The 143,623-nt window shown below is 45.4% G+C and overlaps 2 protein-coding genes across 3 annotated transcripts; both read left to right on the forward strand.

Moving 5' to 3' along the window:
* Positions 1 to 706: 706 nt before the first annotated feature.
* On the forward strand, positions 707 to 106,111 carry DMRT1 (doublesex and mab-3 related transcription factor 1). Of its 2 annotated transcripts, none has more exons than XM_060153455.1 (5): positions 707 to 1,054; positions 4,748 to 4,937; positions 44,634 to 44,923; positions 63,683 to 63,827; positions 105,149 to 106,111. In XM_060153455.1, exons 1-5 carry the CDS (start codon positions 707 to 709, stop codon positions 105,301 to 105,303), a joined length of 1,128 nt encoding a protein of 375 aa, XP_060009438.1. In that variant the 3' UTR covers positions 105,304 to 106,111. The 2 variants fall into 2 exon arrangements, with proteins under 2 accessions (XP_060009438.1, XP_060009439.1); XM_060153456.1 differs by having other exon boundaries at positions 44,637 to 44,923.
* A 7,669-nt stretch (positions 106,112 to 113,780) lies between these two features.
* Positions 113,781 to 128,176, forward strand: DMRT3 (doublesex and mab-3 related transcription factor 3). Its single transcript, XM_060153457.1, has 2 exons — positions 113,781 to 114,225; positions 126,389 to 128,176. Exons 1-2 carry the CDS (start codon positions 113,781 to 113,783, stop codon positions 127,351 to 127,353), a joined length of 1,410 nt encoding a protein of 469 aa, XP_060009440.1. The 3' UTR covers positions 127,354 to 128,176.
* The last annotated feature ends 15,447 nt before the right edge of the window (positions 128,177 to 143,623 follow it).

Genomic DNA, 143,623 nt, shown 5'->3' on the forward strand with positions numbered 1-143,623 from the left:
TTTGCTGTTATAAGCGCAGAGACTCTTCTCAGGCCTTCCACCTCATACTTAATTCTCTTAAATGAGAAAGAAACCACTTTCTGGCTGGCTTCTTTCAAAGTCTGCCCTATCGAGCTTGGAAAATGGCGTCACTGGGGGGAAGGGAGCTGGAGGATCCCACAGGGTGGTCTGCCCCTCCTCCAAGCAGCCTTCACGACTAAGATGCACAGCAACCTTCTTGAGCTGGGAAGCCCAGCTTCCTCCGTGCAGCGTGCTAGGGCAGCCCGGCCTGGGCACGCTGAGCGTACAGGGATCACACAATCCCCGAGCACCTCTGCTCCGGGTGTGCGTTTGCAGTGGCTCTGCAGCAATGCCCTCGGTGTTTGCAGCCTGTGCAAGCTTGCACGCAGCGGGAGCTCGGTGCCTAGAATTGGGGGGCGGTGGGCGTGGCCGCGCTTCCTCGCGCCTTCTCCCGCGCAGGCAATCCCGGGAACGTTCTGAAAAGTATCCAAAAGTTCTGCGCCGCGCGCGCGCAAAAAGGAAAAAAAAACCAAACGGGCACAACCCCCCACCACTCTGGGCGTTGCGAGTCCCGACCTCGCCATTCCAGCTGCACCTCCGGCTGCAGCGCGTACGCCTCCTGCGCCTCCTTCTCGGGAGCCTTGCCGTCGGCTGGGTGCTCCCCTTGCAGCCACCGGAGAGTCCCTGCGCATCTCCTTGGGGCACCATGCCCAACGACGACGCATACAGCAAGGCTTCGCCACCGTCGGAGGCCCCGCACGCCCCTGGGTCACCACCGCAGGGCAAGGCCGGGGGCTTCGGCAAAGCGGCCGGAGCGCTGCTCGGGACCACGGGCGGCGCGGGCGCCGGGGGCAGCGGCGGCTCAGGCTCGGGGGCGTCGGGCATGGACGCCGCCGCGAGCAAGAAGTCCCCGCGGCTGCCCAAGTGCGCGCGGTGCAGGAACCACGGCTACGCGTCGGCGCTCAAGGGCCACAAACGCTTCTGCATGTGGCGGGAATGCCAGTGCAAGAAATGCAACCTGATCGCAGAGAGACAGCGCGTGATGGCCGCGCAGGTGAGTGCGGGCGCCCCGGAAACGGGGTTCAGCCCTTAACTTTTTGGGTAAAGCCCCTCGGACCAGGCGGGCGCCACGGGGGGCGCGGGTTCGGGAAGAAGGCGGCGGTGCTTCCCGACAGCCGCGGCGCGCTCGGGGCCCGGGCTCCCAGCCACGCGCCGACGCCGCTCTCAGAGGGCCTGGACTCTCCGATGGAGCAGGGAGGTGCGGGGTTTACTCTGCTCCGGCGGCTCCAGATCCTTGACCCCTCCCTCCAATAGGAGTTGTGGGGTTCGCCCCCTCGTGGGTCTCGGCGGTCCCGGGGGTCCCGAGGATCCCCAGGATGTCTGATTTCCCTTTCAGAGCTGAGAGTTGCGGGGTTCGCACTGCTGGGGAAGGCTCCCCGGGATCTTCGACCCCGCTTCTGGCAGAGAGTTTCGCGGTTTGCGCCTTCGGGGCCCCCCGGGATCTCTGACCTCGCTCTCTGAGCAGAGTTGGGGGGTTTGCCCCCTCGTGGTTCAGTGGGATCCCTGACTCCGCCTCGAGCAGAGAGGTGCGCTTATATTAAGGAGGGTGCCCGCTCTGGCTACTGGTTAGGGCGAAGCGGAGACCCGGCTGGCTGCTGCTTATCCGCAAAACGCGTCGAGAGGCTTTGTTTTTCTGGAAAAGGCGCTGTAACGGACGCCAGGGTGGCGTGGTCCTCGTTGTGCTCTTGGCGCATTTTTCGTATTCGCCCGGGTGGATCCAGGTTGAGTGTCTAAGCCATTTTGAGCACTACGGAAATTTCATTAGCCTTTTAAAATTTGCTGTCTCCACCGAAGTTATTAAAGTACAAATTACTTTGAGTGTGTTTTAAAACACACCTAAGAATTTTTTAAAATCTACACAGAGGAGTAGATGCAAGAGTTTGAGGTTTTGTCTACCGTTCATGGAGTGTGTTAGTTTTTTTAAAGCATCCTAAACTGGGCAGTAATTTAGCACCTTCACGGAAATGGTTAACGTCGTTGGTATCCTAAAATGATTTTTATAAGAGAATAATATACATTCTTTCCCGCTAAAAGCTGTTTCATCCTTTTAAAACAGGTTATTTAAAATGAAAAGATACCAAAGAAATGCTTACTATGTGCTACTTTCGGTTAGGAATGGGTAAATAGCCCCCATTGAAAATGATTTAGGATCCTTGAGCAGGAGTGCACAAATGCTTAGAGATTATACTTTTTATGTACATCCAATTTTGAAATGTTTTAAACTAGATATATTTTGGCTTCACAGATTGCGAGTGCACTCATGGAAATATAGGTTGTTTTACTGAGTTTCTTTATAGACTTTTATCTTAATCTGTAATGGATGAAAAGAATACACTGAGTGTAGCATTAAAATGCATCATAATGAGTTTACTGAAAAAAAAACCCTATGAACATTTAAATTGTATTTGTAGGTAGAAAAGTTTTCTGAACATTTACCTGTTGGCTTTAATATTTAATATGGAGAGTATGCTTGGGAGAGGAATTGTCCTCAAAATAATAAAAATATATATCCAAGTAGGGCCATTAATTTTGAATAAGCTGTATTAATAGGCGTAGTAACTTGGAAGGAGGATGTTTGCTTTGTTAAAAACAAAAGCAACTCAAGATTACTTTTTTTTTTTTTTTTGGTGGTATGCGGGCCTCTCACTGCTGTGGCCTCTCCCGTTGCGGAGCACAGGCTCAGCGGCCATGGCTCACGGACCCAGCCGCTCCGCGGCATGTGGGATCTTCCCGGACCAGGGCACGAACCCGCGTCCCCTGCGTCAGCAGGCGGATTCTCAACCACTGCGCCACCAGGGAAGCCCCAAGATTACTTTTATAGTATGAAACTTCACTATTTTCCACACCAGAAGGCTTGTGCTGTGCTGAATGAAATCCTTTAACATTCATGTAACAGGCATTTTTAGTCATTCTAAAATAGTTTGAAATTGATCTTAGATCTGACTCTAAAACAATTGCATTTTAAATCAATTGCCCCACCTTCCCCATTTGAATAACATTTCCTAAGAACGCTTGAGAGGTCTTTGTAAAAGTGTTTTAAGTTTATGGACTATGTAATACCCTGTATGTTTTGTGCATGCATGGGATCCGTGTAAACCAGGGTCTAAGTTTGCATTGACATACTTCACAAGTTCATGGGTATTCTTTTAAAAAATTTGTGGTCAAATCTTTAATGTTCTGTTCCTAAACTTCTTGGTTAATAAGAGAAAATTCAAGAATTAAGCTTAATTATTTAATCTTAATGGATTATTCAAGGATATTTTTAAAGTTGAAGACTCCTCTTGTTATGAGTAAAATTACTTACAAATTAATCATTTTTCTAAATTTGGACTACGGTATTCCTAAGACAATGTGTACATTGTAGTTGTGTTTCTGGTTTACCGTTTTGATTTCAACTTTCGGGCCTCTGAGGTACAGGTGCTTCCCTTTCTCATTTCATTATTACCAATGGTCAGTTTCAACAGAAAGTCTCCATTTTTGTTATTTGTAGTAAGCCACAATACAATTTATTTTCTTGACACCTCTTTTTTCAACCTTAATGTTATTTAAAAGAAGAGGGACGATGAGGAGTGTCTTAGGTACGCTGCGTCCTTTCCAGCCCCCACTTGAATCTCCTTCCCTCCTGCCTGGAATACGGCACGTGTCCTCTCCCTTTCTCTCCACCTCTAGCCTCTCTCTCCTGAGACTTCAGTGCTGTATTCCAGCCCCCTTTTCCCCATTACTTCTGTATGTGCTCCCTCCGCCACAGAGAACAGGGCTCTGCAAGGTTTCCTGAGCAGCCCCTGCCTTCCCTGCCTACCCTGCTCCCTTATTCCGGGTCGTTCTGCCCCTTCATCCTTGCCCGTCAAGCCCCACTCATCCTATTCTTCAAGGCCCAGTTCCAGTACCACCTGCAGCTTATACTTACACTTAAAGCCGTTTTTGCCCCGGTTTCTTCGGCAGGATCTGTGTATGCCTGTCCTGTGGTGTTTACCACGTTTTGTCTTGAGTTGCAGTTGCATGTTTGCCTGTTTCCTGCTTCTCCTTTTAAACAGTGAGTACCTTGGGAACTAATCTAACCTTGCTGTATCTTGCTGGTCACTGTTCCCGGTACAGCAGCCTTTGACACACCTGTGGAAGGAAAGAGTGAGTGACCCCATTCTCCTTCCTTCCTAGTCTCTCCGTGCTGGCTTCTCCTCACGCTGAATGCCTCTGCTGACTCCGCAGCTTCTCATCCAGCCTTTCCCGCTGCTCTACATACTCACTTGTTTAAGGGACATTTTAGGAGTGCTTTTACTGTGGGCCAGGGACTCTGGCTGGAAACCATTTCTCAGCTTTGGCTGCATCTCAGAGTTACCTGGGTAGCTTTAAAAAGCAAGGAGGGGGCTTCCCTGGTGGCGCAGTGGTTGAGAGTCCGCCTGCCGATGCAGGGGACACGGGTTCGAGCCCCGGTCCAGGAAGATCCCACATGCCGCGGAGCAGCTAGGCCCGTGAGCCATGGCCGCTGAGTCTGCGCATCCGGAGCCTGTGCTCCGCAACGGGAGAGGCCACAACAGTGAGAGGCCCACGTACCGCAAAAAAAAAAAAAAAAAAGCAAGGAGGGATTCTCAGGCCTCATCCTGGGGTGGGGGGGCTTCCATGGCTTTGGCAAAGCGGTACTGAGTGACTCTGGGGTGCTGGAGGGTGACCCACTGCCCTGTGCTTCCAGGTGGCCCTGAGACGGCAGCAGGCCCAGGAGGAGGAATTGGGCATCAGCCACCCCATCCCGCTGCCCAGCGCGGCCGAGCTGCTCGTCAAGAGGGAGAACGACAGCAGCACCCCATGCCTGATGACTGAGGGCAGCAGCCCCTCGCAAACCCCGCCGGCCAGCACCCCGACCCCGCCCGCGGCAGCGGCAGGTAAGCCTGTGGCTGGGATGGAGGGATGAAAGGCGTGGCCACAGAAACAGAGTCTCGGGAAGGTCCTGAGCCCCAGAGCACATTCAGAGCTTAGAGGGTTCTTAAAAGATCCTCCCTTCTGAAGGTCTGTTTTTGACGGCCTCACAAAGGAGGTGGGCCTAAATAAAAAACCAGAAGTTTGACGGCTTCACTTTTCTGTTGGTTATTTGTCAAGGCTGAATCTGGGCAGGGTCAGCATCACAGAATCCCAGAGAAGTGAGAGTCCAGATTTCATCTCAGTCAGCCCCTTCCATTTGTGGGTCCTCTTGGCGGGAGCTAAAGATCCTTGTTTCCTAGAATGAAAGTCCATTTCTCTGGAAAGGACTGAAGTCCATCTGGGGAGACTGTCTAAAAAAGCCAAATCCTACGTGTCAGCTATCAGTGGATACTGAAGTTGAGGCAAGGCGTGTCCATTGGCTTCAGTTCTCTCCCAGGTACTAAGATTATACCAGTGGCTGCATGTATGCCGATTCATTTCATTTCATTCTTAGAAGAAGGAAGTATTAATCCTGTTTTATACCGTGGGAAAATTTAGGTATAAAAATTTTAAGTGACTGGCTACATCTGAAGAACTAGAAAGTATCTGAATTGGTCCATCTGTCTTCAAAGCTCACTATGCTTACTGCACTGGGTCTCCAAATTACCTCAAGAATTATGGTGTTCTAGAGCTGCACTGTCCAGTATGGAAACCCTTAGCCACATTTTGCTATTTAAGTTGATTACAGTGAAATAAAATTAAAATATTCATCGAAGGAAGATATGCAAGTGGTCAAAAGCCCAAGGAAAGATGCTTGATATCATTAGTCATTAGAGAAGTGCAAATCAAAACTATAATGAGATATTACCTCACACCCATGAGGATGACTACTATCAAAAAAACAGAAAATAACAAGATTGGTGGGGATGTAGAGAAATTGGAACTTTTGTGCACAGTTGGTAGGAATGTAAAATGGTGCAGCTGCTGTGGAAAACAGTATGGTGGTTTCTCAAAAATTGAAAATAGAATTATCACGTGATCCAGCCATTCCACTTCTGAGTACATACCCAAAAGAATTGCAAACAGTGTCTTAAAGAGATATTTGTATATCCATGTTCATAGCAGCATTATTCACAATAGCTAAAATGTGGAGGCAACTCAAGTGTCCACTGACAGATGAATGGTAAGCAAAATGTGGTAAAAAAATTACTTAGCCTTGAAAAGGACGGAAATTTTGACACATGCTACAATGTGGATGAACCTTGAGGACATTATGCTAAGTGAAACAAGTCAGTCCCAGAAACACAAATACTGTATGATTCCACTCATACTTAGAGTAGTCAGAATCAGAGAGACAGAAGGTAGAATGGTGGTTGTCAGGGGCTGGGGGCAGCGGGGAATAGAGAGTTATTGTTTAATGAGTATAGGGTTTCAGTTTTCCAAGAGGGAAAGAGCTATGGAGATGGATGGTGGTGGTGGTTGCACAGCATCATGAATGTAGTTAATGCCACTGAGCTGTGCACTTAAAGATGGTTAAGATGGTAAATTTCATGTTGCGTGTAGTTTAACCACAATAAAACATAAAATTAAAAAAATTAAACATTTAATTCCTCAGTTGCACTAACCATATTTCAGATGCTCAACAGGCACATATATAGCGGAGGCCTGCCATGCTGGCAAGTGTGCATTTCCCTTTCTCACAAAGCTCTATTTAATGGCACTGGTCTAGAACACAGGGGCTCTAAGAAATCCACCAGACAAAGATCTGTGACATCCTGTTGGCAAATGCAGGCATATATTTCATATTAAACACATGTGCCGAGGTTCACAGAATCTTTTGAGCCTTCTAAGCCTCCATGAAATGGAGTCTTGCAGTGCGGTTCCTCTTAAGTAAGCTTTTCATGAGTTACTCAGTTTGCTGCGCTTAACCACCAGGGTAAAGTTGTCAGCTGCCTAGCTGTCATTTAACTAGCTGTGCAACTTTAGACAAGTCGCTTTAGCTCTCTGGTCCTATTGTTTCCTCTTCTCAAAAATGAGGGATGAGGTCTTTGAGGCTTTTGCAGATTCTAGGAGCCTTGACCATTAGAAAGAAGAAGGTTAGCGGGCACCAAAGAAGGCAGGTGAGAGATAGACTTGTAATCTCTGCTGCGGGTCGTTGTGTCTGTGTATCTGTCCCTGTGTGTGTGACTGGGGCTACAGATTCTGTAGCTAACAAAGGGAATGGTATTATTTTCTTTTTTTTTTTTAGCTCAGTTGCTCATAATATATATTTACAGCAGTTTCTAAACTTTCCTTTTCTTAAGAAGGAAGGAGTATATCTGTCAGAAATATGATTCCTGCACTTTGGGATTTTAAGCTGTGTGTAAGGTTAATTACCAAATACTACCAGGTCAGGGCAGACCTGGTGGATTCAGCTGGAGGGACTGATAGGGGACGTTCCAGAGGAGTAAAGAGGGGAGTAACTCATTTGATGTTCACACACATCTTATAAAGTAGGAATTATTATTCCTATTTACAGATAAGGAAGCCAGTGGTAAGGAAACTGCCCCAGAATAAAGCTGAATCAAGCTGGGATTCAGCCTAGGTCTGTCTGGTCCCAAAGCCCATGAATTTCTTCACCTGCCTGTGAAGTGAGGCTGTGGGAATAGTTGCCGTGTTTCCTTGGAAAATGGACAGTTACAATTAGAGGTTATGGTTTAATCCTCAGAAGGGATTTAGGGCTGATGGGTAAATAGGAACACTGTTAGGGGCAGCGCCATTCTTGGCTGGCATGGAAGGTTGCAGCCACTAGTCTTCACGGGGAGAAATACAGGGACAGGCCCGTGATGGATAAATGTCAATGCTGGGCATTTGGTAGGGAACCACAGGTGAACTTGGTGTAGCCTGCTGTCCTGCATTGCACCTCAGTGGAAGGGGTGTCAGAATTGGATAGCATACCCCAAGATAGCGAAGCCTTAGAGAAGGATTTCAGGCTAGATGAAGTTCAGAATGACAAAGAAGTTCTCGCAGGGCATTTCAGAGTGGTGATAGGGAAAGTTACAAATAGAAGCAGCAGGGAAGCATGATAGAAAGTTCAGGGTCAAGGAGGATGTGACCAGATTCCCTTCTTTGCTTCTGGAGCTGATAGACCTTGGAGTCCTTTTGGAGTCTTGAACCAACACTCCAAGGGAGCGGAGTGTGGAAGCCAGCAGTATGTGTCGCTCCTGTGCTCACGTATGGGCGGGGAGGCTATGCCTGCCCAAGAAAGATGGGCCAGCTCATCTTGGTGGGGCAGGAGCCCCATCCATCATCATTACTCAGGACTTCCACCAAAGCTCTTGAGTTGGGATCATTAACTTCCGGACTGGGCTGGGACTTGAACACGAGAAAAACAGAAATGCCAGTAGAATTAAACTGTGTAATGTAAAGAGGGAGAAAGACAGAAAGGGCAGTGAAGGGGAGGGAGGGAGGGGGGAAGAGAGGGGGAGAGAAAGAGAAGCAGTGACAAGACAGATGGACTAAAGAGTGTTCCTCATGTTTTATGCAGCACAGTGGGCCCAACTTCCTGCGTAGTGTGCTGCTAACAAATATGTAGCTTGTATTAAATTTCCAGAGATAAGGATTCCTTTAAAATAACATTTACCTTTATGCAGGTAAACGGTAAACATTTATAGAGTACAAAACATATTCAACGAATATATTCCAATCCCAACCTGTAGGGTCTTCTTTTTGTTATCCCAGGATTGATTACAAGCTGCATGTGCAAGCTTGCGTGTCTGTTTATCGTTTTCATACGTGTGTATGTGTATATATAATTTATATATTTAACATAATGGGAGTGTATTGTTCCCACCCATGTGTAGTTTTTATTTTTTTCATTTAAAACTGGAATTTTTTAACGGCCTAGTATTCCATTATATTGACGTGGAAGGCTTGGATTTGCAGTTACCTCGTGAGAGGTGAAAGTTGTAGCAGTTGTCATGGGATAGAGCAGCCCACCAACCTGGCTTCCACGGGGGCGGGTTGCTCACCTTCTCTTTCACATACCTGATGTTGAGCGTCTGCAAGGGCAGTGGTTTAGTGAAATCCAGCAGATGTTTATGTCCTTGAGGCTTCTTCGTTATCTCCTTTTGGCTCCTGAAAGTGCCAAAAGTGAGAGTGAGAAATGCCCGAGAATTATTGCTGAGATTACTGGCTGAGTTCTAAGGCCTCTGTGAAGGAAATTGGGTTCACCAAGCTGTTGTTTGATCTCTTGGAGAGCTGATCCCTCTGAGTAGGATAACACCTTAGAAGAAAGTCTCTACGATCCTTAGCCAAAGATTGGCCAAGATGGATCAAAACACTGCCTGACGATTCCTCCCACCGTGGGTATAACATATTTTTGTTGTTATTTTCATCTATGATCGCGGGTGTTACTGTGAAGGAACAACCTTTTGAAGAAATGCCCTATTCATTGCTGTCTCTTACACTGGCAGGATCAGATATGCTAACAGGTGCTCTATCGATTACCAAATGGTTTCTTCCCAGCCATTTTGGGTCACCTCGAAAAAAGGGTGAGCACTTCCGGTTATAAATGACGGTGAATTAATAGCAACTTCAGCATTATTTCCGTGGTTTTACTTTTTAAATTTTAGCTTCCTAGATTTTTTATTTTGAAAGTTATCAACTGACTTAAATCTCGTGGGCATTCCTCGTCTTTGAAATGTGGGCTCCTCGTTTTATTTTATATTCTGCTCTTCCTCCAGCCTCCTATGCAGCAAGTAGAATGCCATTTTATCCAGAGCGCACGCCGACGTCCGCATAGTTCTCTGCCTCTCCTTTTCTGTGCAGGGCTGTCAGATGAAGGGCTGCATTGTAGAGAATTCGGTTCTGCATACGTGTCCTTTGTAAGTAAGGACCTGAATGTTATCTCCTGGGGCCTCCCTTCTGGAGCACCCTGGGCTTCCACACACACGCACGTTCGCACTCCTCCACATCAAGCCGCTTCCTGCCATCTCAGGCCTCCCCCCCAGCGCCCACGGCCTGCTTTCACTCACCTTTCCCCCGTTGGAAGGGTCAGCCAGGTCTGCATCTGATAATGGCGGGACCCCCTCCTTCACTTCTCTTCTTTAGCAGTAATTCCACTTCAGCACAGAGAGAGAGCTCATGCCGGTAGGGCACGCACGCCGTCCTGGTTATGTGCCTTCGAAGGGCTTAAGTGCTTTACAAACATGCAGTGTGGTAATTTGAAAATGGAATAATGTCCCCATGCAGTTTTTACCAGTAAGAAATGTGACTGAGGAGCTAACAATTGAAGATGTTGACTTAAGTTTCTTAAAAATAAACTTTAGGGCTTCCCTGGTGGCACAGTGGTTGAGAGTCTGCCTGCCGATGCAGGGGACATGGGTTCATGCCCCGGTCTGGGAGGATCCCACATGCCGTGGAGCGGCTGGGCCCGTGAGCCATGGCCGCTGAGCCTGCGCGTCCGGAGCCTGTGCTCCTCAACGGCAGAGGCCACAACAGTGAGAGGCCTGCATACCACATAATAAATAAATAAATAAGTAAATAAATAAACTTTATTCATTGGAGAAGTTACAGATTTACAGCAAAATTGAGAGGAAGGTACGGAGATTTCCCATACACCCCTGCCCGTACACATGCACACCTCCCCCATTATCAGCATCCCCCCCCAGAGGTACATTTGTTACAATTGATGACCCACATGGACACAGCGTAATCACCCAGGGTCCATAGTTTACATTAGGGTTCACTGTTGGCGTTGTACATTCTGTGAGTTTAGAGAAATTAATGATGACGTGTGTCCATCATTATAGTAGCATACAGAGTAGTTTTGCTGCCCTAGAATCTTCTGTGGAGTTATTTAAATTTGAAATATTTCAATTTTTATCTTTGCAGTTTTCCATGTTATACAGAAAGAAGCATTTCAAATGAAACACCAAAACATTTTATCCAGGTTAGTTTGAGATGAGCTCCATTTGATTTTAGACAGAGCTCTCAATTTCAAGTAGAATAGAGGATGTGGAGATTAGGTTTAAAAAGGCCTTCAGGTAAAAGCATTCCCCAATTTTACATTCAAAGTCAAAGAAATTTCCAGGATGTTTAACAAAACAAATCTCCTTAAACTGAAGCAAGAGTTGGAGGCTTAAATGAAAGGAAACACTTAAGATGAATAGTACTGACCATTTTGATAGCCTAGTGTTTTAAATAGCATCTCAGTCAATTTTATTTATTCCAAGGGAAGTCTCTGCTTATGTGTCAAATATAGCAGTTAACCGACCTGATAGAAATTCTCTGTAGACAGTATTTCTGCAAAGAAGTTAAAATGACAAAGTACATAGGAAGTAGCCTACTGGTCTACTTTGGCTAGAAAGGAAATTTGGAAAACATCTAGACCCACCGAAAAAGGTAAATACAGGATTTAAAGTCACAAATTAGTTTTTTTTTAATTGAAGTGTAGTTGACTTACAATATATGTATGTGTGTATGTATGTATGTATTTATTTATTTATTTTTGGCTGCTTTGGGTCTTCGTTGCTGTGCGTGGGCTTTCTCTAGTTGCGGCGAGTGGGGGCTACTCTTCGTTTCAGTGCACGGGCTTTTCATTGCAGTGGCTTCTCTTGTTGCGGAGCACGGGCTCTAGGTGCACGGGCTTCAGTAGTTGCAGCACGCGGGCTCAGTAGTTGTGGCTCGCAGGCTCCAGAGCGCAGGCTCAGTAGTTGTGGCGCACGGGCCCAGTTGCTCCGCGGCATGTGGGATCTTCCCGGACCAGGGCTTGAACCTGTGTCCCCTGCATTGGCAGGCGGTTTCCTAACCACTGCACCATCAGGGAAGCCCTTGACTTATAATATTATTAATTTCAGGTGTACAACATATTTTTATAGATTATACTCCATTTAAAGTCATTACAAAATAATGGCTATATTTTCCTGTGCTGTACAATAACAAGTTAGTTTTATAACAGCATATGTAAAAGACAAAGAAACATTTGATTGGTTTACACCGCTGTCTGCTTTGTGAACGTGTCATCTTAAGGGCAGGGATTGCATTTTTTATTCATCATGTACTCATGTGCGTAGTACAGTACCTGGCTTTGTAGCATGTGGTCAGTAAACCTTTGCTGAATAAATGAATAGTGATGGTTAAATTTGAAGTTGTGTTTTAAAACACTCTGTTAGTGATCATGAACCCACTTGCAGATATCAGAGTGAAATCATTGATGTTCAATCTGCATTTTTTGTGATATTTTTTAAATGTATCTGAATTTTTTAAATGACTAAAATTTCAAATGTAGTTTAACAGCCTAAGGTGAAATTCACATGCTATACACTTCATCTACTTAAAGTGTACAATTCAGTGTTTTCTGGTAAGTTCACAGAGCTGCGCCACCGTCCCTGGAATCTAGTTGTGGAGCATTTTTATCTCCTCCTAAAAGGAACTCTGTACCATTAGTAGTCACTCTCCATCTGCTCCCACACTGGGGTCATAGGCCACCTCTTTAACTTAGCCTCAGGTTTGCAAGGTGTACCCCCGTTGTAGTATGTATTTATTAGTCCTTTTTAAAAACTAAATAATATTCCACTATACGGATAAATCGTATTTTGGTTTTTTTCAGATGATGGAGTTTGGGGTTGCTTATGCTTTTTGGCTATTATGAGTAATGCTTCCATCACATTTTTATACCAGTTTTTATATGGATATATGTTTTATTCTCTTGGGTATATATTAAAGAGTGGAATTGCTGAGTCATACAGTAACACTATGTTTAGCCTTTTGAGGAACTGTCACAGTATTTTCCAAAGAGGCTGCACTATTTTACTACATTCCCACCAGCAGTGTGTGAGGGCTCCAGAAGATTCGTACTGAAATTTTTAGAATTAAAAGGTAAGATGCGGGCTTCCCTGGTGGCGCAGTGGTTCAGAGTCTGCCTGCCAGTGCAAGGGACATGGGTTCGAGCCCTGGTCTGGGAAGATCCCACATGCCGCGGAGCAACTGGGCCCGTGAGCCACAATTACTGAGCCTGCGCGTCTGAAGCCTGTGCTCCACAACAACAGAGGCCGCGATAGTGAGACGCCCACGCACAGAGATGAAGAGTGGCCCCCGCTTGCCACAACTAGAGAAAGCCCATGCACAGAAACGAAGACCCAACACAGCCATAAATAAATAAATACATTAAAAAAAAAAAGGTAAGATGCCTTCATCCTGTGAAGTTTTTTAAAATTGAACAATAAGATGCCTTCATGCTGGCAAACACTAAAGATATAAAACCCAGTCAGTGTCTCTTTGATGATCAGAAGTTTAGATCATGGAGGGTTTTCTAGGTTTGAATTTTATTATCACTAGAAATATGTTAATATTCAGTCTTTTAAAAATTTTCTCTTTTCCCTCATTATCACATACACTTTGTAATGAAAGGAATAGTGTTTGAGGAATTAAACCATAGAGGGAACCGGTGACAGATTTTCTTTGTTGTGTTTTTGGCCCGTAGAAACGTTGGTTTGTTTCTCAAGGGCTTAAGCAACTTTTTAGACCTTGGGTGACAAGCATTTCCTCAGAACAAGGGAGAAGGAATTCTCTTGCCCTAGAAACTTGGCAAGAATAGTTTTTATCTTTGGATTTCTGAAAATGGAAAACCGCCGTCACTCCTGTGGAAAGTAGAAGAGAACACCCGCGAGCTGATGAGAATAGACAGCTGTTGTTCACGTTGCCAGTTGGAAGAGGGTAGTTCATAGACGGTCTCAGAATTTACTGCCATAGTTATTCATAGCGTTGGAAAACTTTTATAGGTGGTGGGTGACACTAGGTATCATTGTAGTGCTGTACGGCCTTGTTTGCTGCCGTAGGAGACTTTTGGAATGTCAGAAGGCTCATCTGTGTCACCAGTTTCTTCTGCCTGCTGCACTGGGTCCCCCTGGAGTCCTTGACCCTTGGGTTCCTGGTTATCTGCTGGTTCAGGGATCCTGTCCATTGACGACCCCCTCAGCCACCCAACCCACTACTCTTTGGATCTCGTGGATGCCCTTCTGTCCTATCTGTTGTTTTATTAGCTATCTTATTTTTAAAAGATTTTATTGTGGTAAAATATGCCTAACATCACATGGACCATTGTAACCGTTTTTAAGTGTACAGCTCAGTGGCATTAAGTACCTTCACAGTGTTGTGCGGCCGTCACCACCTTCCATCTCTGGGACTTGTTTCATCTTCCCAAACTGAACCACTAAACCCACTGAGTGATAACTCCCCATTCTCTCCCTCTCATTAACTTTTGGCTAAGGACAGCCTCTTCTGCTAACCCGCCCTTCTTGGCCTCTGGAATCACCTGTAGACTCACATGAGATGATTCCTTTTATCTCGTCAACGTCTTGTTTTTTTCCTCTTACTTCTTCCCCCAGGCCCACAATTTTTGCTTCATTGCTGACTTCTCTCTTTGTTCTATAGGCTGGTCTAGTTTGTGCCTCTGAGGACTCTGAAGTTGCTTAAAGGGCTGAGGTTAGTAGGGAAGGGGGCCCAGGGTAAGGCCAGCTGCCACCTGATGTGGGATGCTGTGAATTCTGTACCTCTGCCAGGTGATCTGGACTCTGGGCCTAGGAGTGCTCTGTGTTGTGCCATGAAGCCAAGGGAGTGGAGTGAGGGTACCTCTGGGCCCCCTGGGGCTCTGACTGCTGTCTCACTGGTTCTTGACTTGTCAGGGTTCCTTTCGCCTTGGTCACAAGCAACTCAGTAAGTGCAGGTCTGAATTTCTGTTTCAGCCTCAAGGTGTCTTACTTTTCAACTGATAAAAAAATTCCCCTAAGAAAAGTCACATAAATATTGCTCCCTGTTGCTGAACCAGATTACATTGCAAACCCAGTTTCCTCTAGTCTCTTACGTCTGTGAGTAGACTTCACAATCACTAACCCAGTCTTAGTGTACGGTACCACTGAGCATGCATTTCAGAAAAAATGCACAGGAAACTCTTAACGTAGACTATAAACAGCTGGTTTGTAGTCAGAAGAAGATACTGATTCAGTGTTCTAGTAATAGCACATTTTCTGATGTTTATTGGCAGTGAGAGTTCTCGGGTATTGCTTCAGCCACCCAATGTCAGCTCAGTCCAGTGTATACTAACAGCTGACTCTTCAGTATTGATCTCAGCACTTATAAAACGACTCCCTGTTTTTACATCACCCTTTAACTCTGATCCTGAGGTTGGAGAGTTTATCTGAAATACAGGATATACATTAATTCAGGGAAGCAGATTGGATTCATCAAACACTAATAACTGTTTGCTGAACTGAGTTGAATTCATCTTTGCTGGTGAGTCTGCTGTCTGGGCCAGAGTCGCTTCCTCCCTTTTTCCCTTTCTTCCATCTGTGTTTCTATTTTATTTTTTGTTTATTCAACAAATATTCGTTGTGTGACTGCATTGGGTCAGACCCTTTTCCAGGCATGAGGTATACAGCAGTGCCTAAAACGTCTGTCTCGTGGGTCTTACATGTCCAACAAGGGAGACAGTGGATAATCAGGTCCACCAGTGAGTAAGATGCTTTCGGAAAGTGATGAGCACTGTGGAGACAGAGTGATAAGATCCATGTTCTGGAGGGGTCGCGGCTGTTGACATGGAGGTTAGGGAAAGAGGGCCTCTCTAAGGAGATTAAATCCCAAGGGACAGTGAGCCACTGCAGTCAAGGTCTGGGGGAAGAGCCTTCCAGGCAGGAGGCGCCCCAAGGTGAGACAGTGCTTAGAGCAGGAAGCAGACCAGTGTGATCGGTGCTGTGAGCAAGGGTGACATCACAGGGGGCTGCGACTTGCTGCCTTGCAGGCCAGGGAAGGAGTTGGAGTTTTATGGTGAGTGCGACGGGAAGTCATTGGAGTGTTGAAGCAGTGAATGCCGTGATCTGATTTACTCTCTTCAGATGTCTCTGCTGCTGTGTGGAGTGTAGTTTCAAGGGGGAGCAAAGCAAAGCCCATGCAGTTGCCCAGGCAGAGGGGTGCTGCTTGCACTGGGGTGGTGACAGTAGAGATGGAAAGAACTGGTAGGACAGGAGGTCTATCTTAAGGTAATTTGGGCGGATGGTGTCCACGGCACTTCCTCCAGAGAGCTGCTGCCACGGCATTGCCAGTGCTATGGGGGTTGCCATGGGGGCTTTACCAGTCTGAAAGGTAAAGCGCTGTACGTGGGTGCGGTCAGCAGAACAATGGCCCCCAGAGAGGGCTACACCCTGGCTCCTGGGGCCTGTGAAGGTGTTACCTTCGTGGCAAAAGGGACTTTGCAGATGTGGTGAAGTCAGGGATCTGGAGGTGGGGAGGTGATCCTGGATTCCACGTGGGCCCATTCTAATGGCCTGAATCCTTGGACGTGGAGAGCCTTTCCCAGCTGCCCCAGAGATGTCACAACAGAAGATGCTGGGAAGTTTCAAAGCTGGAAAGACCTGACCACTGTTGCTGGCTTCGAGGATGGAGGAAGGGGGCGCTGAGGCAAAGACTTCAGGAGTTCTCTAGAAGCTTGGAACAGCCCTCTGCCCAGTTAAGCACCTTGATTTTAGCCTGGAGAGACCTGGGTCAGACGATGGGCCAACGAAACTGTAAGATAATAAATTTGCATACAGCAATAGAAAACAAATATGGTTGATATAGTTTATAATCCCCTTTTCCTTTGTTAGTGAGACTGAAATCTTTTCATACGTTAAAGGACCATTTATGTTTTTTCTGTGAGCCTTCTGTGTATGTCCTTTGCTCATTTTTTTTATTGAATCCCCTCCCCCTATCTTGAAATTCCTTATTTACTGTGGAGATTGGCCCTTGGTGATATGAGCTGCAGTTCCCCCCACCACCACTATTTGGTATTTCAAGCCAGGAGACTAGCTGAGACTAGCTGGGGACAGGCTGTAGAGGCCAGGAGCCCGAGGACTGGCCCTGGTCACTGTCCTCTGTGGACAGGCGGAGGAGCCTGTGGCTTGTCTGGTCCCCCATCAGCAGACCAGAGCCAAGTGGACCTGATGTGTTCTTCACACTCTTCCAACCTCTGTCCTCATTCCAGTATAACCGTGGGCAGAGCTCAGGTTAAGCTAATGGCCTCAATGATTGAACCATTTCACACTCATGTCTGGTGCTGTGATCTAGAGGTTCCAGTATTACTGTTGGGTATATGATAAGCCAGGTGAGGAATGGGATACACTCTCCATTCAGATATTCTGGTTACTAGAGACTAATCTTATTCTTACCAGTGTTACATGAAATTATCGATAGAATGCACGTTACCCATCAACTCTTTCAAAATGTGTAGGACTTTATTTATTGCAAGAGCTAGCGGTACTGCAATCATTACCTCCTCTGAAAACACAATGCCAAGGAATGATTTTACTGCTTCTTTGGTTGATGTTGAACACGTTCAGGGTTGTGCTTCCGCCAGGGTGAGGGTTAGTTGTTAGTACCGATTTCCAGATTGGGGCCAGATTAGTTAACAGATCAACCAGTCTTATTAGTGCCAAATTTCGCCCTGGGAGAATGCTGTGTGATAGTAGAAGCTTGATCAAAGGTCTTGAAGATCGAAGACACCTGGAAACAGTTTTGCTTTGATCTGGTTAACTTTATGCCTGGGGAGGAAGCTCCATGTCACTGAAAGAACCTAAGGTCTAGAGTCCAAATACCTGCGTGTTACTCATCACCTCTCCGATTTTGAGCAGTTCACTTAATTTCTGTGAGTGTCTGTTTCCTCATTTGTGAAATGGATAAAATAATATTGCCTGCTCAGTTCATCTTGCAGAATCAGTGTGGTGCTCAACTAAGATTTTTTTTTTTTTTTTTTTTTTTGGTACGCGGACCTCTCACTGTTGTGGCCTCTCCCATTGCGGAGCATAGGCTCCGGACGCGCAGGCTCAGCGGCCATGGCTCACGGGCCCAGCCGCTCCGCGGCATGTGGGATCCTTCCAGACCGGGGCACGAACCCGTGTCCCCTGCATCGGCAGGCAGACTCTCAGTCACTGCGCCAACAGGGAAGCCCTCAACTAAGATTTTAATGCGAAAATTCTTTGTAAACCATGACGAAGGACAGAAACATGCCATCAAACTCAAGTTTCAGATACTAAAATGAGGAACAGAGGAATGAGTCTGGATATGATCTACCCTACAGCCATAAACTAGGGGGTTTTTTTTGTTTCTTTCCTTTTTTTTTTTTCACCTCAAAAATCAAGCTACCTGACGTAAGAATTGTGTCTCCGGGTAAGGAGTACATAACCCATCACAGTTGCCCTACCCCAGGCCACGCTCCAGCAGCCAGGAATCTCCAAGACACATCTTAACACTCACACATCAGAGTGTGAGTAAGCTTTCCCCTTCTTTTCTCGGCCTTGCTTTTCTTTTTGTTTTATTAATTGTACTGACATGTGTCTTTGGTGTTAGCCATCTCTTATCCTTTCTCAAGGGAGTAGGGAGTGTTGGATAACCACACAGATACCCAGGACTGCGAGATGAGGAAGTTACCTTCAGCAAAACAGGTAACACACTGTCTGTATCTTGTTGCCCCTCACAGTTTGGACAGAAGGCACACGATTTAGAGACCTTGGGCCCTGCGTGTCGGATGAAGAAGCAGGTGCGTCAGCCCAGACCTGGTGGGGGAGGGGAGGGGAGTCCCAAGGACACGGTTCTAATACCTTCATATCGAATGCAGTGGATGGGGAAGGAATTAACAAGCGGGAGCAATGTGCATGGTGCAGAATTCCTCATTAGTGAGTTGGAGCGTGTCAGTGGCTGTCCCATGGCATCCTACCCCAGGAGCTGCTGCCTCGTGGAGCCCCGGCCTCCCCTGGGAGAGGCTGGTGGTCACCTCCCTTATCCCTCTCTCCCTTGTTTTTATCTGAGAGATGGAATTACTGAGTTAGAGGGGAAGAGGAGGAAGAAGCACATCAAAGAATTTTCTGGTGGCTTTTGAATAAGGGGCCTTATTGGCGTAGGGCTGTTAGCTTTGGGTGTGCTGTTTTCATCATGAAGCACCTGGGGTTTGTTTTTCTCTAAAAGACGTAGATAAACTAGAGAGAATCTAGGGGAAGGGCCACAAAAATGATGTATGGCTTGGAGAGGAGAATAACAGTCTATAAATATTTGAAAGGTAATATACAAAGAGGGAGAGAGATTATTTACAGCAATGGAGAGGAGTTTGACAGGGAACAAAAGCTTGCATCTAGGAGCAGGGGAGAATTGGGTAGAACTGAAGAAACAGAGCATATGGTAAGGGTGATTAAGCAAAGAAATGTAATTCTCGCATTAGTTTGCGTGGCCAGGAGCTAGTGTGGCAGGAGTAAGGGATGTTTCTCAAACTGAGGATCCACGCACGATTGTGAATAATATTTTCTAATTCCTGTGTGTGAAGGGAGACAGCGGGCCGTGCTTTATCCTTTGCCATGTGTGTGTGTAGTTTGTTTAATTCCCAATTCCTTGGCATTGTGTTTTCAGAGGAGGTAATGATTGCAGTACCGCTAGCTCTCATTTACTGAGTGTCTGCCTCATGCCAGGTGTTGCCTTAGCTGCTTTGTTATTTATGTTCTCATTTAGTCTCTACAACAACTCTGTAAAATAGGAACTATTTTTCCACTTATAAGGAAGCAGGTTTAATAACATGCTTAAGATCACACGTATTTTAAGTGGTGGAGTTGGGATTCCAACCCGAGTCTGTGACTCACAGCCCATGCTCATGTCCTGTATTGGGCTCCATTACTCTGGTCATGATAGTAAGTTGGGACCCACTAGGTAGCCGGGTTACTAAGCTAGGTGAGCAGTTTGTATCCAGTTACAGAGGTAAGTAAAATAGTCGATGTCCAGAGTTCCTCTTTTTTTTCTTTCCTTGAGATATATTTTCTCAGTATCAGTAAGTGCTATGTTATTAATATACTACATTTGGTCATTCTGTATTTTCAGTTATACCGTAGGCTTTAACCAGCCTCACAGTTATAGAGTGATCTGTTGAATCTCTTGTAAGAAAGAAAATTTGGTAAGTCAGGCATTACGCTTGATCTTAAATGCTGGTTGTAGCGGGGTTTCCTTGGCAGTGTGGTGCACTTCCCTTGGCTTTCTGACTCTGATACTTTATAGCGTCCAGTGTATTGATGATTACTAAAAAACAAAACAAAATACACAGAATTAGCTACTCGGAATCTAGGTGAAGAGCTAGGTGTCTGGGTTCTTCCTGTCATTGCAAGAAGACGCCAGGCTTGGACTGAGAAGACCTGGGTTTACTCGGGACTCCAGCTCCTACCGTGTTCCTCTGGGTGCAGGGCACCTTTCTAAGCCACAGCCGGCTCCTCTTTCTGGGTCTCAGCCTTGTAGAGTTATTATCGGTAGCCACTGAAAAGTCTATGTAAACTGCGGAATACATGAGATAGTACAGTGAAAAGTGAACATCATTTGCATTCGCAGCTCTTTTCTTGGCTCTGCTTCTCTTGGTTAAAATCTAGGACAGTTGGTAACAGTTAGGACTTTTCAGGAGGTTGACCTTATTCAAAGGGGGCCATCTCAGATTTTTTTGGAGGGTGAAACAGAAAGTGTCAAGTGAGTTTCTGCTAATTCCGCAACCGTCGCCTCTCCCTTTTGCCCACGGTGCCATGGAATGGAGACCACACCGAGGTTCCTAGCCAGAGGTGGACAGTATGGGATCCAAAATGTGGCTCAAACCACTAGCATTTTTCGTTTGCACTCTTCGCCTCGCCCATCCTAGCCCTTGTTCTCTGCAGCAAGCACCTTCCCTCCGGAGTTGTGTGCCTTCTGAAAATAAAGAGCTTTTTGCTCTCTGTGCCCGTGCTGTTCTCCCAGGAGTGGTCCCTAGTGAATTTCTCTCTGGAGTCATCCCTAGATTACTTTCACTGTAATGATTTTACCCTGGTCATATTTCTCCCAAGGTCTCCTATCTCGGTTACTTGTAAGGCTACTCCTCCCCTCTCTTGTTCCCTTTGATCTTTTATAATTGGCTTAAAACTCTCCATATTTAATCTGCGGTGACTTTGTTTCTCCTCCCTATTTTGGTGTTTTCAGTCCCTGACAATTTAATAATCTGTTGCTTATTATTTTCTTAGTTTTTCTTAGGGTGTCATATTTCCAGTTGTACCGTTTAATTGTCTTTTCCCCATGTCTACATATTTGTTTGATTTTAGCTAGTAACGCAAGTCTGCAGGCTGTCTGTATGTTGACTTGCAATAAATAAAGTCCTACACATTCTGGGGCGTTGGTTGGCTTCCTGGTTTCAGACTCAGCTAAACCTGAAGGCACCTCTGTATGGTAATGTCATGAAAAAATGACTCTTCCTACCTTGGAATTAAACAGTTGAGCACCCAGTTAATATAGAATGAATGAATGAATGAATGAATGAATGAATTTGTCGAGTTTTTGAGAGCTTTCCCTCACGTTGGCCTCCTAGGACAAATGGCTATGACTGCTCAACATGTATGAAAGAACAGCTCTGTCACCTGCTCCGTGGTTGGCTCTTTGGTGAGTCCTTCCTGTGACAGCATCTGCAGTTATCTTTTCAGTAAGCTCAGTTCTTCTGCTCTGAAATCCTTTTAGTCACAGCACTGTAGTCTCTGCTCAGAAGGTCAACTTTACTACCACTTTTGGGCTGGGTCTAGTCCAGAGATGGAAGAGAACCCCCAGGTGAGTCTCCAGGCTCTGCCTATGTTGCTGTTTCCTTTCTGGGTGTGCGGAGTGGGGACAGACAACTTCATCTTAAAACTGTGCGTTCATGGGAGTATATGCTTTTTTGTTGGTGGTGTTCAGATAATTACTCTTGCTTGATCGTTGATTAAAAAAAAATCTTTATTCTCTGACTTGTCAATCCAGTATTGTTTCTGTGATGGAAGAAACCTTGAGAAGCACGGGTGAGGCTGGTGGTTGATGCAGCCACAGATGATACCCAGTGTTTCCCGCAGAGTTGGCCGGCTCCTTTGTCACAGATAGAGGCCCCGTGTTTTAGAGTTTATGTAGTCCCCCCTCTGTGCCACAGGCTGTACCCACGCAGAGATGTTCTTAGGTTCTGTGTTTACTTGGAGAATTGCCAAACAGTTCTTAATACTGGTGACCTTTCTGTGAAATGGAGTTTCTGAGAGCATGTTAGATTTCCAGAGACCCGATGGACAATCTCTTCATGACACAGGCCACTGGATGAGGAAGATAAAGATGCACATGATGCAGCTGTGATTGTAGTTGTAAGAAGCTGGCCACTCATATAGCTTCTGTCGTGCTGTTTCTTAGTCACCATGATAACATTTTGGTTGACAGGCCCAGATTGGCTCTCGGTAATCATTTCTTTCAGTTAAGATACAACTTTCTTTGTGGTTAGGGTGTTGATTGATATGTAGATACAGATATATCTGTGTGTATGTATGTATATGCATGTGTGTCTGCATGTACATGTGTGTATCCCAAGTTGTCAGAGCCTTCAGCGCCTTGCACCTGTTGCTTCTGCCACTCTCAAAAGCCACAGGTTTCTTGGGACTTCCCTGGTGGTCCAGTGGGTAAGACTCTGCACTCTCAGTGCAGGGGGCCTGGGTTCGATCCCTGGTCAGGGAACTAGATGCCGCAAGCATGCCACAACTAAGAAGAAGTCTGCATGCTGCAACTAAAAGATCCCATATGCTGCAACAAAGATCCTGTGTGCCACAACTAAGACCCGGCACAGCCAAAATAAATAAATAATCAATCAGTCAATCCATCTTTTTTTGAAAAAGCCACAGGTTTCTGGCTCTAGCCCCCGCCAAAAGGAAAGGGCATTGTTGCAGTTGGAGTCTTACGTGGGAGACCTCATTGGCAGCACTTTCTTCACATGCCTAGACCTTGACTGCACAGAGGCTGGGAATTCGGGTTCTGGCCCTACGTTGGGAGGCAGGAATCATCGCAAGTGTGACATATTTTGCTATGCCTTCCTGTCCCTGTGGTTAGTGACATGTTTGGTGGAGCAGTTAGCTGTGAAGAGAAGACAAAGCTTGGAGGCGATCACCTCACCTGGTAGGTAGTGACTTGTGTCCACACTTTGAGAACAGCACGGCAGCAGCTGGCAACGAGGCCACAGTTGCAGAGCTAAACCAGGACCCAGGGTTGGAGCGAGCTGCTTCAAGGATGAGTCAGAAGAGCCACAAGTTAGGGGCTTTGGGACAGTATGGTGTGCCTTTGGACCAAATCACAACTCACAGCCCCTGCCCTGCCTGACATCTCCCAGTGGAAATGTCACCTCCCGTCCTGGTCTCTGTCGTTGGAGTCTGAGAACTGTCTTGACCTTGGTGTTTGATTCACCTCCACGCCGGCATATGCATAGTTAGTAGTCATTTATATTCTTCTCCAGGAAATCATCAGTAGGAACAGATGTCTTTTTTTTTTTTTTTTTGTGGTACGCGGGCCTCTCACTGTTGTGGCCTCTCCCATTGCGGAGCACAGGCTCCGGACGCGCAGGCTCAGCGGCCATGGCTCACGGGCCCAGCCGCTCCGCGGCATGTGGGATCTTCCCGGATCGGGGCACGAACCCGTGTCCCCTGCATCGGCAGGCGGACTCTCAACCACTGCACCACCAGGGAAGCCCAGGAACAGATGTCTTTTAACTTAAGCTGTTCATTGGCCGCATTTAAGCAGCTTCCTTTACCCTTAATGACACAGCTTGGTGGTGAAGTGTGAGGTCTCTGACGGGGTTCTGCTGCCAGTTGCACACACATCCTTAGATTTACCACCTGAACTTATCCAGGTATCAAAACAAGGGATAACATTACTTCCTAGGCCTTCCCTGTTGTCGGATTGGGTGAAAACTGCTAGGTTTGATTCTCTGTCGTTTCCCCTACCTGACTTTGGTAAAAATGATGATTGAAAGGTTGGACAAGTGATTATTTTTAGAATCGACTTCTTTTCATTTCAGAGGAGCTTTACTCAAAAGGAAGGAAGGCAGAAGGGAAATCAAGATGGCACACGTGAATGGCGTCACCCATCGAGGAGATTCTGGTGGGCGGTCTTGGGTGCAGTGGTAGTTAGTGACTACACAAAAGTGGGTTGGTTTCATTCCCAGCTTTTTGTGTGTGGACATTATAACAGCTTAGAGGCACATCTCCCACCCTCACACCTGAGTGGCGCAGCAGAGAAGACACAGAAATGCCAGCGGATGGCTAAGCATTTCGGCGATCTGCGTGTATAGCTAGCAATCCCCGGCCCCTCTCCTCTTTCCCTGCTAATGTTGAAAAGTGAGGTAAATGTAGGGGGACACTTTGGGCTATGTCACCAAATGTCAGTTCTAGAATTAGTATTTCCAATGCACCTGGAATCCCGAAATCTCATCTTAATAACTGATTTGAACACAGTTCCTCTTCCCACTCAAAAAACACTAAAAGTGGGAGCATATATATTGAATTCAAAAGTTTTAAATTTTTGTAAGTTTTACCCTTTCTCTCTCTTCCCTCTCCTATCCCCACCTTCTCCCAGTAGCAGTCTTTAAAAAGCATGATATAGTTAAACGGCCAAATCCAAGAAAAGGGAGGATAAAGGGCTCCAGATAATTCCCAGTTTGGGTTATCAGCCCTCACATAATGGAGAGTTGATTGTGCTTTATTTTCTTGTTATTTGAGGGGAGGGAAAACTCCATAGAGATGGGAAAGGTACATCTGGAGGAGATCTGAAATACTCCCGATTCGAGATACGTTTGCCTGTAAACCGTTCTCATGTCGGCTTTGGAATATACCATGCAAAGTACTAAAGGTCAGTAAAGCTTCCTTCACAAATTTAGTAAGAGGGAGCAGTTAGCTGTAACAGTGTGCAGCCCTGGAGGTCATAGACCAAGCTAGGAGAAATAATTATGCATGGTAATGGGCAATTACAGATAATGGCCTTTTGGGGGTGTCAGAAAATACATAGCCCCACAGTCTTGCCTGGAATGAACACTGAAGAGCACATTAACTTTATAGCGAGCTAAAAGTTCAGCCCTGGAACTGCAGCCCTCCCGCCGCCCCCCTCCCCAAATAAATAAAATCCCCGTCTCACTTAAGGGAAGCACTGTAGCAGCTACACTTATCAACAGCAGAATTGAATACACGAGGAGGCGGGGGATTTGCGGTCAGAAAGGAAGGTCAGTTCTTCTCCACCTGCTGGCTTTGTCTCACAAGTAGAGATGGCTCGGGGCTCAAGGCAGGTACGCGAGTGAAGGGGTTGTTTGCTTTCCTGGCGCCAGGTTTGTGTTTGACGTTTAAAATAGCCTGTCATGATTGCCTTGTGGGAGAAACAGATTGTTCCCGCATTTCCTGATTATGACTTTGGGGAGTGATATCACACCGACTGCATTCAAGGCTACTGTCTGACCTCAGAGAAGGCCAGGAGTGGAGGATTCCGCTCCTTTCCAAGTTCAGTTGTATTCAGGAAGCCCTGCCAGGTGCAGCCCAGGCCTCCTGCGGTCCCTCAAAGATGAGCATTGAGAGCAAGGATACCTTTTTTGGCAGATAATTTGGTGGCTCTCTTGCTCGATGGCAGAGAATGCCCTCACTGTGTTGTGACTGTGATAACAACAACGGCTAACCTTTATCGAACACTGACCCTGTCAGAGCCTTTTTCGCCCTCTGTGGTGTAAGTAGCAGTATTAACCCCATGTTATATATAGACTCTCGGGCAACGGAGACTTAAGTATTAACGGATCCAAGGTCCCAGGGCTGTGGATTCCAGATCTGATCAAGAATTTGACCTGGGAGCCTGGGTTGGTGCTCTCAACCCAAGGCTCTGCTGCCTGGCCGCATTGTGTAGTGGTGAATGCCTGTTTTACTGAAAGAAATGTCCCTGGCTTAGGGGTGAAGCAAGAGGCGTCCAGCTGGGCCTTTCCTGCTGACTGCTGACTAAGCAGCTCAGTGTGCCAGCTCAGGATGAGACACTGCCACCAATTGCTCCGAAATCCGTCCTCCTGGAGAGAGAAGAGCCTGCGATACGGACGTTCTCAAATTTCTTACACTCTTAAAAAAATTCTTGAGGACCTCAAAGAGCTTTTGTTTATGTGAATTACATCTATCAGTATTTATTGAATTAGAAACTAAAACTGAGAAATTAAGAATACATTTGTTAATTCCTTGAAAATAATAAATCTATTATTTGTTAACATATTTTAATGAAAAATAACGATATTTTCCAAAACAACAAATTAGTGAGGGAGGGTGGAATTGTTTCACATTTTTACAGATATCTTTTATATGTCTGCCTTATTAATAGAACACAGCTGAGTTCCCATGTGTACTTTATTCAGTCTTTTTTTTTTTTTTTTTTTTTTTTTTTTTGCGGTACGCGGGCCTCTCACTGCTGTGGCCTCTCCCATTGCGGAGCACAGGATCCGGACGCGCAGGCTCAGCGGCCATGGCTCACGGGCCCAGCCGCTCCGCGGCATGTGGGATCTTCCCGGACCGGGGCACGAACCCGCGTCCCCTGCATCGGCAGGCAGACTCTCAACCACTGGACCACCAGGGAAGTCCCCAGTCTGTTGTTTTGACTGAAATACATGAAGACAGTTCAGCTTCACATAGATAAATAGTTGGAAAAGGAAAATAAATGCTTGAAGAGTCTTTTGAGATCACTGTGACTATTCTTTGATACTAGGCCAAAACTTGACAAATGATAATTTCTTAAAGATTAGTTGCAGTGTGGATCTGAAACCATGCTAATGAGGTTTTTGTACTCAGTTAAATTAAAATCCATCTTGCACTTTAAATGGATCTGTCAACCATTCATTATTTTGTAATGTCATGCATTGGTCATTTGGAAAATATTTGTTCACTGAATTGTGCAGACCTTCCAAATGTTGACATTTCATTAGGAAATATCAGAGAATCCCACTCATTAATATCACTGATGATTTTGTCAGAATGCTCTTTAAGTTTGGAAAGCTGTCAAGCACATGATTTTCCAAAATTCTGGTTTTTACTCTAAAGCTGAACGTTTTGGCAGTAAATACTTCCAGTTGTTTTCCTTGAAGTGATAGGCTCACTTTTTTCATTTTAAAGAAAATGTCTGCCAAATACCCTAAGCCTCAGTAACTGTAGTTTGTTATCATTCTTTCAAGTAAATGGTGTTCCATTTAAACAAAAAAAAAAAAAGCAGTGAGCCTGGCTCTTCATTCAAACATTTACACAAGCGCCTCCTCCAAGGAAAACCTCAGCACAAAGCAGCAGAAGTGCTTTGTGAGTCCTTCCCACTTGGTCACCGTGATAATAAGATGCAGTCAAAGGTAGAGATTTAATCCGTTTTTTTTCCTGCTTCATCAAGGGCATCTTAAGCAAAATTGACGTAAAAATTTAAAACTGTTTCACTTCATAGCAGTAGGGAATACAGTGACTCTCAGTACAGTTTGCTGAGACTGCCTTGATTCCTGCTAAGAAACCACGTTTTCCCCACCATTGCTTCTGCATCATCAGTGCAACTGTCAACACAGAGAGAAAGGCCAATAGCAGCTTTACGTTATTGTGGAAATACTTTTGACCTCATGGACCCTCGAAAAGGCGGTGTGGGCAGGGGGCCTCAATCACATTTTTGGAGCTGCTGCCATAGGGTATAAGAGTGGGAGTTCCTGGTGCTGAAACACCAACCTCTGGTGAGTTTAAAGCAGTTGTCACCCTGCTGGTGGAGTCACTCTGGAGGCTCTGAAGACTTCTGATGCCTGGGTCCCCACAGCCAGAGGCTCTAATGTAAAGGGCCTGGGGGGCGGCCTGGTCCTGAGGGATTTTACCCGCCATGCTACCCCGTGCAGCCCAGGGTGAGAGCTGCTGTTTTGGAGGCAGGTTCTGTTCCTGGGGGACCCAGTCCTTCTCAGCAGTTGGTTAAGGTACTGTTCTTGATGACTTGAAACATTTTATAGGACAAACACCCAACTGAAAACCAGGGGTATTAAATTGATCTGGGTATAACAAAAGCCATGTGAAATAATACCAGACATAATGTGGCTTTTTATCTCTTCACATTTAATTAAGGGTCTAGTCCTTCTCTTCAGATCACCACTGGGGACCTGCAGAAGCGACAAACATCAACAATCTTATTTTTATTTTATTTATTTATTTATTTTTAATATCTTTATTGGAGTATAATCGCTTTACAATGGTGTGTTAGTTTCTGATTTATAACACAGTGAATCAGTTATATATATACATATATACCCGTATCGCCTCCCTCTTGCGTTTCCCTCCCTCCCACCCTCCCTATCCCACCCCCCTAGGTGGTCACAAAGCACCAAGTTGATCTCCCTGTGCTATGCAGCTGCTTCCCTAGCTATCTATTTTACGTTTGGTAGTGTATATATGTCCACGCCACTCTCTCACTTCGTCCCAGCTTACCCTTCCCCCTCCCCGTGTCCTCAAGTCCATTCTCTACGTGTCTGCATCTTTATTCCTGTCCTGTACCTAGGTTCTTCACAACAATTTTTTTTTTTTTTAGATTCCATATATATGTGTTAGCATACGGTATTTGTTTTTCTCTTTCTGACTTACTTTACTCTGTATGACAGGCTCTAGGTCCATCCACCTCACTACACATAACTCAATTTCATTTCTTTTTATGGCTGAGTAATACATTGTATATATGTGCCACATCTTCTTTATCCATTCATCTGTCTATGGGCACTTAGGTTGCTTCCATGTCCTGGCTATTGGAAATAGAGCTGCAGTGAACATTGTGGTACATGACTCTTTTTGAATTATGGTTTTCTCAGGGTATATGCCCAGTAGTGGAATTGCTGGGTTGTATGGTAGTTCTATTTTTAGTTTTTTAAGGAACCTCCATACTGTTCTCCATAGTGGCTGTATCAATTTACATTCCCACCAACAGTGCAAGAGGGTTCCTTTTTCTCCACACCCTCTCCAGCATTTATTGTTTGTAGATTTTTTTAAAAAAATTTTTTAACAGGTTTATTGGAGTATAATTTCTTTACAATGTGTTTGTAGATGTTTTGATGATGGCCATTCGAACTGGTGTGAGATGATATCTCTTTGTAGTTTTGATTTGCATTTCTCTAATGATTAATGATGTTGAGCATTCTTTCATGTGTTTGTTGGCAATCCGTATATCTTCTTTGCAGAAATGTCTATTTAGGTCTTCTGCCCATTTTTGGATTGGGTTTTTTTTTGATATTGAGCTGAATGAGCTGCTTGTAACTTTTGGAGATTAATCCTTTGTCAGTTGCTTCATTTGCAAACATTTTCTCCCATTCTGAGGGTTGTCGTTTCGTCTTGCTTATGGTTTCCTTTGCTGTGCAAAAGCTTTTAAGTTTCATTAGGTCCCATTTGTTTATTTTTGTTTTTATTTCCATTCCTCTAGGAGGTGGGTCAAAAAGGATCTTGCTGTGATTTATGTCATAGAGTGTTCTATGTTTTCTTCTAAGAGTTTGTTAGTGTCTGGCCTTACATTTGGGTCTCTTTAATCCATTTGGATTTATTTTTGTGTATGGTGTTAGGGAGTGTTTTAATTTCATTCTTTTACATGTAGATGTCCAGTTTTCCCAGCAACACTTATTGAAGAGGCTGTCTTTTCTCCACTGTATATTCTTGCCTCCTTTATCAAAGATAAGGTGACCATATGTGCGTGGGTTTATCTCTGGGCTTTCTATCCTGTTCCATTGATCTATATTTCTGTTTTTGTGCCAGTACCATACTGTCTTTGATTACTGTAGCTTTGTAGTATAGTCTGAAGTCAGGGAGCCTGATTCCTCCACCTCCATTTTTCTTTTTCAATATTGCTTTGGCTATTCGGGGTCTTTTGTGTTTCCATACAAACTGTGAAATATTTTGTTCTAGTTCTGTGAAAAATGCCATTGGCAGTTTGATAGGGATTGCATTGAATCTGTAGATTGCTTTGGGTAGTAGAATCATTTTCACAATGTTGATTCTTCCAATCCAAGAACATGGTATTATCTCTCCATCTATTTGTATCATCTTTAATTTCTATCATCAGTGTCTTATAGTTTTCTGCATACAGGTCTTTTGTCTCCTTAGGTAGGTTTATTCCTAGATATTTTATTCTTTTTGTTACAACGGTAAATGGGAATGTTATCTTAATTTCACTTTGAGATTTTTCATCATTAGTGTATAGGAATGCAAGAGATTTCTGTGCATTAATTTTGTATCCTGCTACTTTACCAAATTCATTGATTAGCTCTAGTAGTTTTCTGTAGCATCTTTAGGATTCTCTATGTATAGTATCATATCATCTGCCAAGAGTGACAGCTTTACTTCTTCTCTTCCAATTTGGATTCCTTTTATTTCTTTTTCTTCTCTGATTGCTGTGGCTAAAACTTCCAAAATGATGATGAATAATAGTGGTGAGAGTGGGCAACCTTGTCTTGTTCTTGATCTTAGTGGAAATGGTTTCAGTTTTTCACCATTGAGGACGATGTTCACTGTGGGTTTGTCATATATGACCTGTATTATGTTGAGGAACGTTCCCTCTATGCCTACTTTCTGGAGGGTTTTTATCATAAATGGGTGTTGAATTTTTTCAAAAGCTTTCTCTGCATCTATTGAGAAGATCATATGGTTTTTCTCCTTCAATTTGTTAATATGGTGTATCACGTTGATTGATTTGCGTATATTGAAGAATCCTTGCATTCCTGGGCTAAAGCCCACTTGATCATGGAGTATGATCCTTTTAATGTGCTATAGGATTCTGTTTGCTAGTATTTTGTGAAGGATTTTTGCATCTATGTTCATCAGTGATATTGGCCTGTAGTTTTCTTTGTGACATCTTTGTCTGGTTTTGGTATCAGGGTGATGGTGGCCTCGTAGAATGAGTTTGGGAGTGTTCCTCCCTCTGCTATATTTTGAAAGAGTTTGAGAAGGATTCGTGTTAGCACTCCTCTAAATGTTCGATAGAATTTGCCTGTGAAGCCATCTGGTCCTGGGCTTTTGTTTGTTGGAAGATTTTTAATCACAGTTTCAATTTCAGTGCTTGTGATTGGTCTGTTCATATTTTCTATTTCTTCCTGGTTCAGTCTCGGAAGGTTGTGCATTTTTAAGGATTTTTCCACTTCTTCCAGGTTGTCCATTTTATTGGCATATAGTTGCTTGTAGTAATCTCTCATGATCCTTTGTATTTCTGCAGTGTCAGTTGTTACTTCTCCTTTTTCATTTCTAATTCTATTGATTTGAGTCTTCTCCCTTTTTTTCTTGATGAGTCTGGCTAATGGTTTTTCAATTTTGTTTATCTTCTCAAAGAACCAGCTTTTAGTTTTATTGATCTTTGCTATCGTTTCCTTCATTTCTTTTTCATTTATTTCTGATCTGATCTTTATGATTTCTTTACTTCTAACTTTGGGGTTCTTTTGTTCTTCTTTCTCTAATTGCTTTGGGTGTAAGGTTAGGTTGTTTATTTGAGATATTTCTTGTTTCTTAAGGTAGGGTTGTATTGCTATAAACTTTCCTCTTAGAACTGCTTTTGCTGCATCCCATAGGTTTTGGGTCATCATGTTTTCATTGTCACTTGTTTCTAGGTACTTTATGATTTCCTCTTTGATTTCTTCAGTGATCTCTTGGTTATTAAGTAGTGTATTGTTTAGCCTCCCTGTGTTTGTATTTTTTACAGATTTTTTCCTGTAATTGATATCTAGTCTCATAGCGCTGTGGTCGGAAAAGATATTTGATACGATTTCAGTTTTCTTAAATTTACCAAGGCTTGATTTGTGACCCACAATATGATCTATCCTGGAGAATATTCTGTGAGCACTTGAGAAGAATGTGTATTCTGTTGTTTTTGGATGGAATGTCCTGTATATATCAATTAAGTCCATCTTGTTTAATGTATCATTTAAAGCTTGTGTTTCCTTATTTATTTTCATTTTGGATGATCTGTCCATTGGTGAAAGTGGGGTGTTAAAGTCCCCTACTGTGATTGTGTTACTGTTGATTTCCCCTTTTATGGCTGTTGGTATTTGCCTTATGTATTGAGGTGCCCCCATGTTGGGTGCGTAAATATGTACAATTGTTGTATCTTCTTCTTGGATTGATCCCTTGATCATTAAGTAGTGTCCTTCTTTGTCTCTTGTAATAGTCTTTGTTTTAAAGTCTATTTTGTCTGATATGAGAATTGCCACTCCAGCTTTGTTTTTTTTGTGTGTGTGTGCAGTACGTGGGCCTCTCACTGCTGTGGCCTCTCCCGTTGCGGAGCACAGGCACCAGACGTGCAGGATCAGTGGCCATGACTCATGGGCCCAGCTGCTCCGCGGCATGTGGGATCTTCCCGGACCGGGGCACGAACCCGTGTGCCCTGCATCGGCAGGTGGACTCTCAACCACTGCGCCACCAGGGAAGCCCCCAGCTTTGTTTTAATTTCCATTTGCATGGACTATCTTTTTCCAATCCCTCACTTTCAGTTTGTATGTGTCCCTAGGTCTGAAGTGGGTCTCTTGTAGACAGCATCTGTACGGGTCTTGTTTTTGTATCCATTCACCCAGTCTGTGTCTTTTGGTTGGAGCATTTAATCCATTTCCATTTAAGGTAGTTATTGATATGTATGTTCCTATTACCATTTTCTTAATTGTTTTGGGTTTGTTATTGTAGATCTTTTCCTTCTCTTGTGTTTCCTGCCTAGAGAAGTTCCTTTCGCATTTGTTTTAAAGCTGGTTTGGTTGTGCTGAATTCTCTTAGCTTTTGCTTGTCTGTAAAGGTTTTAATTTCTCCGTCAAATCTGAATGAGATCCTTTCTGAGTAGAGTAATCTTGGTTGCAGGTTTTTCTCAGTCATCACTTTAAATATTTCCTGCCACTCCCTTATGGCTTGCAGAGTTTCTGCTGAAAGATCAGCTGTTAACCATATGGGCATTCCCTTGTGTGTTATTTGTTGTTTTCCCTTGCTGCTTTTAATATTTTTTCTTTGTATTTAATTTTTGATAGTTCGATTAGTATGTGTCTTGGCGTGTTTCTCCTTGGATTTATCCTGTATGGGACTCTCTGTGCTTCCTGGACTTGAATAACTATTTCCTTTCGCATATTAGGGAAGTTTTCAACTATAATCTCTTCAAATATTTTATCAGTCCCTTGCTTTTTCTCTTCTTCTGGGACCCCTATAATTCGAATGTTGGTGCGTTTAATGTTGTCCCAGAGGTCTCTGAGATTGTCCTCAATTCTTTTTCATTCTTTTTTCTTTATTCTGCTCTGCAGTAGTTATTTCCACTATTTTATCTTCCAGGTCACTTATCTGTTCTTCTGCTTCAGTTATTGTGCTATTGATCCCTTCCAGAGAGTTTTTAGTTTCATTTATTGTGTTGTTCATCAGTGTTTGTTTGCTCTTTAGTTCTTGTAGCTCCTTGTTAAACGTTTCTTGTATTTTCTCCATTCTATTTCCAAGATTTTGGATCATCTTTACTATCATTATTCTGAATTCTTTTTCAGGTAGACTGCCTATTTCCTCTTTATTTGTTAGGTCTGGTGGGTTTTTACTTTGCTCCTTCATCTGCTGTGTGTTGTTCTGTCTTCTAATTTTGCTTAACTTACTGTGTTTGGGGTCTCCTTTTTGCAGGCTGCAAGTTCGTAGTTCCCATTGTTTTTGGTGTCTGCCTCCAGTGGGTAAGGTTGGTTCAGTGGGTTGTGTAGGCTTTCTGGTGGAGGGGACTGGTGCCTGTGTTCTGGTGGATGAGGCTGGATCTTGTTTTTCTGGTGGACAGGACTGCATCCGGTGGTGTGTTTTGGGGTGTCTGTGGCCTTATTATCACTTTATGCAGCCTCTTTGCTAATGGGTGGGTTTGTGTTCCTGTCTTGCTAGTTGTTTGGCGTGGGGTGTCTAGCACTATAGCTTGCTGGTCGCTGAGTGGAGCTGGGTCTTGGCATTGAGCTGGGGATCTCTGGGAGATTATCGCCGTTTAATATTATGTGGAGCTGGGAGGTCTCTTGTGGACCAGTGTCTTGAACTTGGCTCTCCTACCTCAGAGGCACAGCCCTGACGCCTGGCTGGAGAACCAAGAGCCTGTCATCCACACGGCTCAGAATAAAAGGGAGAAGAGAAGGAAAGAAAGAAAGAAGAAGATAAAATAATTAAAATAAAAAATAATTATTAAAAAAAATTTTTGTAAAGTAATAAAAAATGAAAGAAGAGAGCAACCAAACCAAAAAACAAATCCACCAATGATAACAAGTGCTAAGATCTGTACTAAAACAAAAACAGACAGAACCCTAGGACAAATGGTAAATGCAGAGCTATACAGACAAAATCACACACAGTAGCATACACATACACACTCACAAAAAGACAAAAAGGGGAAAATATCTATATATCGTTGCTCCCAAAGTCCATCTCCTCAATTTGGGATGATTGGTTGTCTATTCATGTATTCCACAGATGCAGGGTACATCAAGTTGACTGTGGAGGTTTAATTCGCTGCTCCTGAGGCTGCCCGGAGAATTTTTCTTCTTTGTTCGCACAGCTCCTGGGGTTCAGCTTTGGATTTGGCCCCGCCTCTGCGTGTAGGTCGCTGGAGGGTGTCTGTTCTTTGCTCAGACAGGACAGGGTTAAAGGAGCCACTGATTCGGGGGCTCTGGCTCACTCAGGCCGGGGGGAGGGAGGGGTATGGAGTGCGGGGCGAGCCTGCGGCGGCAGAGGCCAGCGTGACGTTGCACCAGCCTGAGGTGCGCCGTGCGTTCTTCCGGGGAAGTTGTCCGTGGATCACAGGACCCTGGCAGTGGTGGGCTGCACAGGCTCCTGGGAGGGGAGGTGTGGATAGTGAGCTGTGCTCGCACACAGGCTTCTTGGTGGCATCAGCAGCAGCCTTAGCGTCTCATGCCCGTCTCTGGGGTCCGCGCTGATAGCCGCGGCCCGCGCCCGTCTCTGGAGCTCCTTTAAGCAGCGCTCTTAATCCCCTCTCCTCGCGCAGCAGGAAACAAAGAGGGAAGAAAAAGTCTCTAGCCTCTTCGGCAGGTCCAGACTTTTTCCTGGACTCCCTCCTGGCTAGCTATGGCGCACTAACCCCCTGCAGGCTGTGTTCACGCCGCCAACCCCAGTCCTCTCCCTGGGATCCGACCGAAGCCCGAGCCTCAGCTCCCAGCCCCGCCGGGGTGAGCAGACAAGCCTCTCGGGCTGGTGAGTGCCGGTCGGCCCTGATCCTCTGTGCGGGAATCTCCCCGCTTTGTCCTCTGCACCCCTGTTGCTGTGCTCTCCTCCGCGGCTCCGAAGCTTCCCCCTCCGCCACCACAGTCTCCGCCCGCGAAGGGGCTTCCTAGTGTGCGGGAATCTTTCCTCCTTCACAGCTCCCTCCCACTGGTGCAGGTCCCGTCCCTATTCTTTGTCTCTGTTTATTCTTTTTTCTTTTGCCCTAACCAGGTACGTGGGGGGTTTCTTGCCTTCTGGGAGGTCTGAGGTCTTCTGCCAGCGTTCAGTAGGTGTTCTGTAGGAGCTGTTCCACATGTAGATGTATTTCTCGGGAGGAAGGTGATCTCCACGTCCTACTCTTCTGCCATCTTGAAGACGTATCTTCTACAATCTTATTTTTAAAAGAAAGTTATAAAAGCAGAATCTAAGTCCCAAATCTAAAGGGGACTGGCCTTGAGCAAACTTAAAAACTGACACCCCTCTGTTCAGCACCCTTCCTGCCAAGAAAAAGACCGTGATAAAGGAAGCCCCTACCTTTTAAGTTGTTGGAATACAGTTCAGACCAGACTTTTTTTATGTTTTATTGGAGTATAGTTGATTTACAAAGTTGTGTTACTTTCTGCTGTGCAGCACAGTGAACAGAGCAGAGCTTTTCTGTGGAGACCTAAGTATATGGACACAGTCTATCAAAAATGCTCCTAAAGTAAAATTTTCTCAGTGTGAAAAATACGAAGAAGATTGAAGAAGGGATTCCCCGTAAGATCTCTTAGAATAGAACACTGCGTGGAGAGGAAACTCATTGGGCATCTCGTCTCTTCTTCCCTCATCCACTCCCAGCAGGAGCTCTGCCGCTGGCCTTGCCCACCCCTCCGGTGTGCCAGGCAGTGTGGACAGAGCCTCAGAGTGACTCTGGCATCTTGCCAATGACAGGAAATTCTGAACTGGCCTGCAGAGAGAAAACCTCTTTCTTGGCCACGAGATCAGCCTTCATGGCCATGAGACATTTTCTGGTAAAGTCAGAGATGTGGCATTTTCTCCATATCTGGCAAACCCTTTCCCTCCCGGGTGTCGGGGGAATCCCGCGGCACACAGTGGGGGAGGCAGAGAACTGGGAGCAGAAACTGTTTCCAGGAACAATGGCAGGTGCCACGTGTGTGAGGTGGGGGCTGCCGGGATGCCATCAGCTGCTCCCAGGGACCGCACAGCGAAGCCTGCGCTTTACGTGGCAATCTTCAGATCCAGTTAAGATCTTTCCTTGGAGGAGAGTCTAAACTCCATAAGTACTATGCCAGCAGCACCCTCATTCTCATCCCGTTGGGACCCTGAGCCCCTCCTCTGCTCTGCAGGCTGCTCTGACTTCCCAGAAACTTTTTTGGTGCCGTGTCTCCTTTCGTTGCTTGGAATTCCTTTCTCCTTCATTCTCTCCTCCTTTGTTTAAAAGCCTTCTACCAGGAAAACCTTCTCTGATCCTAAATTCTCCCTTGCTCATCAACAGAGAGAGGAAGCTCCCTGAGGGCAGGTAAGTTAGGCTTTTGCTTATATTCTGGGCATTCCCTGCCCAGCACTTTGGGAGCTGCTGCACACAATAGATGTGCTTGTTACTCACTGAGCTTCTCAGTGGCCGCAGGGCAGCATGTTTCAAATCTCGGCAGCTCCCTTGGGAGGCCTGAATTGTTTCATTTTCTCCATCATCCCCCATATCTCTTGCTTGTTTTCTTTGATCTGGTCATGCTCATCTCTCTTTCTGTCTCTCTCCCTCCCCCCCCTTTGGGTCTCCCCCAGATCCCTTTGCATCCCACACTGACTTTCACACACCTCTCTGAGTTTTAAAGACCAACTTCAGGTTCACTTTGTTATGCAAAGCCTTCGCCCTACAAAGAAAAGTGACATTGACGCATTCCTCCAGGACCAAATTACATTAAAAAAAATATTCCTTGGGAAAGAAGAGAAATGGGCTGTAACATATTCCCGCCTTGTGGTTGAGAGTGGAGAGTGATGTTAATGAGCCAGCATCTGCAGAACTTGTACTTTGAAGGCTGGACTTAATTTCGCCCTCCTGGCCACACAATTTTTGTTTTCCCATAGCCTTAGTCAGTCTCTCCTTCTGTGTGTGTGTTTCAGAATCCCCCCTTACTGCTGGGCCTTGCAGCATCAAGGAGTACATCTTTGTCCCCCAAAGTGCGGCAGGTTGCCTCGCACACACAGGCGCTCAGTATAAGTTTAGTGTTCTGAGCGTGAGTTGTTTCTCCGGAATCAGGGGAAGATGGCAGCTGTGATGATGCCCCTCGTCCACCATCACGGTCGACACTTAGTGGTGTGAACAGTAGGCACGCTGTCGCCTCAGTCATCAGGCCTCTCCTGCGCTAGCTCTGTTTTAGCTCGGAAAACCCACCCAATCCCTTGGTCAGGATGGTGAGCTTTTCTTCTTGGGGTTGGACGAATGCTCCGAGGGGCCAGGCATCAGCTCATAGACCGACTTTTCTCCCCATGTATCAACGTCTCCCTTTGGGTTCTTTCCCTTGTAGGGGAAGAGTCCTGAGGCTGATTTCTCAGTTTTCCCTAAATCTAGGAAATGTCAGGAGCTGATTAGTCTGGACATAGGGTTGCCCTGTGGTGAAGACTGCTTAAAAACAGGGAGCTGAGGAAGCCACCTTGTTCCAACTTGTTCCAGCGAGCGGCACCCCACTGTCTCCTCCAGATTCCATGACATGTCATCAAACAACATTGTCTTTTCTTAAGACCTTAATTTTCCTTAAAAAAAAAAGAATGGAGACAGTGACTTGTACTTTTGCTGTACCTTCCTACCACTCAGCACAACATGTTAGTAGATGGCGGATAATTTTGAGACCTTGGTTAACATTCTGCCTGGTTAACACTTAAAACTAGAAGCTAAGTAGGACAGGCACCACACAAGGGATGGGGTTATGAAGAAAAATAAAACCCAGTACGCATAAATCTACCACTTACTTGAGATGGCTGTGAATCATAAATTTTGGTTTCCTATGTGATCTTTCATATAGAAAACTGGGGGGTTTGGTTTTGTCGTTGAAAAGGGAGTATGGCTTCAGGTTTGCACATAAAGGACACAAAGTGCAACAACTCTGGGAATCTTGACACCAGACAAGAGTGGGAGAAAAAACCTTCACATGCCTTAAAATGAATTACTGGTTAACTACTATTAATATGCCATGGGCCCGGAGACCAGCATATAACACTGCAGGATCAATAAGGGTATTTATCATGTGTGGGTATTGATCTCTCAGGAAGGAGTGAATCGTATTTCACGCTGCATATGTTAGCGCAAAAAAAAAAGTAGCAGAGGGATTGGGAAGCCTTATCAAAGAATGGGACGTGTTGAAGGTAAATAATGTACAGAGCCACAAATCAGACCATTGCAATAAGAAGACATCGATTCTATAGGCAACGTCTCTGCAAACGTCTCTGTTGGATGATTGCTGCTGGTCATTTTTCCAGATAACATACTTCTCTGGGCACTGCTTCCTTGCTTAGCTGTTGAATCCAGACCTGCTGATCTTTCTTCCTTACAGCAGACATTAGGACTATTCCAGTCATAAGTAACAACACTTAAAACACCTGGCTTCGTGCTTTCATTTGCATCTTGGCAGAGGACTTAGGGGTTGATAATTCCTATTAAGGAGCAACCCCATTTTCTTGGAACAGTGCCACTGTACTTTCTCTTATTATGAATATCGTCAAGTCACCTTGACCAGTTTTTTTTTTTTTCGGCATGCAGGCCTCTCCCCTTGCGGAGCACAGGCTCTGGACGCGCAGGCTCAGCGGCCATGGCTCACGGGCCCAGCCGCTCCGCGGCATGTGGGATCTTCCCAGACCGAGGCACGAACCCGCGTCCCCTGTATCGGCAGGCGGACTCTCAACCACTGCGCCACCAGGGAAGCCCAGACCAGTTTTTATTCTAAAAAAAATAAAGAGATCCAGCTTAAGAATTTTCAGCAGACTCATTAAGGTGTTTGCTTTTCAGTGTACTGCTCTGGTCTTTGTAGTTAGTCATACTGGCCTTGTGGTTTAAAGCACACACACACACATCCTATTTCAAATTTTGTATGCTTTATATATTTTGTGGCTTGTGAGTTGGAAATCTTTCAGGTTTACAGTCAGTTAATAGTGACACTTAGCGTGACTTACCAGCTCAGCAGTGAAGAGACTGTCTCCAGTTACTCTTTGGGGAATTCTGCTGTAGCAGAGGTTGGAGAGGTGGCACATCCTGCTTGTATTCTTACTCTGGGCGAGAGCTACATGTTCCTTCTCAAACTGGAGTGAGTAAAGCATGATCACTCAGCAGTGGAGCAAGGACCTGGAAGGGGAGCTGGGCGGCATCCCTGGTCCCTGGATGACAGGTGTTAGTAGTGTAATGTGGTTGTTTGAAGGGAATTCCCGGAAAACCAGACATGCCAGTAATTTTCATGTAGGTCCTTTTTTCTCTTTACTGCAGCCTCCCTGTGCGAGCTTATAGTTACCTCATCTGGCCTGGAGAATTTAAAGAGCCTCTCCATTGTAGTCTATAGAACACGTACATATCTAGAAGAGACTGTTCTAGCCTAGTCTGTTCTTCTGCCTCCTTATTCTAGATCCTTCTTTTGTGCTTGCATCAGACTGATTTTCCTAAAACATTTTTATGTTACTCCCTTGCCCTGAAAACTCATCGACCCCCTAGAGCTTGAGGGGCAACCAGAAGCCCTTGGCTGGGATTCACATGCAAGGCATTCCACAGTTTGTCCCAAAAGTAAGTTTCCAGTCTCAGCATCCGCTGTCCCCTGACGTGACCTCTACACTCCAGCCAGGCTCATCTGGTCACTGTCCCTGGAACACATCTTGTCCTTTTCCTCCTGCATTATCCTGTTGATATTATTCTCCTCTCTTGATTGCCTTGCCACCCTCACCATCTCTGAATCACCTCCATCCTGACTCACGTCTCCACTGCCTTTGCTGATGGTGACATCTGCCTATACTGTCATCGTGGCCATTGGATCATTACTTGTAGGATTCTCGGTCTACACCTAATTTTCCCGAATAGATGGGACCCTCTTAAGAAGAAATGAAACATTTTGAATATTTCTTTGTGCCTTTTACAATGTCTAGAGCAAAGCTTTGGACAGTTGTTACATGATAACTAATGAATTAATCAAATATAAGTACCAAAGTACACCTTAAGGGAATTTCCCTGGCGGTCCAGGCCTTCCAGTGCAGGGGGTGTGGGTTCGATCCCTGGTTGGGGAGCTAAGATCTCACATGCCTCGAGGCCAAAAAAAACCCCAAACATATTTAAAACAGGAGCAATACTGTAACAAATTCAATAAAGACTTAAAAAAAAATGGTCCGCATAAACAAAAATTTTTTTTAAAAATCGGCCACACCAAACAAAAAAACACCCTAAGATCAAGAGTAAATGATTTGTGCATTACTTGCTTCTCTTGATAGTCCAGAAGCCTTATGAGGAATAGTACAGTTTGTCACTATACTAGCACTTGAAAGGGTGACTTAAGCTTTTGTGGTTAGAATCAATGAAGAAAGTCTGGGTGTGAGCCATGAAAATCAGAACCATCTGGCAGCAGTATACACACAGTACCCACAGCTTGCGATCCAAGCTCTGCAGTGATTTCTGTAGAAGCCCGACGTCTTTATTCAGTGGAATTCATTTGTGTGCTCTCACTTGGTAGCCAGTCAGGGCTGTTCACAATAATGCAGCCAGGAGTCACATATTTTTTTTTTTTTTGAGTCACATATTTTTAGGGATAATTTATAGAGCAGCTGCTTTGAATCATGAAACTAGTGGTTCTCCATCTTTTGAGCGCATCAGAACCTACCGAAGGCTTTGTTGTAACTCAGGTTGCTGGGCCAGCCCTCAGAGTTTCTGATTCAGTGGGTCTGGGGTGGGGCCGAGAATACCCATTGCTACAAATTCCCAGGTGATGGCAGTGCTGCTGATTCAAGGCCCACACGCTGAGCACCGCTGGATTAGACACATAATTGGACGCATGTTCATCTCAGCCTTGGGAAACTTCCACTTACTGGTAGCACACACATAAAGTCTGGGAGGCGTAAAGATGTTTTGAACATTGACCAGGCATTTTAATTTGGAACCTTAAAATACGGTTTAGTGGTTTATAAAATAAGAATTTGGTCGTTCCACATGTCCCTGGGATGGATGCCCTCTCCTAGTGCTTTTTAAAATGTCACTGTTGGAGAGTGCTTAAACATTTTAAGAGTCTAAAATATTTAGGCATTTACTCTCATAAAGCTCACATGATTTTTATTGTTTATTTAAATGCTAATATGAATCGAAACTTTTCCAGCATGTATCTTAATTTATTCTTAAAGGTCATTATAATTTGAAAGAGGGAGTAAAATGTGGGCAAGTAGAAAAGTGATCGCATTTTAATTAATTACAGTCGTCTGTAGCAAAACAAATCCTTGCTTTGACCTGATGTAGCATTTTATTTGAGGTTTACTCCGAAATTTATTGAAGCCATGCTCTTGGTACTTTGAGGATTATTACTGACAAGATTTTGTTTCTGGGTAAACTGAGGCCTGATTAATGGTCCTAACTAAAGTTATGATGTAGAAATTCATGAACCTGTGCCCTGATCTGAGAATGCTCCTGTCTTTGGGTTTCTGTTTAATTCTTTGCCTCCTACTGTATTTTGTTTTCTTTATCAAGAAGCTTGCTTTTGAAGGGCAGGCCCTAGGGGTATCCAGTGTTTTTCAACAGCAGGGATGGGAACGAACGTCTAAAATGCCTTCCTAAATGCCTATGAGATTGTATACGGATGTCCCACTAATGCTTATGACTGGGTGGTAAGAGTATGTCATTCATTCCTTTTCTGATTTAAATAACTATATAATTTATCATTTTTTGTGAAACTTGTATTGCTTTTGTAATCAGGTTAACATAAAGACATGACGTTGAAAACAAAAGAGTTAGATACAGAAAACCATCTATTTTGCCACTACATTGATGTTTAAAATAAGAGATAGACCAGTGGGAAAGTTCAGGAGGAAAGAATTGCAGGTGCCTTCTCCAGACACAGGTAGAGTGATGGAATTGGAACTTCTCATCTCGTTAGCTGGGAAGAGGAGGAGAGAAGAAAGGGAAGAGATGTATAATAAGAGAGTGGCCCTGACAATGCATCTCCAGGAGCCTGAGGTGGACGGACTTGCTATCCTGTCAGAGAAAAGAGACTTCAGTGCTGACTGGAAAATGAGGCTGTAGAAACACATTTTGTTGTAGATCTCTCCCAAACCTTCCAGAGCATGCACGTTTAGTCATGCCTTCCCCGCATTCAGTCAGAGGACACTTTCTGAGCACCTGCTCTGGGCCACGTGTTGCTAGTCCTGGGAATTTCTCTCCACAGGCTTCTCCCTGCCTACGTGTGTTCAGCCCTTCTCTGTGTTTTAAAAATGAAATAACAATATCTTATTACTCCCTGGAGCTTCTAGTTTTTCCTCGTATTTATTTTGAGGACAGGGTACTTGAAAAAACACTGTTCATTGATCCCTTCTGCAAATATTTACCCCCAGGTGTCCGGCAGTGTGCTCAGCACGGGGTGGGGGTGGGGGTGCACGGTGGCGCTGCTCGCTGGGTCGTCCCTTCTGACCAGCGTCCCTTCTGACCAGAGAGAAGGCTCTTCACCGTATTCATCTGTTTCCTCATCGCTCACTTGCTCCTTTATCTCTCGAAGGCTTCTGCTTCTCCAACACTGTGCTAAAAGCACAGGGCCCTAAAGACCCAGCCCTCTATGGGTCTTTTCCAGAACGAATTTTGCTTGATCTCTTAGCAGGGTCGACACTGCAGCTTGCCCCTCTGCCATCCCTGTCAAATTTGTCCTCTGTGGCCTTGCGTTCTCTCCTCCATCCTCCAGGGTTCTGGCCTTGGCGCTCTTTTCTCCTTTCAGAACATACTCTTCCGTAACAGCTCCCTCCTCTTCCCGGATGCAGCCAGCGTCTCCCTGCGGTGACTTCTGAATCTCAGCTTCCAACCTCAGCCTCTCCCATGAGTGCAGGTGTCGACTTTCTCGGCCTGGCTCCTCTCCCCCTTGTCCGTGCCCCTCTGGCCCCTTGCGTGATGAAGCCGACTTACCACCTGCATCTCTGCTGCCACCCCAGGCCTCCTGCTCTTCCTCTTTGGCTTTTCCTGCGTCTCTGCGTCCTGATGCCCCTCAGTCCTGCAGTTCTCTTGAGCTCATCTCCCCCGTGTCTCTGGTATTTGCAGTCTGCTGAGTCTCTCCCTGACGGCTTCAGTGGCTGCCTGGTGGCTCTTCCTGCCTCTGGGCTCTCTTCCCCTTGCTTGTCTTAAGATTTGCCGTCAGTTGAATCACTCCAAAGCACAGCTCTGATCCTCTGTGCTCCTTGCTCAGATATCCTCAGTGGTTCCCACCACAGCCTGGAAAGAGTTCAGAGAGCTGGTCTGAGGCTTCCCCTCGCCTGGCTGCAGTCGGCCTATCAGACTGGCCCTCTTTTGCCCTGTTCGCAATTCTTAACCCGACAGCCCTGTCCATCACTCTCAAGGTCCCCTCCCACTTTGCTGCTTCCATCCCTTTGTCTTTGCTGCCCTGCTCTCAGTACTCTCTTTTTCTCATTTTCACCTATTTCCTGCTCCTCTTTTAAAGTACAATGCAGGTACAGTTTTTTTCTGTGACGGTCTCTGTAATTCCTTTCTAGGTTTCATGTCATCTTTCCAGCCTTTGAGTTTCCATAAAAGTTTATGGGTGTTCCTGTATGAGAGTCCTTGTTATAATTTGTAATCCCGTCGTCCATCCTATACTGTAGACTCCCAGTGGGCAGGGGCAACCTTATACCTTGCAGCCATTTTAGGCACTTGGCCAACTCTTAGAACATTGTTTAATAAATGTCTATTGGAGAGATGACTTAGGAGTCCATTCAATTGTTTATTGGAATTGACAGCTTAACATCTAGACCCTGGGTCGGCAAACTTCAGCCTGCGGATCGCTTTGGCCCACTGCCTGTGTTTGTGAATAAAGTTTTATTGCAACACAACCACGCAGCAGCCTGTACATTCTGCAGAGGAATGGCCACCAAGCCTAAAAGAGTTACTAACTGACCTTTTACAGAAGTTTGTCTCCCAGGGTCTATACCATTGTCCAGACGTCAGGATTCGGTATCAGCGGTTAGAAGGAAGTGAAGGAAACGATGTTTTCTTAAACTCTTAGCCTCTTGCTTTGGCTCTCGGATATATCTGTGTGGACATACACATAGAAAGGGCACTAGGATTTTTTTATTACTTTATTTAAAGTGAAATACAGTTGATTTTGTTGTAAGACTGTTGCAGACAGCCAAGTTAACTATATTTGATCTCTAATTTCTTGACATTAGGATAGGAATGTCTAGGTAGAAGTTAGACCTGGTCAGGCTCTATGTGATTAAAATGACCCCTGCCTAAAATGTTTTTGGTATTCTCAGTAAAAATAATCACCAAGGGTCTGCCAGCTGTGCCGCCAGAGTTACGCCAGCCTCAGGAACCCTGCTGTATTCCGACCGCAGGAGCAGTAGCACGCCCAGGTGCCTTGGTCTAACGCTCTGCAGATCTTGAGGAGGAAGGCCATACGCTGGCAAGGTTTAGAGGTAAAGTTCTGTAGGCCCCCATATTAATACCATGTTGTCTTTTTCTTTCTTTCTGTTTTTTCTTAGTAGAGGGCCGGGTGGCCATCCAGGATATTCCTGCTGCCACCAGCAGAGGGCACGTGGAGAACACACCTGACCTCGTTTCCGACTCCACCTACTACAGCAGCTTCTACCAGCCGTCTCTGTTCCCTTACTACAACAACCTGTACAACTACCCGCAGTACTCCATGGCCTTAGCCGCTGACTCCCCCTCCGGGGACATGGGAAGCCCTCTCGGGGGCTCCCCTGTGAAGAACAGCCTTCGGAGCCTCCCAGCGCCTTATATGCCCGGTCAAGCGACAGGAAACCAGTGGCAGGTAAGATGTTAGCAGAGCGTGAACTGGGTATGTGAAAACCACGCACGTAAGCACACACTCACAGACGCGCACGCCCAACTCAGCACACATGTGTGCCATTATGCAAAACGTGTAGAAAGTTTTCACTCTACCCATAACATCATTTAACCCCAGAGGTTGACTGCAAGGAATTGTAAAGAAATCTGGATATATTTGTTTCTGTTTTCAAATTTTACCTTTCTCATTCCTTCGATGTCATTTTGCATAAATACCCAGTTGGCCAGAATCAGCTTCACAAGTGGCTTATGTAAGAGGCCACATCTCCTCTAGGCTTATCCCCACGCTTTAGAGCCGCTTAGAAAACGCTGGCTGTGGTCTTCTGGGTGGCAGTAATCCCAGTGATGAATTTTGACCCTGGACGGGAGATGTGTTCTGATCTGTATGTTTGCATGGAAGGAAGGTGAGAGAAGAACTAGGTCACTGCTGTGCTGGGCCCACTTGAGAGCATTTTCAGCTGGGAATGGAGGTCAGTCTTTCATATGCTAAGTATGTGCTTCTGAAATAGTGTGCCATCGAGAGCTTTTAATATTGGGGATAAAACAAAGCATTTTGCATTATCAGGGAGTGTTTATTCAGCACTGTTCCGCTTCCTCAGTTTTCACCATTTCTATCATGCCAGTGTATCAGCAGCAGATTCAAGGCCTGGAAAGCATTCACAGGCTGGATTACCATGTTGTGGGAATGTGCATATGCATGAGCACTTAGACTCTGCTCCTCCAAGCACCCCTCCAGCTGTAAGATACCAGTTCTGAGAGAACAGTTCTCATTTTGGATGCCTTTACTGTGCTTGGGCTTTCCCAGCTAGGCTTTGATTCCAGCACAATGCAGCGTATGTATGTGGGAGTTTAGGGTAATTGACCTTCTTGTACTCACTTTTAAAAAATGTGCATTGACGTTTTCCTCAGAGCAGTTCTGTTCCATTTTGCATTTGTAGATGTGGGGAAGTTGTGGATACTCACATCGCCCCATTTTTTGGACTCTCACACTAGCCTTAGGGATCTGACTTCCTCGGCGTGGTAACGTGTCAGCTTTAATTCCCTGGGCTAATCATCTTCATAAGTTTCCTATACATTTTAATTTTAGAATCAGACTTTTTAAAAAGGCATTGGAACTGAGAGGTGATATGAGTGTAAAGGAAATGCGATGATTTATGGATCTTCCGGCTGGACCCCTACAGGCCTTTCAGAGTGCCAGTTGGATTTTATGATTTGGGGCAGGTTTTAGGTTGATTTCTGTTAGAGACTGTCCTCTAAGAAAGGAGAAAGAAGTAGCTTATAGTTCTTAAAAACCAGCTCATCCTACAGATTCCCATGAGCCAGGGACGACTGCTGGAGTATCCTGGTTTCCTGGCTACTTCCAGGCTTTAAGGAGAAATTAGGGAAGGTCTCTGAACCTGTTGGCTTATGAGGAAAAGGATGAGAAAGAAAATTCTTAAGTGTCTTCTGAAAGAAAGAGAGCTCACACTCAGCAGCATCAGAAATCCTCTAAGTTAATTTACCCCCCACTCTGTCAAGACCCTTCCAGTGGCGTAAGACGGCTGACACACTAATGTTTGTTCTTAACTCCACCTGGAAGGCCTGGGGAGGGGGTAGCAGAAGACTTGGATTTGCTTGGAGGTCTCTTGCCAAGGTCCACCCTCTGGGGGACCAGGGACAGCCAAGAGGAGACATTCTCTTGGGCAGCAGCGTTGCCTGGTATTGGAGCGCTGCCTCAGCCGCTGTGTGCGAGGAGAGATCCCCCTAAGGGCAAGTTCTTGTACCCCTGCTGCCAAGGGTGAGAGGAAGAACGTTACCCAGACTTTCTTAGTCATGTGGGGGGCCTGCAGTTTTGATGCTGTTGGCGCCTTCTCTAGAACCACCGCTTACTAGACTGGAGAGAGGGGCCCCTGGTTAGAGGCCCAGGAGAGAAGCCAAGGCCTCATTTAACATAAGAGCTTGTTTTCAAGGAGGTCTGGGCTCAATCTATTTCCTAGTCAGTTTTCACCATTGGTAATATATTCCCATCTTAACAGATTATTTTGCAGACATTTTACAAGTCTGTGGATTAATCTTGTAACCAGACCTGATCCCGAGCTTGACTTACAACCTTATAGTCACAGCCACAAAAATTATTTCTCTTGGAAATAAACTCTAACGTGAAAAATATAACAGCCGACATGCATATAAGCCATCATTTTGCAAAAGGACAAGTGAAAGTCAGTCCAGTGATGGTCAGTCAGTCCAGTGATGGTCAGAGCCGAAATGGATCTTACAGAGGTCCCTTTCACTGAGATCTGGAGCTGGGGTATCTGCCCAGCACGCACAGCACCCACAGCTAGTTGATGACAGAGCCTTGTCCAGAAACCAGGCCTGTAGATTTAGGGAAACAGTACTGTGTGTTTTGAGACACATGGAGTCTGGCACTTGGAGTTCTATATTCAATTCTAACTTGTGATTTAACTGTTGTGTATAGCCTTGAGGAAAATACTTAACCCTCTGAAACTCAGTTGTTTTGTCTGTCAAGTGGGCATAGTACCACCTTCACAGAACTGTTGCATGAATACATAAGGCAGCATAATGACTGAAGTGTATGTGGAAGTTTCTGTGTGTATCAGCAAATGCTATGCTGATATTAACTTCTTGTGAATTTATTTCATTAACCATTATTTTCTCTTGGCCCTACTCTTTTCTGAAATCTATTTAATTTTCAGCCTTTTGTTCATATGTATTTTAGTTAGCTACCTCCGATCCCCTTTGTAATAAGATGGGGTATACATAATGCACATTTTTGTTATTGTTGAAAGACCATGACATGTGAATATGGACCAAGTATGAATGTATACGGAATAACTTTTATCAGGGATGGGGAAGAATTTGATCTACTTAGGAAATTGAAAACTGGAAGCATAGACAAAGATTATGGCGTAAAATATGTTTATTAAGGTGTATGTGTTATAAAGAAGTATTAAATAGAAAACACCTACAAATAATACTTATAACCAATGTTTAAGGGATAGGAACTGTACAGCTCACTTTTTCACCAAGTCACTATGGCAGAGGTATAGGGAACAGTGATCTGGGGCAGGGCCTCCTCGTGACCTTTCTATTCCTATTGTTTCAGGAGGGCGCCCTGGCTCTGCTCTTCAGACAGTGCCTTGCCTCCTTCTGGTGGAAGCCTCCCTGTGGAGGTCAGGGAAGGGATCCCCTCTTGGTTGTAGCCATGCTTTCCTGTCTCCTTTTGGAAGGTGCCCCATAGCTGTGCCTGGAGGGCACTGAGCTGGTCTCTCTCACTGGACCTTCCCCCCAGCCCGGTCTGACCCCAGCTCTACCTGAAGGGCCTGAATCTTAGGCAATATCTCCTCCATCTACTGTCTTGACTCTGTTGCTAGGACCTGACTTCCCTTCTAAGTCTTCACCAGAGCGATAACTTTCATGTTATCCTCCTTCCCTTGGTGCTCTGGGTAACAGTGTGTTTGGGGGGAGCAGCGTGAAAAGTTTTCAGAACAAAGGGCTCCTTTGTGATTCCTAGAAAAAATCGACTCTTGGGGCTTCCCTGGTGGCGCAGTGGTTGAGAGTCCGCCTGCCGATGCAGGGGACACGGGTTCGTGCCCCGGTCCGGGAAGATCCCACATGCCGTGGAGCGGCTGGGCCCGTGAGCCATGGCCACTGAGCCTGCGCGTCCGGAGCCTGTGCTCCGCAAGGGGAGAGGCCACAACAGTGAGAGGCCCGCGTACCACAAACAAACAAACAAACAAAAAAATCGACTCTAGTGGAGATTGTTATAATTTTTTAAAGCCAGACTTCTTAGAGATTAGTGGGGAGGGTACTGAATTATTTACAAAAAGAAATCATTGACTTTTTATTGTAGAGTTGAGATTTCCTGTAAGTCTCCCTATAAAGTCATGCAAGCCACAGATGATTATTGAGCACCTACTAAGTACAAAACCTAGTTAAAGAAAAAGAAAAAGCTAGAGCAGTCAACTGGGCCAGCATCCCAGAATCCCAAGGCTCTTTCCCAAGTGTTGATGCCCTGCGTGCATGCTGAGAGCTGCTTTAATTGCTTTGGGTCTGTCTCCAGCCTCTGGAGATTTGTGGCCCAATCACAGATTCCTGTCATGTTGTGAAACAGGAATAACGTTTGTGACACTGGAACAAACTCACGATGAATGGCTGGTTCCACTGACCAGCAGCTCAATTTCACTTCTGCATTTAATTGCCTGCAAAAGCTGTTTATTGCCTGGTGTACTCCTTCAAGGCAACATTACCTCTTAAATAAACATGTTGTACCAGGTTGACAAGGGAGAGGTACATATCAAGTGAGCAGAAATAAATATGGGAGGACTCCGAGCTGTATCTGGGATCCCCCTGGTGGGCACCCCCTTGATTGGCTTTTCTGAAGCTTGTGCCACCAAAGGTGGAGACAGACGTTCCAGCCACAGTTGGGGTGTGGTCACATGGCAGCAGAGGTGATTCCTTCCTTCTGGTCATTCTTTGGGGCTCAGTCTGAAGTGTCTCAAGATACGGTGGCCCGTTTATGATTATGCACCTCACTGGAATGCATTCGATTATTAGATAAGCATGCATCCAGGTTCCACCATGTGCTAGGGATCTACCACTGAACCAAATGGACAAAAATGCAAAAAGTAGGTCTTGGGGGAAGGCCGCTATCACCTGGTACATGAGAAGGAGGTTGGGGATCATCTAAGTGCCCTGGCTTTGAAACTGAGACACAGGCAGGCAGGAAGTCAGAATCTGACCTAGGCCTTGGAGCCCAGAGAACGGCGCCCCTTGTGGGCATTACTGGGATGTGGCCCATCAGGGCACTTGGAAACGCCGCCCCTGTTGACTGTGCTGCCTGCCCACTGTTGTTCTCCATCCTGTACGAGCAGCCTGAGGGAGCCCTGGTTTTCACACTGCCTCCTCTTTTTATGAGCGTGGTTCGGTCGAGCCTGTTAGCTTGAAGAGCTAAGAAGTGACTTCTGGCGCGTGTGCACAGCTGCAGTGCCTCCACGTCTGTGCCCTAGGGTCTCCCAGGAGGGTCCAGAGGTGGGGTGGGGGGATAGGAAGCCAAGGCTTAAACCGGGCTCCCACTCCCAGGGACACAATTATAATAGCCAACTATTAAGTTCGTCCATTAATTTTTAATATTTCTAAATTTTAAAAAACGGTACGTCAGAGAGAAGGTAGTAGAATGCAAAATCCACATCAATTTTGATGACAAAGTAGGGGACTTCAGATAAATCTTGTGCTCACCTCAGGCCCGTAAGCTGCACCACCAGGCCCCCGGGGTAATGTGCCTCTGGTCACCTCAGACTACTGGGTGATGCTGGCTGAGAAAGAGCAAGTGACTCCCTGAGGACCTGGGGCCTTTCTTCTCTGGGTGAGGTGCTCTCTCTACAAACACTCAGGTGATCCACTAGGCTGCCCCTCCAATCCCATCACCCTCTTTGTCGGCTGAATAAACTAGCCCTGGCTTCCCTTCTTAGAGCAAACTGGTTATTGGCCACTATTTGTTGGTGAGCAGACACTGACAGGCTTTTTCCTCTGGAAAGAAAAAGTTTTCAAGCACGTAGAAGAGGAATTTTTAAGGCTGCATTCAGTTTAAAGCATGTAAAGGAATCTCTTTCCTCAAGAAAAGGAAATTAAATTAGATGTGGTATTTACCTTGGGCTATTAAGGCTAACCCTCCCCCGAATTTGTTTTTTTTTGGGGTTTTTTTTTGCGGTACGCGGGCCTCTCACTGTTGTGGCCTCTCCCGTTGCGGAGCACAGGCTCCGGACACGCAGGCTCAGCAGCCATGGCTCACAGGCCCAGCAGCTCTGCGGCATGTGGGATCCTCCCGGACCGGGGCACGAACCCATGTCCCCTGCATCTGCAGGCGGACTCTCAACCACTGTGCCACCAGGGAAGCCCCCAGTTTGTTTTTTAAAAGAGAATTACAGAGACATACATTTCTGTTGATGTTGCTATAATGTGGTGTACTTATTTTGTATCCGTCTACTTTTGTGAACTCTGTTAATTCTAATAATTTTATAGATGCTTATTTTAGGGTTTCTAGATTAGATAGTCATTTCATAGAAAAATATTGATACTGACATTTTTCTTCCCCCTAAATACCTCCAAGTTCTAATTTATGTTCTTAGTGAATTATTCAGTTTAGATACCAGTGGTGGACAGCTGGTGTCATCTTGTTCCTTATTTTACTGGGAATGTGTTTTGCACTTCACTGTCCTGAATGCAGGCTGTTACCTATGCTGGTTTACAGAGAAATGAGGAAAAAAAGGACAAGGGTTTTTTTCTTACAGCTAAATTATTCAATTCAAAAAATTGTTTTTATCGGGCCCGTCCCTTTCCAACACTTTTTTAATGAAACGAGGATTTTTTTTTCATAAATGCCCTTACTTGGCAATATAAAAAGTTGGCGACTCTGTTCCTGTCTTCCCTGCCTCCTTTTTAAAAAGTTGTACTAGTGGGCTTCCCTGGTGGCGCAGTGGTTGAGAGTCCGCCTGCCGATGCAGATGCAGGGGACACGGGTTTGTGCCCCGGTCCGGGAAGATCCCACATGCCGCGGAGCGGCTGGGCCCGTGAGCCATGGCCGCTGAGCCTGCGCGTCCGGAGCCTGTGCTCCGCAACAGGAGAGGCCACAACAGTGAGAGGCCCGCGTACCGCAAAAAAACAAAAACAAAAAAGTTATACTAGTCCGAAGACCAGAGAGAGTCTGCAAACCAAGGCACTGGCATTGTGTCACCATGACAACAGCGGAATTCTCTGGGGTCTTCAGTGTGCTGTCTTTAGCAGCTCTCTCAACCTCACTCTTTGCAGACAGGGTGTTGTGATCTTTTCCTATCTTTTAATCTCAGCCCTGTTAACGCCTTTATGCTAGTTCAGCATTTTGTGGAGCTCCCTCACATGCACCCCAAGTAGATCCTGCTTTCTGGGACAGTGAGGATACAGGGATTGGACTTCCCAGCTCAGAAGACCAGTCTTGGAGAATCTTCCATTTAAATGTAAAAGTCATTACAGACCACGGGAAGTTTAAAGACAGTGAAGTGAAGGTGTCAGGCTTCCCAAAGTTTGGGATTGCGTTGCCTCTACTATAAACTTTCCCTTAAACGGCCTGTCAAGTCTTAGCCACATCTGCAATTTTCTCTTCTGAAACATAATTCCTCATTAGGTTCTTCTCATTTAAGAAGAAATAATAAACCCAGTTCTCTTGGGCCTTTACATCATATTCCTACACCTGCAGGAGACAAGCTTTGTTGGCCAGGGCACCAGTGGGCCTGGGCATCCTGGGAAGCCCCCGGAGCTGTGCAGCACAGGAATGCAGTCTTCTCTTTCTGTTTCTAAACGACCTCCTTGTTGACACGCACTGTCACAGAGGAATTGCTATTTTGTCACGTTCTAGATGAGTACAAGCCATGGCCACCACAGGCATCATGTGGTTTTTATTACACCTTTCCTGGAAGGAATGGTGGTTTTCTTGCACAGATTATGAAAGTTGAACGATTTGCATGCTTTGATCCTGCAAGAGGGCTGTTGTTTGCAAGAACTGGTGCCAGCGATAACAATATTCTTGGTGACTCTTGGTCTGGAACCAAAACTAAGGGAAGTGGTGGGTATTTTAGAAGCTGAACACAGATGGTAAGAGGTGGGGCTGAGGAATGCTCCTTCACTGCAGCAGTGCACACGAGAGTCATTTTTGCAGAGGATTTTGGTTAAAAATGTGTGGATTACAGAAGAAAATGGAACTGGCCTCTGGAAACCTGGGCACTGGTGGAGGCAGCTCTGACTCAGAGAGGATCTTGGGGAGGGGTCGGGCCCTGGCCCTCCTAAGGGATTCTCAGCCCAACTGAAGCAGTCCAGTAGCATCCCAGGAAATCCAGATGGAGGGTAACCTCGGGTCTTAGGACCCTTTGGGAGACTCCAGTGATTCCTGGGCCGTCCTGTGGGGTCATTTCTATTCTTGCATGAGTTCAGTTTAATCTGGACTGAGTTGGGAAACCCTGGAAAGGGCTGGTCTACTCCAGGGACTACTCCATGATTCAGCTGAAGGCAGAAGGAAAGACATTATCAGTCTCCTGTGAGGTCGTTACACAATCCGATCTCTGACACGGTAGCATCAGGTTAGTAAATGATACAGTCATTTGGGGATTCTGTAATCTGCTTGAAAATTAGATAATTAGGTCACAGTTTTTAAAAGCTTTCAGATTTGATTTAGTTAGGCTGCTGGCCAAAATCTGATCTATTTCCATTTGCCTTTTTAGTTTACTTTTTTTCCTAAGTCGATGTGAATATGATATAAAATTTGTTGCTTTTCAGAATGCTTATATGTGTGCACGAGTGAGTCTCAGATTTCTTGGGAGTCCATATTTGTGTGGCCTGGTAAGTGGCCCTCGTTAGTTGGATAAAGACCAAAATCAAGGGAATGCATAATAGAGGCGGATTTGCCCTATATTTGGAGATATATTAGGAATATGGTAGTAGAAAAACAAAAAGAATAGGGTTATGAAAAATTTCCATATTACAGAGTGTGCATAAGAAACTCCTTCGTGTATTTATCATTCATACCTCGAGTGCCAGCTCTGTGCCTAGCCCTGCGCTAGACTGTCCCCTCCAGGGCCAGCTCACAGTGGGTGGATGAGAGAAAGGACACATGTAATTCTCTGATCGCTCCTGTGGTCAGAGTCTGGAGGTTTCCAGGGAGCTGTGGTGCTTGTGGAAGGTGAGACCTGTGCAGTGCTGTTCCCCGGGGACGAGGCGAGGCGGGGTGAGGACAAGTATTTTATCATTACTGTCGTTTAGAATTGCCACTGCTTGGTGATAATTAGAAGCAGGTTGCCTTAGTGAGTTTTATTATTTTAAAAAGTGCTCTCTCTACTCCCTTACAGCCTGTACCCAGGACAGGTTGCTGTCAGCGCCCCCTTCTTGGGAGACCCCTGATCCCGAGGGCATCTCCTTGAGATGCACAACCTCCTGGTGGGGGGAGTTCGTAAGAAGATTGAGGAACAGGGAAAAGGGGATTATTTCCTCATTTCATTTTTCATTCCTTTTCACAAACACTCTTTTTGGCAATTCTTAGCCAATACTGAGAGGAGGGCAGACATAAAAATTCTATGTATTTGGTAGTGGTATGCAACCAAAAAGGGGGAGGAGCGTTTTCTCTGTCTCTGTCTCTGTCTGTCTCTGTTTGATGGTGTCAGTGTAGTTTCTTGAGTTGGTTTTTAAACTTTATTAAATGTGAAAAGTAGAAACAATTCAGACAATGAATTTTTCTTTCAAATATCAAACATTTATATACTTAAAATAATTTTTGAAGTATATAACGGACAGATCTTTCTGTCTCCCTCTCTATTACTAGGTCCCTGACATACCTGTAAAAGGGCTCAGAGTCATGTGGTAACAAACCCAAAAGAGGGGTCCTTGGGTGTGACCACTGCCCTGCATTGAGGCCACACAGTGGGAAACCCGTAGGGGAGGGAGAGGTGCGTCAGGACAGTTACTGGACAGCCTGGCGCTGGGCCTTTCATACCAGCTGCTCCACTCAGCCCTGAAACACGGCCGTGTTGGGGATTGGTATCCACTTCTGCGGGTGAGGAAACTGAGGCTCAGGGAGGTGAAGTAACCTGCCATATCACAGGCTGGCAAGTGGGGGGCTGGAGCTGGAACCCGGGTTTACCTGGCTGACTACAGAGGGGGCACGTTTGTCCCCGTCTCTCTGCCCTCCTCGTGGGGCAGCGCACATTTCTTGGTTTTCCTGGTATGAAGCCCTGAGAGGTGTTATATAATGTTTTCTTACATCTTATGATATTGTAAGATATGACATCTTACAAAATGTTTTCAGAGACTTGACATATTAGATAGGAGGAGAGCCCTAGTCCTGATAGTATTAACCACGTTTCAGTCACACACCCATGCACTTCTGTGTGCTTTGAGGCAACAGATTTTTGGTCATTCTGTGTCATTTGGTTACTTTGAGGTGGGCTCTCCCTCATGGTTTTGGAGTGGGAAGCACCTTGCCATGCTACTAACACACCGTGAATTGAGTGTGATGTGCCCATCCACGGTCACCAGGCTGCATTCCAGTTTTTGATGCCAGTTTGGGTAAAGTACATGTGCGCATGTGCTCACACTTAGCAGGTGGCCCCAGACAGGCTCACCTTGCCCTCCAAGCAGTCTGTCATGTTCAGTACTCATAAGATACCCTTCATGCTGCTGATTTATGCTGAAAGTATCCTAATGTTTCTGACAGCTCATGTGTGACATGAATATAACCCATATTTCTTCGAGCGGCTGACCCAAGTGGCTTATTTCCTGATACTGCTGATAGAGCTATATCTCTTGGTGTCTCTGCCATCGAGATTCTGATGGTAACATATTGTTTGTGGGTCACTAGTTTTGTCTAAAACAGTAGGTTGGAACAGCGTAGCAAAGGTTAATTAAATTTGTCCGTCAAGACGGGAACAAAAGTGGATGCCTCTGATACTTCTGGTTCTAAAATCAAAGTTCCTGAATGTGTGGTTGCAGGCATCTTTTCTTCTCCTTTTCAGACTCCCAATTTGATCTTGGAACAGTGAAAACGTGAAGAGTTGTTAAAATCCAAAAGCAATGCCTAGGTCTTTATAGTAGGCAGGTGCCTTAATTTAAAATGGGAAAGGTGGCCTGGTTTAGGAGAGAGAAGCTTCTGAGGCTGACGTGCCTTGGCCTCCTGCCTTCTCTGCTTAATCCCTTGTGAGCTGAACCAAGGTTTTGATGTCTTGGACAGGTTTTTCCTATGTTCATGATGATTACATTATGAGGACTCAAGTATCTACAGTTTCCTGTCCACCTCCCGCCCCCCGACCCCCCTTAGATGTGAGATGTGCAAGGTACATTTTCTCTGGAAAGTGACATTAAGAATGTGACCATTCCCAAAGCTCCCTCCACCTTTCTGCAGAGGTGTAATGTCATGCTCTTAGAGACTTGCACGCTAGAGTGGAGAGTACTATGTCTTGATAGTTATTAACCCAATTTTAACAATACAAACCAGCTCTTTCACCAAAGCTGTTTCCTGTTGGCTTTTACGTGAATCATGCTTGCATTTCTGCCTGGCTCTGTGTGACTTCAGGTGGGAAGTCAGTCACACAGTTGGGTTTGTGTTTCAGATTTGTGAATGAGACAAATGAGGCTGTTTCCACATGAACTGCTCCCCTCTCTTTTGTGAACCCCGAAAATGCATAAAACCCTCCCAGGTTCCGGGAAAAGGAATCATTTTCAGAGTTTGGCTTTTTCTTACTGTGTACCTTTTTTTTTTTTTTTTTTTTTTTTGCGGTACGCGGGCCTCACTGCTGTGGCCTCTCCCGTCGTGGAGCACAGGCTCCAGACACGCAGGCTCAGTGGCCATGGCTCACGGGCCCAGCCACTCCGCAGCATGTGGGATCTTCCCGGACCGGGGCACGAACCCGCGTCCCCTGCATCGGCAGGCGGACTCTCAACCACTGCGCCACCAGGGAAGGCCCCCGCATACCTAGTTTTGAAGGTCCTTACTTCCCTTCACCTGATCCTTACACCAGTGTCTTTCAGACATCTTAGACCAAGACCCACAATGAGAAATATTTTATATTGTGATCCAGTATATTTTATACCTACACATAAACACAAAATAAAAGTTTCATAAAACAGCTCTTACCATATTGTATACAGTGAATTCTCATATTTCTGTTGAACTCTATTCAGTTTCATTTCATTCATTTCCATACTGTTCTTAAAGGTATATATATTTGCTGATTGCAGCCGCTGAATTACTTTGGGGCCCACTAAAGGGTCACAGTGCTGCATATTGTAAAACACTGGCTAGAGGAGTAAGCTGTTCTGTCTGTGCCAGTGATGCCGATGGCGAGAGAACAACCAAGTGACAGAAGTTTTAGGAAGTTAGTTTGGGTTTTTTAAAATGTGGGGCTATTCGCATCTTTTCTTTAAACATTTTATTTATTTATTTTTGGCTGTGTTGGGTCTTAGTTGTGGCGCACGGGCTCCAGAGTGCATGGGCTCTGTAGTTTGTGGCACGCAGTCTCTCTAGTTGAGGTGCGTGGGCTCAGTAGTTGTGGTGCGCGGGCTTGGTTGCCCAGTGGCATGTAGGATCTTAGTTCCCCGACCAGGGATGGAACCTGCGTCCTCTGCCCTGGAAGGCAGATTCTTAACCACTGGACCACCAGGGAAGTCCCTATTTGCATCTTAATTGTTTTTTTTACTAAGGACAAGCGAAATGGACCACTAATAAATGCAAGTGCAATCCTGGTATCATATGCCGTTTCCATATTTTAAAGTTTATAAAGTGATGTGAATTCCTGTATTATGCCTTCTCCAGGGTCTATGTTTTTTCCCATGGTTCATCTTACGGTGTATTTTATGTTTTAAAAATCTACTCTGGTATTAGTCCAGCCTGGAATTGAGCTGCTTTTCTTCTATCCTTTTGGAAAAGCTCACCCACGTAAGTTTTGTTTTGCTTTCACTTGTGTCACAGGCTCTGAAGCTCTGGGAAACATGGGGCTTGTAATTTTAAACATCTTCGATGTATCATTTCTTAAATTGTTTGTCCTCTCTGCCATACTGCATGCACATCGTCTTTCTGTCTCCTTTTCCCCCCTCCCACTTCTTCTCAGGAGGAAGAGCACCTCTTGCATTTCTGGACAAACAGCTCCTATGTTCTCCAGCATCTAAGTGCTGACCCTCAAACACAGTTCTTTCCCCCATTGAAGGAGTCCCCCTGGCTCTTCAGGAATCCCTTCCAAGGGCCTGAGTCCTCACAGGCCAGTCTCCCTCTGTTTCCTTTTCCTGGCTCTAGGGAGGGGAGTGGAAGACATTCCATAATATAGCACCTAAGAGAAAGTAAGGTGGGCCCAGCGGAGGAAGTTAACTCCTAAGGAAGTTAGGGGAGAAAAAAATAACCTCCAGGGGAACAGAGGGAGAGGGAGGGAAGAAGGGAGGGATGGATTGTAGCTGTCGAGAACCTGCTTGTGGCACATGACTCAGCATTGGGTCTGTTGATGTTTCAGTAATCTCTGAAATGTGTGTATAACAGCAGTCATTAAAAATAACTCCTTCCAGCTGCGATGTGTGGAATCCCAGAGGACGAATGAGGTGCCTATTTAAGGAGGGGGATGGGCACTTGCCTTTTAGGGAAAGCACCTTGCCCAGGTCTAAGGTCCCTGGGCTAGGAGCATTCTCGGTGTGTGATCAGGTGAGCGTGGGAACAGGCATCCCATTCAAATAGTTTGAAAAGAAGCTTCTTTTAAAACTAAAGAAATTCTTTAATAAGGAGTTTAAAAAAGTCAGCCCGAACCTCCACTCTTAAGCTCACCAGAAGATCTAGAATTCCACAGCATGCGAAGAGCCCTGCTTTGTTTTATAAAAAGGTTTCTGGGCTTCCCTGGCGGCGCAGTGGTTGGGAGTCTGCCTGCCGATGCGGGGGACGCGGGTTTGTGCCCCGGTCCGGGAGGATCACGCATGCCGCAGAGCGGCTGGGCCCGTGAGCCATGGCCGCTGAGCCTGCGCGTCTGGAGCCTGTGCTCCGCAACGGCAGAGGCCACAACAGTGAGAGGCCTGCGTACCGCAAAAAAAAAAAAAAAAGGTTTCTGCTCTTAAAACCAAAGTTTTATCCCACATGTGGCTTTTGCAGTTAAAAGCCCGTAAGTCACATGTCAGTGCCAGCGGGATCTTCACGCTGTTTGTTTAAACATCAGAGTTTGCAATTAGGAATTTTAGCCTATACAGTCAGTCTTCTTATGAAGACCATCCCCTTTCTTCGCCGACTCTAATTCTGTGCAGCTGAGCTCTGCTTGATATAAACGAGACCAGGACTTGGTTTTCAGGAATCTCTTTTAGCTGTTCCCCGGATGGAGTGTTTGATTCAGTGTGAGACCAGACTCTTCCTATCTGAACTGTTAATAGACCACCAGTGAGTAGTGTTTAGGAATTTTTCTTTAAAGGAAGTGGGGTCTAACATTTTTACATTCTGTTGGGATTTTATCGTTATTATAAAAAAGGGTGACTGTGGTATATAAGAGGGAAACCTGTGGTTCAGATTCATTGCGCTGTATGTTTTCAACAGTTTAATATAATAAAACCCAAAGCTCTTAGGTTTTCCTTCAGGGTTAATACTGACACTGCGCACGTTCTCCGCCAGCCCGGCTCCCGCGTAGGTCATACTCTGGTTCAAAGACTTGGGGTGGGTAATAAGGTATAAAACATGCCTCTTGCTTGCCAGCTACCACATGCTAATGATAATAGTAGCCGTAATGCACTGGAATCCTGGGCTTTTAGGTTTTACTTGGTTTGTTTAATTTAAAGGAATAAAAAATAAAATCTTGAGAAGAAGCAAGGCAGCATTGCATAAAGGAAAGAGAAGTGATATCCTTTCAGCAGAACTGAACAGTCCCTTCCATTTGGGAGCACCTTTTATCCTTCAGTAGAGCTTTGCTGTTTTAGCTGGAGGTGAGGAGCTGAGCACAAGGGGGTGGTTAGTGTTCGGTTGGTTTAAAGCAGGTTTTCTCAAGCTTGGTGCCATCAGAATGCTGGGCTGGACAGTTCTGGGTGGGGCCGCCCTGCGCATGGGAGGATGCGTAGCAGCGTCCCTGGTCTCTGCTCACCAGATGCCAGTAGCACCCCCCATACACACCTAGTTGTGACAACTAAAATTGTCTCCAGACTTTGCTAAGTGTCCCCAGGGGACAAATTACCCCAAGCTGAGTACTACTGGTTTAAAATATCATACAACAGGACATTTCAAAGGTTTCCTTATTTACCCATTTTTGTCTCAGCACAATGTCGCAGGCTGTGATTTTTTTTTTAAGTTAGAAGGGAGTAAGAAGTGATCTAGAGTTTTAAATCGCATTTTTCCACACCTCTTTCTGGACTTTCTGGGTGAATCACGATTGAGTTTTTTTTTTTTTTTTTTTTGGCGGTACGCGGGCCTCTCACTGCTGCGGCCTTTCCCATCGCGGAGCACAGGCTCCGGACGCGCAGGCTCAGCGGCCATGGCTCACGGGCCCAGCCGCTCCACGGCATGTGGAATCCTCCCGGACCGGGGCACGAACCCGCGTCCCCTGCGTCGGCAGGCGGACTCTCAACCACTGCGCCACCAGGGAAGCCCACGATTCAGTTTTAACTTCATGTTTCAGAGGTTTACATGTGCACTTTGAAATGCATCAAACCGACCTTCTTTCTTATTTCCAAGTCGTTGTGCGGATGGTTATTTGTAGATGATTATTCTAGTTGGGAGCAGGTGAAGCGATTGGGGGCCTCAGTAAATTCACATTTTAATAATCTCAGGTGGAGTCTGACGTTTTATTTCTTTTTCTTCTTTTGCCGGAGGTCTTCTTTTGCTATAGCTCAGTCATCTAGGGATTCATTAGAGAAATCTAAAGTCTGAGTTCAGTTAACTCAATATCTGTTTCCAAATAATCCTTGTTATTTGATGCTTTCTGAAAACAGAAAAGGAATTAAGGAAAAACAAACATATACATGGATTTGAAATTGTGTTTATTTTCCGGTAAGCTTTAGTTGAAAGACAAAAAAGAACTCTACAGTTTAGCTGAATCTCTTTTTAAGTATTATACATATTGGGATTGGCAGCAGTGACTAGTCTGTTTCTCAGACTTAACCTTTTGCATTTTTTAGCTGATACTGGGGATTTCATACTTCTCCGGGTATGGGAAATATGTAGGTAATCCTAGAACACTGGTTCTTAATCTTGGTGTGACACTGGAATTACCTGGGGAGCTTTGAAAAAACCCAGGGCCCAGGCCACATCCCTGAGCAGTGAAGTCTGATGCTCTAGGGGTGGAGCCCAGGCATCAGTGCTGGGTCCCCACCTCCCTGTATTCTAGTGAGAGTGAAGGTTGAGGACCAGGGTGCATTTTTATAAATAAAGTTTTGTTGGAACATAGCTATGTCCATTCATTTTCTGATTTGTCTAGAGACCCTGCGGCTTGTAAAGCCTAAGATAATTATTCTTTGGCCATTTACCAAAACATGTTTGCCAATTCCTACTCTAAACTCACAGTGAAAACTTTTAAAAAGAGGTTTTACATAACATTCATAGTAAAAGAAAAAAATCCAGTATTTTGCAGAGGCTTGCAGGGTCAGTCCTGTCAGTTTTCTCGTACGTGGGCAAAACGGAAAAGCATTTTTCCTAAAGAACTTACTGGAAGATACTGTCAAACTGAAAGGAGAAGGGCCCAACTCACCACCTAGAGCGGGGAGGCTCCTTGGGTTACATCATGGCGCTTTGTACTTAAAAGTCGACACTTAGCCTCTAGTTCAGCGTTCATTACTTAGACTGTGTGATTGACTTGACAGAGGTCTATAGAGGCAGAAGTGGCTCTTTAATGCAAAGTGTGTCTGAGTTTGTTAGTCCCGCTGCAGCCATGTTAGATGGCAGCAGACCCCTGAAGGAAATCCTTTAGCTCAGGGGAATCTCATATATAGAAAGAAAAAGAATAAAAAAAATTTAAATGTTTTTTACATCATTTCCACCTTCCCTCAGTTCCGGTGGAAAGTTGATGGTTGTAAAACAGTTGTTCAAAAGAGTTTTTTTTTTTTTTTTTTTTTTTGCGGTACGCGGGCCTCTCACTGTTGTGGCCTCTCCCGCTGCAGAGCACAGGCTCCGGACGCGCAGGCCCAGCGGCCATGGCTCACGGGCCCAGCCGCTCCGCGGCACGTGGGATCCTCCCGGACCGGGACACGAACCCGTGTCCCCTGCATCGGCAGGCGGACTCTCAACCACTGCGCCACCAGGGAAGCCCCCAAAAGAGTTTTTTTAGAAGTTCCTCCTTTGGTCATGGCCCTTAAAGGCTCCAAGTATGGGAGAAAGGATCATCTATTCTAGTCCCTTGAGCAGAATCAGCATCTCCTGATTGAGATGCTGATTGAGAGCATGTCACACTGTGAGGTCTCCACCCCAGACTTGCTGAATCAGAGTCTACTTTTTAACAGGATCCCCTGGCTATTTGAATACACATTAAGAGAGCCCTGGGAAGCACTGGGCTAATTGATAACTGGGTCTGTGCAGTAAACTGACCATTGATCCTCACTTTAAATGATTTCACGGCTCCTTAATGGCTTCTGACTTGGGCTCACTCATTAAAGGCAGACGGTTTTTCCCCTTTGGCTATTTCCAAGTACAGCTTGCCTGCCCTCTTATTTAGTAAAGATTTATATAATGGTAGAAAATGAAAGCGAGGTGATTGAGTTAGAAGAGATAACATTTTATATGCGTCAGAAAAACAAACTAGAAAGGATAAAGGGAACTTGCCAGATAAACTTAACTTGTAAGGAAATAAGTGGAATGGAGTCTTCTTTGCTTCTGCAAGAAGAAATAATCCACCCATTAGAACAGACATCTGTGCTGGGGAGCAGTTGGGAGGGTCAAAAAGGAATCCCTTGAGCTTCTCAGATTAGCACAGAGAAATTAGGGAGTTAGGCCTTTCCACTGAGCAAAGCCATATTACTTAGGCCTATATCACTTGGGAAATTGTCCAGAATTTAGATGTTCATAGTAAATCTCGAGGAAGCCCAGTACCTACTTTTATCCTGCCAGGATCTGTCAAGTTGCTACTATTTTCTTTATCAAGTAGTATTCTAAAGATTTGATTGAAAAACGTGATTTTGAAATTATGCCTTAATTCTTAAACAGAGTTGGTTTATCCTTGAACATTTCCTTATGTTGACTTTTTAAATAAAGTTAATGCCACCTGAATTTAGTTTTTAAAAGGCAGTATACGTACTTGAAGTCTAGCTGTTAGTTGAGCTGTTCTTGCTGTGGAGCTCTATCTGATCATGTGTTTAGTGCTCACTGTTGTACCAGGGTCCGTGCAGGACTCAGAACAATTCTAATGTTCGTGGAAGTGGCCAGGAAGAGCCAGGAAAGCAAGAGTGGGGACCCTTTTCAAGCCTGGAGTTTCCATCTCCTTAGCCTTGGATGAGAGGTCAGGAAGCTATGGGAACTGCTCCTTACCTAAAAGCTGCCTGATGGTCCCAAAGGCACGGTCTGATTGCCAGAAAAAGGCATGACTGCCAAGTGTCAGCTGCCACTACTGCTGAGGAAGCAGCATGTGCCTCCCTTCTGCCTACCAGATCTCATTTTATGTCCTATTAGCAGAATCCAAATCACCTCCAGAAGCCAGGAGCATCTGGAAGAAGCAGATCCCAGACTTCCGTTCCTTGCTACAGGGAAAAGCATAGGAGGGGGTGGGAATGGGCTCTGAGTGACAGTATCCAGCACGGCCTCATGCTGACGACAGCAACGACCCTCACACAAGGCTTGTGTGTTTTTTTAAAAAATATTCTCTCGATGTGAACACTGTAAGGTAACCAAGGTGTGAGATGCTCGTTTTACCCAGGAGGAAACGTGAGGAAGTTAAATAACTTGCTCCTGGTCAAATGGGCTGGTCAGTGTTTCAGGGGATTGTGTTGGCTCCTAAGCAGCGCTCTTTGGGCTTTACTGCCCTGTTCTCTTTTGTACTTACTAGTCAAGCATCCTGTGACCAGATGGAATTAGAGGGGTACTTTAGAGGGGCCTCCAGCATCGAAAAGGCACCTCAGGCTGCACAGTTCTAGTATTTCCAGGGTCTGTGCACTGGAGGGGCATATTCATGGGTGAGGATACTTCCAACTTTAATAAGCTATTCCCTTAATTTAAAGAATTAGGTAATTCTTATAATAGGCAACTTTGGTTTCAACATATTCCTTCTTTTTTCTTAAGCAGATGAAAAACTCAGAGAGCCTCCACGCAGTGAGTTCCCAGTACAGGATGCATTCTTACTACCCGCCTGCCTCCTACCTGGGCCAGAGCATGTCCCAGATCTTCACCTTTGAGGACGGCCTCTCTTACTCGGAAGCCAAAGCGAGCGGTAGGTTCCTGGTTGCGCAGCCTGGATTTGAGGTGGAGAGAGGCTACCTGCCCAGCACTGGGTCTCTGGTCCTCTCTAATAGCTTACCAGATAGCAGCTGTTGGAAAGGTTGTATAGTATCCTTTAAAGTATTCAGTTATGGAATGATTTTGCTTTGCTAGATTCTTAATATCATGTTTCTCTTTTCTGGACACCCGGAGTGATAAGAATAAGATAGAGACTACCATCAGAAGCCAAAGATGTATTTTCTGGAGGATCAATATGTAATATCAGGGGCACTTTAAATGTGGTTCAAGTCCTGATATTTTTGGTGAAATGAATCTCTGTCTATTGAAGAATCGTTTTCCAAAACTTTTCCAGTTTAAAATTGAAGGTGTATTCATCTTTTGCGGGAGGAAATAGAATAACGTAATAAAACATTTTTGAATATAATAGATCTCAGAGTTTATGCAGTAGCAATGCAAATAACTCTGATATAATGGCTTTAAAATAAAAAATGACTGTTTAATGAACCAGAGCACTTTGAAATACACAATTCCTCAACTTCAATTTTAACTTTCTCCCCAGTGTTTACACTGCGATGATAGGCTGGTCTTTTATGGCTGCTGTGTTTCCAGGCCCTGTTTTTAAGTTCTTTGTATTTAAGCATCATCTTTTGATCTAGGAAAGTGAGAAGCATACACAATTGAGTGGAAATCAGGGCAATAGTGAGTGAGTTGGTAGAGAAATCGACTACTAGAACTGACTCCACTAGACAAAAGAAGCTGGTTTTCTCAATAACATGATTCTCTATAAAGAACTGGCCTCTTGGTAAAACGAGTGTTTAGAGAGTGAGAATCAGAACCATGCTTTGATTTCCAAATGCAGAACAGTGAAGTCTAAAAAAGCTTTATTTACCATACTAAAATAAACTAAAGGATTTTGTTAATATGGAATACATAGGTCGAGGGAACCTGACCAGTTTGAACTATAGAGACTGAAGTACACATTATTGATTGCACTTTGACCCATTCATAATCACTTTTTGCCAGGAACGGACAAACACAATTCTTTATGTAAATATTCATACCGTATAATGTTTGCCCACGTGGTCCTTCTTTCATGCTGCCTTTGATTCTATATATTTATGTGAATTATAAGCTCCTTAAGGACAGAGAACACATTTTATGTACCTTTTTAGCTGCTATGATGCCTATTTGTTTTTCATCAGCTGAGTGGATGAATGAAGGAGTGAATGAACAAAGGAATAAATGAGTCAGATATGATTTTTAAGTAAACTTGCTCTATAAGAAAACACAATCCCGAAAGGTCACACTCCTAACTCATCGTCTCATGGAGCCAGAGTTTAGGGATGGAACAGTTAAAAAACCATTTGCTCATACAGAAAATTAGGACTGAAACTTACTTTCAGGAAGAAATTGCCTGAGCTCCTTGCTCTAGGAATAGTGGAATATTTTTACAAGCATTGGCATTCTTGAGACAGGTGTAAATTCAGAGCAAGGCAGTGCGACAACAAGGTAAGAGGAAATTTACTAGAGCAGAGAGGAAGGAATTTGGAGAGGACCAATAGGCATTTGAATTTATGGCAGAAAAGGAAAAGGCTCAGAAGGAGAGACGTTACAGTCCAGGAAAAGAAAGACCAGCCACCCCAGTGTCCATGGTGCGAGACGGGGTGAATAACACCTAGGATTTCCTAAAACTTTTCTGGTGATATGTATGTTTGAAAGAGTGTGTTTGAAAGTGTGGTGTGAGGAGACCTCAGGCTTAACCTTCTGATCCTTCTCTAGCTCACTTCAGACATGAGGGAGTGAGCTAGGAAGAAATATAGTGGAATCTCAGTAGTATCTACTTTGGAATTGCCATGGAGAAGGAGAATATGGATTCATAGGAAATCCAAACCTTAGCTTTTTTTTTAAAGAAATGCGGCTTTACGGCTTCCAAATATATGGTGTCTTGGGCTCCTACGTTGCATGACATTTTTACGGAGCAGGTGGGGAGGGGTGGGGAAAGAGAAAGTTGGGGGTCAATAGGAACACCTCAGGATCACCTCCTGGGGCATTGGATCCTCATTTTTATCATCAGCATTGACACAAGCGGGGGCCATTTAGGCCCTCTGGTAAATGGGGCTGAGGCTAGTGGCAGGATGCGGTGATGGGGATGGGGGTATCAGTATAGTCATTTGTGAGAAGGTGGTAGAGGCTGGCTGATAACCAGTTACATGTATCAGTGCTATCAAGTTTGAGTTGAGGTCCTTTGGTTGGTTGCATTAATAAATAAATTACAATTTGTAAGTAGTATATCAGTTATTTTAGGTGGGGATTTGTAAGTAAGTTGAAAAACAGTTTTTTCAGTAGGTTTAATGTTTTCGTTAAAGTCTTACTTAAGTATAAATTTGTCTATTAAGTTCATTTTTCTTCAGTTTCTTTAAAGATAAACCGTTCTTTACCATCCAAAGAAATGAGTCCGAGTTCAAGGTTTTCCTCTGGTTTTGCTGAAGATTACAACATGAAAATAGAATGTAGGGGGAAAAAGAATTACAGGGAAAGTTTTCCTTTTGCCGTGTTGCTACTGTTTAATGTTTTTCTTTGTAAAAAGGCTAGGAGCCATTCTCTCACTTTTTTTTATGTCTTGAAAAGTGTTAGGACATAAATCAGAGATGGTGGGGCCTGGTTGTGTAAGACTTTGTGAGCCACTGCAAGCACTTTGGCTCTTACCTCAAGTAGGTGGGAAGCCACTGGAGGGTTTCCAGCAAAGGGGTGACACGTCTGCTTGTGGTTTTTAAAGATCACTCTGGCTGCTGTTTAGGAACAGACTGTAGGGGTGCAAGGCGGAGGCAGGGAGACCAGTTAGAAGGCTGTGGCCATAATGCTTGCAAAAGATGGCAGTGGCTTAGTCGGGGTGGGAGTGTGGGAGTGATGGCAGTGTGGGAGGGTTGAATTCTAGATACATTTTGAAGGTAGAACCAACAAGGTTTGGTGATGAATTTGGGATGGGATGGAAAGGGAGGAGTGAAGGATGACTCCATCATTTTTGATCTGATCAAGTAGAAACAGGGAGTTTCCACTTATTCAGGTAAAGAAGACCATGAGAAAAACAGGTTTGCAGGAATTGGGAGTTTAATTTTGCATGTGTTAAGTGTGAGATGTACGTGAGCCATCCAAGTGGATCGTCAAGTAGGAGTTGGATGTACGAAGTCTGAAGTTGAGGGGCGATTTCCCTGCTGGAAATAGAAACTTGAGCGTTCAGTGTGTAGATGTCATTTGAAGTTAATGTGGTGGGATCACCTGGAGAGGTGAGTGTAGACGGAGAAGAATAAAGGACCAAGGATTGAGCTCTGAGGCCTTCTAACGTTTAGAAGTTTGGTAGATGAGGAAGACCAGCAGGGGAGAGTCAGGTAGGTACCTTCTCCTACCCGTGAGGTAGGAAGGGAAGTACAGAAAGCATTTCAATGAACTAAGCTAAATAATGCTGAGAGGTCAGATGAGCTGAGGACTGGAATTGACCATGGGCTGTTGAAAGGTAGAAATGATCAGCGGCGTGATGAGCAGCCCCTGTGGTGGGGAGGTGGGGGCCATACCCTGACTGTGCGTCCAGGAGCATGTGGGAGAGAAGCATTGGGGCAGTGAGTGTAGACAGCTCTTGAAGGGGTCTTGCTGTAAGGGGAGTAATGAAATGGGGCAGTACCTGGAGGAGGGGGTGAGTTCAAGGAAGCTCCTTTTCTCTTCTTTAAAGAAGGGGGTTATCATAGTAGGTTATTATAAAGATTAGCTAATGCGAGGTATGTGTGGGAGCCTAATTGTCAGGGACGATAGCATGTCTCTGAGTAAGCGAGGTGGGGTGGGATCCCCTAGGGCACCCCTTGTAGGGCAGTGGTCCCCAGAGTGGGGCTGTGCATGCTTTGTTACTGGTCTAAGAGGAGATAAGCAGAGGAATTCAGAGTAAACAGCCATTTGACAGAGCAATTCTCCGTTGAATCAATAAAAACTTGGGGCTCATAGTTTTTGTCTTTCACTTTCCTAGCAATTCATTTTTATATTGAAGTAAAATCCACCTGACATAAGATTAACCATTAACTACTTTAAAGCGTACAATTCAGTGGCATTTAGTAGGTCACAGTGTTGGGCAGCCATCCCCTCTATCTAGTTCCAAGTCATTTCCATCGCCCCACAAGGAAACCCCATACCTGTGAAGTAGTACTTTCCGTTCTCCCTTCCACCAGCCCCTGGTAACCACTAATCTGCTTTCTTGTTTCGATGGCTTTGCCTATTGTAGATGTCTTGTGTAGATGGGATCATATAATATGTGGCCTTTTGGACTGTCTTCTTTCAGTTAGCATAATATTTTCAAGGTTCATACAAGTTGTAGCACGTAATCAGTGCTTCATTCCTTATTATAGCCTCATACGATTGCATGTGTGGATATACATTTTGTTTATCTGTTCATTAGTCGATGGACATTTGGGTTCTTTCCATCCTTTTTTGACATTGTTAGTTGTACTACTATGAATATTAACGTACTAGTCTTTGTTTGAATTCCTGTTTTTAGTTCTTCTGGGGTATACTTAGGAGTGGAATTGCTGGATCATGTGGTAATTCTGTGTTTAACTTTTTGAAGAGCCTCCAAACTGTTCCCCACAGTGGCTGTACCATTTTACATTCCACTACAGTGTATGAGGGTTCCAGTTTCTCTGTCCAACACCTGTTATTTTCCATTTTTTGGATTATGATTCTAGTAATTCATTTTTATTGTATTTTATAAAAGCATCAGACTGTGGTGGACTGGAAACTGAAAAAAAATTTAAACAAAACAGGCCCTTCCTTGCAGATAGTTTGAGAAACACTGGCCTAGTGCCCAAGTGGAAGGCTGGTTTATGTGTGAGTGTGGCCAGGTCATAGTAACAGGTGCAGGCGTTTCAGGAAGTGGTGGTAGGAGCATTCTGGAAATGATGCTTCCTCAACTTGGGATAAGCAGGCAGATTGCACAGCAACACCTCTGTGTCAGTAGATACACACATGTCTACAGGGAGGTGGCATTTCATACCTATAAGTAGGCATTTTCTCTACAGGTGAATTCTTGAATAAGTTCTCGGAGTGTATGTAGCTGGACAACACTTGCAAAGAGGTTTAGATTTGAAATGGTAAAGGTGAACATGCTTCGATCTTTTTGTCTCTTTATAACGTTTTGTGATCTCAGTGTGAAAGTTAGAAATGGTGCCTCCTGTTTCTTCTGGATCTTTGGCCGCTTCCAGCTCAGATAAGTGGCAGGCTGCTGTGCACACTCACCCTTCCTTTACATTCTAACTGCTCTTTTTAGGAGACAGAAACACACATCTGGATGCTTATTACCTATCACGAGCTATTTACGTATTAGTCATCTGACACACGTAGGATGTGAGCAGCTCTGAGGCCAGGTGCAGAGCGTTTACATTTTACCCAAAGGTCAGATGGCAAGGTCAGCAGAAGGGTCTCCCTGAGTTGAAGCCCTCATGGTTCCCTGTAATGTCTGGGCAGCTTGTAGAGGCCTCTGTGTTCCCAAATAGGATTTTATGAATGCATTCAGCATTGGCAATTTTGTAGGCCGATGAGTCTAGCAGTGCCTGATCTCACTGATGGCATACGCTACCTTCCCCACGGTTGTCATAACTGAATGCAAAGTGGTTGAGCTTTCGCCCACGGAATGGACTTGCTTAATGCTGGGCGTTAGAGTTGGATTTTAGCGAAAGATGATGAGGTCGAACCTCCCAGTTTTGCAGGTGAGAACAGTGAGGTTGTGCTGCCTGTCGGAAGCACCCTGAGGTCTCCTCACTCATGATCCAGGACCCCAAAGCTGCCTTTAATGTGAGGTGATGTGATAGCTGTCCTGAGCAGCTGCGGGGGGTGGGGGTAGGAAAGGGGTGGCTCTGTGCTCAGCACCTGAATGGGAACCACGACTGAGCAGCTGTAGCCCTGGGGGTTTCACGCTCTTCTCTGGGAGCCTGAGTCTTCTCACCTGTTAAAGAAGCGGGAGGAGCTGGGCCCTGTCGAGCCCACACAGCTGTTGTGAGGATGAGCTCGAGTCCCGGGTGTAGACAAGCTCTTTAAATCACACATGCAACAAGAGGGGCAGGGTGATCTTCCTTCCACCATTCCTTTCTGCAAGGGTTGTGTTGATGTTTCAGGCAGTTCTTCTTGTCAGGGAGAAAGCTCTTCTGGAAATGTTTTAGTCTTCCTCAGACAGGCGGGAGAGCAGGCCAAGGAATCTGAGGACTGCTTCTGGTGTGTATGTTCTGCTTTGAATTGTATGGCAAGCCTGTAGGAGAGAAGAACATTGACCCCTTGCTTTCCCTGCTTTTTAAAGAAAGCTGAATGGGTTTTATGCAACACTTAGAAAGTGTTGAGTTTAAGCTTTGGCGCTTTAGGAAATGACTTATCTTTTGCTGAATTTCAAAGAAAAGGGCACTTGGCTGGTAAACCTGTTTTCCTTACGTGACCTTCTTATTCTCAGCTTTAGCTTTGAACAGAGAGGTAAGTGCACCATTCATTGGCAGTGACTGTGGAGGCCGATGCGTGCAAGGAATGGACCCCCCGGGAGGGAAGATCTGGCTCAGATCCCCAGCTCTGGGCTGGATTGTAAGATGCTTGTTTCATCTCTTAGAGCTTTAGATCCCTCATCTGGAAGGTTGAAAAGGGTAATAAGAGCTTTATCTATTTTTATATATGGATCACAAAAACCTTATGTGAAAGCATGGCAGCAGCTGTCAATTCCCTTAATCTCACGTGAAGACCCATCACCATGTCTTATATATCTTTTGATTTCAGCAAGTGCCTGGCACTGGGCCGTACAAATGAGGGTGATCACAGTCATCAAGGAGGCTGTGTTTTTAGCCCTACAGGGACCCTGCTTGAAATGAACCATATGTGTATTGTGATTCTTGAAACTGGCTAGACGTGATGGCCTGCTGAGTGAGGAACATGAAGTACACAACTAATCTTAAGCATATGATAAACATGGAGAAATGGCAGCTTTGAAGACTTATTTTTAATATATCACATATACAATATGTTTCCAAAGAAACAACCAGGGAAGAGGAAAATATAAGGACACCAGCAGGTCCCTTTATACCTAAAGGATAGTATAGAAGGCAAGCTGAAATGCTGTTGCATGAGGACACACAGGCTTCTGTCTTCTTTTCAAACTTTTTTTCTCCCTCCACGAAAAGAGAGAGAGCTGATGGGACTCTAACATGTCCTCTGTGCAACATACTGCCTTTTGACAAGGCCACCATCAGTCTAGAAATAGCAGGCACTTCCCAGGGCCTACCTGAAGGATGTCAGACTCACTCATGGAAGGAAGAAGTTCACTCACTGCAGCACTTCAGCAAGAATTTCCAGGGTGTATTCTCACACATGAAGGGCAGGGATCTCATTCATTCATCTCTGTAGTCTTCCAGGTGCCTAGCATGACACCATGTTCTCAGGGGACTCCTGGGATGTTTCATGGTTTCTTGTATGAATAAGAAACTGGCCTCTGGATTCTTTCTGCTGGTGCCTCCCTGGCCCAGAGTTAGGCATTCCGATAAAGCACTTGATGAAATAAATCGGTCATGGAAAAACGTGGGGTGCAACCCCCAGGCTGCAACGTATCCTGGATTTATATCATGTAGAACCTTCCCTTTGAAAAGCTCGAATTTTAAAGACTTAAATCTTTGCCTGTGACGGGTTTTTGATTGATAACACAGCCCTGCATGAGAAGTCAGGAGAAGCTTGATCACCGTTCACGCTAAGAGAGACCGGGTGGAGTTGCGGGCAGGATGCCGTGCCATCTCTGAGCCTGTTTCTAGAGTTGAGGAAGAGGGGCCAGTGTAGGAGCTCAGGTCTCTGAACTGCTTCCCTGGTGTTCTTTCTGCTGGTAAATCCTGTGGTTTCTTCTTCCCTCCCTTTTTTCCTTTTCTCACAAACATGTACTTCTCACACTGTCTGTAAGACAATGCCCTGTGCACATTGTGGGGATAGCTCATTTGAGTCTTGTCATCATAGTATCATCCGCATTTTGCACACGAGGACACTGAGGTATGGAGACAATGCCTGTGAAGTAGGGAAGAGAAGGGGGTCCTCGTTTCCTCGTGGCAGGTGGAAAAGCTGAGAACACAGTGATGACTTAGCTGGTCAAAAACCCCCGAAAGCAGCCTTAAAAAATCCACAGGGGGCTTCCCTGGTGGCGCAGTGGTTGAGAGTCCGCCTGCTGACGCAGGGAACACGGGTTCGTGACCCGGTCCGGGAAGATCCCACATGCCGCGGAGCGGCTGGGCCCGTGAGCCATGGCCGCTGAGCCTGCGCGTCCGGAGCCTGTGCTCCGCGGCGGGAGGGGCCACAACGGTGAGAGGCCCGCGTACCACCAAAAAAAAAAAAAAAAAAAGAAAAAAAGAAAAAAAATCCACAGGGTATCAGGTGTGGTATTTACATTACTATTCCCCAAGCTAAATGTAAACTTTAAAACACCTTTATGACTTGGTTGACATGGTAAAGTCACTGTTTAATTTTGCGATGATATTTGAATTTTCTTTTTATTTAACAGGAGGGAGTAAAGTGCAAGTGTAATATTTGACAAAGGCAGACATTGCAAAATTAAATGACTAGTTATTAGCTTTGAAATTAAAAGTGCAAATTGAAATGAAACCGCTTTTTAAAAGTTTTTTTTTTCCCTCCATAGACATGGTTGTTATTTTAAAATTAGTGTGAATAAAAGGCCTGTTGAATTTCCCCAGATAATTTTTGAGAGAGACAGTGTTTTACATTCTACTTAGTCTGTCACTGGCTTATCATGAGGTTGCTTTTCCATCTTTAACTTGTTCTTGAAAAACAGGGCACCTTTGCCGGGGTTTTCCTTTGGGCTAGAGATTGCAGTCAGGAGGGGACAGGGAAGGGTCAGAGCTCTGGAAAGCACACTTTTAGGAACTCCCAAATGTCCTGACAGAACCAGATTGAACACAATGACTAGACACTGCTGGCCTGTGTTTTCGGGGCTAATTTTATCTTCATGGGATGCAGGTGTGACGTTAGGCCCCTACCCGCCTGCTCAGTGGAGGGAACCCCATCTATTGTGGACACATGACACACCATCAAGTCTGCTTATTCTGTTACTCATTCCGTGACCCCTTGTCTTTAAAAATCCTGAAGAGGCAGCGCTCGCATGGGCATGAACTTGGATGGACGGTGGCCGCTCTGGGCAGAGCGTCCAACATGATCACGCGTGAGATTTCCTCGCTTGATTCTGACTTGAGCCCACAGGGCCTCAGCGGTTTTTCTCAGGCGCGGTGTGGAGTAACTCCGGAGTTTATGTTCCCTCCTTGGTTCCTCAGAGGCCCGGCCCAGGCCAAGTACAACTTGAATAACCTTCAGGAAAGCTGTGCTGTCCTTCTGTCTGCTGCTGTCTTTGAAAATTGCCTTCAGAGTTAGTGAGCGGGAACAGTTAAGATTTACAAACAAGGATGAAGCTTGTCATGCATCTTTCACCATCCATCATCCAGGTGCCGTGCCTGGGCGGTGAAGTGTTCTTCATAAAAACCAGCTCAGTGTGAAATACACCTCGCTGCAGTGTTTACTGCTCTGAAGCTCGTCAGCGGCCCTTTATAGTAAATCCAGATTGCGATGTGACATTACAGTATATCATTGCCCGGTGCGGCGGGGTTTACACTGAGCATGAGTGCAGTGCACACCAGATGAGGTGTCCAAACTGAGTTATGTCAGAATTTGGCTGTTATATGGGGATAGCTTTTGTTTTCCGAGCACTGAAAGTTAGCTTTATATGTATTTATATATATATATAGGCATATACTTCCCCTCTTGCACATATACATGGGTATACAATATACGCTGGGGTTAGGTTCCAGTTTGGCTTCTGTGTAAAGAATGGTGGCCAGCTTTTATGTCCCTTCCAACTGTTGTTCACTAAAATTGGCGTCAACGGAATCTTTTGGGGGAACTAGAGTAGATGGTTATTTCATCATAGAAGTGGGTTTGATTTTGCTGTGTGTAACATGGTCATATTTACCATTCTTTCTTACAAAAAAAGGGCCCCTCTTTCCTGGGGTTATTATGGTACTGGAATGATCCCTTGGGAGGAGGGCAAAGAGAGGAAACACCACAGGACTGGCCTCACCTGCTCTTGAGCACCTGGCCTGTTGAGCTGAATACATGCCCTTGGGGGGAGGGCTCAAAAGTCAGTTGCTTATTTATTATTTTTTTAGTGGGTATCAAAAGCCTAGTGCTGCCTCTGTTATCTTGAAAGATGCTGCTTCTAAGAGAACATTGATGGTGTTTTAGCTTAAATCCGCAAAAAAAAGAACACACTGAGTTTATTGCATGATCAGGTTTATTTACATTCACCCTAAAAGTACCGATATTAAAAATGAGCTCCATAAAAAAATAATATTCAGAGATAACAGCAAGCCCTGCAATCCCATGATCATCTTCTTCACACACGTATTTTTAAATTCTCTTTTCAGTGTAGCAGGGTTATTTGTGGTCTTCACACATCTGGCACTGCACAGAATCCAGGATCTGTCCCCCGTTTACACCAAGTCTAGGGTAGGGGTTCCCCCCACTTTAGATGCAGAGGTGAATATAGCTTTCCCGCCAGTGCCCTCTGCTCTTTTTCCTGGCTGTGTTTCCTCTTAGTCACAGTGTCTTCTTACCGGAGGTTGACTAACCGTGCCACGTCTGAGCTTTTGGAAGCGGCACAGGACACTGTTGCAGGTGTGCGGTGCTGGCCTCGGGGGTGGGGGGTGGGACAGGGGCCAGAAGCCTCCCATTGGCCATGGTGCCCGAGGAGGGAGAATAGCCGTTAGTCAGCCCAACACGATCACTTCGTTAGTGTTGTAAGATCAACACAGGATGGCCAGTTAAAGTTAAATGTCACATAAACTACAAACGTTATTTTAATGTTTAATAAACATGTTCACGGTATTTTATTATATTAAAAATTATTTGTTTCTGAAATTTAATTCAGCACCTTGTTTTTTTTTTTGTTTTGTTTTGTTTTTGTGATACGAGGGCCTCTCACCGTTGTGGCCTCTCCCGTTGCGGAGCACAGGCTCCGGACGCGCAGGCTCAGCGGCCATGGCTCACGGGCCCAGCCGCTCCGCGGCATGTGGGATCTTCCTGGACCGGGGCACAAACCCGTGTCCCCTGCATCGGCAGGCGGACTCTCAACCACTGGGCCACTAGGGAAGCCCCAGCACCTTGTATTTATATTTGCTAAATCTGGCAGCCTCGGGCTTCATCCAAGTCCTCTCTGAACCACCATTTTCGGGCACTGGGGTAGAAGGCGGAAATGAACAGTGGGTGGAGGAGAGCAGTACTTTCGCTAAGCATATTCGGCAGTTTAAGAGTTGCTTCATTTATATCTCTACAAACATGGTACAAGAGGCGGCGCTGATCATGCTTGGAATGGTTTCCTGTTCTGGTTGAAGCTATTCATGGGTTTCTCTGTGAAACTTTTCTGGCTTATAATTTCTCCTTGCACATGTTAACTGTACTGTGTCTTCCTCTGTTTAGGTAATTTGTAGGTGCAGACATTTCTTTTATCATATATTATAGGTTAGCTCCATTAATATAACAGCATATAAAAGCTAACCCACTGTTGCTCAGACTAAAAATGGAAACTTACAGTTTTCGTGCATTTGGTTCAGTTGTTCCCTTGTAGCTTCACCAGGCATTACACTGACTCCTGAAGCTCTTGGGCCAGACCAGCTCCTCTGTCTCTTTCCTGAAGCCTCCCCACCCCCTACCAGAATAGGAACTGATGGCTCAGTCAATAAACAAGTAATAAATTCATTGAGTGCCAATTCTGTGTCTGTGGCCCTAGCATTATGCCCAGGAGATGAACCATGGCAGAGAACATGCTGCAGTGATCCCAGAATGTTAGCAATCTTAGGGACCTTCCCTTCCTGCCACAGAAGAACAGCCTTGCCTCTAAGCCTCTGCAGCGTGTGTGTGAGGGAGTAGCCACGTGCCCCACTGTCTTGCTCTTATTCCAGACTTGGTTGAAGTCTCCGCCATAAACCTAAGGGAGAGTTTCCATCTCCAGTTAGAGAAGTCAGGATCACCAGAGTCTGTGAATAGGTGTTCCAAATTTGCAGCCCTTGTCAGGCGTGTTTCCCCTCTGTTACTATATGGCTATAGAGGTGGGATGGCCTTGGTTTGTTTGTTCATAACAACTTTATTGATATACAATTCACATACCATAAAGTTCACCACTTTAAAGTATGCAGTGCAGTTGTCTTTAGTGTGTTGACTAAGTTGTGCAACCATTATCACTGTCTAGTTCCAGAATATTTCCGTCATCCCCCAAAGATTCCCCATATGCAGTCATTCCTCATTTCCGCCTCCCTCTCAGCCCCTGGAAACTACTATTCTACTTGCTGTCTCTATGGCTTTGCCTATTTCTGGACATTTCATATGAATGGAATCATATGATATGTAGCCTTTTTACATGTGACTTCTTTCACTTAGCATAATGTTTTCGAGGTTCATTCAAACTGAGGCTTGTAACAGGGCTTCATTCTTTTTTATGGCCAAATAAGATTTCATTATATGAAAAAGCTTGGTTTATTTTTTATTTTTATTTTTTTTGCGGTACGCGGGCCTCTCACTGCCGCGGCCTCTCCCGTTGCGGACGGGCCCAGCCGCTCCGCGGCACACGGGATCTTCCCGGACCAGGGCACGAACCCGTGTCCCCTGCATCGGCAGGCGGACTCTCAACCACTGCACCACCAGGGAAGCCCAGGCTTGGTTTATTTTGAGTTCAAAAACTATCGCAGGGGCCAGCAAAACTATTAAGATTAGAACCCTAAGATTCTCAGGGGAAATATGGATTTATCTCATTTTATTAAGTCTTCCATACATGAATGTCTGTAACAAGCAGAACCTACTATATGAAATGAAATGACACCCATAATCGTGGTGCCGAGGCTCCCCACGTTCAGCAAGCCAGGGTGTGTGATTTTCCTGTTTTATGCTAATACTATTTACATTAGTTTGCCAGGACTTCCATAACAAAATAGCACAGGCTGGGAGGCTTAAGAAACAGAAATTCACAGTTCTGGGGTTTAGAAGTCTGAGATCAGGGTGTTGCCAGGTTTGGTTTCCAGTGAGACCCCTTTTCTTTGGCCTTTCCTCTGTATGGTAAGAACACTAGTCCTACCAGGCTAGGACCCTACCCTTAAGACCTCATGTAACCTCATTTATCTCCCTAAAGGCACTGTCTCTACATACAGTCACATTGGAGGCTAGGGCTTCAACTTATTAATGAGGGGTGGGGCGGGGTATAACAGTTCAGTTCGGTAACACTGTTGAAGAGTTTAGTGTCTCTGTATGTCCCCTCTTCTTGCTGAGGTTCTTGGGAAGTAGGAGAAGGATGCTGAGGTCGGTCGGGTGGGCCAGTGTGTATAGAATGAATGGAGTATCTTGCCTGGTCTTACTGCCAACTGTCTGGCGTTTGCTGCCCGTTCACTCACCTCCCAAGCTCTCCAACACGCCGAGCCCAGCCTGTGGCAGGCCCTCATCTGCAGCCCAGCCTGTGGCAGGCCCTCATCTGCAGGCTGGATCCCCAAAGCACGGAGGTTTTTAGAGATGGAAAACTCCACGGTCAGGCGCACACCACTCACCCGGACCACCACTTTTCCAGATTGTTGCTTTTCTTTTTCTCATCCCCACTCCCCCCACCTCCCCCAAATTTGGATTCTTCTTTTTCTTTCTCTCTCTGAATTTCGGGGAAGAATTTCTGATTTCTCGCCATCTTTGCCCTCGAAGTGCTCCATGTAACCATAAACAATTAAACCCTGATGTACTGCTACCAGTTAGAATCTTTGCCACTTTTCCTGGCAAACAAAGCAGGTAAGAATTAGGGCCTTCCCCCTTAGGGAAATGAATGAGAAAGCAGTGCGTTGTTTCCCAATGTTACTGTGAACTAATGCAAAGGTTACTTCACGGTAAACTTATGGTGAGCCTTCATGAACTAGCTAATGCCCCTTACAGATCAACCAAATAGGAAAAATAATCTCTTACTTTGAAGCACTTTGACATACATCATCTTGTTTAATCCCAACAACAGTCTTATTAGGTAACGAGCCTGTTTCCTCCTGACACCAATTCTGACACCAACTGGGTGTCCTACAATTCAGTTCAGTTTTAATACTGACTGTCCAAACTTAGCCCAGACCTCATGGGTTAAGGTCTCAGTCTCACAAGACTGCCCCCATCTCAGACACCAGCCATAAATGAGGTGGTCGGGTTACCCACATTTCGGCCTGGCCCATTACAAATTTGGGAGTTCCCACAGCCTCTCCTTAGGTTTGATAATTCACTAGAATGACTCACAGAACTCAGGAAAGCACTTTACTTACTATTACTATTACGGGTTTATTATAAAGGAATAGCTCAATGGAAGGGATGCATAAGGCTGGGTATGGTGAGAGGGTGGAGAGCTTCCAAGTCTTCTTCAGGGCCCCCGCCCTCCTGGCACCTTGATGTGCTCGCCAGCCCGGAAGCTCTGAGAACCCCAATTGCTAATGGGTTTTTAGGGAGGTTTCATTACCAGGTATGATTGATTAAATCATTGGCCATCGGTGATGAGCTCACTCTCCAGCCCTTCCCTCTCCCTGGAGGTTGGGGGTAAGGCTGGAAGTTCCAAGCTTCTAATCAGGGCCGGGTCTTTCTGGTGCTCAGCCTGTACCCTGCGTCTGTGAGTAGCCCCCATCCTGAAACCATCTAGCCCGCCAGGAGTCACCTGCTTAGAACAAAGAGAGAGTCACCTGCTTAGAACAAAGAGGCTCCTATCATCCCACTCAGGAAATTCCAAGGGTTTTAGGAGCTCTGTGCCAGGAACAGGGACAAAGTCCAAATATCTTTCCATGATACCACAGGTTGGTAGAGCAGAAATCCCTGACCCTATTTTAGGGAAAAGGAAATCGCTGAATAGAGAGAACAGGTGGCAGCTGGGAGTGGAGCTGGACGGTCTTCTCCCTCCGACTCGATGTCTCTGTGGGACACTCCAACCTCAGACTGTCACATGGTATTGAAACCCTTGTCTTCAGCCTGCTGTCTTAGACCTGCACCATCTAGTACAGGAGCGACTGGGCACATGGGGCTGTTTATGTTTAATTAAAATAAAAAATCCAGTTCCTCTGTTAAACCGGCCACATTTCAAGCACTCAGTAGCCACATGGGGCTGGTGGCTACCGTACTGGGTAGAGCAGAAATAGGACGTTTCCATTCTCAGGCAGTTCTGTTGGACAGCACTGTCTTGGACAGTTAGGTGAAGGCTATTTTGTTGTGGACTTTTCGAGTGATGGGGTGGGTAGCACAGCGTTTAAACCTGAGACATAGGAGTACCTCAAGCTCAATAGGCACCACTTGAAAAGTCTTTTGTGGGTGCAGCAGCCCTTATTCCAATGGCCTGTCAATGGCCTGTCAGGTTGAGGAGGCCTCACTGACTTGGACTCATTGAACACTGGCAAGTGTTAAGTCAATCTTTGGGTCTAACTGTGGTGCACGCTTTTTTTTTTTTTTTTTTTTTTTAACTAGCAGATGGAAGTGAGTAAACTAGAACCTGGTTGGTCTCAGTCCAAGAATGATAGTACTTGCCCAGGGTGGAAACCTTGTCTTACGGTCATGGGGCAGCATGTCAGTCTTGGGCACTTGCTAACGATTGCTTACATTAAAACCAAGAGGGAAAAGTGGCATTGATCCCTCTTCAGAGATAGGATTTGCAGATATTTTCCCCATTCTTTGGGTTGCGTTTTCGCTCTGTGCCTCGTGTGCTCTGATGAACAAATTTTTAATTGTGATGAAGTCCAGTTAGTATATTTTTTCTCCCGTCATCTGTGCTTTTGATGTCATATCTAAGAAATCATTGCCAAATCCAGTGTCATGAAGCTTTTTCCCTGTGTTTTCTTCTAAGAGTTTTCTAGTTTTTCCTCTAACATTGAAGGCTTTGATCCGCTTTGAGTTAATTTTTATATGTGGTGTAAGGTAAGGGTCCAACTTCATTCTTTTGCGTGTGGATATCCAGTTTTCCCAACACCGTTTATTGAAAAGGCTGCCCTTTCCCCATTGAATAGTCTTGGTACCAGAAGGGGAAAATGGTGGAAGAGTCAAAGTTTGACACTTGCCTGTGGCTTTTTTCTGTGATCATCAGAGAACACTAGACATTGAATATTGAATCTGTAGCACAAGCCTACCGTTGGCAGTTGATCCACCTCACCACAGTTGATCTCTGTGGTGAGTAGATTTCCTAGCGTTGTTTCTTTGTTTACTTGTCTCTCCCTCCTACTTCAACTGTATCTTTTTCCACTCCTTACAGTTCTGAGATAAAGGAGAATAGGATAACAAGGGAAGGGAATCCTTCCACAGTCCAGATCATAGTAGGTAGAGCTGTGAGGGCAGAAGTGCATGTAAAAGACTGGCTGATTTTCCATTTTTCTGATTGGAAGTACTAGAGTTTTTCTAATAGAAAGGGACAAATGTTAATTTTAAAAATACTCCTTTTTTTTTTTTTTTTTTTTTTTTTGCGGTACGCGGGCATCTCATTGTCGTGGCCTCTTCCGTTGCGGAGCACAGGCTCCGGACGCGCAGGCTCAGCGTCCACAGCTCACGAGCCCAGTCGCTCCGCGGCATGTGGGATCTTCCCAGATTGGGGCATGAACCCGTGTCCCCTGCATCGGCAGGCGGACTCTCAACCACTGCGCCACCAGGGAAGCCCTAAAATACTCCATTTTTAAGGGTCCTCTGAAGCTGCTTATCCATGAGAGATGGCAGAACCTCTTTGGGTGAGCCCCAGTGGCAGAGCCATGAAATACTTTTGTGTCCTGTAGGAATATTCCTAACGCAACACGTCTAGAGCTGAGAGCAGATAAGCAAAGACGGTGGATAAGGATGCCTGGCTGGCTGGCTGCAGCCCAAAGTTGTCAATCACCCCTTAATGTTTACAGAAGCGAAAAGTCAATGTGTAGTTGTTTTAATTTGACACACTCTTGGGTTGAGAGAGTGTAATCGCTGGAGGGGACAGTTAAGTGGCTGTGCTCCTTGTCAGCTCATCTGGGTCTGACTCCTGTGCTGAGCCCTTTTCTGATGAGTAATGAATTGGGTTAAATACCGGCGTAATTGCTTGCTTCCGCATACCAGTCCGGTGATGCCTTGTACTACATTTCTCTCCGCACTTGCCTGAGGCTGTTAGGGTTTATGCTGCAGAGAGTCCGTATGTTCATTTTCATGAATCAGTGTCGGTTTTTGAAAAGCAGTTGTTACAGCGCTAAGTGGACTGTAATAAATTGCACCCCCTCCAGACCCGCTGGAGTAAATCAGAATTGCTTATATCCATGCAAGTGGTCTTTTTAGTGTAAATGACTTTCTGTTTACTTATCAAACCGAATGTTTGTCTCCAAGAAATGGAGGCAAATGTCTTTTAATCCTGTGAATTACACTTTGCTTCTGTTAAACCAGAGAGGAAACTCTGTGTATACTTAGCTAGGAAAAATGTCTCCCCACACAGTAAGTGAAGTTATTCCAAAGTCATTTTCAGGGCTGGAGACACTTTATTGCAGGAAGTAAACCAACTCTGGGCGTCAACCTTGTCTCCAACCGCTCCTTAAAATGTGCCAGAAATGCACTGAGCTCTGAGAAGAGCAAACTTCTTGCCCAAGAAGTTTCTAAGCAAAGAAACTAGCTTTGGGGTCGTGTATTTCTCTCTTATGTACTTCGACTGCTGAGAGGACACTGTGGACATGGCTGTATTCATTCCTTTTGAGAGTTAAAGTGACCAGAGGTCTGAGCCTCCATGGTTGATAGGCAGACGTTACACAGTGTGACTCTGGTGGCTCTATTATCGTGAAAGCTCTTTCACATTTAGTGCTAGTTGGAAGAAATATCTCATGATTTTCTTTTTTTTTCCTTTGGTTGGACCACAGTCTTCTTTCACTTAATTTCCCACGGGGCTTGCCAGGGCACCTTAATGATGTCTCAGTGACGCACTAATAATCTTTTATTTTTATTATACTTTCTCTTTATGCTTAACACATGCAAAACTTGCCATTTTAACCACTTCGAAGTGTAGGATTCAGTGTCAGTAATGACATTTACAGTGCCATGCAGCCACCTGAGGTTTCTCTAGGGTTGAAGGCAGTCACTGGTCTAGGAGGTGGTGGGGTGGCAGGGTTGCCAACCCCAGGGTGCCCTTCTAACCCGCCCACCCCTTCACTCACCATTGCCTCACCCACAGCATTCTAGGGCTACCTCCAAGGTACCAGTGACACCCCGTTCATCCCTTACGTATCTTTTCCCCAAAGAATTCTCTTTGTTTACGTGATGCCTGGATCCTGACCTCACCCCTGCCCATCTTCTGTGTGACCTGGCTAGTTCAGCGTCTTCCTTTCCAAAGTGGCCCTGGTGCCCAGCCCTCTCTGCTCCAGGGACCACTCACCAGGCCACTGAGGACCTCTTTTTAACTGTCTGCCCGTTCTCTTGAGCTTACTCCCAAGTGGAACAGTATTCCAGAAATAATCTTAACTCCCTGCCTGGTCCCCACATTGTCCCTCATTCATCAAGTCCTCTTCTGTAATCAGCCAGCTCTCAATTCCTCTATCGCCATGTTTTCCAAAATGAATGACAAGAACAGGGTGATTTTTCCCTGGTCCTGCTATTTTGAAATTTGAATCTTCTCCACAAATACTGAGAATAATTACTTCTATTTTCGGTTGCATATTCTTTCTCCTCATTTATTCTTTGACCTTTACCTTTTTCTTTATTGACACTCAGCAGACATCATGGTGCCTGAAGAGGGCTTTGCAGTATGCTCTGTGTAACTCCTAGTTCAGTGCTTCATACAGGGTTATTGTTATTATTTTTACAAAAACCAATATACGCTCATTGGGGAAAAATCAAATAAGATAGAAATATATTAAAACCAGAAGTTTCATAGTAAAGTTTTATAATCTCTTTCATATAGATATTACACATTTTGTATTCCTTCCCTCCCCAGTGTATGTTATGCTGATATACATTAATACCTACAAGAATGGTTATTACATTTCTGTCAAATGCCTCTTTTGGCATCTATCAAAATAACCACGTGGTTTTTCTCTTTTTAATGTAGTAAGTCACATTAATGGATTTCCTAATGTCGAACCATCCTTATATCCCTGGAATAAATCTTACTTGGTCATGAGGCATTATCTTTTTAATACATTGCAGGATTCAGTTTACCTGTATTTATTTAGGACTTTTGTATTTACTCATAAGTGAGTAATGGCCTTTTTTCCTATTTTGTGGTATCTTTATCATGTTTTTTGTCTCATGGTTATAAGCTCATAGGATGAAACAGAAGTTGTTCATCTTTATTCTCTGAAGAAGTTTAAATGACATAGGAATAATCATGTCTTTGTGTTTGAATGAAATTACTCATAACACCATCTAGGCCTGGGTCTTTTTCAAAATGGGGAATGTCTTGATTAACTCTTCTTTTTTATGGTAATCTACTGGTATCTAATGAACTCTTTTCCTCACTTAATGTTGGCAGTTTTCTTTCTTTGGAGAGAACTATACATTTCACTTTTATTTTCAAACAGTGATATAAAATTGCTGTAACTGTGGTTGGAACACTATACCTGTGGTTATATCCACTTTCTCATGTTTAATGCTTTTCTCTTTGTATGCTTATTTTCTGTTAGATTTTTCCAAAGGTTGGTTTGTTTTATTGGTCATTTCATATCACCATCATATGAGTTTGTTTGTTCATGTATAGATTTTTTTTTTTTTCTTTTTGTGGTATGTGGGCCTCTCACTGTTGTGGCCTCTCCCGTTGCGGAGCACAGGCTCCGGACGCGCAGGCTCGGCGGCCCTGGCTCAGGGGCCCAGCCGCTTTGCGGCATGTGGGATCTTCCCGGACCGGGGCACAAACCCGTGTCCCCTGCATCGGCAGGCGGACTCTAAACCACTGCGCCACCAGGGAGGCCCCATGTATAGATTTTGATTGGCATAACTTAATCTGTTCTTAAAGAGATTTTTGAAATTCTTTACTTCTACGTATTTCTTTCAATACCCACTGAAAAAAGTGGATATTTGTGGTAGTGGAGCCAACTGGCTTAAAGAAGTTACTCCCCCAGTGTAGTAAGTAAATGGCAGAACTGGGATTCACACTGAGATCTATCACTTCCTCCCACCCCCCATATTATGCTGCTTCTTGAGGTATAAAGGATGTCTGTGTATTAGCTTGGGGTCTGCTTGGAAGCAGAACTCAAGACAGGATGGACTTGTGTGCTGTAGTGTATTGAATGGTAATTCCAAGTAGGAAGAGTGAGGGCAGGAGGAAACTCCAACATCCAGCTGTGTTACAGGAGTCATGGCGGGCAGCAACAGGTGTTAGATCTGGGACCTTCTGGGGAGCTCCTAGAGAGCCTCTCAGAGTCCTCTACCTGAGGATACTACAGCAGGAGAGGTATTTATCCACAGGCTCCCACTGCCATTGGCTGAGGCATTAAGCCCCCTCACTTCTGATTTGCGCATGTGCTTGAAGCAGCATAGTGTCTGTGGCATCAGAGAAGCCTGGGGGCAGGAAGTAAGTGGCCTACGGTCCACTCTGTACAAGGTGCCGCCACAGGGAGGCGAGTTGAAACTTACACGGAGGATGCCAATAGGATGTTCCTTGGGCGCAAAAGGCATCTTTTACAGTCTATTTATAGGAATATCATTGGAACTCACCCGTGACAGTGTGTTTCCCCAACTCTGTTTTCCATGAACGTTAACACACATAGCCACCTACCACTTATACCTTGGATTTGGGGTACGATGAGTTATTTTTATTTCCTTAAAGTCTGAAATTCATTGGGAGAGTGGGATATTATATGGTCCATTTCCAAATGGACTTCCTTTTCATCTGAAACATCTACCAGGGGAGAAGGGGGCCTGGGAGGATTAGTTAAAACTAATGTGTTGAAGATTTTCCAGCAGATTCCAATTTACTGATGAAGTTCCCCATTCTAGAGAAGATTTATTTTGGTTAAGAAAGGCAGAAAAATCACCATGAGAAAGAAGCTGTTTTTACCTTTCTTAACTGAAATATATCTATTTAAAGAAAAGGTGAATTTAAAGGTATGAGAGAATGTGGTTTGCTTTAGGGCCTAAGCACTGATTTCTGTTCAGATTATTTCATTTTCCTTTGTATATTTGCATAATGGTTCAGAGCATTGAGTTTGGTGTCTCCCAAACCTGGGTTGTCACTCAGTGCCACATGACCTTGGGCAGGTGTCTTCCTCTCTAAACCTTAGTTTTTCCATCTGTAAGTTGGAGGTGATAGTATGCATTTCATGAAGTTTCTTTTTAGTGTGAATTAAGTGATGTATATAATGGGCATAGCACTGCATATGGCACATGGTTAGGGCTTAATAAATTGTAGTAACTTGTATCAGTTTTTCATTAATTCCATAGTCTTCTTAACTGAATGTCCCGGATTGGTTTTGAGCCTGCCAGAATTCTTAGAAAGGTTACGGTTGAAAGTGTTCCAGGCAGGACCAATTCCAGGAGTGAAAGGGAATGATTAGTAGTGTTGCACTTTTGTCATTTCTCCTCCAGTCTCCTCGCAGTAAGTCCACACATACTTGTGGACTTTTTCTTACTTCCGTAGCCTACTCCCCTCTTGCCCGTGCCTCTTTTTTTTTTGCGGTACGCGGGCCTCTCACTGCTGTGGCCTCTCCCGTTGCAGAGCACAGGCTCCGGACGTGCAGGCTTAGCGGCCATGGCTCATGGGCCCAGCCGCTCCGCGGCATGTGGGATCTTCCCGGACCGGGGCACGAACCCACGTCCCCCGCATCGGCAGGCGGACTCTCAACCACTGCGCCACCAGGGAGGCCCTGCCCGTGTCTCTTTTGAGAAAAACCAATTTGATAAATAACATGGTAAAATAATACTTATTTTATGTCTTAGTCCTCCTCAGTATTTGCATTTTAAAAGGACATCAGTTTTTATTCTGAAGAAATGAATCTTTAATGGTGGAATTTCAGATATTTTGGTCCTTGGGTGGCAGGCATATTTTAGGGACAGGATCTCTTTCCCCCTGATTCTCAAATCACTCTTTTGTAAATAACCACCTCTTTTGTATACATGGAACCCAGTCTGCTTCAAGCACCTTGGTTGTTACGGAAGTGCTTTAAATTTGGCTTTATTCCAAATACCATATTTGTGACCCTCTCATAATATCACATACTTATAATAACATGGTATGTGTCACAAAACGTTGCTATTTTATAATGTTTCAAACATAGACATTATAGTATATTTTTATTCTAGTTGTCAGTTGTTTGCTTTGGAAGGTGTATGACTACTTATTAACAAGATAATTTAGTAAACTAGTGGCCTAACGTACATACCCGAAAATGACTAACTTAACCTAAGGAATTGTCCTCTGATAAAGACCTGCTGTATTAAAACAAATTGGGAATAATAATGATACCCACTGCACATTTTATCAGTGAGTTAGATCTTTTGCAAAGTAAAAGTTTCAAAAATCAAAATAGTTTAATTAGTTTATATGAACAATATAACTACTGTAGTTAATGTGTGTTTTTTCTTTCATTCTAGTTTGCAGTCAGCCATTTCATACTCCCATCAAGATGAAACTTGCTATACAGCTGTCTTTTGTACTTTGTTCATCTAAAAAGCACTCTTTAAGTCAGAGATTTAAAAGAGAAAAAAGTTATTTCCAAAAATAACTTTGGAAAACTGGTTTTTAAGAACATGATTCTGAAAGTACAGTTAAAATAACTTTTTTTTTCTTAACTGGATAGAACATTGCTGTTTTGATTTTCTCTGTAATTCCTGACAAGGTTTATTTTTTGAATACACATGCGTATTTTTCCACCAGTTGTAATCTTGGTGTGTGAACTGTGCTATGGCCTACTCTTCCCTTATCTCACTTATTTTAACAATTGCATCAAGAGCTAAACTCTTAATATGTCATTTCAGACTTTTTGCTATGAGGATATGTGTTTTTGTAGAAATACATAGTTTGCTTGGCTTTTTAACGTAAGGGGGGTCATCATAGTGAACAGACGGTTGTTCAAATCTACTTTTTTCAATCAACAGTTGGTCTTAAAGACCTTCCATGTTGGTGCATGTAGATCTACTTTGTTCTTTTTAACTGGCATGTACTATTTCAAAGTTTGGAAGGATCATAGTTTATTGGTTAATTTCCTTCTTTATTGACAATCATGTTTTAAATGCTGCAGTCTCCTTGTACACAGGTGCTGGTGTTTTTCTGGGGAGATGCTAGGAAGGGACATTTCAAAGAAGCCTGCATTTTAGATTGTGTTAAATACTGCCAAATTACCCCCCAAGACTGGCTGCACTGGTTTTATGTTCCTGGCAGCAGTGCATGAAAGTACCACTTTCTCCCAAACCTCTGCTAGTGTGATATTTGAATATATACATTGTTGTCTATCTGGTGGGTGGACAGTGGAGTCCAGTGGGTCTTATTTCCATCAGGAAGCCAGAGTACCTCTTGAGAGGCCTTGCAGTAAGGGAGGTACCCTCAGCCAGCATCTGGACAGTGCCTGAGATGCCTAGTGGCTGGACCGTTTCGTCCACCACTTCTCCCTCCTCTCCCCACAAACTGAGTACAAGAGCAGGTCACACGGGTTGCAAGACAAGCCCCTCCAGTGTAGTCCATCCTCCCTAACAGCGAACTTGTGCTGAATCCCAGTCAGTCTCCCTATAAAAACACCAGCTCATATGCACAAGCAGAGGTGCTTGGAAAGACTAACAGTTTCCATCTCTTGTAGCTGAGTTCTCCTTACTAGAGGATCTCGTCTTGGAGAAAACAGACCAAAAAACAGGAGAAGGCAATTCTGCCTGCTTTCTTGTTGACATAGCGTGGGGGACAGTTATATTTCCACTGCTGTCTCCTTTGTAAGAAAAGTTGAAGATGTGTCCTCTCTCTGTAATAGGCGTGTGTCCAGGTCTGCGAGGTCATATTGGTCAATAGTTCAGATTCACACAAAAAAGCAGTGATTGACACTCTTCTAAGGACTGGATTCATAGACTGAGCCAATCGAGATATCAAATAAATTATAGTGTTAGGAAATTCATTGTGAAAAGTTAGCTAATGATCACATTTCAGCCAAGTCTCCCAACAAAGTCAGCGATTGATTGTGAGGCAGAGGCTGTCACATGTCACCAGAAGGTCCTCTTCTGTATCAGCACAGAGATGGAGGAGGTGAACCTCCTGTTCAGTGGCTGAATCCCAGTGACTGGGAAAAGCTTAGTACATTATTGACAGAGAGAATGTTAATGTCTCCACTAGGGAAGAAAGGTCTCCATATCTTCAGGAGTAATCACTTGATACTGAATTAGTTCTGTTTTGTACTTGATTAATTCTGACTTTAAGTAGGCACTTAAGCCTTTAGAGCTTAAAAGAAATGGAAATTTCAGAAGTCGTTAACACAAAGGATTTTAGTTCTGAGAGAGCAGTTTGAAGCCACTGAGCTCAACCCCCTCACTTTATAGATGTGGAAACTGAGGCCCCAAACATGACTCGCCCAAGGGACTGTCTAGTTTTACAAATTCCGTAGAATCCAGGAGTGTATTACTGTACTGCTAACCGTTCCGACGCTCTGGTTTTAGATCTGAGCCTGAACTGGACTGTGTTAGCTTTGCTGATGGATAGGTTTTCCCACTGGTGGCCCTGGTCAGGCCCTGTGGCGTTTCTGTTAGATGTATCAGGAGCCCTTGATACTGCTGACCGGGAGGTGCTGGAGCTTGCTGGGGTGACTGGTTCATTTTTCACTGTCTCTATCCTGCCTTCATGGAAGGTCATAGGAGGTGGAATTGGGTAATTACTTATCTACTCTGAAAACCCTCCTGTATGGATCGGCCCAGAATTCAGCCCTCTTGTGCCCCTTTGTGCTCAGTGAACGTGAGGCCTATAGGCAGGATCCACCTGGGAGCCCACCTACACCCTGCTGTCCTTCCTCCAGGTGTGCACTTTGCTGAACTCGTCATCATTATCTTAAATCAGATGAAGGGAAAAGTAACACTTTTATATGAGTAGGGGTCTTCTGTGCCCCTTCTCCCCAGGCCAATGTAACTTGGGAAAAATAAGACCCCCTTTTTGAAAAAACGTTTATTTATTTATTTATTTGGCCACGTCGGGTCTTAGTTGCGGCACATGGGATCTTCATTGCGGCATTGGGATCGTTCAGTTGTGGCATGCGGGATCTTTAGTTGCAGCATGCGGGATCTGGTTCCCTGACCAGGGACCGAACCTGGGCCCCCTGCCTTGGGAGCATGCAGTCTTAGCCACTGGACCACCAGGGAAGTCCCTAAGACCCCTTTTCTTGATATCACTCTTTTTGATATCTTGGTGTCTGGTTGCTCTCAGATTCCCAGATCCTATGGTTCTGTTTCCGACTCTCCTAGCAGAGGCCTGAGGGTCTTGGTAGAAGTCAGCATCCCCCCATGGCCTCTGGCAGCCTCCCTGCTGGCCCAGGAGAGACCATCCCTCCTCTGTGCTCTGCTGTTTCGGAGCTCAGAAGGCTCTGCAACAGGGGGTCGCCTTTGAAGAGGCTGCAGGGTTCTCCCAAGTGTCTCCTACTTTACTTTCTGAAACACCTGATAGGTATCAAATGGATACCTTTCCCCAGCCCTTCACTCCACCGAATTACATGTTGGGTCCCTGAAATCTCTTTTGCTCGGAAAGTAGATTGAAAAGATATGGGAGTTGGGACCCCCGGGTAGCTGCTTTCCTGGATTCATTTTCAAAAGGCAAACCTGCAGCTCAGGTGATGCTTGGGCTTCAAAGCTGTCTTCTTCAGCAAAATCTTGGTTTTCTGGAGGGGAGCTTGGGCAGCAACTTTGTGAATATGAAGAAGCGGAGGGCTCATGGCAGAGGGCTCCCTGGGTCGTGTCAGCAGAGAAGCCCGCGTGAGAAATCAAACCGGTAAACCCATCGTAATGTACCGCGGCCTTGTGGTGGACAGTCCCAGGTTCAAGTCCTGAGTACGGAGTCTGGCTCTGACTCTCAGCACTTGTGTGACCTTGGATGTGAATCACCCTCTCTGAGCCTCAATTTTTCTAAATTTGCCAAATGAGGATATTAATGCCCACCTCCCCAAAGGGTTTTTGTGGAGATGATAAGTACAATGCCTGGAACATGATAGGGGCTCAGTGAATGATAGCGATGATTATTAATAATTATGCTAATAAATAATGTGGGCTGAACCTCATTTCACAGGCCTGCTTACCTAAGTCAGCACTTAGCAGCTCCTGCTGGGGCCGGTAGTCCATCCTTCCTAAGGAGTCCTGTTTCATTGCCCCAGGGTCTGCCAGCCTGCACTCAATAAAGAAAGCAGTTTACTCCTACAGTGCAGGAGCAGAGAGCGGTGCTCCCGGCGGTGGCCTGTTTTCTTTGATTTCCTTTTATCCTTGCTTTCTGTCTTTTATATCACTTTTTATTACTATGAAAACAGCACATGTTTATTAAAGCAAATGAAAACCTGTGATACCTGATAGTCTGTTTTTTCACAAAAGGTTCTAAGGACTTTTTAAATAAATGGATGACCTTGGTTGAGCACTATAAAAAATTTCCCCCTTAACCACCAACCACATTCATTAGCTAATGCTAATGTTGGTGTCTTTTGTTTTTCTCACAATTTTATCTGGTTCAGTGTTACAAACAGCAATATTTCCTAATGAAAATAATTAGAAGTTCATTTTATTCTCTGCTCTGACACGTACAATCCTGGAGCCTCATGGAAGCACTAGAAAACATGAGACTTACTGTTAGCCGAAAATAACCGTCTTATAATGTCAGTTCTTTAAATACCAGTCGTTTTCTGGTTAGCCACAGGACTACATTCTAATTAAGCTCCTGGAAAGCAAGCGGAGGGGAAGCTGATTATCACCTTGAGATTCTCGTACTGGTAGATACTTTGAAAGGCTGTGATACCATTCTAGGGTGGGGATGCAGACCAGGCTGGGACCAGAACCTTCCTCAGCAAGGATGCGTCTTTTCCCTAGATTAGGGAAACCTGACATAGTAAAAGTAAAACTCTAGGATCCACCCACTTAATAGCAGTACCTTCTGTATACTGAGTGGTATAGGCAACACTTTAGAAATTTGCTCTGCCCCAAAAGGTGACATCTCTGCAATGTCCAGAAGCCACCGCTTTGAAATGAGGATACCAACAGGAGGTTAGAGCCCGAAGCCTGAGTTCACCTCTTGAGTGAAGTAGTTTAACCGGATGCCTTTCATCAAGAGTAAACTCTTGAGAGAGTAAGCAGTAAACTGAGAGAATAGAACTGTGTCTGGAGGGGTTGGGGGGAGGGGTAAGGTGTCATTTGGCAGAGAGGAGACCAGGGGAGAGGATCAGGGAGCACCGGATACCTAAGAACAGAAAAGAAGTGCACAGAGGTGAGGGAGGCGCAAAGGGTCAGGTAAAAGGGTAACTGAGAAACAATTCACCTTCCTCCTGATTTTGCTTCAGATGGTGCCTGGTGTACCTGTGAAGTACTTACTGCTCCCTTATTATGGAAAGGGAAAAGCAGAGGAAGGAATAGTGTTGACTGAATATATTTTAGCTGTAATGACGACAGTCCTTAACATTATTGTTTTCCATGAACGAATGTCCAGAACTGAGGTGTATAGTGTTCAGTTATTGCCCACAGTCACATCACCAGTAAGAATCTGCTCCCAGGTGTCTCTGATTACAGGTGTCCCTGGTTTTTTCCCTATGAGAACAGAGACTTGTTTTATTCATGGCTGTATTCGCTTCATCTACGATGGTGCTGGGCACAGAGCAGATGCTCAGGACATATTCCATGAATTAAGTAACCAGTTGACACCACACTGCCTTCTTTAATGCTTGAGAAGAGTGTTAAGACATAAAGAGGACCAGCGGTAGTCATTGTGTTCCTGGGCACTCAGTTCCCTAAGAGGTCTCTTCCAACACCTTGAATATGAAACAAAGCATGTTCTGAAACTTATGCTTTCAAAATTACGGTGTAATCAAAAGGCTAGGCAGCACATACACTTGACAGTTGATGTAATTTAAATAATGTTTCTGATCCCCAGGAAGCTTGCAGATAACTGTGGAAAGCATTTCCACATGTAAATTTGCCAGTTTGGAGATGAGCTGGTGCCTTCTGAAATGAGCAGATTCCTTGAGCTTGAAGGAGCAGAGGTCGCCATTTGGTACTTGATTTGTTGCCCTTTGCTCTAAGCTTTGAGGGCGGCCAGTAATGCTGCGAGTGCCGGACTTTCGCTCTTGTTTTCAAATTAAAGATTTAATTACAGTCTTCACTGAAGATGAACCAAGTGTGAAAATACCTGATCTACTTGGAATGTGGAATCGAGGAGGAGTGTGTGGGTTGGAATCAGTGCCTGGGCTCTTAACTGCTTTCAACAGTAGCACTAAGGGTGCGATCAATTATGTTGTGGCCAAATGCTGGCCTGTTGGTTAGTCAGAGTCAGTGAAATTTATATTCTTCTTTATCATTTTTTTAAAGCTGAAAGGTTTTTTTCTTAGTAGTTACTCTGATAGACTACAGACTTAAATCTGCAAGACTTCAAAGGTTTGAAAGATACGCGTCTTTGAAATTTGTGGAGACTTGGCTTTGTAGATCAGTACGTGGTCATTTTGTATTAATGTTTCAGGTGTGCTTGAGAAGAATGTGGATTGGCTCATTGTTGGGGCCAGAGTTGTATGTCCATCTGTAGAATCAACTTTATTTATTGTGTTGTCACATCTTCAGTTAGTCAGTCAGTCAGTCATCAACCAATCAACAATAATGAAAGCAATCTATGCAAAATCTGTCCAACGACACCATATTACCTATTTTTTTTTAAGGTCGCAGTTTTATAAGCTTCTTTTGTTCTGGAGAAAAAAATGTCTGTATACTGTTCAGTCTTCCAGATTCTGTCCTGCTGGTATTTCTGTCAGTGTCCAGAGTGAAGTTACATCCATCCAAGGACTGAGTTTAAGGATAGATTCATGAGGTCACATTAACTTGCCATCACTGAACAGTGATCTCTTTTGCATAAATGAATTTTCCAAACAACTCATAATTCCTCCTGTGATTGCCAAAGTTCTCTGCCTCCCACTCTCTGATGACAGACGTTTACAAAATGGATTCCCTTCTTTCTCGCCTTCAGTATGCTGAACCTTTCTTGAGGGTTCAGGTTCATTGTCATAGAGATCTATTTTTGTACTTTCAGCTCTTCAGAAGTCTCCATAGGTGTTTATTTAGAAAGAAACATCTTGTTAGAGACATGCTTCTGGAAGAATAACTAACTGGCCATACTGGGATAAATTAAGATGAAGTAGAAAAGAGTGGACAGGGCAACCAGATGCTAGCAGATGAGGGTAACCGGAAGGGAGGGAGATGCAGGAGGGCTCTGTGCAGTTCAAGAGAGGGGGACAGGGCAGTGGCTTAGGTTGGGGGGTGGGTCTGAGAGAGCCTGAGCTGCAGGTGATGTGGGCATGCTCAGGACCCAAGAGAGGAGAAGATGGTGGGTTCAGTTCTAAACAGGTGAAGTTCCATTGCAGGAAACTCACCCAGGTGGAGATGTTCAGCCAATATTTCATATACAGAAGTGGTTCTCAGTGAGAAATCGGGGCAAGAGATAGGAATCGTGAAGTCATTTGCAAGGAGGTGATGTTTAAAGCTTATGTGGATGAGAGGACCAAGTGGAGTAGTTTGGAGAGTCTGTGTCTAGGGTTGGTGTTGGGGAAGGATGGTCCAGGGGGGCAGAAAGCCTGGAGGGCAGCTGAGGGGGATGAAGGGGAGAGGACATGTTAGGTGTCAGTGGTTTTGAGCAAAGAGGGAAAGACTGCAACAGGCCATTGGCTTTGGGGACTAGCAGGCTATGGGTGACCTTGAGAAAGCTTTTCTGGGAGTGAAACAGCTACCAGTTTGCCAGGCATAACCCAGTGAGGAGTGGGCAGTGGGCCAGTTCTTCACTTAAGTTTGGTGATGACAAAACAGAGACTGGGTGGTAGGTCAGGGTTGGGGAAGAGAGGATGCAGTGCAGGAAAGGATTAGTGTAAAAGGATCAAAAGACAAAATCCCACACTTCACACCCCTTAGGATGGCTATTATTCAAAAACAAACAAACAAACAAAGACCCCAGAAAATAACCAGTGTTGCTGAAGATGTGGAGAATCGAAACCCTTGTACATTGCTGGTGGGAATGTAAAATGGTGCCCCTGCTGTGGAGAACTGTATGGTGGTTCCTCAAAAACTTAAAAATAGAATTAACATATGATCCAGCAATTCCACGTCTGGGTATACACACAAAAAAAGTGAAAAGAGGGACTTGAACAGATATTTGAACACCAGGGTTCATAACCAGCATTATCCACAAGAGCCAAAAGGCAGACACAACCCATATGTCCACCGATGAATGCCTGAGTAAACAAAATGTGGGCTGTACCTAGAATGAAATGTTATTCAGCCTGAAGAAGGAGTGAAGTTTTGCCACACGCTGCAACAGGGATGAACCTTGGAGACATTATGCTAAGTGTGATAAACCAGTCACAGAAAGACAAATACTGTATGCTTCCATTTATATGAGGTACCTAGAGTAGTCAGATTCAGAGAACCAGAAAGTAAAAGGGTGGTTACCGGGGGCCGGGCAGAGGGAATGGGGGGAGTTATTGTTTAATAGGTGCAGAGTTTCAGTTTGGAAAGGTGACAAAGTTCCAGAGATGGTTGGGTAGTTACGGTTGCACAACATCGTGAATGTATTTAATACTGCTGAACTGTACACTTCACAGTGGTTAAAATGGTAAATTTTACATTATGTGTATTTTACCACAATAAAAAAAAAATTTCCTTAAGCAGAAAACAAAATCCTGAAAGGAGACCAATTTTTTTGACCATTGGGAGGAAGAATTAAATGAAAGTTGTCCTATACTTTGATAAATACCTGCCAGTGTTGGTTTCCTTCATTTAGTTCAGAGCTGAGCTTGGTTGACCAGCACCAGCAGGTCCTGCCCAGAAGCTTCTCGCCCAAAGAGAACATGGGTTGTTCTGAGAAGTCCCTAAAAAAAGGCTACAGTTAAGTTTAGTTTCAGACAGGATGTAGTTGGGGGGAAGAAGGAAAATCTTTTCTTGAAAGCAAACTAAAATACTTGTCAAGACGTGAGGTCTTCTCTCCTGAAACAATTAAAAAATACCATAAACCCCTGGAGAGGGGAGGGCACAATCACATTCCCTGAATGCCTTATATCACCCACAGATTAAACCTCTTTAGCACTGAAGTCCTTTCTTGGGATCTAGTTGAACAGAAGGCATTTTAAACAAATAGAAAAATGTTTTAAGAAAGACATATATGATTTGTTTTTTTAGCAGTTGGGGTCTTATGCAAAGTGTGTAAATACTCTTTAGGAAAAGCATAGTTTGTGCTACTTTCTTGTTTCTCTTCACCCTTAACATGGACCGTTCCAAAAGAGTGTATTCTTGAGTCTGTAATCTGAACTATCTTACCCACCCATGATGGCTGTGTTGTAATTAGGAGGTAAAACAACCTGTGTCACTGAGTAAGCATGTATTCTCCTGTCTGGAAATGCCTGGAATTTTCTATCCTGATTGATTTCATCTGGTATATGTTATTTAAATGTGTCCTGGTGTTTGCTTCCTTCTTCTGTACCAGAGAAAAATACTAATAATTACTCATTTTAAATTTCCTGTAACCCTAGTTAGAAAGAAAGAGAATGAAAAGTTGGCATAGTATTAATAGCCAATACTGGTGGAGTTTTGCGTTTTTTTTTTTTTTTTTGAAGAAGGCATCATCTCCTGATAGTAAAGGTAAAATAATTTACTGGACACAGTCTTCTACCCTGCTACTAGCATATCATTTGGGGCACAGTATTTCTTTTCAAATTATAAGCTGCAACTTTTACACAAGTTCTACCTGTGAAATGACTTGTGAACTTTCTCTTTTATTCATTTCATTGCAAAGTATCTGAATTTTTTTTAACATCTTCATTGGAGTATAATTGCTTTACAATGGTGTGTTAGTTTCTGCTTTATAACAAAGTGAATCAGTTATACATATACATATGTTCCCATATCTCCTCCTTCTTGTGTCTCCCTCCCTCCCACCCTCCCTATCCCACCCCTCTAGGTGGTCACAAAGCAGGAGCTGATCTCCCTGTGCTATGCGGCTGCTTCCCACTAGCTATCTGTTTTACATTTGGTAGTGTATATATGTCCAAGCCACTCTCTCACTTTGTCACAGCTTACCCTTCCCCCTCCCCATATCCTCAAGTCCATGCTCTAGTAGGTCTGTGTCTTTATTCCCGTCCTGCCTCTAGGTTCTTCATAACCTTTTTTTTTTTTTAAGATTCCATATATATGTGTTAGCATACGGTATTTGTTTTTCTCTTTCTGACTTACTTCACTCTGTATGACAGACTCTAGGTCCATCCACCTCACTACCAATAACTCAATTTCATTTCTTTTTATGGCTGAGTAATATTCCATTGTATATATGTGCCACATCTTTATCCATTCATCTGTCGATGGACACTTAGGTTGCTTCCATGAAAGAGTTCCTCAAAGCCATATGGCTGAAGCTGCACATCTTACATATTTTGTTAAGCAGCATGTTTTATCAGAGATGATGTAATTCCACAGTGAAAGGCTGACTGCAGGCTGGTGGATTAGCTGGAAACCGAGCTGATTTCGGGCCCCAGGTGAGAAAGCAGCTGCATTCCCTCTCCTCATGCCTGGCTCTCCTGGCAGTGGTGTTGACTCCAAAACATTAACCTTTTTTCTTAGTCTTAAGAAGAGTCCCATGAAGGTGGAGATTTTCATCACACATTACCCTTTAAGGTTGAAGCATCTGTGATTCTTTCTTCTCAGTGTGAAGGAAACTCTCAGCAAAGCTACTTTAAAAATGTCTCTTGTTGCAAAATATCTGGACAGAGCCAACCTAGTTTCTAGGCTGGCGAATGCCACGGCCTGCTTTGCGGGTTTGATTTCTTTTGTATCTGAGAAAACTGCTTTCCCAGAATCAAATGGGAACTCTCTTCCAGAGGTGACTTGTGGAGCCTCTTGTTAGCCTGGTCTGCCTTGGTTTCTGAGATGATCACACACCTGTTTAAACTCTGTTTTTCAAATGCAGTTGCACCTGTGACCACCCAGCCATGGTACCATATGTGGTTTGCGTTGCAGAGTCCCCAAGGCACGTGGTCCTGCGGACTCGTCCAGAGCCAGGCTCTCTGGCTGAGGTCACGCCTCAGGGTGTGTTTGATGTGGCTTTTCTCCTTGTGTCGGTGCCCAGAGTCCTTCCAATAAATACAGACAAAATTAGACAAAGCCTTTGCACTTTAAAATCGTCAGAACTGGTTTTAGACTTGAGACTCTCTTTGCCAGTGTGTGGGTTAGCCCTGTTTTGTGGTGGCAGCATGTCTTGTGAAGACCACATTCCATGGGCTTTCTCACTCCCCTATCCATTATTAAACACCTGCTGGGTACACTGCACCATGCTAGGTAGTGTACAGTAGATGTTCTTGGCCGAGTTTCAGTTTACCAGGTGTTAGTGTTTTATCCAATAGACTTTCTGTTTCTTTTCGAGGAGGTTCCCCTTGCTCTGCTGGTTCAGCCAAGTCCCTTCCCCTTTGGCCCGGCCTCAGGCAATGTCATGTGTACCTGAAGTCCCGGGAGAAAACACAATATAACAGGCTTGGGTTTCAGTTTGGAATTCATCTTCACTTTTAGCCTTCTGCTGTGTAAAGAGGGACGAATAAAGTAAAAGTCACCTTTCTCTGAACACTGAAATTGAAACTTATCTGAAAACATTCAGGGAGGTTTGAGCTGTGTTGACACTAACTCTTTTTTTTTTCTTTCCCAGCCAGTGTTTAATAAAAGCCTTACTAATTTCTTGGTCCTGTCTTAGGCAGTGGAGGACAGACACTAAATCACACTCCTTCCTTAGGGAAGTGCACAGACTCAGGCCAGGGGAGAGGAGTCTTCTCGTTTACAAATGATTCTGTCATTTATCATCTCTTCTATCCTCGGAGCAACTTTGTGAAATGCGTCATTATTACCTCCTTTTACAGTGAAAGAAATTGATGCTCAGAGCTGTTTACTGAGGTGCCACGTCTGACGGCAGAGCTCATGGTCTTTCCACACGTGTTCTCAGGTGGCCACTGTTGGGAGCTTGGCCCGGGAGCAGGACCCCCTCAGCCTTCCTGCCCTTGTCCGTACACATATGTGGTGGGAAAATGGTCTGCCTCTTCAGAGAGGAGAAGCTGGACCAGAGATGACAAGCCCTCAAGAAAGACTAAGCAGGGCAGGATGGGTATAGATGGGGGCAGCTGAGGGGAGTGATGCTAGGAATAGAGCTCAGTTCGGACCACATCCAGTGCTGAGGTGCTGCGTCTGTGGGACACACATGTGGGTGACCAAATGGTACAGCTGTGTACGACGGTAGTGTGGGCTTTTCAGATGCATCGGGCTTAAGGGGGCCCCAAAGCTCTGTGTGGAACCATCCTAAGTGCTGTACTGTGTCCCCATTGTACAGCTGAGGAGATAGAGGCATGGAGAGGGTAAGGTACTTGCCCAAGGTCTTCAGATAGTAAGAGAGGGTCTTCTGGCAACACCCATACACCTTGCCTAGCCCTGCTTTGTCGCCTTGTGACTGGCTTCTGGTACCCCAGCAAGCCTCATCCCATCAGGGCTCCAGGTACCCAATAGTTGTAGATTAGGAACAATGAGACCCCTACTTCTTCGGGGACATTGAAGGCTGTACCTAGTACTTCCCAGAGTTTTCAACTTTTAGGACAAACTTAGGCTCAAAAGGAAGATTCTTCCTGCTTTCAAATACTGCTGCCTGAAGGAATGGTTGGCTTGATCATTGGATAACAACACTATTTGGGGTCTGGTATGTCCAGAGGTATTCTGCTGCTTCATTTTGATTGGACACCTCTTCTCAAAAAATGAAAAAGCCAGAGCTTATGTAACGAGGGACCCGTTCTCCAAATGAGGACCAGGCCATTTACCTCCTGGATTTGACACTCTGGCTGTCACGTAGGCCCCAAGTGAAGTAAAATGTGTATCCCTGGTTCCTGGCTCTCTCAAGGCACACTGTGTGTGGCCTGGAGGGAACAGATCTTGTACTAAATACTGATTGGATGCTGGCGCCTTCAAAGGCAAGGATCTTCTAACGTGAAGACACTGAAATGGAAGACAAAGGAAGTAAAGAAACTACTATGTACTCAGTGATGATCACAGTGACCTGTTGTTAGCCTCATTTTACAGATGAGGAAACTGGTGTTTAAGTTCATTGCCCGGGTAGTTTAGGGGATTTCTTCAAGGTCGGTGTTGTGGTTATTTCAGTGATGAGGAAAATAGAGCAGAATTAGTTAGTGTGAGGACTTATCTCAGAATGTTGTCATGAAAGTGAAGAAAAGGCCACACTGTGTTTAGGTTTTGTTACTGAGTATATTTTGGTTAAAACACAGTGAATTAGAGGATCTTTGAATCTGTGGATTGTGTGTTTCCAGTGCTGCCTTCATGGATGACACATGTCAGCTGAGCCAGTCATAATGAATTACCCGTCACATACGCACTTGCGCAGTTCAGAAGGAGTGCAAAAAGAAATATCAGTGAGAAAAGGCTCCACAGCTCACGGTGCCACTTTGGGCGTGAGGGAGCACCCAGGAGCATTACCACTGCCAGTAGACAAGAGGGTTCTGGGGAGGTGAGGATTGACGACATGCTCAGGGTGTGAGTCCCTGCCAGGGTAGGGCTGCTGTCACAGGCACATCACTTATTCACGTGCTTGCTTTGAGACTCGAGTAGTTTTGGGGACCCGCCCCCGCCCCCCCATGGAATAAACAGGGAGTGTGGGATCCCAGCAGCTGCCCTGCCGTGGTCCAGAAGAATCTGTCGTGGAGGGTGGGGGTGGGGGGAAGAGGAGGAATGCCTGCACCCGAGGTAATCCTGCCCGCGTCCCAGGTGAGGTGGAAGGCTGAACGGGGTCCCTTCTCTTTTCCCTTTTTGTGTGCATTCTTCCCTTCGTGTGTCCGTTGAACTCCGTAGGTGGTAAGGTGGTAGGTGGGGTGCGTTATACCCTCGTTCCTTGGGCAGCAGGGTAGCAGTCTGCAGTTCCAGCAGGGCCAGCCTGTGAGCCCCGGTCCTCACACTGTCTCCCAGGGGCTGCCAAAGGAAGCTTGATAGGCTGCTGTTTGTTTTGAGAATTAAGAAGTTCTAGTGTTATCTTGTGTTGTATCCGTGTTACACATGAAATTTAGAGAGAATGAGGCAGTGTTGATAGTGGTTAAATATGTGCTTTCTGTTATCGGTTCACCTTGTCTGTAAGGTGGCTTTTCCTAGAGCTTGCCAAGGCTGTGGCAGCAGGATCAAGGAGGAGGCACTGATCACGCGCCTCTTTCCATCCACAGGAGCTCTCCTTTACGATGGCTTGGCCACTTCTCCCTACACTGTGCACAGGGCTGAGCTGGCCGCTCTCAAAACTGCTGTTAGATTTTAGACTGGCAATTAAGGTAATGTTTTCAGGGAAAGCATAATCCTAACCAGGCTCTCTCTCTAGCCACTACTCTTTTGATTACACACAGGTGGAAAAAAGCACATTTAATTGTTTCAAAGATTATTATGTTTTTGGTAAATTTATAGTAAATGGGGGCGATTAATAAAGGGCTATTTTATTCTCAGCTTGTGGTTTCTAATTACATCAGTTACAGCTTAGCCTTCCTCTTCACTAGCGTGCAGGCATGGACTGGAAAAGAATGAGCTAATCCTTGATAGATCAGGTGGAATAAAGATCTCCATTCATATCTTTACCTTTTATCCCTTCTTCTGAGTGCCAAGAATTAATGCTGTTTGAAAGTACAAGCTGAACCTGCCAAGCTTCGGACAGCTAAGATAATCCTAGTTATTTTAAATGGTAGTGAGAAGGGTAGCAGTTCTACTCTGGAAAAGAGTCCTATTGTGAAACATCAAATATCTGCTAAGTGGTATTGATTGGACATGATTTTATTTCCAAACACTATGGTTATCATGAAGCGGAAGAATTCATTGTTTAAGACATTTTCATCAGCTTTTCATCAGACTCTTAGGCTTGCAAACTCGAGGAAACCAAAGAGACCTGTCAGTGTCTAGGTGAAGAGTTGCTAACAGTTGAAGAATGCCACTTGCATTTTTTATTTTTAAAATGGTTTCTTAGTGGGAGCTTAATAGTGTTTAACATCTAGAGGAAGAACAGTTTTTTCTCAAGCACGAATATCCTGTTTCTCACATCACTGGAAGAGAATTGTTCGTTCCGGTCCACCGACTCCTAACAGATCATTCAAGTTAAAAGTCAGGGGTCTTTGCAGTGTCAAAAGATTTAGCAGTTAGATTGGGTTTTGTTTTGTTTTTTAGAGTGGTGGGTTTGGGGGGGGGTGCAGTCTATAATATTTTCCAAAAAGAATATTGGTGGTTAGATGGCATCACTGAAATCATCTTTTTTACCCCTCAGCATTGGTAAGAGTGATTATATGTAAGGTTTCTTTGTTTGTTTTAAAATAATAATAAAAGGAAGACCATTTAGCTGCTGTAGACAAATAGGCTAGTAGAGAGAAAACAGATACAGGGTTTGCTGGTTCAAACCAGGGTCAGCCTCAGACGTTTACCCACCTTTCATTGTAACAAGAAAAAAGATCAGATGGGCACTTTTTCCTTTTTTTTTTTTTTCATTTTCTTGCTTTAAAATCTCTACTTCGGTCTCCAGAAGTCATTTCTTCCATTTCTGTAAATGCTGGGAGCCTAGTGGTGATTACAGGGTAGCATAATCCTGAATTGTCTGTTGCCTGTGAAAGCTTCCTGTCCCCCGTCCCCAAACCCCACCCCCCAGCGCCGGAGCAAAGTACTCACGTCTTCGCTCATGCAAATAGTGGTGTGTTGAGCATCGCCCGGCCAATTATTCTTTCTTTCTTTGGGTTTATTCCCCAGAGTGGAATTACCAGGTCAGAGGGTATGAACAGTTTTACAGTTCTTATTACATGTCACTAGGCTGCTGTCCAGAAAGATTGAACCAATTTCTAGTGCTACCAACAGCGTATCTTTCCCCACAGTCCCGTGGACAGTAGGCATTAGCATTTTTACAGAATAATGAAGAGGAACCTTTTGAGTTGAAATTAGCCCTTCTGCAGGGCTCATTAGAATCAACATGCAAAAAAAAGAGAATTTTGCCTTTTTAATTTTTAATTGGTATAAAATGATTTAAAATGATCAGTGGTTATTCTTCCCCCCAGTAAAGTTTAATGAAGCTGCATTTAAATGAAGAGGGTACCTTCATCTTTAAGGATGATAGTAAAATAAATTTTGGACATTAGTCACTAAGATAAACACTAAATCTTTGATGCACTTGGAACTACTTTTATGAGGTGCTACACAAAATGAGTTAAACAGATACCGTCCCTAACTTCAACATTCAGAGACGATGCGAAGCCTTTAACAAAAGTGAAATGAACATGGATTTAAATTTTGAGCGGAGAAAAGCTTTAAGAAATACAGGTATTTTGCAAAACAGGTTGAGTTCATTTATTTGGATCTTCTCTGGAGTGCAGTCATGCATTAAGTATGCTTGGAGCCTCCCTAGTCTATGCAGGTGACCCTCCGCACATCTTCACACCCTCAGGTCAGAGGAATATTTTCCAAGAAAGTACCCACAAGGCAAGTGAGAGCAAAAGGGGGGCTCTCTCCAAGTCCTTTCTTTTGCAGAATTCCCGCCCCTTCCTTTTTCAGTCACAAGTTGGGCCAAATGGGGGAGGCAGGGTGTTTGTGGCTGGGGTGGGAGCATCCCTAGGTCAGCTGTTAACTGTAGGCAGAAGCTCAGAACATGTCTGGAGAACGCTTTGCCTATTCCTTTATAGCCTCTGCATTAAGTTGACAAGGGTCAGTTATTTTACCTCCTCAAACTAACACAGAGATTAGGACGGTTCAGTGGCCAGTGACTAAATGTGACACCCAAGGGTGGGGATGGTGCAGGGGTGAGAACAAGCCAGGAGGTGGGGCTGACCAACATTGCACTGCCCTTGGCAGCTTCCACAGCGCCTCCTTTGTAAAAACGGGAGAACAATTCTCTCAGTGAATGGTTTGAGGGTTAAATTTACATACTCATTAAAGTAGGTGACATACAAGAAGTAGTAAATGTTCACCCCCTTCTCCAATCTCTTCTGTACAGAGAACCTTCTGTCACTGGCTTGAGATGGGGATGAGGGTGGGCAGATTAACGCACAGACTCTGGTTGGCCCTTAGTTGGCTCTCCATATCCTTGTATAGTCACAAGATGTCAGAGCAAAGTCTGCTCTCTGTGTAGATATAACATCCTTGGGCATGTAACACAATTCATAAATTATCTTGGATTTGCAGGGAAATTTAAATCCATATAACAACTCAAATTTAGTAAGAAGCCTTAATGAACAGTGAGAAAATGAAAGCTTCAGGTTTCCTAGGTTCAAATTAGTACTCTTTTTGTTTAACTTAGTAAATCTAAACACATACTGCCAATATCAAAAGTAAATTGTGGGCTTCCCTGGTGGCGCAGTGGTTGGGAGTCCGCCTGCCGATGTAGGGGACACGGGTTCGTGCCCCGGTCCGGGAAGATCCCACGTGCAGCGGAGCGGCTGGGCACGTGAGCCATGGCCGCTGGGCCTGCGCGTCCAGAGCCTGTGCTCCGCAACGGGAGAGGCCACAGCAGTGAGAGGCCCGCGTACCGGGAAAAAAAAAAAAAAAGTAAATTGCTTGTCAGGAAATTACCTACACTGTTTTTCAAATTTTTTAACTTATTAAGTTTTCAGAACATTCCTTTCCTAACTGGATATTGAGGTAGCTATCACAAACTGTCCATCTGTCTGTCTGTCAGTCCATATGTCACATTAGAAGAACGGGGCTTCCTCAGATAATTTGGTCCAGTGGAGTGGTTAAAGATCCGCTTCTTAAATCCCAGCTCTGTTCTTTTATTTCTGTGTGGTTCCACTAGCTGCAGCAAACCTCGAAACCCATAACAAGCGTAAATAGTGTTCTGTTGTAAAAAGGTCTCTTTTCAGCATGGTAATATACCTTATTAAATTCCAAACATAATAAGTATTGATGGCAAACACATCAGGACCCAGTACAGCTTCTACTATGATTTAGTTCTCTACAAATGACCAGCACTCAGCTCCCAATGCATTTTGCTAATTACATCATAGATTTCCCTATTGATGAACACAAGCTGAATTAACACAGGGGCACTAATGTACCCTTTCACCATTATTGTTGTACAAGAAGCCGTGGCAGATGCTGGCAGTTAGTTACACAAACATTAGTATTAACGATTGGCCATTTGGAATTGGTGACAAACTACTGCCCTGCGGAATCCTGAGGCTGAAACCAATCAGGAAGTTAATGAGGAGAGAAATTACCACTGCAGCGTCCCCTTAATTACATTCACACTAGGCAGGAAGGGAGTTCTGGGGGTGGATCTAAACTCAGCTAAGGTTAAGAAGGTCAGAGACCCTTTTGCTTAAATTTTGTATCTACTGTGGCTTGTAAGGTTGCAAAAATTGTTCAACACATTATTACTTTTGCATCCTTCATATTTAATGTCAGATTCCTAGTGGAGTTTTATGTTTATAGGTTTGCTGTTAAAACCGTTACCTGACTTCTGTTTTAGTGTTGTATAATTGTTTCTTTTAATTTTTGGATTTTTTTAAGTTTCCTTCCCATTTACTGCTTTTGACTTTTTAAAAGTTAGGTATGCTTTTAAAAAGGTATGTACACCTTCCCCCAAGTTTTTGTTTCCCTCTGTCCAAGAGAACTAACAGGAAAGTTGATAAGCTATCGCTTTCACTTGCTAGCTACTGAGAAACTAGGGTTACCTGTCAAATGGTGGAAATACATGGGTGGGGTCTTGCTTGGGGTAATTTGTCAGATGGATCATTTGACAAGACTCGTCAAACTATCAGCATCGTTTACATAAAGGGGTGGGGCTCAGTGAAGGGTGGAAATAGTATCCCCAAAGAGGGGGGAGAAGACTGTTTTTTGTTTTTAATTAACATAAAATTGAAACTCTGCTACTTAACTTGCCTCTTCAATTAAATAGATAATACTGTGCAGAAATACTATTTTTTATTCTAAAGAAGCACTGGGGATTTTAATGAGTGTCTATGAAAACACTTTCAACTCCGAATAGAAATTGCAGAGAGCGCCTTTTTCTTTGTTGGAACCTAATTGCACGGTGAATGTAGAAAGACTAGCCACTTTTAACGCACTCTTCTCCCTCTGTCTCTCCCCACTTCCCAGTATTCTCGCCACCCAGCAGTCAAGATTGTGGCTTGGTTTCCCTCTCCACCAGCTCTTCTGTTAGTAACGACAGCTCAAAGGCAGTGCTCGAATGTGAGTCTGCCTCGGAGCCCAGCAGTTTTGCGGTCACTCCTGTCATCGAGGACGACGAATAATCCGGCACCCCGATGCCTTTGGCCATTCACCTGGAGTGGCAGGTTTATTCCGTTTATACATAGGGTTTGTTGTTAACATTTTGTCTTGACTCACACCAACCTAACTGTTGAGAAGATGTTTGGTTTATACTCCTTAGAGCTTAGCCCAGAGGCTAGAAGACATTTGGAATAGTTTACTATCTGTGTCTGCCGTCTGCACCAATTAAGTGCTTTGCTCATGGAGTTAAATATTAGTGTTCCTCATTTTTTTGACACTGGTTTACATGTAGTTTTCAAGAAATACAATAATTCACTCAAGTAAAGCAGTACATTTGCACCTAAATGTGTCAACTACTTTCAGTTTTAAAATGAAATCTTAGGTGCCTCAGATCTTTTCTTGAATTTTAGTATTTTAATAAAAGTGCTAAACCATAAATTTAGCCACGTTCCTGACTGGTGAGAAGAATAGAGTTAGTGATTATGTTAGAAATCTGCAGAAGGTTAAATAGAAATAGTGTGTGTGTTTGTGTTGCTGTTAGAAAAGCCTAGCCCCGACGCCATCCCCTCAAATCCAAAACGTGACTGAAATAGTCAGAAGAAAAAATTAATGACTTTAAGAATTGCTACCTTTTCTAAAGGGTAGTTTGAAAACAATACAATTTAAAGTAACCCTAGTAATGCAGAGTTCCTGAGTGTTGTTTCTAGAAAAATATAAGAGTTTATGATGCACATTCTACTATTAAAAAAAATGGATGCAATCTAGATTATTTTGTAACCTTAGGTTGTAATCTGATTTGAAGATAAGTACATCTTTAAAAGTAACTATAGATTTCTGAGTTCATTTTTTGTTAAAAATTGCTAGTGGTGTACTCCTTATGTAACAGAAGCCATCCTGAAATAAAACTAGTCTAAAAAAAATTCATTGTTCTGTGTAGTTGCGGCTGTACCTGAAATAAAAATGTTATTGATGACTGAATTTTCTTGTGTGTATATTTGATGAGCGGTATTAAACAGGAAAAAAGAAATTACTTGTATTTTCTTCGCTCTGTGCTTTGAAAACATCTATTTGATTTCACCCCCATCTGTTGTAATCAATAACCTGACCATCTTGTTTTTTATTAAATGCACTTACTCTTAATTTCATCCACCAGTGGTTTTAGAGAGAATAATGTGGAGTTACCTATATAGGTTTGACATTATAAATCACTTCTTGGGGCTGAATCGTATAGCGGTATCGATTGATCCTGATATATCACAGAAATTTACTGTCACTTCTGTTTTCAATTAAAGATACAATCAGTCAGATAATGACTTAATTGGATTTTACAGAAGATTGAGTTTTATTGCCCAGTGCTTTACGAGTTTAGTTAAGGAAGATCATTTTATCACACTTGTCAGGCTGCTGCTACTGCAGCCGTGTGCCCTTCGGGGCGGCTGTAGCTGTAGGTATTGTGACGGCGACTCCGGAGGCTGCCGGGCGCGCGAGGAAGGACTGGGCCGCAGACTCGCCACCTTCAAGGCGTCAGTGGTGGCTTTTTGGAGATGAAGATTCCTTGCTCACCTGCGCACTCGCTGCCCACCGCCCAGGCCCCCTCTATTTCTTTGAATAATCCTGGCTTCTGCGGATCCAGGAGTCTTCCAGTTCCTACTGTTCCAAGATGACCCCAACACACTAATTTTGCCCGGTGTGTTTGATGGAGAAGCTCGGCACGCCCCTTCAACGGGTGTGTGTGCGTGTGTGCCCTCTCCCAGCACAGCTCCCTTCAGTGCCCCTGCGTTTCTGGAAAGCCAGGCGGAGCCCGGAAAAGCGCGCGTGTGTGTGCTCTCAGAGCCCTGACCGAGCACCCCCTGGGTCCCTGGTGAGCCCGGGCTCCAGTTTCGAAGGCCCTGCGCCTCCCGGCCTCCTACTGCGGCCCGGAGCTCCACTCTGGGCCGTCGGAGCGCTGGGAACCAGGCTTGTTTAGTGGGCCTCCTACGCCCCGAGGGTCCACTGCTTCTCCTGACGCCGAGTTTGGTTCTGAATTCGGGCGCCCGCCGCGCGGGGACTCTTATCGAAGATTCTGCCCAAGAAGGGCTACTCCCAGCGCGAGGACACAGACCCCAGGACCTCAACGGGCCCAGGAGGAGTTGAGGGAAGCTTCGGCTGCTTCTCTCTTCTCCGCCGAATGGCTCCGTTAAAGAGGGACCTGCGGTCTTCCTCCCGCGCCTGGTAGGGTGGAGTGGCCCTGCGACGCTCAGGTCTCCAACAGGAGGCTTATTCTTGACCGCTAGGGAGGAGAGCGCCAGTCAGGCCAGGCCCAAGCGGACTGCGTAAGGAACTTAAAATTCTGAACAGAAGGAAGAGCACAGACTGCAAGTCTTGTCTGCTGAATGTTAACACCCGCGTTTGAGGGGCTATAAGTTTCTCAGCTCTGCGCCTTTGAACGGACACCTGTAACAAGGCCGCGTCCCCCTGCGGGTGGCACCCGCAGTGTGTGCGATGTGGAGTGCGCACCACAAGTGTGTGCAGGTGTGGGCGTGTCGGGCGCCCAGTGCTCGTCTCTTGCGGGCGCCGTGGCTCCGGCGCCGAGAGACAGAGGCGGGCTCGCCCGGTCTTCTCCCGGACTCCGGGCAAGCTTCCGCCACGCGACTTGGAGCTGTGGGCAGACGAAGCTCCCCAAGACCGCCTGCGACTCCCGCAGTGGCTGGGGGTGAGGGCGAGTTTTCCCCCCTTCCAGCGGACGCCGCTCCCGGGACCTGCGCTCACTCGGGTGTCCCCTTCACCCCATTAATGTGCTGCAGACCCCGCGCTGCGTAACTAGGGTCTCGGGGAAAGCCGCCTGCGGGGCCCAGGGCGCTCTTGGTGACACTCGCTTCACCCCAGAGCCCACGCAGGGAACCGCCATTCCGGGCAGGGGCGGGAGCCGGCACTGCCGTCTCCCGGGCACCTCGTGCAAATTAAACTCTCGCCCACGTGTAGAAATCGAGCTCCCGCCCCTCGCTTCACGGTAACCGCAGTGCTCAACTGGCTTCACGTGCACACAGACTGCACCGCATCTGACACTTGGCACCAAGTGGTGGTAAAAGCGCTTTACAGAACGCGCTTCGTGTCACAAAGAAATACAGAGGGCAGCCCGTGGAAGGCAGGGGATTTTCCTCGGCTCCCGGACTTGGCCCTGTCCGCCCCGCCAGTTGGGGCCGCCACTGCCTGCCCGCGCGCCGCCGCCGCCCCTTTGGGAGGTTTGCTCCGGCAACTTGCACGGGGCCTCGTCCTCCTTTCTCCCTCCGCGCATACGCACGCGGAGGAGGCCCGAGACCTGTGCTGCGCGCCGAACGCCCGTAAGCTCAGTCGCTACTCTTGATTCTCGCCTTCAGAAGACGCCTTTCCCCCCTACCCCTCAAAAAACGCGAACGGCCTTTAGTCAGCCAGTTGTTCGTTGAGTACCTTCCCCCACCCTCCGCAAAAGAGCCTGCAAACTTTTCAGCAGCTCTAAGCTGCGGCCCGGACAGCTGGGGAGGGTCGGGGGCGAAGGGGCGGGGCGAGCAGGGCTTGGGGGGCGGGGGCGCAGAGTGGGCGCGGCCTAACTGCTCCGGAAGTCGCCCCCCCCCCCCGGGAGGCTCTGGCTTGGGCGTAGTGAGTTGAGTCTTGGCCTGGCTCCCCGGGGTGGGGTGCTTTAGAGTGCCCGCGCAGCGCCTCGGCGTTGCTGCGTCACTGTCCTGCCGGTCTGGTCTCGGTACAAGGAGTTCGCACCCAACTTTCCCTGGGGTGTGGGCAGCGCTGGCCGTTTCCCCCCTTCATTCCCGGGCCCGTTGAATCGAGAAGGGACTTCTTCCTTGGAAGTCCTCACCTCCGCCCACATTCTCCCCAGCAGAGCTTTTTTCCGGGACTGCAGAGGAGCGGGGAGGCGGAAGAGAGTTCCGGAAAGGGGGCTTGTCCTGCGAACTGCCCCCAGAGCAAACACTTTGGGGAACAGAAACTGTCTTGTTTCTAGAATGTTTCTCTAAATTACCTGAAATTATTTCCTCGGCCTTTTTTGGTTTTTAAAGTCACAGGAGAAAGATTACGTTAAAACTATTTTAAAGGCAGCGCTGCTCTCATTTCATCTCGGAGGGTACATGTTTTACTTTTTCCTTTGGCACCGAAGGTAGACGGGGTCTGCAGGCCGCCGAGGCGACCCTCTTTAGAACAGTGTAGGGACTTGACCGCCGCCTCCAGTCCCCCATGCCCGGCGGGGTGTGCGCGACTCGGCCCAGGAAGCCCCGGGCGCTTGCGGGCCCCGCGGCCCTGGCCCAGTGGGAGCGCTCCGAGCGCGCCCTTTCCCAGTCCATCCCTTCGACAGCGCGGGGCGGAGGTCGCTGTTCAGGGGCCCCCTCAGATGTTGCAGTGCGGGAGCGACACCCGTGCAGCCAAAGCAAAGGATGGGGGCGGGCGCGACCTTGTGTCTAGTCTAGGTCTGAGTAATCTGCACCCGTGGGAGTGCCTACCTCCAGGGTGAGCCTTTGCTGGTCTCGAGAGTTCTAGAATATGAACGACCGCGCAGCCGCGTCTGCAGGGGGCCGCCGGGGTTGAAGGCCGTTTTAGGTCCCGTTTGCTCCGAAAAGCCTCGGCCCCGATGCCAAAATGGTGTGGGGACGTGACCGGCCAGGATGTTCCTTCACACCAGCTGTGTCCCCCGGCCACCAGACGCAGGTTCAGTGACTCCCCGGTCGCAAGGTCTGTACCCTCTGTCCTGAGCCCCAGAGGGCGGCTTCGGGGATGCCATGGGGGTGCACATGAGTCTCTCCCAAATGTGGAAGGGCATTATTGTCACCCCCAAAAATCGATTCCTGGTGGCCCCAGCGCCTCGCTAGACATTTGTTCCCCCCTTTCGATGTGAAGCTGGCCAATGAGTGATGCCGAAGAGGCACGGACAGGGTAAGAGCTGAAAAATTCATGCGTGGGGAGAGGGAGCTCGTTTTCCTGCTTTAAAAGGGCTTTCTAAAAACTAAGTAAAATAAAAGGGCTTTCTGCATGCCCCGGCCTCCAGTGTCACCGTGGTCGCGTTTTAAACAGCAGAATAGGAACCTTGACCTCCCCTCCATGAGAATCCAGCAAAGCAGAAAATTTCCTGATGTATTATACATCCGGGACAATATGAAACTGTCCTTTTGATTAAGTGTTGATTGCGGTCATGAGCGTCCAGTCAGGACACCTTCGGTTTCTCAGCACCGGCACCTGCACTCCGACTTATACGTACGTCCATATATAGATTGTGTGTGCGTCAAGAGAAAGAACCACACATGCACACTATCTTTCACCCTTTCGCTGTAATACCTATCACAATTCTATCCAGTTAATTGTGGTTTGAACACACACGTGCACATACAGACACACACACCCCACCCAGCGCAGAACGAGAGAGTGGATCCGGTCTAGTGAGGTTACACTTACTTGAATCCTCCCCCCTCCCTTTCCAGTTTCTTTGATGATTTTTCCCATAAGTGTACAAGCCGCTGGGACTTGGTAGAAGCAGGCTGCTCCTCCTAAATGTGATTCGGACCATATGCTTTCTACATTCATCCCCGCTCCGGCTTTTCTTCTCCGCACTAACTGCTAACACGTTATAGTCACCTTGAAATTTCCTCTGCTATTTTCCAATTAAAAGCTTAATAGCCCTGGAAACGGAGTTCATGTGGTGAAGTTTACCATAGCCCCTTGTTCTGAAAGGCTTTCTGCTGGGATCCCATTATGTGCTTGAATAAACCCTTTCTGCAAACAGAAATGGGACTCTGGGTTGTCAGGTGTTGGGTTACAATAGACTTTGAGGCAGGGGACATTTTACCAACATAAATACAAACCTGTCCCTATAGGGAGATGTTGTCAAATACTGGGTTATGGAAAACATTCCCATCAAATATGAGAAAAGGATTATTGCGCTATATCAAATGAGTATTTAGATCTCAGCCCCCAATGTGAACTGGAGTGAAACGGGGCCCAGGGACCAAATAATGCAAGATGTCCTGCTTGAGTGGCAAAGGGATAGGGTGGCTAGGTGACTGAGGGAGGAGAGTGGGTCGTCTTGGTAGTGGAAATATCCCCCAAACCTGGTGCAGAGCTCTGCTGCTTTCCTTTAAAAAAATTCTTTACTCCCAAGTTCCTTATACTCCCTGGTTTCCCTGACCATTTGGAGAAAATCGGGAGAAATTTGGCTTTGAAAACAGTCTGTGCTCCCCGCATTCCCAAGAGACCTGGAGATTTCAGCGCGAAAGTTCCCAGATTCAGTGTCTTTCTAGGCCCTGTAAGTCTCTCCTTAAGTGAAGTGACTCGCTGTCAACTCCCCACTTCAGGGCCTCTGGCCCGCGGGGCTGCAGGTCACCTAGGCCTCCAGTTTGGAGAGTTTATGAAGTTCCTCACAGTCGTAGTGTTTTTAAGGCTTGTTTTCTTCTTGAAGCTTGGGAGGAGAGATCCATGAGGCGGTGGGTTAGGGGCAAGACTAAGGGGTCTGTTCCCGAAGCAGCTTTGGAGGCAGGCCTCCCAGGGTTAGCCCTCTCGGGCTAGGGTTTCCTTATCGCGCCCTACCAGATCCGCAGGTCTGAAACGGGGGAGGTGGGGGGCAGTCAAGGGCTTCAAGGGAAACACACACAAGCAGGTTCCCTTTTTAACCTGCTCCCCTCCCGGAATCACCCTTCTAAACGGAGGGTTGGCTGCTAGAACGCCTGGTGCTACTTGAATTCACAGCAAACACAGTGGGACGTTTTCGGGTTGCTTGTTTGCTTCCAGGGCAGTGCAGAGAAAAGCTGAGAGGACAAGGGCAGCTGTGCCGCCAAACGGTTGGCCATTGCAGCAAACTCGTATACGCCCCGGTTTCCCATTCGATTCGCCCAGACCTACAAGAGCTGAGTTCAGAGAGCGCTGTCTGGAGCTTGCCGGCAGACGGCTCCGGGACTGCATTCTACCCGCCTTCGCACTGAGCCATTGTGCTACCCTGCGTCGCTGTAACCACCTGCTTTTTATTTTTGTTTTCTTGCACTGCGGGAGAGACTCCGTGCATTTGTGGTGGTAGTCTGCCTTAGGCCAAATCGGTACTCTTAGGGGACTAGAAACACGCAAATAACTATTTCAACAAAGTTTTATGCTGTCATCTTGTGCAAGGGCTCTCCCCCACCCCTACCCAAAGACACTGGGGGGGGGGTGTGTGGCCCCATCCTTTTCCATAACTGGATTGCTGAGTCCGTGGGCATTTGAATTGGGGCACGCGAGACCTCCGTTTATCGATCAAATGCCATTGGGCAGGGAGGAGATCATATGCGGTAACTTTGGGGGCGCTAGCGTGGTTCCTGCGTCCGCTCTCTGAAAGTTTATAGACCCAATACTTAAGCAAATCCCCCATAAGAGCGCTTCCCGGCTTTTCAGGACAGAGACTTTTTAAAATTAAAACGTGGGGAGGAGGGTAGAGAAACTCTGCACCAGAGAGAGAGGACAGTTTTTTCCTTTGAAATAGCCTGCAAAATGGGTCGTCATCCTTGGGCCAGCAGGTTTTCAAAATCAATCATTTTCTTCTACAGCAGCAAAAGAAAAAAATGTTGCAATAGGAAATAAAGCCAACATTTCTCGAACCAATTCCAATGCCCTGCCCCCAACTCCTCCCGCCAGTGGCCGCGGGGCCTGGCTCCCCCCAACTTAAAACCCTCTCGGCTCACTCCGGGAACCAAGTGCACCCGCAGGGCTCTGGTAGGCTCCGGTTCTCGCGGAGCTGTGTTTCTGTGGCCAAGGATGGAAATGAAAGCGGCCTTGGGCTCGGTACCGCCAAATCAGGCCTGGAGGGAAGGGAAGAGAGCGAAGGGCACCTCCACCCTCACCCGCGCTGGTCCTCCCTTCCCCGCCCCGCGTGCACCGCCGTGTCCCGGAGCGCCGCAGTCCCGCCCGCCGCGGGCAGGGGAAGCACAGAGAGCTTGGAGGAGGGGGCCTTGAGCGCCCCCGTGAGAGTGGCCCGACGGCGGATGGCAAGGAAGGTGAAGTGCAGGGAATCGAGGGGCCCGAGCGGAAAGGAAGGAGGCAGGCGTGGAGTGGGGTGGGGAATGCAAGGAGACCTGGACCTCGAGGGTGGGGGTGGGGGTGGCGGTGGGAGGGAGGAGGAGTAGGGGGAGGGCGGCGGAGGAAGTGCCGGGCCCGGCCTGCGCGCGCGGGAGCTGCAGACGAGCTGGCTCAGACCATAATCAGAGCTCTCGCCGGCTCCTGGCAGCCGCCGCAGCGCCTCGGCGAGGGAGGACGTGCCGGCCAAAGCAGCGGCAGGCGGAGACGCAACCGGCGTGAGATTGGTGGAGCGCCAGTCGGGAGGCTGAGGCTGTGAGCGCCGCGGGAGCCGTAAACACGGCTGCAGCCCCTCCGGCCATCCCGGAGCACACGCGGCCGCGGGGACTGCTGGACCAAAGACTGCGCCGCCCGGAGGCCGCCCCTGAGCGGGCCTCCCAACCCGTCGTCCAGCGCGCCCTGACTCGCTCCCGCCGCCAGCCCGCCAGCTCTTCCGGGAGCCCGGGGCATGAACGGCTACGGCTCTCCCTACCTGTACATGGGCGGCCCCGTGTCGCAGCCGCCGCGGGCGCCCTTGCAGCGCACGCCCAAGTGCGCGCGCTGCCGCAACCACGGCGTGCTGTCCTGGCTCAAGGGCCACAAACGCTACTGCCGCTTCAAAGACTGCACCTGTGAGAAGTGCATCCTTATCATCGAGCGGCAGCGGGTCATGGCGGCGCAGGTGGCGCTGCGCAGGCAGCAGGCCAACGAGAGCCTCGAGAGCCTCATCCCCGACTCGCTGCGCTCCCTGCCAGGACCCCCGCCGCCGGGAGACGCCACCTCTGCCCCGCCGCCCTCGCAGCCGTCTCAGCCGCCGCTGCCGCGCCCCGCTGTGGAGTTGGCTGCTGCCGCCGCGCTGCGCTGGGCCGCGGAGCCCCAGCCTGGGGCGCTGCAGGCGCAGCTCGCCAAGCCAGGTAAGAGCAGCTGCGGGGCCGCAATGGGCCCCGCGCGTGGGCGAAAACACTTCCAAGCGGCTATTGCTGCTTTGGCTGGGAGGCTCGGAGGCGAATTTTTGGGAAGATGGCCCGGCCCGGCCTTCCGCCCCAACTCCAGCCGAGCCGGTCCTTACTCTCTCGGCAGAAGCGATCTTCGGTCTGGACCCGGCGAGGTAGGAGGTGAACCCAGGCGCCCACGGGAAAGGCGCCTCGGGCTCGCCAAGTGCCTTCCCCAGGTTAAAGGGGGACGGGTAAATTAAGAGGTCGAGGCAGGACCAAATTAAAATCCGCGTGGGCACACACCACAGTGCGGCCGGGCTTTCTTGCCGCAGGCTTTAGAGGGCCTCGCATTTAGGTGCAAGGAAGGAGCCAAGGCCCAAGGCTTGGATGACTCTGGGTGTTTTTCTCGGCCCCCGGGGAATTTGAGCGAACCCGAAGCCTTTCAAGGAGCCTTCTGTGGTCTCCAGCCTCTTGCAGTCTGTTGAAAGAAGCCCTATTTAGAAGCAGTAGTAAACAAGGGCCAGAAAGGCCCCCACACTGTTAGCGGGGACTCAGAATCTAGTGCGCCCAGAGTCAAGCAACTCCTTTTGCAGAATTGCTCAGGTCCTTTAACACCATTCCGCAGGCAGCCCTCAGCAGTCACCGTGATCTTAAAGAAACAGAAACAAAACGACCTACAGTGAGGAAGGCCAGCCCTGGAGAGTCCTTTCCCCAGTTCTAGGTGGGCCTAGGCCTCCTCCTGTCCTCTCCTCTCCCCTCTCCTCCTCTGCTGTGCTTTAGAGAGCATGGGTCTGCTCTGAGCCCTGGAGGTGGGCAGATTCCTCCCCTCACCTCTCCATCCGGTTCCCTCCTTCAGGCCTCCAAAGCCTTGCAAACCCCAGTGGAGCCTTTCCTCCTGGAGAATGTCTAGTTTACCATCCTGCCCAGCCCAAGGGCTCCTTTGATTTTAAGCTCGTAGAATTCTGTGGACAGGTGTTTGGTCTTTCCCTTTCACTGGGGCAGATGTACAAAGGAAAAAAGCCCATCTTCTCAGGGAGGGGGTTGAGGCGTATGCTGGAATTCAGAGATGGAAGGCCCTGGAAGGCCCAAAGCTCTTCTGTGGGCGGAACTAATGGTAGAGCTTCTGCCTACCCCCAGTCTCCCCCCACCCCAAAAAAGACTGTACCTCTGGCTCTTGGAGAGAGGCTTTCAGCAGCACTGCACTGCTGTGTGGAGCCAGGGAAACATTTGGGGTGAGTTGGTAGGCAGCCTGGCAGGTGCAGTTCTGCTGCCCTGTTGCTCCGTTATGTTGTCCAGACCTGAAGCTCTGAGAACATCTTATGGGAAGAGCAGAACTGGGTATTTTAAGGACAGAAGTGAGTTTACTGAACATGGATTTTGTGGATGTTTAATCCAAGGTAGAATATAAGCATTTCCCTGAGTAATGTCCGCCCACTCCCAGTTCACTATCTTTTGTCAGTGTGATCTCTTCATACTTATAGGTTTGTCACAGAGGAATAGGAGGGGGCGGGGAAAGGACATTCTTTTTGTTTTTCTCCTTTAAGTTAGAGCAGGTAACTAGGAGAGTTTTGTCTCAGTTCTCCATGCCAGTAACTTTTCTTAACCTTTCCATTTCCAGTTTCTCTGTCTCCATTTCCCCCAACACTAGGTCGGGAGTTTTGAGTTTGTGACAGTGGTAGCATCTTGCAGTGGCCACCTGCCCAAGCAGCACCCGTGTAATAGTGCTTTGGGTTCTGGGGTCCCTGTCCAAGAGGGGATTCTCTTCACATTGTGTGCTGTTCTAACCATTCTTTGGGATAGCCAGAGTTCATGCTTTCTATAGAGTCACAAAACCAAAAATAACCCTGGGAAGCGGGGAGTGAGGGGCCGGCAGAAAGGCCAAGCAGCAGCCTCAGTAGCAGAAGGATACATGCTTGGGGAGAATAGGAGACAGACGGCAACTGGACAAACCAGACCTGGTGCTCTCTCTTTTACTCAGAACTAAGTGTTCTGGGATGACCTGAGCCTTTCAAAATGAAAACAAGTAATTGCAAAGGAGAATAGGATTTACCACTAGAAAAGGTCAGAGTGATGGCTTTGGGGGCCTAAACTATCAGGGATCAAATGCTCAGGTCCTAATGCATACATTGCACATTTATTATGTAACTTTTGTTTTCTGCTTTCAATTGGTTTGGGCCCCATAATTCCATTCAACACCAACAAAAAGCCAGTCACCAATCCGATGATGGCGAGAGAGGGCAGGAAAGGAATAGATAATTGTTTTCCATTAGGAAGGCAAGTATACAAGTGGATCGGTTCTCTGCAATGCTTTGTACAGAGAAAGCCCATTTGGGTTTTAAGTTAGGGAAAACTGCCTAAATGGGACTGTATGGATTTTTCCTTTTTTGGCAGTTGTTCTTATGATGCATTTGTATGTAACATACCAGGCGTATTGAGAAGCTTGTCAGATATGGTCCTTGGCAAGTAGCTCACTATGTAGAGAAGTAAATGGAGCTCTGTTTGAATGGTAGTAGTTACATGTACAGTAAGTTCACAGACCATTAGGAATCTCTAAATATCTCCTGGTGGTTTATGGAGATTTGTTTCTTTGTGATTTCAGTGTCAAAAACATGGTTGGTCTCTTTAGTACATAGCTGTGGAGACATTTCCTTTTTTTGTTGGCTCCAAATGCAAGTGCACAAACACACAGAGTCTTTCCCCCTCTCCAGAAATCCTTGTGAAAAGTACACGCCCTAGAGAAGGGAATGTTTGCTGGGCACCGCTGGAGAAAAAAACACCCAGTTCAGGGAGCCACATTAATACCAAGACTCAGTTTTGTAGGTGGAAGAAATTTCCTTCCCCAATTCTGCTTCCAATTCTTTAAAGGAACAGGGATTGTTTTATCTAACGGTGTATCATGTTTAACATCCCTTTTAATGTGGAGGTGGTTGTAAGGAGAATTTTCATATTCTCAGGTTATAACTTCTAGCAATGGATTAAAGCTTTTTTTTTTTTTTTTTTTTTTTTTCCGTTTTGGGTGTACATTTCCCCTGCTCCTAGATTATCCTCGACGACTGGCCTGGAATTACTAGATTTTGACTGAGCCCCAAATTCTAGTCTAAGCTCCTTTAAATCTATCCTATTGATGCGTTTCTCTTTCATTTCCTCTTCACTCCCCCCTCCTTCCCGTCAGGAAAATACCTTGGGAAGCTTGAACACCTTTCAGCTCTTAAAGTATCTGAGTCAGCAGCCTCAACCAGCCAAGCCAGCCTTTCAGGGCCTGGGCTGTAGAGCTGAGGAAAGTTAGGGGTCACGACCAAGGTGAGAGGCTGAAGTTACATTCCTCTGTTTGGCTTCCTCCCCCACACCCTACCCTTGCTCCGGGAGAGTGGCCGGGGTCTCCTCAGGCTGCCAGAGGAAAGGGCTGTGGTTACAGATGCTTCCTAGGTTTACATCTGCCATCGAAATAAATACGTAAACAAGTTGTTAAAAAATTCCTTAAAGGAAAAGAAATCTAAAGCATCCTATTTGATTAGGAGTAAGAGAGCAGGATTAACTAGGAAAGTAGGGTCTCCTCTTGTTTATGTCTCCTGAAATGGAGAGAACAAGAGACCTACAGGAAGGGAAGTGGGGAGATTTTGGAAAACTGCCTTTATTTGATTTGACCTCCTGGCCGGCACCTCCTAGCATCTTTATGCTTGCTCTGGGCTTTTCAGCTCCAGCTTGATTAGGTCCTGTCTGGTCAGCTTCCTAGTTTTAAATTTTACTTTAATTTTTTTAAAAAACAGACACGCACCTGCATGGATGAATGTTGCCACAACACCGGTCCAGGCCAGGATGGGAAATTCTCCACGGCTAGAGGCTGAAGCCAAGGAAAAGTGGGAGAGACCTCAGAGTCACTCATGAAGGGTCGCTACGAATTTAAAACAGGGTCTGGGTATTTCAGACGCTTTTATTTGGGCCGAGGGGCCTGACTCAGAGTTGCATTTTAAAAAGCAAAAACCAACCAAACGAAAAGGAAGAAGCGAGACCGCACTGGTCTTCTCCTAAACCTTACCCACGGCTGGCTCTGGAGGGCGGACGCCGGGCTGCTCACAGCTCCGGGCCTTTCCCACCGGCGCCCAGCGAGTTGCCGAGTTACGGACCGGCTTCTTGGGCCCCGGCGCAGCCGAGAGCGCAGCGAGTGGAAGTGCGGGGCGGCGGCTCAGGGACCCCGGGCCGGGTCAGGGATGGATGGGACGCCGGGAGAGGCCCGTGCGGTGGCAGCAGCGCGCTCGCGGCTCCCCTGCGGCCGCCCGGGACCACTGTTCTCTTGCACCCAATTCTCGTGGCACCGCCGCTGCGGCGGCACCTTCCACTCGCGCTCAGCCCCGTGGGCTGGGTTAGACCCCGCCTGTTCGGTTGGTTGCCCGATTTAGCAAAAAACCTGCAAATAAACACAAAAAAGGGATATCAAATATTGTATGGGGCACACTTGTACTGAAACATTGTGATTTTTGCTAAGTGCAGGTTTAACTGGGCATCCTGCTATTTTATCTGGCAACCCTAGGCCTCCGGGGCGGGCCCAGCCCTAAAGTCCTCGAGGGCGCCCCTCGGGGTGGGCGTAGCTCTGGCGGGTCTCCCAGCCTCTTTCTCCCTGTGGAGCCCGAGCTACCCCCCCCCCCGCCCCCCGCCCCCGCCGGCTCGGAGAGGCGCTGGTGTCCATCTTGTGGATCTGAGCACAGGGTGGACAGGAAAACGGGAGCGTTTTCCACGTCTGGGAACCACAGAGTTCCACTGCCATCCAGGACAGAACCTCCCCCCACCTAACACACCCCTCTGGGTTATAAATCTGGCAGGATAGCCGTGCTCTCGACTTACACAACCAACTCGTCTTTTCCCTGATGGATGAACTCCCGGGTTTAAAAGATTACAGTAATCACAGGAGGACAGTGTAAAGCTAATCTGATAGCAATAACTTTCGGGGAAGGTCAGGCTCAAGTGAAATGTTACCGAGCAACAGGCATTTTGTTTGCAAAATACAATCAAAGAGCATTGATGAGAAATTCTTTGCTGCAGCGAGTCAGCACTCTCAGCTAACAGCTTTACAGAGGGAAAGGGAGTGAATCCTCATACATCAACGTCCCCGGAAGAGTTGGAGCCCCTTTCTGGAAATGTTGGACGTTTTCCTGACGGGAAGGCAGGCAGAACCCAGTGAACACCTACGTGCCTGCCTGCCTCTCCTTTCCCTTTCTTTGCCTCTTCCGTTTCTCCAGCTTCCCTCCTTTCTTCAGCTTTTTAACCTGTTGCGGCCCCTCAGCCATTAGTCACTCGGGTCCCTGGACCCCCATGTCTAGTGTGATGTGACTCTGGTGGCACAGTGGGCCTTGCACCAGGGTTTACTTGGGCGCTGGTGGCAGAGGTTGGGGCCTGAGTGCTGGAACATTGGTCATCGTGGGGCCCATCACCTTGGGATCCTGTCACATCACTCCCAAGAGTCGCCCAATGGTTTTAGTGAGTCACTGCAAACTACTGTTCTCTGAAGAAACTAGGGGAAACTAAAACATAACTAGGTGGGGTTTTTTTTTGCATTTTATTATACAGTTAAACAGCTATAAAAAATAAGCACAATCAACTACTGAGTAACAATATTATGGAAAACTTAACATTCAGAACATCGGTTTTCTACCGAATCTCTCATCTCTTTTGATCGCAGTGACTGGGCAGACTTAAATTTTACAAAGGCGGGATCAGTGTTCTGCTTGTTTCCCCCCACTAAGTATCACTTGTTTCATTCAGTAGATGTTCCACTCATAGTCTTTATATGTGAATGTTTACAGCAACATTCCCTCCCATGAATACAGCAGTCTGCCCAGCTGCTGGCCTTTGGGTTACTTGCTGTGTTTCAATATAAAATACAACTCACTGCACAGATAACTTGGAATTTTTGCAAAATATTCTCTAGTAAACTGTAAGCCTCTCAGTAGCCAAGAGGCAAATGCTTTGATCATCTCTGTGTAATCTTACCTAGCACAGTGCCTGGGCACAGAGTGAAAGATTTAATGATATTCGTTACATAGGTGGACGAATAAGTAGCCAGTTGCATTTTTATAACTGCCAAACACACTCGTAGATTTACAGGTAATTTCCTTCCTGCTTCTTGAAAAGTGTTCCTTTCAGAGTCAAGAAAGAGGTCAAAACTAAATTGTTGCAGGACTTACAAAGTCCAGAGTTGCAGTCCACACTTCCTTAAGTCTAGCCCTTTCTGTATCAATGTCCGCCAAAATATTGGTCCCCAGGAATCATCTTGATTTCTTCATATGTTATTAAGCCAGTGTCATTAATGATTTTAAAAAAGCAAACATGACTATGTATTTTTAGTTTTCACAAGGTCCCACCCCCCAGCCCCCGGAAGAAAAGGAAAGATGTTAGACTGACGTTCATTCCCTGCTGTATATTGGGTTTTCACCCATTCACTTTTTTATGATTCAGCATTTCTAGTGGGAGATAAGGATAACAGAAAATGTAAAAAGCGTGTCTCCTGTTTGAATTCTGACTGGGCAGGGGTCTTTTCTGGAAGCCCCATCCAGCTGGGGCTCTTCCTGGCCATTGCTATAAGATTTGTGTACTTTGAAAACGACCCATCAGGGAACAGTTATTGAGAGGTATGTTCCCCAAAGCTCAAGGGAACAGATGAGGGCGTGACAGTCCATGTTTGAAAATGCGTGACATGATTTCAAAAGGAAACAAAAAAGTCCAGTGACTTTTGCACTAGGAAGCAGCGCTCTTTATGCCAGTGCTTTCGTGTTTTTATTCTGGATGTATGCTATATTTTATTTTCGTAGATAGAAAGAATGGATAAGACCCCCACACCTAAGTGAGGAAGATGCTCTTCTTCATGTCAGGAGTGGAACGTTTTGCATATGTGGCAGGCTTCCTCAACATCTTTCAAATAAATACTTAGGACTTTTTTTTTTAAAACTGCATTTTCATATGAAAAAAATCCACTGAAGAAAGTTAAAATTTGCAAACTGTACTTTTAGATTGGAAGTCACTTTTCTGTGGGTGTTCATTCTCTCTCCTTAAAGTCTTGTAGCTATCTCATGGCATAGACATATTGTGAAGTTGGAGCATTGGTTTCCATAGCAACAGCGTCCTTCTCAATGGAGTATCTACTTTTTCAAAAAAATACCTTTACCCTCGTGAAGAGTTTATTTCAGGGATGGCTGTGAGTGTTTCTACATCGTGAAAAATATGAAATTGAAGAGTGAACATTTGGTAAGATTTTTTTAAATATCTAGAAGTTTAGCTTTAAAAATAGAAGATTATATCACTTTCAGTAACTGGTTTGTAATATCAGATGAGAGTGATTTCTTTCTACTTTTAGTCTAGTAGTTTTTGGCACCTATATACTAGGAGTAAAGATATTCTCAATTGAAATATATTCTTACTCTTTAATGTTCTAGGAATTAGGGTGTCCGTTTCAAGGAGAAAGAGGTTAAAGCATTTGGGGAGTATTTCCTTTTTCATTTTGATACTGGGCAGTTTCACATTTCTATATCTGGAAAGGCCTTTGTGTTTTAAACCAACCGGATCAATTTGTAAAGTTCATTTAGGGAAAAATCTACAGATGTAAAGAAACACCCGTTATTAAATTACGCTTTATCACTGGGCCCAAAACTCACCCTCTATAATTACTTGTGAAAGTCTGTATTTATGACAGTAATTTACAATACTTCTAGTTTAGGCACAACAACACAACCGTACTTGACACCGCAAATTTGCAGGGCTCGTATGTTCCGACCTTTAGAAATTATCGCTGGGTAAGGAGTTATTCTTGGTACAAGGTGAGAGGCTAGCCTTCCCTTGCCCGGTTCTGAATCCCCAGCAGCCTTGGATGTTGTCTGGGTGTCTGCTTACCTGGCACCCCTTAGCAGGACGTTATGCGTTGCTCAGGTGTGTGGGCACCACGGGTGTGTCCCACTCACTGCTTCCTTCAATGGCTTCCGTCTCCCCTTTGAGTACAGTATAAACAGTGCTGAACTCAGCTGGTTGGAATGTTCTGAATTTGTAGATTTGATTCCTGTGACATCCGGTTAGATTTTCTCACTTTTTGGCCATAGCCTGCCCACCCCTTTGGAGAGGCTGATCAGCCCAGAAATCTTCAGAGAGAAAGTGTGGCTGAATCAGCACAACCCGCCACACTCTTGGAGAAGTCACCAGAAGCTCTTGCTGCCCTGGGGATGTCACAGCGGCAGGTGCAAAGGGTAGCACAAGAAAATATGAAAGAGGCCTCGTGCAGTCTAGGGGTTCACAATTGGTAAACAAGCTGCCAATCATAGAGGATTCTACCGTGGCCCGTTCTGCAGATCCGGAAAATAGCTTCAAAAGTTAAATTTTGTATTGTCTGATTTAGAGTCCTGCCGTCCAATATCCAGTTGACTGGGACAGTATGTCCTTTACCATCTTGAAAAAAATACTACATTTTCATAATGGTAGATATGACAGATGAGCCAGAACATCATTTCTTAGTTCCCTTTTGGCTAAACTTCTGCCCTTTGAATCACTTTCTTCTGGCGTCTAAAGCATTCTGTGGAAGACTAAGCTTGGTAATAGAGCTCGAAGCATTTTCCCCAAATGTCTTCGGTGTTTGCAGCTCATCCAGAGTGGGGAAAAGTTACCTTTTAAAGTGGGAAGGTATTTTTAGGTTCACACATTTCTTTTAAAAATATCACAATCAGAGCTTTTTAGCTGTATTTACATACCTTTTTGTTTCCTAGAAGAACCAGTTGTTCCTTGCTTTTAAGAAAAACACCCAACAACCCACCATCCCCTGTATTGCTATGACACTGTGTATCATATTTCTTGCACTTTTTCATTGTGGTAAAATATACATAACATAAAATTTACTATTTTAACCTTTTTTTAGGGACACAATATAGTGGCTTTAAGTATTTTCACAATGTTGTGTGGCCATCACCACTTTCCATTTTCAGAACTTTTTCATCATCCCTAACTGAAACTCAGTACCCATTAGACAGTAAGTCCTCCTTACCCCCGCCCTAGCCCCTGGTAATACCATTTTACCTTCTGTCACTATGAGTTTGCCTATTCTAGGTACGTTATATAAGTGGAATCATAGAATATTTGTCCTTTTGTGTCTGCCTCACTTCACTTAGCGTGATTCATCCACATTGTAGCATGTGTGAGAATTTCAGTCCTTTTTAGGCTGAATAATATTCCATTATATGAATGGACCACATGTTGTTTATCCATTCATCCATCTTTTTTTTTTTGGCGGTACGTGGGCCTCTCACTGTTGTGGCCTCTCCTGTTGCGGAGCACAGGCTCCGGACACGCAGGCTCGGCGGCCATGGCTCATGGGCCTAGCCGTTCCACGGCATGTGGGATCCTCCCGGACCGGGGCACGAACCCATGTCCCCTGCATCGGCAGGCGGACCCTCAACCACTGCGCCACCAGGGAAGCCCCCTTCATCCATCTTTGATGGACACTTGGTTGCTTCCACTCTTTGGCTCTTGTGGATAATGCTGCTACGAACATTTGTGTTCCATGTGTGCAGATTTGCTGCTTAGCAAATTCTGCCTGGTTGTGTTTGCTTTCCCCCTTGCACATGTGTCTTATTTCCCCAACTTGGTAATAAATTCCACAAGTTAGGGGCCAGTCTTATACATCCTGGTATTTTCCACCCTTTATTCTGTTTTCCTCAGTGTCTTGCAGGTTACAGCAATACAAGTACTTGATGCTGACAATAATAGATAATGAAAGCTAAAGAAATAAGAAAACTGTTTAGAGGAGCACAGTATTGAAAACATTATTTTATGTCCATATTTTCCCCAGGAGAGTATTTGACTTGTTTTCCCAAGCTCCGCTGAGCAGGGGCCAAGATCCAATTGTGTGTTGAGTTCAGTGCTGAGTTAGCATACTGTCACCGTCCGCTTATTGTCAAGTGTTTAACGATAGCGTAACACCAAGAGGTAGGCGTGGGGTCCTGAGTCAGGAAAATGTAGGCAGGTCTAGCTGATTAGAATATGAAGATATGGAAGCTTTTTTGTTGCTGTTTTTCTCGTTGGGATCAAGGACAAATACCACATTAACCCAGGGGGTGAAAACTGGGATTCCAGTCCTAGGAAGTTGCAGGAGAGGATATGTCAAATTTCTCTTGCAAAAATAGGTGTTTTGTGCATATCCCAGAGTTGTTACAGAAAGCAGAAATGGCTTCATGTGTGTGGGTTGCAACTGACCCCCACATGGACACTTGATATTTTGTACTGGAAAAAGAAGCAGTGTACATAAAATGCAAATTTGGGACAACTAAATTTGTATCAGATTTATAATAGAAAGTTTCACGGATATAGTTTAAGAGTTTCTTAAAGTATTTATTTATGCCTAAGACATATTTATTGCTTTGTGAAGAATCAAAGTTTTGTTTTTCAATTATAATTAAGGTACATCCCATATTAGAACAATGCTCATAAATGGGCCTTTGTTTCAGGCTTTTTATTTACTTTTAAAAATAAATTAGTTTTCTTTATTTCTGGCTGCGTTGGGTCTTTGTTGCTGCACGCGGGCTTTCTCTGGTTGCGGCGAGCGGGGGCTACTCTTCATTGCGGTGCGCAGGCTTCTCACTGCGGAGGCTTCTCTTGTTGCGGAGCACGGGCTCTAGGCACGCAGGCTTCGGTAGTTGTGGTTCACGGGCTCCAGAGCGCAGGCTCAATGGTTGTGGCGCACGGGCTTAGTTGTTCCACAGCCCGTGGGATCTTCCCGGACCAGGGATCGAACTCATGTCCCCTGTATTGGCAGGTGGATTCTTAACCACTGCACCACCAGGGAAGTCCCTGTTTAAGCGTTTTAAAATAAACAACAACAAATAGGAGGAGATGGATTTTAGAAGCTGCTTTGATGAAATTTCACCAGCTGGCTATCTACACATAATCGGGTGTGCCCACTGAGAAGGCGACAATGAGGCTATTCAGGCAGGGCAGTGGATAAAAATCCACTCGCATATAGCTTGTTAATAAAGAATATGTTTCTTTATTATTAAGATCTCTTAGAGCCTACTTCTGCAAGCAGACCAATCTTACTTATTTACTCCTACCTACCTTCCTTCCTTCCTTCCTTCCTTCCTTCCTGCCTGTTTAGCACCGTAATACTAGCCCTTGTGGGGGGGTGATGTCTTAAGTCAAAATGTTAAATTTGCAACTGGTTTACTTCACGGCAAATCTCTGCTTTATTTGGGAAGCTTTTTGTTTTGTTTTGTTTCTCTCTTCTTTTAATATAGTTCAGGAAGGTATCTTGAAGTTCTCTCCATGAACTTTACTAATGAAACAGTTCATGAAAACCTGTCTGCTTCTTGCAGCCCAGGTCCTGGAGTTATGGACGCACTGCTTCACTGGTGGATCTTGCTCCCTGGCAGTTTCAGAAGCCTTCTCCAGCCATTTCCTTCTTTCTCTCTGTAGCCTGTCCCACATCCAGATTTCACAGCTGGTTTTGCTTACCCTCTAGTGTGGGTTATAGGCAACCAAGTCTGCCAGGACCTTGAGTGGGCTTTTAAGAAAAATTTCAATGTATAGAGGCTGCCTGTATCACTTTGGCAATCATATCGACTAGTTATTGTACATGGTATCCTGATGAAACATACTGACGACTAGTTCACAGAACATTTGACACAAAATCTGCCTATGGGAAAATGGATTTAAAATATTAAAATTTCCCATGGGTATATGCGTCGTGCGCCGGCTGTTAATGTCTTTGAATGACACCGGCCACCTCATTTGCAGAAGAGGGACCGGAAGACAAGCCTGGGTTCATTTTCCTGTTCTTCCCTGGATGGTGTTTATCCCCAGCCTGGCCCCTATTTAGATTGTTAGCGCTAGACAGCCACATCTGTGGTTGTAGGTATCGTGTTTCCGTTCTGTGTTGAAGGCAAGCTTCCCTGCACTCACCATTCTGAGAAATCACTCCGATTTCTAGATCTTTATTTCCAGGTATTTTTTTCCCATTTGCCAGTGACACACTGGATATTTTTAAGGCTTGCAGTATGTTATAACCCACAAGGAAGCAGTTCCCCTTGCAGAAAGCCCATGTAGGGCCCTCTCCTGAGCACACCTGTTCCCCTTTACACACACCAGGAAAGGATTAACCCAGCTGTTCTCTGCTTTTCAGATTTGACTGAAGAACGACTCGGGGACAGCAGCACAGCGGACACCACTGAGACCTTCAGTGACAAAGACACGGACCAGAGGAGCTCCCCGGACGTGGCCAAAAGTAAGGGCTGCTTCACGCCAGAGAGCCCCGAGATAGTGTCGGTGGATGAAGGGGGGTATGCGGTCCAGAAGAACGGAGGCAGCTCTGAGAGCCGACCCGACAGCCCCAAGTACCCCGGGGAGCAGAATCACCTCCTGATCGAGGGCCCCTCGGGGACCGTGTCTCTGCCCTTCAGCTTGAAAGCCAACAGACCGCCCCTGGAAGTGTTAAAAAAAATATTCCCCAATCAGAAGCCCACGGTGCTGGAGCTGATCCTGAAGGGCTGCGGGGGCGACCTGGTGAGCGCCGTGGAGGTCCTGCTCTCCAGCCGCACCTCCAGCTTGGCCGCGGACCGAACTGCGGCAGAGCCCGAGGGCCTGGTGCTGCCCTCCAGCGGGCACATCTTTGAACACACCTTGAGCTCCTACCCCATCTCCTCTTCCAAATGGTCCGTGGGCTCGGCCTTCAGAGTCCCAGACACGTTGAGGTTTTCCGCCGACTCCAGTAACGTGGTCCCCAGCCCCCTGGCCGTGCCCCTGCAGCACCCGTTCCCCCAGCCCCCCCGGTACCCTCTGATGCTGAGGAATACTTTGGCGAGAAACCAGTCGAGCCCCTTTCTTCCCAACGATGTCACCCTGTGGAACACCATGACGTTGCAGCAACAGTACCAGCTGAGGTCCCAGTACGTCAGCCCTTTCCCCACTAACTCTACCAGCGTCTTCAGAAGCTCACCTGTCCTCCCCGCCCGCGTCCCCGAAGACCCTCGGATACCCATCCCTGACGATGGGTGTCCCATCGTGTCAAAGCAGTCCATTTACGCCGAGGACGACTATGACGAGAGGTCTGACTCCTCAGACTCTAGAATACTCAACACTTCATCTTAAAGTGCTACCCGATGGGTGGTGACCAGGTGACGTTGTCTGTGCGTTTGAACCCTGGCCCCCCCTTGAGGAGAGGCCACATCCTGTGTATACCTTTTCCTTCTGTTTCACAAAGTGACTGTGCTTGATTCTATACCTTAGCAATAAAAACATAACTTATTTAATTTCTTGCACTTCACTGGAAAATGCCAAATAGCTCTGCTCTGTGGCTTTAGTGCTGAATGTTCGTTGTAAAAGAGAATAGTCTTGGGAAAGCCTTGGGCCCATGGAAGATTTATTTGGGGATGTAGAGCTGAAGGTCAGCCTTGCCCCTAAACTCAGCCTGGAATGTTCAATAAAATAGTATACTTGAATGAATTTTTTTTTTTTTTTTTTTTTTTTTTTTTGCGGTACACGGGCCTCTCCTGTTGCGGAGCACAGGCTGTGGACGCGCAGGCTCAGCGGCCATGGCTCACGGGCCCAGCCGCTCCGCGGCACGTGGGATCTTCCCGGACCGGGTCGCAAACCCGCGTCCCCTGCATCGGCAGGCGGACTCTCAACCACTGCGCCACCAGGGAAACCCCTTGAATGAAATTTTGTAAAAGAGGATTCCTTAGGATATGTGAAACCTAAAGGCAGTGGTTCGGTTGCAAACGGACTATAAACAGGGACCTTATACTCCTATGCTAAAAATCCTTGCATTTTAAAGAGAGACTGCACTTAATAGAGTGAACCGCTCACATGCTTATTTAAGCTTGGACAGTTTTCAGAGACAAACTCCATTAAGAATTATTCTTTTCACATGGCTGAATCGAAACGTGTAATGTCAATGTCAGTGTAAAGCCAATCCCAGCTGTGAACTGCATGAAATGTATTGTGAAATGAACACAAGATTAAGCTTTGTCAGGTTAATGTAGCATGCTAAGGACTCTAGAAAAAAAATAAACTAAGGAGATGATCTTGGTTTATGTCATTTCTACTTGTGGAAAGAGGATCTCTAAAAATAGAAACTTGATATAAAAGCTACTTACCAGTGCATGGATCAAGGCTTCAGTTAAATGCGATGTCCCTTGAGAAATATGAATGGCAAAGTTTGGGGGCTGCGTTCAGAAAGAGAGAATTTATTTTTCAAGAATAGACTTAATTCAGTCCCTCCATCCGTTTATTTGTTTCTTCAACAGATAATTATTGAGTGCCTATTACGTGTAAGAGGATGCTCTTTGTATGTTATTGTCCGAGTTACCTGCCCGTTGAGTCCAAGACAGCAGGGATTATATGATGGAGAATCTCATTAAAAACAAAGTAAAAATGAAAACATCTACAATGTGGAAAGTAAGCAAAGTGCATAGCACGGTACCTGACGCAGAGAAAGTACTCCATCCGTGAGAGCAGTTACTCCTGTTAAGTTCAGTATATACTTCTATTTGCATTCAGGATGAAGAAGTGGATTCCCTCATTCTCACTTGGAGAAGATGCCATTCTGGCTTTGGGGGATGACCACAGCGAAACTTCAGGGCTTTTCCCCTTCATTTAAAAAGCATTTTGGGAGGGCTACCGTATGTGGCAAACTTCTTGCTCAGGTATTTTTAAAAGTGAGTTTTCGAACAATGATGTGCCGTGGTGCTCACACCAACCACTTCTTACTCCTTTCTTCAGAATGCTGGAGAGGAAAGATGACTGCCCAGGTCAGACAATAAACTTATGAATGTGGAAGGGAAAGAAAGTAAGTGAGACCCTCTACATGACAAGGATGCAGAGAGAGCTCCCAGCACAAGAATAGGTCTTGAAGGGACCTTCATCCTGGGAGGAAGAAGGGCAAATTCTCTCGGCCTGAGATGCTCCTCCCTCAGTGGGAACAGGAGCTGATGTCAGCTGCCCACCACCCTTGCATGGGTCCCAGGAGGAAAACATATTTCAAACAAACAAAATCTCATTTTTATTTCTACTGGGCACATTTGGAATGAGAAATCATTGAGGGGAAAAATTCCTTATATTAGTTGGACTAATGTGTATTTAGTTGACATGGTTACATACCAGAGTGTTTAAAAGTAAATATGATTTGTTGTTAAGGTTATATTTTAGTGAGGGGCTGGAGAGGAGAAGAATATGACCCCTGATTCTAAAAATACATGTGCAGGACATTTTATATGGTAGTGATGGGCTAATGTCTGGGCCTACCTAGCAAAAATGTATTTTCAAAGGTATCTTCAAAAGTTTTATCTATATTTATCTAATAAGCAACAATGATAACAGATTCTATATGAGATGACAGTGCTATAAAATCTGTCATATCTTCAGGTTGAGTGACCTGGATTGAGCAAAACAGCTTAAGACATGGTATCCTGACAGTTTGATTTTGCCCACAGATCATCAAAGTCCTTGCCCTCTTTTCCCAATGGCCAGCAAAATGGAACTGCCTATAAGACAGCTTATTTCTGGGCTACTACAGGTATGTTTGATCCTCAGTGTACTTCTGAAGCAAGATACGTTTGTTTCGGTGCGGTAAGTGTGGTACGGGGTCGGAGGGAAAAATTGTTCGTTAAGATCCTATGTCCTGCTTCCTGCATTCAGTTTTGCTTCCTCTGCAGTCCTGACAGCTGAGGCCCCTCTGGTTAAAGTGGCAAAACCTCTTAGATTCTAGCTCAGCTCTCAAAGACCATCCTGCTACGGTTGGCATGTAAGAATTCAAGGGAAATGAACACTCCTCTGCCCATGGGCACTCAGTCACTCTTTCACAGGAAACTCAACACCTGGATGAAAAGAGGAAAACAACATCAACCAGTTCCTAGTTAAATCCCATCTGTCACACAGAATATCTGGGTCCTCGGCTGTACGCTTGCGGTTGAGTCAGGCCAGGCTTATAGTTAATTCCTATTAACCCACAGTGCCCCTTTCCCCCTGCTAGTCTTACAGTAAATGCTTTGTTCATCTTTGATGTGATGGCGGGTGGGCTACTCGTGTTGTCCTGCAGCAGTTTGTCTCAAAGTGTGGTCCAGGCACCTGATACTTAGTCTCTAGTTTAGATTCCTGGGCCCCACTTGTTGAGTGCAGAATCCCTGTAGCCTAAGCTCCTACATTTTTACCATCCTCTCCAGGTAATTCTTTTTTATTTATTTATTTTTGGCTGCGTTGGGTCTTTGTTGCTTCGTGCGGTCTTTCTCTAGTTGTGGCGAGCGGGGGCAACTCTCATTGTGGTGTGCGGGCTTCTCATTGCAGTGGCTTCTCTTGTTGCAGAGCATTGGCTCTAGGCGCGTGGGCTTCAGTAGTTGTGGCACACGGGCTCAGTAGTTGTGGCGCACGGGTTTAGTTGCTCCACAGCATGTGGGATCTTCCTGGACCAGGGCTCGAACCCGTGTCCCCTGCATTGGCAGGTGGATTCTTAACCACTGCGCCACCGGGGAAGTCCCTTCACGTAATTCTTAAACTCACTAAGATTTGAGATCTGCCTCACTCTGCATCACATACTTAGGTTTCCTTCTTAGATCTATGCTAAGTAAAAGAGCTGAGGGATACAAACTGTGATGCTGGGATTTCAAGATCCCCATTCCACTCACATCTACTTTCCTACGGCAAGAGTAAAGTTCACTGTGTACGCAGTCTTAATTCACGCCCTAGAGCCAGTTCAAATAACGGTAGTGTCAGTGTTAATGATTAGATGGAGTACACGTTTGGGATCAGAAATGCCTGTTTCTGGAAATTGGGTTTGGTAAAGGACCAGATATTAGCATAAACATGCTATCCTTTCCCCTAAGGGGACTGCTGCCAGTTTTTCAGTTGTTCCGTGATTCCTGGCTTACTCGTGACACCTGGAAATAGGTTTTGCCCTGGAGCTTTGGGTTCTAAGAAGTATCAACAAACCTTCCCCTTTCTCCAGCTTTATTGAGATATAATTGACATGTAGCATTGTTAAAGATGTATAACGTGATGATTTGACATGTGTATATGTTGCAAGATGATTTCCATAATAAGGTTAGTTAACACATCTATCACCTCACATAATTACTTCTTTTTGTGGTTTAAATCTGTTCTCTCAGCAACTTTCAAGTATACAATACAGTATTGTTAACCATAATCACCATACATTAGATCCCCAGGACTTATTCATCTTGTAATTGGAAGTTTGTACACTTTGACCAACATCTCCTCATTTCCCCCACCCTTTAGCCCCTGGCAACCACCAGTCTACTCTCTGTTTCTGTGAGTCTGGCTTTTTTAGATTCCACATATAAGTGAGGTCATATAGTACTTGTCTTTTTGTGGCTGGCTTATTTCACTTAGGATGTAACATTTTCTTTATCTATTTACGCATCGATGGACACTTAGGTTGTTTCCGTATGTTGTGAATAATGCTGCAATGTACATGGAGTGCAGATATCTCTCTGAGATAGTATTTTCATTTTCTTCGGATATATTCCCAGAATTGGAATTGTTGGATCATATGGTAGTTCTATTTTTAGGTTTTTGAGGAACCTCCATACTGTTCTCCATAGTGGCCGCCCCAATTTACATTTCCAACAACAGTGCAAGAGGGTTCCCTTTTCTCCACACCCTCTCCAGCACGTACCTCTTGTCTTTTTGGTAATAGCCATTCTAACAGGTGTGAGGCGATATCTCACTGTGAAATATCAACAGTTTTCTTTTCTGTTTCTTGTTTTTATTTTTGGTTTTGTTTTGTCCTTTTTAGATCACTTGATTTTATTCTGCTGTCCATGTTTAACATTAGCTGTTTGGTGATAATATAATCTGAGTATAAAGCAGTAAGTTTTTCAAAAGAGATGTTGCTCTTAACTGAATTTTAGTGAATAAGAGTGAGTTTAAAATAGACTTACAAACATGCCAGTCCTGCAGAAGAAAAAAATTAACATAGTAATTTGCTGTATACTTCCATAATTCCATAGTGGAATCTCCAGAAATAATATGTAGAAACAGAAGTTAATTGTAAGTGAATTTCAGTTGCTGGCTCCCAAATGTGTTTTAAAGTTGCTGTATAGCATCTGGGCTAGATTGCAGGAAATACACAGTGAAAAGTAGAAGCATTTCTATTATATCTGTATTATCTCAACACTCTTGATGATGGGAAAACCAGAAGTAGTTTCACAAACGTCTTGAGAAGCAAGGCATTTGTTAGCCAGGTGTATGGCTGTCGTTGAAATTAATAGAAGAGCAACCTGGAAAGGGGACAGGTACCAGGGAAAAGGGGCAGTGATTGTAGACCTCTGGTCTAGGCTCTTACAGTTAATTGGCCATTTTCTAAGAGCCTAAGAACATTTAAAATTTATGAAAAGAATAGGACCAGAGGAAGGGATCCTATTCAGTGCAGTGTAGCAGTCATATATTATGGGGTTTGCTCTTCAGGGATTCATCTTCCAGGGTCCCCAGGTTGCCCTGTGGCTGGATCTGTGGGAGACGATGGTAGGGGAGGCATCCTGGGAACATTTGTTGGGTGCCCAGAAAACAGGCACTGACTGCATTTGAACTGACGTATTTGAAAAATGAACTTGATTTCATTGCATACTGTTTCAGTGATTCATTCTTTATATGTGCATTTACTCAGCAGAAGTGAGTTCAAAATAAGATGGATGCTACATTTATATGTTAATTTTAATATTGAAGCTATCCTGTATTTGAAGAATAAGATCAATGCTTCAATTTCACTTCTTATGTGGTACTGAATGTTGTCATTCCCGGGGAAAAAAATCATTTCCGAAGGCATCCTGCCCAAATCCCATTCTTAGTGGGCAAGAGGAGTCTTAGAAGAGGCAATTTTGCCTTTTGCTCATGTTCTTTTCAGTGATATCCTTCATTGTTCCCACAGTATCATTTACTCTTTCGGTGTGAAGGGTAAATAGCAAGGGCAGTGTTTTTTTCTTACATTACAATGGGGTTTATTTACTAACTGGATTCTGAGAGTTTGCTGGGGTTGTTTGGCTGTGTCAAGAGTTTCATATATCCCACGGGCAAAGCTACTGGACTTAACCGAAAGTAAACTCAGCAGTTGTTCAGAAAAGTCCCTCCAGAGGACTTGAGTCACTGCTTAGTGGTTTTAAATATGACCTCGCACTTGCACTGTGGTTTGAATGAAAGACTCCAAATGTCTGTGGAAAACAAAGCTGATGAATGAATGAAAATACCAGCAAACACTGAGGCACCAGGAACCAGCCTGCCAAAGCATCTCCACTACAGTAATAGCTGTGGTTCACCGCAGACCCTGAACCTTCAAGAAACATTATATCTAATGTGGTTTAGTGTTAGAGATACTTTATTCTATAGAGATTTTTGAAAATTGGCAATTGGGTATGATGCACACGTAGCTCCCTATTACATGGAGTATTTGATTTGCCAAAGGCCCTGAATGTATCTGTCAGAAACATGTTCTATATATTCGTGTTTATACCTACCCTAGACAAAATCTTGTTAATCCAACACTGACTTATTCAAATCAGCAATTCCAGGCACCTGTTAGATATTATTAATTATTTTAAAAGATCTGTCTGGGTCCAACCCAAATGAAAATTATTGAAAATCAGCGCTATCCCGAATCTGGCATTTTCCAAAAATGGTTTGGAGTTATTTGTGACTCGAGGGGCAGTCATTTAGAAAGCACGTACTCTGTGCTAGCCATTCTTCTACACGATTTACATCTAGTAACTCATTTCATCTCTCCTCAGTCATTTAAGGTGGGTAGTATTACTCTTCCCCTTTGATAGATAAGGAAGCAAAGAAGTAACCTACCCCAAGGCAATCCCTGGAGGTGGTGGATGTGGGTTTCCATCTCAGCAGTTTGGGTCATCGTATGGGCTTAGAGTTCACAGGGTGTTTTAGAAGTCCTGTGCCTTTCTTTGCCCAGACCCCTGGTTTTCTCCGAGGTCCGGAGATGCCTCCATCAGAAGTGGGAAATGCGGCCATGGCTGTAGAATCCTGAGCATTCAGAGCTCTCCCTGTCTTCCTTTTCCATCAGCGAGCCAGTCACTACAGACGGACAGACGTTAATGAATGTTTCTCCTGGCTCTGCTGCCCCCTAGAGGTCGGTAGGGGTAAAGTGGATGAATTCAGCATTTTCCCTCGGCTCCTTGGTCATAGTTAATCCCTTGACTAAACAAGAAAGGTGTGAGTCTTTCAAAGGCATATTTGCTACGTTCTGTTTCACTCAAGTTCTAGGATCTCTCCTCCAGGACAGTTGTTGCTGTGGACCAAGACGTTCACACCCAACAGCCCTGTGACACTGGACCTGCAGGGGATTCCTGAGAAGCCCCAGCCTACCGAGGAATGAATTCCCACTGAGCAAGTATCGGTGTCACAGATGGCTGTGCTGTTGACCACAGATTCCCGAAGAAGGGGTCTTGGGTAAATGGACAATACTGTGGCTCCCAGATTAAACTCAAATATGAATTGTCTAAAACCACCAGGAAGGAAATATAACTTTAAGTCGCAACTTTATTAAATCTACTAGACAAAAAATAGAAAACAAGGAAGATCATTGAATCCAAAGTTTCTCCACGTGTTGTCTATGAATCACTGGATTTGGAAGGCCCTGAGATGTCAGTTAACAATCTAGATCCTGGATTCCCCTCAAACCGTCTAAATCAAAACCTCTGGGAGGAGACATTCCCCCTCTTCCACAAGAATCTACAGTGGCAACAAGAACCACCAAAATCTGCTCCTGTCTGGAGAACAGTCTTCTAGAGCCCAATCCAGCCCTCTAGTAAGGGAGGAAAAGACAAATCTACTGGTCATAATATTTGAGAAGAGATTGCTCATCTTTTTTTTTTGCCGTACGCGGGCCTCTCACTGTTGTGGCCTCTCCCGTTGCGGAGCACAGGCTCCGGATGCGCAGGCTCAGCGGCCATGGCTCACGGGCCCAGCCGCTCCGTGGCATGTGGGATCTTCCCGGACTGGGGCACGAACCCGTGTCCCCTGCATCGGCAGGCAGACTCTCAACCACTGAGCCACCAGGGAAGCCCAAGATTGCTCATCTTTACGTTACCCACTCAGGTGAATAAAAGACTCTCTCAGGGTCCAAATCACTGTAAGGAGGCTCCCAGGTTGGAGGTGGTTAATACCAGTGTTCAGAAGTAACTAGTGACATTAAGTAAATCACCCCCATAGGGCTGGGGGTGAGAGGACAATTCTTTAACCCTTCACAGTTATGGATTGGTTTGATTAGTTACAAGAAAAATTACTCAAGGAGAATTTTCCCCCCTAAACTTAGGGTTCGATGCAGTCAGTAAGGGTTTTGAAATGTAGGTGAAGGAGCCAGTGCCTTACAGGAGGGGCTTCTTGTGAGTGGGCTGAAGGAGTGGAGAAAGAGGCAGTGAAGATGGAGATTCCCTCGGGGGCAGAGCAGGGCTTCCGCCAGGCCTAGTTGTGTAGTTCAGCACCTTCTCGATTTTGGGAGGTCCACAGGCTGTGCATGAGTTTGGGGATGGTGGTGGTAGTGTCTGGGCCTCCGCATGGCTTCCTGGCCAACAGGAATATCCACCACAGCCCCACCTGAAGCAGCGTGGGGAAGCGGATCAGAATATGTTACCCCAAAATAGGACACTTTGGCACAAAGACTATTTTGAGTTGAAGGAAACTGAGACTCAGCCGATGCAGGAAGAGTTCTCTGCCCTCCTCATATCTGCCTAAAAGCAGGGCATAAATTTCCCTTTGAAGAAGGTACCAGCCCTGTACCAGGGAGAGAAGAGCGACTCTTATCATTGCAGATGGGGAGTCAACACTAAGACGAGTTTGCATAAACAGACCTTACTAAAATAGCCCTATCTTCCATTAGCTCCTCCCCATATATTTCCTAGTCACTTCCCCACAATTTATCACCTTTTGAAGCTCAAACCCTTTGCTTTGTTAAAAAGATATATAGAGAGGACCTTCAAGATGGCAGAGGAGTAAGACGTGATCACCTTCCTCCCTACAAATACATCAAAAATACATCGACGTGGGCTTCCCTGGTGGCGCAGTGGTTGGGAGTCTGCCTGCCGATGCAGGGGACGCGGGTTCGTGCCCCGGTCCAGGAAGATCCCACATGCCGCGGAGCCGCTGGGCCCGTGAGCCATGGCCGCTGAGCCTGTGCGTCCAGAGCCTGTGCTCCGCAACGGGAGAGGCCACAACAGTGAGAGGCCCACGTACCGCACACACACACACACACACACAAAAATACAGCGATGTGTGGAACAACTCCTACAGAACACCTACTGAATGCTGGCAGAAGACCTCAGACCTCCCAAAAGGCAAGAAACTCACCACGTACCTGGGTAGGGCAAAAGAAAAAAGAATAAACAGAGACAAAAGAATAGGGACAGGACCTGCACCTCTAGGAGGGAGCTGTGAAGGAGGAAAGGTTTCCACACACTAGGAAGCCCCTTCACGGGCGGAGACTGCGGGTGGCGGAGGGGGAAAGCTTCGGGGCCGCGGAGGAGAGCACAGCAACAGGGGTGCGGAGACCAAAGCAGGGAGATTCCCGCACAGAGGATCAGGGCCGACCGGCACTCATCAGCCCGAGAGGCTTGTCTGCTCACCCACCGGGACAGGCGGGGCTGGGAGCTGAGGCTCGGGCTTCGGTCGGATCCCAGGGAGAGGACTGGGGTTGGCGGCGTGAACACTGCCTGAAGGGGCTAGTGCGCCACAGCTACCCGGAAGGGAGTCCGGGAAAAAGTCTGGAACTGCCTAAGAGGCAAGAGACCATTGTTTCGGGGTGCGCGAGGAGAGGGGATTCAGAGGACCGCCTAAACGAGCTCCAGAGACGGGCGCGAGCCGCGGCTATCAGCGCGGACCCCAGACAGGCATGAGACGCTAAGGCCGCTGCTGCAGCCAACAAGAAGCCTGTGTGCAAGCACAGGTCACTGTCCACACCTCCACTCCCGGGAGCCGGTGCAGCCCACCACTGCCAGGGTGCCGGGTTCCAGGGACAACTTCCCCGGGAGAACGCACGGTGCGCCTCAGGCTGGTGTAACATGCCAGCCTCTGCCGCCGCAGGCTCGAGCCGCATCCGTGCCGCTCCCTCGCCCCGGCCTGAGTGAGCCAGAGCTCCCGAATCAGCGGCTCCTTTAACCCTGTCCTGTCTGAGCGAAGAACAGACGCCCTCAGGCGACCTACACGCAGAGGCGGGTCCAAATCCAAAGCTGAACCCCGGGAGCTGTGCGAACAAAGAAGAGAAAGGGAAATCTCTCCCAGCAGCCTCAGGAGCAGTGGATTAAATCTCCACAATCAACCTGATGTAACCTGCATCTGTGGAATACCTGAATAGACAACGAATCATCCCGAATTAAGGAGGTGGACTTTGGGAGCAACTGTAGACTTGGGGTTTGCTGTATGCTACTGACCAGTTTCTGATTTTTATGTTTATCTTAGTTTTTAACGCTTGTTATCATTGGTGGATTTGTTTATTGGTTTTGTTGTTCTCTTTTTTTAATTACTTAAAAAATTTTAATTTAATAATTCTTTAAATTTTTTATTTTAATAACTATATTTATTTTAATTTATTTGTTTTAATTTCTTTTTGTTTTTCCCTTTTCTTCTGAGCCATGTGGGTGACAGGGTCTTGGTGCTCTGGCTGGGTGTCAGGCCTGTGCCTCTGAGATGGGAGAGCCAAGTTCAGGATATTGGTCCACCAGAGACCTCCCCGCTCCATGTAAGATCAAATGACGAAAATCTCCCAGAGATCTCCATCTCAGTGCTAAGACCCAGCTCCACTCAGTGACCAGCAAGCTACAGTGCTGGACACCCTATGCCAAACAACTAGCAAGACAGGAACACAACCCCACCCATTAGCAGAGAGGCTGCCTAAAATCATAAGGTTGTAGACAACCAAAACCACACCACTGGACGCAGTCCTGCCCACCAGAAAGACAAGATCCAGCCTCATCCACCAGAACACAGACACCAGTCCCCTCCACCAGGAAGCGTACACAACCCATTGAACCAACCTTAACCACTGGGAGCAGACACCAAAAACAAAAGGAAGTACGAATCTGCAGCCTGTGAAAACCAGACCCCAAACACAGTAAGTTAAGCAAAATGGGAAGACACAGAAACACGCAGCAGATGATGGAGCGAGGTAAAAACCCACCAGGCCAAACAAATGGAGAGGAAATAGGCAGTCTACCTGAAAAAGAATTCAGAGTAATGATAGTGAAGATGATCCAAAATCTTGGAAATAGAATGGAGAAAATACAAGAAACGTTGAACAAGGACCTAGAAGAACTAAAGAGCAAACAATGATGAACAACACAATAAATGAAATTAAAAATTCTCTAGAAGGGATCAATAGCAGAATAACTGAGGCAGAAGAACGGATAAGTGACCTGGAAGATAAAATAGTGGAAATAACTACTGAAGAGCAGAATAAAGAAAAAAGAATAAAGAGAATTGAGGACAGTCTCAGAGACCTCTGGGACAACATTAAACACACCAACATTCGAATTATAGGGGTCCCAGAAGAAGAAGAGAAAAAGAAAGGGACTGAGAAAATATTTGAAGAGATTATAGTTGAAAACTTCCCTAATATGGGAAAGGAAATAGTCAATCAAGTCCAGGAAGTGCAGAGAGTCCCATACAGGATAAATCCAAGGAGAAACATGCCAAGACACATATTAATCAAACTATCAAAAATTAAATACAAAGAAAAAATATTGAAAGCAGCAGGGAAAGCAACAAATAACATACAAGGGAATCCCCATAAGATTAACAGCTGATCTTTCAGCAGAAACTCTGCAAGCCATAAGGGAGTGGCAGGACATATTTAAAGTGATAAAAGGGAAAAACCTACAACCGAGATTACCCAGCAAGGATCTCATTCAGATTCGATGGAGAAATTAGAACTTTTTTTTTTTTTTTTGCGGTATGCGGGCCTCTCACTGTTGTGGCCTCTCCTGTTGTGGAGCACAGGCTCCGCACGTGCAGGCTCAGCGGCCATGGCTCACGGGCCCAGCTGCTCCGTGGCATGTGGGATCTTCCCGTACTGGGGCACAAACCCGCGTCCCTTGCATCGGCAGGCGGACTCTCAACCACTGCACCACCAGGGAAGCCCCGAGAAATTAGAACTTTTACAGACAGGCAAAAGCTAAGAGAATTCAGCACCACCAAACCAGCTTTACAATGAATGCTAAAGGAACTTCTCTAGGCAGGAAACACAAGAGAAGGAAAATCCCTGCAATAACAAGCCCAAAACAATTAAGAAAATGGTAATAGGAACATACATATCGATCATTACCTTAAATGTAGATGGATTAAATGCTCCAACCAAAAGACATAGACTGTCTGAATGGATTCAAAAACAAGACCCATATATATGCTGTCTACAAGAGACCCACCTCAGACCTAGGGACACATACAGACTGAAAGTGAGGGTACGGAAAAAGATATTCCGTGGAAATGGAAATCAAAAGAAAGCTGGAGTAGCAATTCTCAGAGAAAATAGACTTTAAAATAAAGATTATTACAGAGGCAAAGAAGGACACTACAGAATGATCAAATTATCAATCCACGAAGATAAAACAATTGTAAATATTTTTGCACCCAACATAGGAGCACCTCAGTACATAAGGCAAATGCTAACAGCCATAAAACGGGAAATTGACAGTAACACAATCATAGTAGGGGACTTTAACAACCCACTTTCACCAATGGACAGATCATCCAAAATGAAAATACATAAGGAAACACAAGCTTTAAATGACACATTAAACAAGATGGAGTTAAATGATATTTATAGGACATTCCATCCAAAAACAACAGAATACACTTTCTTCTCAAGTGCTCATGGAACATTCTCCAGTATAGATCATATCTTGGGTCACAAATCAAGCCTTGGTAAATTTAACAAAACTGAAATCGTATCAAGTATCTTTTCTGACCACAATGCTATGAGACTAGATACCAATTACAGGAAAAAAACTGTAAAAAATACAAACACATGTAGGCCAAACTATATGCTACTAAATAAGCAAGAGATCACTGAAGAAATCAAAGAGGAAATCAAAAGATACCTAGAAACAAATGACAATGAAAACACGACGACCCAAAACCTATGGGATGCAGCAAAAGCAGTTCTAAGAGGGAAGTTTATATCAATACAATCCTACCTCAAGAAACAAGAAACATCTCAAATAAACAACCTAACCTTACATCTAAAGCAATTAGAGAAAGAAGAACAAAAAAATCCCCAAATTTAGCCGAAGGAAAGTAATCATAAAGATCAGACCAGAAATAAATGAAGGAAACAATAGCAAAGATCAATTAAACTAAAAGCTGGTTCTTTGAGAAAATAAACAAAATTGATAAACCATTAGTCAAACTTATCAAGAAAAAAAGAAGAGGACTCAAATCAACAGAATTAGAAATGAAAAAGGAGAAGTAACATCACACACTGCAGAAATACAAAGGATCGTGAGAGATTACTACAAGCAACTATATGCTAATAAAATGGACAACCTGGAAGAAATGGACAAATTCTTAGAAAAGCACAACATTCTGAGACTGAACCAGGAAGAAATAGAAAATATAAAGAGACCAATCACAAGCACTGAAATTGAAACTGTGATTAGAAATCTTCCAACAAACAAAAGCCAAGGACCAGCTAGCTTCACAGGTGAATTCTATCAAACATTTAGAGAAGAGCTAAGACCTATTTTTCTCAAATTCTTCCAAAATATACCAGAGGGAGGAACATTCCCAAACTCATTCTACGAGGCCACCATCCCCCTGATACGAAAACCAAAGATGTCATAAAAAAGAAAACTACAGGCCAATATCACTGATGAACATAGATGCAAAAATCCTCAACAAAATACTAGCAAACAGAATCCAACAGCACGTTAAAAGGATTATACACCATGATAAGTGGGATTTATCCCAGGCATGCAAGGATTTTTCAGTATATGCAAGTCAACCAATGTGATACACCATATTAACAAATTGAAGGATACAGTCCATATGATCATCTCAATAGATGCAGAAAAAGCTTTTGACAAAATTCAACATCCATTTTTGATAAAAACACTCCAGAAAATAGACATAGAGGGAACTTACCTCAACACAGTAAAGGCCATGTATGACAAACTCACAGCCAACATCGTTCTCAATGGTGAAAAACTGAAACCATTTCCCTAAGATAAAGAACAAGACAAGGTAGCCCACTCTCATCACTATTATTCAACGTAGTTTTGGAAGTTTTAGCTACAGCAATCAGAGAAGAAAAAGAAGTAAAAGGAATCCAAATTGGAAAAGAAGAAGTAAAACTGTCACTGTTTGCAGATGACATGATACTACACATAGAGAATCCTAAAGATGTTATCAGAAAACTACTAGAGCAATGAATTGGGTAAAGTAGCAGGATACAAAATTAATGCACAGAAATCTCTTGCTTTCCTATACACTAATGATGAAAAATCTGAAAGAGAAATTAAGGAAACACTCCCATTTATCATTGCAACAAAATGAATAAAATACCTAGGAATAAACCTACGTACGGAGAGAAAAGACCTGTATGCAGAAAACTGTAAGACACTGATGAAAGAAATTAAAGATGATACAAACAGATGGAGAGATATACCATGTTCTTTGATTGGAAGAATTAACATTGTGAAATAACTATACTACCCAAAGCAATCTACAGATTCAATGCAATCCCAATCAAAACTACCAATGGCATTTTTCACAGAACTAGAACAAAACATGTCACAGTTTGAATGGAAACACAGAAGACACCAAATAGCCAAAGCAATCTTGAGAAAGAAAGACGGAGCTGGGGGAATCAGGCTCCCAGACTTCAGACTATACTACAAAGCTACAGTAATCAAGACAGTATGGTACTGGCACAAAAACAGAAATATAGATCAATGGAACAGGATAGAAAGCCCAGAGATAAACCCACACACATATGGTTACCTTATCTTTTTTTTTTTTTGCGGTATGTGGGCCTCTCACTGTTGTGGCCTCTCCCGTTGCGGAGCACAGGCTCCAGACACACAGGCTCAGTGGCCATGGCTCACGGGCCCAGCCGCTCCGTGACATGTGGGATCTTCCCGGACCGGGGCACGAACCCGTGTCCCCTGCATCGGCAGGCAGACTCTCAACCACTGCGCCACCAGGGAAGTCCTGATTACCTTATCTTTGATAAAGGAGGCAAGAATATACAATGGAGAAAAGACTGCCTCTTCTATAAGTAACACTGGGAAAACTGGACAGGTACATGTAAAAGAAGGAAATTAGAACACTCTGTAACACCATACAGAAAAATAAACTCAAAATGGATTAAAGACGTAAATGTAAGGCCAGACACTATAAAACTTTTAGAGGAAAATGTAGGCAGAACACTCTATGACATGAATCACAGCGAGATCCTTTTTGACCCACCTCCTAGAGAAATGGAAATCAAAACAAAAATAAACAAATGGGACCTAATGAAACAAAAACTTTTGCACAGCAGGGGAAACCATAAACAAGACCAAAAGGCAACCCTCAGAATGGGAGAAAATATTTGCAAGTGAAGCAACTGACAAAGGATTAATCTCCAAAATATACAAGCAGCTCATGCAGCTCAATATCAAAAAAACAACCCAATCCAAAAATGGGCAGAAGACCTAAATAGACATTTCTTCAAAGCAGATATACAGATTGGCAGCAAACACATGAAAGAATGGTCAACATTCTAATCAGTAGAGAAATGCAAATCAAAACTACAATGATGTATTACCTCACCCCAGTCAGAATGGCCATCATCAAAAAATCTACACACAATAAATGCTGGAGAGGGTGTGGAGAAAAGGGAACCCTCTTGCACTGTTGGTGGGAATGTAAATTGATACAGCCACTATGGAGAACAGTATGGAGGTTCCTTAAGAAACTAAAAATAGAACTACCATACGACCCAGGAATCCCACTACTGGGCATATACCCTGAGAAAACCATAATTCAAAAAGAGTCATGTACCACAATGTTCATTGCAGCTCTATTTACAATAGGCAGGACATGGAAGCAACCTAAGTGTCCACCAACAGATGAATGGATAAAGAAGATGTGGCACATATATACAATGGAATATTACTCAGCCATAAAAAGAAATGAAATTAAGTTATTTGTAGTGAGGTGGATGGACCTAGAGTCTGTCATACAGAGTGAAGTAAGTCAGAAAGAGAAAAACAAATACCGTATGCTAACACATATATCTGGAGTCTAAAAAAAAAGGTTCTGATGAGCCTAGGGGCAGGACAGGAATAAAGACGCAGACATAAAGAATGGACTTGAGGACACAGGGAGAGGGAAGGGTAAGCTGGGAGGAAGTGAGAGAGTGGCATGG

The sequence above is a fragment of the Lagenorhynchus albirostris genome, chromosome 7 (genome assembly GCF_949774975.1).
Source record: "Lagenorhynchus albirostris chromosome 7, mLagAlb1.1, whole genome shotgun sequence".
Classification (NCBI taxonomy): domain Eukaryota; kingdom Metazoa; phylum Chordata; class Mammalia; order Artiodactyla; family Delphinidae; genus Lagenorhynchus; species Lagenorhynchus albirostris.

Coding starts and splice junctions, on each gene's coding strand:
- DMRT1 (XM_060153455.1), top strand. CDS start 707: ATGCCCAACGACGACGCATACAGCAAGGCTTCGCCACCGTCGGAGGCC. Junction 4,938..44,633: donor CCCGCCCGCGGCAGCGGCAG/GTAAGCCTGTGG, acceptor GTTTTTTCTTAG/TAGAGGGCCGGGTGGCCATC. Junction 44,924..63,682: donor CGACAGGAAACCAGTGGCAG/GTAAGATGTTAG, acceptor TTTCTTAAGCAG/ATGAAAAACTCAGAGAGCCT.
- DMRT3 (XM_060153457.1), top strand. CDS start 113,781: ATGAACGGCTACGGCTCTCCCTACCTGTACATGGGCGGCCCCGTGTCG. Junction 114,226..126,388: donor GGCGCAGCTCGCCAAGCCAG/GTAAGAGCAGCT, acceptor TCTGCTTTTCAG/ATTTGACTGAAGAACGACTC.